Raw genomic sequence first — 123,875 nt, forward strand, 5'->3', positions numbered from 1 at the left:
GTGTGTGAGTGTGTATATGAGTGTATGGGTGTGTATATGAGTGTGTATATGAGTGTATCGGTGTGTGTGTGTATATGAGTGTATCGGTGTGTGTGAGTGTGTATATGAGTGTATGGGTGTGTGTGAGTGTGTATATGAGTGTGTATATGAGTGTATGGGTGTGTGTGAGTGTGTATATGAGTGTGTATATGAGTGTATCGGTGTGTGTGAGTGTGTATATGAGTGTATCGGTGTGTGTGCACAATTAGTGTGTGTGAGAGGTGGTGGTTTTGAGGATCTGAGCAGCACAAACGCGTTTCCCGGCGGTGCTGCGGGAGCCGCGGTTCCCCCCGTAGCGGCGGCGGCGGCGGCCATGGCCGCCCTGGACTCGCTGCTGGACGAGGTGGCTCTCGAGGGGCTGGACGGCATCACCTTCTCCACCCTCTGGTTCCGGCTGGACAACCGCGTCCCCGCGTTCCCGCTGCAGCTCGACCCGGCCACCAAGCAGTTCGTGTGGGAGGCCCTGTCCGCCTGCCCGCAGCTCCGCTTCTACCGGCTGCCCCAGGACCGGCCGGCCCTGGTTTTCTATGACCGGTGAGGGGCCGAATTCACCGTCAAACAGGCCCCGTCCCCCCGGGGAAAACAACAACCCCGACATCGGTCAGGAGAGGCCTCACCGCAAACCTGGGGCTGGGGCTGGGGCTGGAGCCGCCTCCCCAAACCTGCAGCTCATGTGGTGCCGGCAGCAGCGAGGCCCGGGGAGGGGGAGGGGGGGGAGGGGGAAACCGCCAGGGCTGTGAGGAGGGGGAGGGGGGGAAACCGCCAGGGCTGTGAGGAGGGGGGCGGGGGGAAACCGCCAGGGCTGTGAGGAGGGGGAGGGGGAAACCGCCAGGGCTGTGAGGAGGGGGGAGGGGGAAACCGCCAGGGCTGTGAGGAGGGGGAGGGGGAAACCGCCAGGGCCGTGAGGAGGGGGAGGGGGAAACCGCCAGGGCTGTGAGGAGGGGGGGGGGGGGAAACCGCCAGGGCTGTGAGGAGGGGGGCGGGGGGAAACCGCCAGGGCTGTGAGGAGGGGGAGGGGGAAACCGCCAGGGCTGTGAGGAGGGGGGAGGGGGAAACCGCCAGGGCTGTGAGGAGGGGGAGGGGGAAACCGCCAGGGCTGTGAGGAGGGGGGGGGGGAAACCGCCAGGGCTGTGAGGAGGGGGAGGGGGAAACCGCCAGGGCTGTGAGGAGGGGGAGGGGGAAACCGCCAGGGCTGTGAGGAGGGGGAGGGGGAAACCGCCAGGGCTGTGAGGAGGGGGAGGGGGAAACCGCCAGGGCTGTGAGGAGGGGGAGGGGGAAACCGCCAGGGCTGTGAGGAGGGGGGGGGGGGGAACCGCCAGGGCTGTGAGGAGGGGGAGGGGGAAACCGCCAGGGCTGTGAGGAGGGAGAGGGGGAAACCGCCAGGGCTGTGAGGAGGGGGCCTGGGGGCAGCTGCTGTCAGGGTTGTGGGTTGTGGGTGTTGCTGCCAGGACGCTGAGTGCAGGGTGGCTGGGTCCTGCCAGGGCTGGGGAGGGTGGGGGGGGAGGTGAAGAGCAATTACTGCAGATGCACAAGGTTTAAAGGCCCAAATTACACAAAAAAACATCATCCTGGGTTGGCTCAATTACAGGACTATCCTGTTATGGTTGGGCATCCTGAAGGCTACATCCGCAGCGTTGTTGGGCAGTTGCAGGATTTTGACTCAGCATCAAGATCCCGCTACTTTGCAACAACCAATTAACAAGCTATGGAGCCAGCAACAAAAAGTTGGGTCTTTAACGAGCTCAATAGCTTTTTGTTGTTGGCTCCATTTTTCTGCAGTCGGATGGGGAAACGTTTGGGAGTGAGTTACCACGGGTATGAGGAGATGACACAAGGATGGATGAAAAGGCCTGCAGATGGGACCATGGCTGCATGTAGCAGCAGAGTATGTTTGGGAAGGTGTTTGGATGTTATCGGATTTTGTTGATTCACTGTTTTTGAGTGGCCGTAACAAATAAAGAGAAAGTGAGGGGGCAGGGGGCCTTTAATTTGGTGGCTGTGACTGATTTCCTGTTCACAGGATAGCCCTAATCCCACCTGAGGTTCTGGCCTGGATGCCCATTTGGGCACTGAACCACCCCTTCACACTGCTAATAGGCTGTCCGAAGCTTGATTCACCCTGCTGAGGTGTCAGGGGGTGGGGGAGTGAGTCAACCACACAACACTTTGATTCCACTTCCCTCACCCCGCTGAAAGCTGTAAAATCCAGCACATAGTTCCAGATTAAGACGGTGTGTGACTTGGAGGGGAAATTAAGTGTAGGTGTTCCCATGCATCTGCTGCCCTTGTCCTTCTAGGCAGTAGAGGTTTGGAAGCTGCAGTGCATTTTGTAGATGGTACACACTCCTGCCACTGTGTGTCAGTGGTGAAGGGAGTGAAGGTTTAAGGTGGAGAATAGGGTGCCGATCAAGTGGGCTGCTTTGTTCTGTATGATGTCGCGCTTCTTAGTCATAAAGTCATTTACTTGAGTGTTGCTGGAGCTGCCCTCAGGCAAGTGGAGAGTATTCCATCACACTCCCTGACAGCATTCTGGCAATAGTACTGAAGACTTGTGCTCCAGAACTAGCTGCACCCCTAGTCAAGCTGTTCCAGTACAGCTACAACGCTGGCATCTACCTAGCCATGTGGAAAATTGCCTGGGTATGCCCTGTACAAAAAAAGCAGGACAAATCCACCCCAGCTAATTAGCACCCCATCAGTCTACTCTCAGTCATCATCAAAGTGATGGAAGATGTCATCGACAGTGTTATGAAGTGGCACTTAACTCAGCAATAACCTGCTCACTGACGGTCAGTTTGAGTTCCGCCAGGGCCACTCAGCTCCTGGCCTTATTACAACCTTGGTTCAAACATGAACAAAAGAGCTGAACTCCAGAGGTGAGGTGAGAGTGACTGCCCTTGACAGCAAGGCAGCATTTGACCGAGTGTGGCATCAAGGAGCCCTAGCAAAACTGAAGTAAATGGGAATTGGTGGAAAACTCTCCGCTAGCACAAAGGAAGATGGTTGTGGTTGTTGGAGGTCAGTCATCTCATCACTGCAGGAGTTCCTCAGGGTAGTGTCCTCGACCCAACCATCTTCAGCTATTTCATCAATGACCTTCCCTCCATCATGAAGTCAGAAGTGGGGATGTTCGCTGATGATTGCACAATGATCAGCACCATTCACAACTCCTCAAATGCTGAAGCAAATCGTGTCTATATGCAGCAAGACCTGGACAACATTCAGGCTTGGGCTGATAAGCGGCAAGTAACATTTGCGCCACGTAAGTGCCAGACAATGACTATCTCCAGCATGAGAGAATCTCAACATCTCCCCTTGACATTCAATGATATTGCCATCACTGAATCCCCCACTATCAACATCCTGCGTGTTGCCATTGACCAGAAACTGAACTGGACTAGCCATATAAATACCGTGGCTACAAGAGCAAGTCAGAGGCTGGGAATTCTTCAGAGAGTAACTCGCCTCCTGACTCCCCAAAGCCTGTCCGCCATCGACAAGGCACAAGTCAGGAGCGTGATGGAATACTCTCCACCTTCCTGAGGGCAGCTCAACATTGAAGAAGCTTGACACCATCCAGGACAAAGCAGCCTGCTTGACTGGCAACTCATCCACCATCTTAAGCATTCACTCTGATGTCACTGTGCATGGTGAAGAGTGTGTATAATTTACAAGATGCCCTGCAGCAACTCACCAGGTCTCCTCAGACCACACCTTCCAAACCCTGCAACCTCTACCGCCTAGTAGGACAAGGACAGCAGATGTGTGGGAACACCTGCAACTTCCCCTCCAAGCCCCACACCATCCTGACTTAGAACTATATTGCTGTTCCTTCACTGTCATTGGGTCAAAACCCTGGAACTCTCTTCCTAACAGCACTGTGTCTGTACCTACACCACATGGATTGCAGCGGTTCAAGGAGATGGCTCACCACCCCTTGAAGGCAATTAGGGATGGGCAATAAATGCTGGCCTAGCCAGTGATGCTCTCACCCCATGAAAGAATTTTAAAAAAACTCCTGACTTGTGCTTTGTAGATAGTGAACAAGCTTCGGGGAATCAGATGAATAACTCACTGCAGAATTGCCAGTCTCTGACCTGCTCTTGTAGCCACAGTATTTATGTGGTCCAGTTAAGTTTCTAAGTGTTGTTGGGTGAAGAGGCTGGAATGGGTACGATAGTGTAGGGGTGATGGCTGAGGGATGCGAGAGGTTGAGCTGCAGGTTGAGGGAAGTGAGTGGGGTCAGGTCTTTTATATCAGCTGAGAGCTGAACAGGGTCTAGTTTAACGTCTCATTGGAAAGACAGGACCTCTGACAGTGCAGTTTTAGAGGAGAAGCAGAGAGGGTTAGGGAGAGAATTCCGGACCTTAAGGCCAGCAACGGAAAATTGAAAATCGGGGATGCTCAGGAAGCTGGAATTGGAAGAGCACAAAAATCTCAAAAGGTTGTATGGCTGGAGAAGGCTACAGAGATGGGGAGAAGTAACACCACAGAGGGATTTAAAACAAGGATGTGAATTTTAAAATCGAGGCATTAGCGCACCATGTTAGCTCAGTGGTAGCACTTTTGCTTCGTGTGCCCCACCCCCACCCAATGACCTGTGAAGCTGTTAATGCAGTGAAGTGTTTAATTCTTTACACTTTGAGCTCCACTTGTTCAGTGCACAGTAGTGTTGAACACCAGAGCAAACTGGACAGAACTGCTGTGCTGAGAAATAGCTTTTTTATAGAACAAATTGATATTTGTTCAATAGTGAATTTGCTTAAGTAGAAAATAATGATCATGAACTAGAACAATTGAGATATAAAAATATCACATAGTTGTTTAAAAGTGAAAGTAAAATAGAAGTGATCATGTAAAAAAAAATACAATGTATATTTTGTGTGTCTGTTGCCGGTGTTAGTACCTAGTAGTTCTGTCTGTTTTTAACCAGGGTTATAAAGCTATGAGAAAAGACTCAAAATGTTTAACAACTTTTAATCTCCTGCATTAAATTTGTTACCAGTAATTCAAACTCTTAGTGAAATTAAAATTGTGCACTTCAAATGTAATATTCACGAATAAAGAATGCCCATTCTAAATTGTTAGTACAACTGCTGTGACTAGAGCTTTGTATGTTTAACTGCATTTTAATCTTTTTATATTTTGTTCCTGGTAAGATATGAAGAAATTGATCCAGAGACAGGAATCCAAGAGACACGGAGGGATCCTACACCGAGAGATGATATCTATCCTGTTTGCATCATTTCAGATAATAAAGATGGAATTCAGGGTTCCTGTCAGCATTTTCACAAACGAAAAGACATAACTGCAGAGATAAGGACTCAGCAGTTTATACCATGCTGCACTTTGGATGAAGCTGTAAAAAGGTGAGTTATGAAAGCTTGTCTAAATCTTTGCGGGATTCAACGCATTGAATTTGCACAAATTCGGCCCTTAAAATGACGTCATGCCTTATGGCAGCAATATTGTCTAACAGGTTAACCTAACAAAGCTGGCAACAGGGTTTAAAGGTACATTTTTGACACCTGGGCCATATTGCTTTCATGACTTAGTGTCGCAGGAAACGGGAATGGGGAGGGCATGGGCAGATTTAAAAATGAGAATTTTAAATTTGAAGTATTGACAGACCAGTGTAAGGGTTGTGAGTACGGTTGGAGAGATGGAGCCTTGTGTTGTCGGCGTGCGTATGTAAACTGGCCCCTTGTTGTCTTCCGAGGAAAGACATAGAAGAGGAGGCCAAGGAATGCTGTGGAGATTCCAGAGGTGACATTGTGGACGTGTAAGAAAAAGTCACTGTCTGACTATGATCTGATAACGAAGGATGGAACCAAGTGAGGACAGTCCCCTGAGCTGGACAACTGAGGAGACACTTTGGAGGGGGAACAGAATGTGTTTACATTAGTGTTTTCACAGTGAACACTCATCCGAGTGCTGCAGTGTGATATATTACACGGAAGGGCATTACCAATGAAAGTAGTAGGTTAGTCTATGCCTGTAATTCAAAAGGTGAGGTATAATGTGGTACTTTTATTGCATGGTGGACATATGTGGTATGAAGCACTGAGATATCTTTTATCTATATTCTCCTGTAAAGGCTTGAGTTCACGCGATTATTCTGCTTTGTACTGTAGGTGGGGAGAGAAGTTGGTCATCGTCGCCTCTCAAATGGTTCGTCATCGAGCTCTGATTGGCTGGGAAAGTGATCCAGAGTTAAACCTGCCTGACTATTCGTATTGTATACTGGAGAGGCTGGGTAGAGCAAGGTGGCAGGGAGAGCTGCAAAGAGACCTTCACAGTGGAGCTTTCAAGTGAGGACAAATTGCCTTCAGAGAAATTGGACCCATTTTGTACAGTTGCTTTAATTTTTAGAAACATTTTTTTCTCTCGTAGAATTGATGCCCGTAAAATGCATTATCACCGTCGAGTCCTCGACAGAAACAACTTGATAACTCTGCAGTCCCACGTGATTCGGCAGCCTAATGGAAACCAGCAGTATTCCATTCTGCTCCTTCTCAAACGCTTCCATGTTGACCGGTAAAATAGTTCATTTTGAAAATTCTTCTTGCTTTTGAAAGCATTGTAATGTGCAATAATTTAATAGGCAGTTAAGGCACACTTTTAGTGCCAATGCTGAGGTACTTCAGCATCTCAATGATGCAAGATGTGCAACACAAGTATCAGGGGGGGGTTACCCAGATCACATATAAAAAGAGACAGTATTAATAGCCTCTGTAAAGGAGACTTTTTTATACATCAATTTTGAATGTTGGCAAAAGAGTTAGCATCTCCTAATTAACAGTTTTTAAAAAAAACTCATCAGCATTTTTCACCTCTCGCGCATGCTCTCTCATCTTTCTTTCCCAATCTTTATTTTGATTTCTGTACATGATTTAAATTGTTACCACAATGAGTAATTGAGGTGAATCTGTTGATGTATTTAAGGGGGGTGGGGGGCTAGATAAACACATGAGGGAGAAAGGAACTGAAGGTAACGCTGATCAGGTTAGATGAAGAGAGTTGGGAGGAGGCTCATGTGGGACATAAACACTGGCATGGGCCTGGTTGCTGAGCTGAATGGCCTATTCCTGTGCTATAAATGCTTTTTTGTAATGCTTTTACACTTCCTGCTTTATGCTGCTTAATTTATACTCTGAATGCCCCATTGAGGATTCTTCAATTGTTTGAAGACCCTCGCTGTTTTACTCAGCTCAGGGCTTGTTGCGAAGTTTCTTGCTGGGGATGATGGCAATCTCCTCGCAGACCCTTTTGTTGGTGTGGAAGTCATTACCAAGGCGGGTGTAGTATTTCTCAATGATCACTCGGGCAGCTTTCTTGCCCTGTAGAGGATATTGTGCTAGATCATACACCAATATAGCGCAAACCTCTGCTCAAAAAAAACTTTGTGGACGGCTATTGCCATGGTGAGTGGCAAACACCGTTCCTTCACCACTTATTCTTTCATGGGATGAGCGTTGCTGGCAAGGCCAGCATTTATTGTACATCCCTAATTGTCCTTTAGAAGTGGTAGTGAGCATCCTTGAATCGCTGCAGTCCATCTTGTGTAGGTACACCCGTATTGCTGTTGGCCTGTATTTTGCAGTCTAATTTCATTGTACCAAAAATGGAGTTGGAATTGAGAATCAACCATGATCTTATTAAATGGTGGACCAGGCTCAAGGGGCCAAATGGCATATTCCTGTACTTACATCTTATCTCCTTATGACATATGTCCAAGAAACGTGTAACTCTGGGCTGTAAGTTTAGGCTCTTGACTTATTTAATCTGTAAGGTGTGAGTCACTCTCATAAACATTCTCAGTATTTTGCATTTAGGGGTGAGCCTGTACTGCTCAAGGATCATGAAAATGCTAATTCTTCATGCCAGCTGAAAAATATTTATTACTGTGATACAGAAAGCCAGCTTTTTAAGTTTAGATTACTGTTATACGGATCACCCACTGTATTAAGTGTACCTCCTGTATTACGTGACCTTTGTCGCTCCTATGTATGCATACTTTACAATGTTCTCAAACCTGTTAACTTTTTATTTCACTGCTTCACCTTTCTATCTGTAATATGCAGGAGAAGCAAATATGACATTTTAATGGAAAAAATCTCCAATATCCTTGTGAACCGGCCTAATCAGTTGGAAGTCATGTTAACTCTTAGGGATGAGCTGGTAAGTGTTTCCAAAGCACAATCGTGGCACAAACAGATGGGTTGAAGTACTATGGCGCTGTCTGACCTGATCATGTATCTTCTTGCTTCTGTGCAATGCACTTTTGGTTGGTAACTTTATGTTCTGATAGAAGCTATACCAGAAACTATTGAAGTGTACATACTGGTGCTAACACCAGCGTTAGCAGGAGCCATCATCGGCATACTGTGTCAGTTCCTCGGATGTGCTGGCTTACCTGTGGAAGCTGCCATTTATACTTTGCATCAGAAAATGTATTAGGAAGAAGCTATATCATCTTCAATTAGACATTCTTCAAGTGTGATCACTCTGGGGGGTAGTTTTTGCGGGGACTGGTGGACATTATTACTGTGAAAAAAGAAAAACAGAAAATGCTGGAAATAATTTAGATCAAGCAGCACCTGTGAAGAGGGAAACCAAGTTAATATTTCAGGTCAGTGACCTTTTTGTCAGAACCCTGATGAGTTCTGACGAAAGGTCAATGACCTGCAACAGTAACTCTCTTTCTCTCTCCATAGATGCTGCCTGAACTGCTGAGTATTTCTAGCATTTTCTGCTTTTCTTTCTGATTCCAGCGTCCGCTGCATTTTGGTTTTGGTATTATTGCCAAACCTGATTCCGCCCTCTTTGGCTAGTCATGAGGAACAGTGCCCTTGCTTGATTTTCACACACCTAACCTTCACTGCATATTAAAGCAGAGGGAGAGAGTGTGGGAGAAACCATGCATTAAGAGCATTCTTTGCGAAACCAGCAATGAGAAATACTTCTTTAATTAAACTGTTGTTCCACGATATCACTCCATCACACTTCATGAAGTGAGAATATTTATGGTGCTTTGCAGAAGAGCCTTGAAATACTTTTTAAGAGAAAAAAAATGCTTATCAGATACATAGACGATCTCTGGGGTTTAACTGCAGTGTTATCTTTTCCTTGGGAGAAGAATGTGAAATATGGCACCAAGTGGCAAAAGTATTTCAGATTCTTAGCCTGGAATCATATTTGAACTTTTGTACAGTTGCTCTTGGTCTTGCAATTTGTAATTTTAAGATTATCTTTTTGCATATGGAACACCTGTCACCTGTGTGTACCTGTAATTATACCTGACCAAAAGATTAAAAGCAAATTATTCAGCTTGTCAAGGTATTTGTCCACAATGAGGAAATTCAGGTTCAGAATTTTACAAAGCCAAGCAATAAAAAAGGTCAAAGTCACTGTCGTTATTCTTAATTCACGTTCTGTAATAGATTAAATATGTCATTGTGCAGATGAAAGACCTTTCCTTCACTTACAGATGTTTGTTTTCCCTTTGTTTAGGGTCTTTGTGAGAGAACTTTCAAAAAGCTTTATCAGTATATGGTGGCTGGTGGTATAGCCAAGGTGATTACTGTTCCCCTCAAGGACCTGAATCCTGAAGGAGGACCATGTGTGACAAAAAAAGGTAATCTAGACTTGATTTATCTTTCATAATTACTGTGTGCTTTCCTTATTCAAAGTGCAAATGAGACATTGGTTTGGATAGCTAGAGGTTGACAGTACAATCTTCGAAGAGCTGGATAACCTAAACATTGTTGGGCTGTAGTTATACTGCCACTTGCACATCTTAATTTAGTGCACCTTAATGTGAGAATCAGTACAATTTGAGACCTGGGCCCTGTTTTGACTCCAGGACACACTGAGGGCATGTGATGTGAGACCCTTTCATGAACTGCCCTCGATGGATTGGATTTGTACTCGAGCTTATGAACCTGGGTTTTAAAAAGTGCTCCTTAACTTTCTAACCTTAACACTGAGTCTTAATGTTATATGAAAGTGATTGCCATCCATGTTCCAAGAAAGCACAAAATGCTGGGAGTGCCCTCCTACCAGGGTGTAGAAATTTCTCTCACCAGCTGCACTCCAATGTTATTACTTGTAATTGTTAATACTTGTTTGACAAATATTTCAAAATCAATCCCTAACCATGCTAGGTTAGGGATTGATTTTGAAATACTTGTCAATACCTTGTACTGTGCCTCAGCTATCCCTATTTCAGCAAGTAGATGCAAAATGATTCATTTAGGGCCATGCTGTTAAAGTCCTTTTATTAACATTCCATGTGAAACAATGAGATTGAATCCTGAGTCACAGAATTTTTAATAAGTCATTGCAGTAAAGAAGCCCAGTATTCAACAGCATAGCAACATTTGATATTCCTTAATTGTGGCCTTCAGTTGTTGATGATCTGCTGAATTCCCAGCTTGCACTAAATCTTGTTCTATCAACCTTATCTTATTGGGGATATCATGGGGTTTGGCCTCTTGTGCTACCCAGAATGAAACATTTTTCAAGGACCATGGCAAAACATTTGCAGTAGGGGCCCCTTGAGTTTGTGCAATCATCTTTATTTTGTTACCAGATCAGACTTTGAAACTTCTCTTTGTAGAACAAGTATAAGGTGGTCTCTGCAAAAATCAGGTTTCACATCAGTTTTGTTTTTTGAAGTTCTAATGATAACCTAACTCCAAATGGTTACCATGTGGGGAATGCATTGGAATCTCGGGTGAATTTTTGTGTTTAAGTAACCATTATTGTTTTCAGGAACTCAGATTATTGTTCGATGCCTGAAACTGATAAAGCCATACGGGAAAAAAGTAGATGATGAAGATGACGATGAAGAAGATAATAAGACAGTCGAAAGAATGGATGTTGTTTATGAACGAGATATGCTTACCCAAGCTTATGAACTAAGTAAGTTTTCAAGGTGTATTTGAAGAAATTACTGCAAACCATAAGTTTGTTCCTTGGAAAAGTATGTGCTACTGTTGCCTGATAATATGAGTGTTTTTGCAGATGATACATGTTCCTTATATGTGCTGAGTGGAATTTGAAACCAATGCGATGCTGCAATGAAAGTACTCCAGAATTGTTCAGTAAATCTGTCATTTGTTTGAGGTACCCTTATTCTAACCGTACCCAACAGTCACTTAGTGAGCAAGAGGAGGTCCCCTTCACCTAAATAGGTTGAGTTAGAGTTGCTCTAAGTAATGGTAACCTGTGTGTAGCAGGGCCAATGTAAGAAGCTGTGTGCCAGAAATACAGTGTGTTGAATTTTGCAGTCGGTGGCAAAAGACAATTGCTCGCTGCTGGCGTTGAAGGAAGCTGTCCACAAAGATCTAGCGATCTCTGTGTCACTGGTTTCCCCTTACTCGATAACCTGGCAATGTCAAGGGAATCTCCAAGTGTCGAGCAACAGTGACGTCAGCAAGCAGAGTAAGCAGCCAATCACAATTCAGTATTCTCTCAGAGCGAACCAGAACATTGAAAGCTCTGATTATCCTTCATTTTTAATTTAAATTTTCAGATAGTGAAATAAATAATTTGATTAAGACAGGAACTAAAATAAAGATAAACCTTTTATAAAAATTGTAAAATGTCTTTTATAACAATGGAGAAATTTGACATTCCACAAATATAAAATTAGCTTTTCGGGGCTAGAGAGGGTGTTTAACTGTAATTGTGAGCTTAATACGTTGTTTAAAAACCCAGTTTCAGCACATTTCCACAAGCTGTAACATTTTCAAAGGTTTTTACAGTGAGACGAGCAGTGCAAAAGTGGGAGTTTTCACCAGTTTGCAGATTGCTGGGGGTTTCACTCTGAGGGAACCTCATCACAGTATCCTCTGGAGAAACGTAGCATCCCTGATAGCAACTTATGGATCTTCACATTATTCTGCACATGCGCAGACTCCTGAAGTTGCTGTCGTCATTACCATGGCAAAATCTGGGCCAATAAGAGCAATCAAGTAATGGGTAATTATAATGTGGATAGCAAGGTCCTGATTTGGATGGATGAGGGGGTGGACACACGATATTCTAAGTGTAAATCCGGAACCTCAGTTGATGATCCTAAGACCACGTTTCCTGAAGTGATATTATCAGAGGAAAGGACCTCCACAGTTGGCATCGCCAATTAATAGTTCTGGAGCTTTTAAAGCGTAACCGAGCAATAGGATTGTGTACGGTGTGCTTGAAGGGGTGGCCTTTCATGTTTGAAAATTCATTGGTCATCTTACAAGGGAAGGGAAATAAAAATAAGAGACACAGACTTACATTTTAAACATAGAAAATAGGAGCAGGAGTAGGCTATTCGGCCCTTCGAGCCTGCTCCACCATTCATCATGATCATGGCTGATCATCCAACTCAATAGCCTGCTCCCAGGTTCTCCCCATATCCTTTGATCCCTTTCACCCCAAGAGCTATAGAATTTTTATACAGCACCTTTCAAATCCTAAGGACATCATAAAGCGTTTCAAAACTAATGAAGTACTTTTAAGCGTAGCCACTATTGTAATTCTTTAGGAAGAAGTCCATGGCAGTATGACCTCCAAAAAAAAATATAAAGTTTTCATCATTTATCTTTTTCCTGGCATTCCTAGTTGAGAGGAGAGGCACCAAAGGCATTTCACAGACTGAAATCCGATTGGCACTGAATGTTGGAAAACTTGAAGGTCGGATGCTGTGCCGCCTGCTGGAAAGATACAAAGTTATTACGGTAAAGGAATGCACTTGGGTCTATACCACCCTTAATCTGAATACATAGCATTACCATTGAATACGAAAGGTTGAAACTGTAGAGTTTAGACCCTGTTGAGCAGGGTTTAAACTAGTTTGGCAGGGGATGGGAACCAGAAGGTGAATTCAGATGGGACAAAATCAGAAATGGAATTGGAAGGCAGAAAGTTAGGGAATGAGTCTGGAAGGCAGAGGAAACAAATTTTAGAAAATAAAGAGAGAGTTTGGCAGTGCGCGAGGGTGTATACACTTCAATGCAAGGAGTATAGCAAATAAAGCAGATGAGCTGAGGGCACAGATAGAAACGTGGTAGTATGATATCATAGCTTGTATAGAAACATGGCTTAAAGAGGGACAAGAATGGCACCTCAACATTCCTGGTTACAGGGTTTTCAGATGAGGTAGAAAGGGGGATAAAAAAGGAGGGGGTGGCAATTTTGGCCGAAGAACCAATTACAGCTGTGAGGAACGTTGATTTATTAGAAGGGTCATCAAATGAGGCCATATGGATTGAGCTAAGGGACAAAAAAGAGGCAGTCACAGTACTGGGAATGTACTATTGACTCCCAAGCGGTTAGATGGAGATTGAAGAGCTAATATGTAGGCAAATCTCTGAGAAGTGCAAAAACATTAGGGCAGTAATGGTAGGGAATTTTAATTACCCCAGTATTAACTGGGATGGTTTTACTGTGAAAGGAATGGAGGGAATAGAATCCTTGAGGTGCATTCAGGAGAACTTTTTTATAGCAAGTCCAACAAGAGGGGGTGCAGTTCTGGACTTAGTTTTAGGAAATGAAGCTGGGCAGGTGGAAGAAATGGCAGTGGGAGAGCATTTTGGTAGTAGTGATTATAGTTCAGTTAGTTTTAACATAATTATAGAAAAAGACAAAGATAGAGCAGGAGTTAGAGTTCTAAATTGGGGTAAAGCCAATTTTACTAAGCCGAGGAGTGGATTAACAAAAGTGGACTGGAAACAGCTGTTTGAAGGTTCACCAGTGTTAGAGCAGTGGGAGGCGTTCAAAGGGCAGATTCAAGGGGTTCAAGGTAAACATGTTGCCACGAAGAAAAAGTGTGGAACGGCCAAATCTAGAGCCCCCTGGACCATACAGGGTAAGATGAGGCAAAAAAGGAAAGCTTATGTCAGACACCGAGAACTCAATACTTAAGAAAGCCAAGAGGAGTATAGAAAGTGCACGGGTGAAATCAAAAGGAAATTAAGAAAACTGAGAGAGGACATGAAAGAATATTGGCATGTAAAATCAAGGAGAACCCAAAGATGTTTCATCAATACATTTAAGAGTAAGAGGATAACTAAGGAAAGAGTAGGGCCCATAAAAGACCACAAAGGTAACCTATGTGTAGAGGCAGAATATGTGGGTATGATTCTTAATGAATACTTTGCATCTGTCCTCAGAGAAGAGGGGTGTGATGCAGACATTGTAGATAAGGAGAAGTGTGAAATATTGGATTTGATAAACAAAGGGAGAGAAGAAGTATTAAGGGGATTGAAAGTGGATAAATCACGAGGGCTGGATGAAATGTTCCCCAGACTGTTAAAAGAAGCCAGGGAGGAAAAAGCAGATGCTCTGACCATCATTTTCCAATCCTCACTGGATGCAGGTGTGGTGCTAGAGGATTGGAGGACTGTTAACGTTGTATCTTTGTTTAAAAATGGTATCTGGATTGGATGTTTACAGTAAAAGTGATGTCAGTAACCCATATGGTTGGGTGTTCAACACTCCAGCTTTGCTAAGACAAATTGGATCGTGCTGTAACAGAACCTTAGTTGAAAATCCACCTATTGTATAGTTCAGGGACATTTGCCTGTGTGTAAACCACCCTCACCCACACCCTCACTCACTAAATACAATGAGAGGTGAAGGGGTAGACCAGGAAATTACAAGCCAGTCTAACCTCGGTGGTGGAGAAGTTACTAGAAAGAGTTCTGAGGGACAGAATATATCTGCACTTGGAGAGACATGGATTAATCAGGGATAGTCAACATGGATTTGTTAAGGGAAGTCATGTTTGACAAATTTAATTGAATTTTTTGAGGAGGTAACCAGGAGTGTTGATGAGGGTAATTCATTTGATGTGGTCTACATGGACTTTAGCAAGGCTTTTGATAAGGTCCCTCATGGCAGACTAGTCAAGAAAGTAAGAGCCCGTGGGATCCAAGGCAAACTGGCACATTGGATCCAAAATTGGCTCAGAGGCAGGGAGCAGAGGTTGATGATAGTGGGATGTTTCAGTGACTGGAAGCCTGTTTCTAATGGGGGTCGGGGCTGAGGCCCTTGCTATTTGTGGGGTACATAAATGGTTTGGACCTAAATGTAAGGGGTATGATCAAGAATTCTGAGGATGACATGAAAATTGGTAGGGTGGTACATAGTGAGGAGGATAGTTGTAAACTGCAGGAGCATAACAATGGACTGGTCAGCTGGGCAGAGCAGTGACAAATGGAATTCAACCCGGAAAAGTGAAAGGTAATGCACTTGGGGAGGGCTAACAAGGCAAGAGATTACACTATGAATGGTAGGACCCTGGAAAGTACTGAAGATCAGAGGGACCTTGGTGTGCATATCCACAGATCCTTGAAGGTAGCAGGGCAGGTAGATAAGGTGGTTAAGAAGGCATATGGGATACTTGCTTTTATTTGCTGAGCCATAGAATACAACAGCAGGGAGGTTACGCTGGAGCTGTATAAAACACTAGTCAGGCCCCAACTTGAGTGTTGCTTGCAGTTCTGGTCAATTAATTACAGAAAGGATATATTTGCACCAGAGAAGGTACAGAGGATGGTGCCAAGACTGGAAAACTGCAGCAGCTATGAGCAGGGATTGGATAGGCTGGGGTTGTTTTCCTTGGAAGGAGGCTGAGGGGAGATTTGACTGGGGTGTACAAGGTTATGAGAGGCCTAGATAGAGTGGATGGGAAGGACCTACTTCCCTTAGCAGAGAGGTCATTGATTAGGGGCATAGGTTTAAAGTGATTGGTGGAAGGATTAAAGGGGAAATGAGGGAAAATGTTTTCACCCAGAGGGTGGTAGGGATCTGGAACTCATTGTCTGAAAGGGTAGTAGAGGCAGAAACCGTCAACTCATTTAAAATGTGTCTGGATATGCACCTCAAGTGCTGTAACCTGCAGGGCCACGGACCAAATGCTGGAAAATGGGGTTAGGCTGGGGGCCTCATTTTTTGGCCAGCGCAGACATGATGGGCAGAGTAGCTTCCTTCTGTGCCATAAATTTTTCTACATTTTCTAAATATCTGAAGAGGAGGAATGTGCAGGGATGTGGGCAGGGGAGTGGCAGTGCGTGAATTGCTCCTTCGTGAGACAGCACAGACACGATGGGCCAAATGGCCGCCTGTGATGTAATGATTCTATGAATTGAATATTTACAGTCAACTTTTTACATTACCTGTGCTGTATAATTCATAGCTTCACAGTATTTTGTTTTCACCTCCTTCCTTTCTGTTCTGTGTTGTAGTTTTGATGGCCTGATGTAAATCTAAAATAACCAAATGACTACCTACGTGTACCACATAAAACCTTATCACAGGTAGTTAATGGGACACCGAAGGGATGCATTATAAAATTAGAATTGAAGAAACAGGTGAAGCCTTGTGGATGCAGGAGGCAAAGCCTCTTTAGGGTCGAATTGATGATGCATTTTGCGATGGGATGTTGGAACAAATTAATACTTTACGGTTGACTCTGTAATCTGACCATTGAATATTTAAGGCCACTGTTGATGATTAAGCAGCTAGCCAGACTCTCTGACATGACCAAATCTGTTACTGTGGGTAGGGACTTTTCCCATTTAGTTCTGGATTACCCTGAAAGCCAGTGTACTAACAGATAAGTTGGTCCTAGCAGCAGAAAGCTTTCCACACTAAAAGTTGCATGGTTTTTAGGACATTTTGAATTTGAAATGAAGGCCTTGAAATTCCAGGGCACCCACTTTGCCAGCACAAAATGTATCGGGCCGAAATCCTATCTGCTCTAGTCTGAAGCTCATTGCTCTTAAGTTATCTCAGCAGCATCCTCTCCTGTGTGCTAACGGGAAGAGTGGCCTACTGCTGCTCTACCTGAGGTGTCCACAGGCCCTTCTGGGCCGAAGAAAAATTTGACCAGAAAATTCATCCACTCCCACCAGAGCCATCATCCTTGCAGGTGGATGTTCTTGATGCCCTCTGGGGTTGATTTCTTAGTCTAGTAAACGTTTGGGGCCTTTTCAAAGGCTTCAGCGGAACATATGTGAGTTTCACTAAGACCCATCAAGGACATAATGGTTGGAAGTGCCCAGGAAACCTTTTCCTTGGCCACAACTCTTGACATGGGAAAATCTTCCACTGTCCCACATGAACAGCTTCCTGCTGGAATTTAATGGGTCACAGCAAATGGGGTGGAACTCCAGCTTAACAAGTTCCACCATATCTTCCTAGCTCCCCTAGGAAGAAATTGGTGTCTTCTCTCCTCAAACCCCAATGATTTCACAGTCTAAATTTTTTAAATTATTGGTACAAGAGAGACCATTGATGTATTCCAAACTCTAAGTATGTGTTCTTTATAACAGGGCTTCATGGAGGATGAAGGTCGTCAGCGCACAACTAAATACGTGGCTAAGACATTTGTGGAGCAGAGTGAACTGAGCAAGCAATTTGAAAAGGAAAAGGCTAGAAGCGAGCAGTTGGCAACAACTAGCTTCCTGCCTCTTGAGCATGCCAAATCAGAAACTGTTCGCCAGCAAGCTCTATCTCAAGCGAAGAACTTAGCAGAGAACAAAAGCATACCGCAGAGTTTACCAGAGGGCTTATCGAAGGCAAATCATGGTCGAAAGGAACCTGTAAAGTTACCTACAACCCCTGCACAGAACAATCGATCTTCTCATTCAGAGCACAGAGAAAAAAAATGCACTACCTCACAGAAAATATACAAAGGAAAGAAATTAGTTAAGAGTGCATTATTTAGAAAATTCAAACTGAAAAAAGGTCGTAAATCAAAATTGGGCAAAGGTTGGTGAACCATGTAATTTTGTATTTTACACTGAATTATTTATTTGCATTGCTGTATGCAAACCTGTGCAACAAAATCTTTTGCGCATGGTCAAGATTGTTGCTAACAGTGTAGACATTGATCTCCCAAGTTGCTCGATATTTTGCTGTTGCATTTAAGTGTTTCAAGGCAGTCAGGATGGGCAATGAATAGGGATCTTCTATCTGGGAATCACTAAGGCAACATAAACTAGAATGCATGGTAAACATAGAATGGTAAACTGCACGCCTTTAGCCAATTAAACTTTCACAACATCTCTGTGGATACTTTGAGTAAGGGAATTGATTCCTTCTGGCAGCTCCCAGCCTGTGCCAAAGCTCCATTTCTCTCTTCAGATAGCGCCTTTGTTGTCCATGGGCTGTTAATTCTAGCTCAACTATGCCATGGTGTCAGTGGGACATGTCGAAGAGACAGGCCCCAAGAAACGACCTCAGTCAGCATGGGGATTGAACCCATGCCATCGGCATTACTAAACGCCACACTCCAACCAACTGAGCTAACCAGCCCCAAGCCAAAACTCTTTAGACTTGGATAAGTTTGGTGTGCCCCTACAGGGAAGAGAATTGCAGCCCCTTTGGCCAAATACATTCTGCGTGTGTGGACCAACTACTCTGGAGACTCTTGCCCATAGTAATTGAGTACAATTCTGCATGTTGCAAACATCCAGCTGACGAAAAAGATGTTTTTCTGATTCTTTGGGTGTGGACCAATCATCAGAAGTGGATCTGCCCCAATTCCTTCCAGTTAATCAGTGCAACTTTTCCACTTGTGTTGTTTTCTTGTATCACCTTGGTGTCTGATGTGGTCACCCATTTTTACATTAGTGAGTTGAGCCTCAAGGGGATAATCTGTAGTATGTGTGTACAGGAGTGGAGGAAGGTCTTAATGCCGATATAACTTAAATGACTAGTGTTCTCAAGTTCGGATAACACTCTATTCATTTGTAGTTGGAGGTAGAACGGAAAGTGAGGAAGACCTTGCTTAAAGTATCTAATGTCATATTTTATTTCATATTGGGGGAATATTTTCATAACTGCTCAGATCTTTGTTCATAATTTGAGGTATTCTTCACCCTGTGGAGTAAACTCAATTGCACGGATGTTTATTTTCAATGTGACAAACATGTAAATTAGTAACTTTTTGGAACGATTTGTGTTTTGTACAGGTAGAAAATTACCTGGTTTAGTAAAAGCAACCGTTGGGACAGATCATTCCCAGAATATGGCCAAGCATGGAGAAGAGTCATCCAAAGAATCACAGCAAATAGATCTTCAATTAAACGCCTCCCGACAGAACAAAGGCTGTACCTCTTCTACAAAATTAGTGGACGGTCAATGTGAAGAGAATGTTGTTATTGAAGAGGTTAAGGTTGAAAAAGCAAAGGTATGAAGATCATTTTGCAAAGCAGTTCAGACTTCAATATTATCTTGTGTTTCTTTGTAGTTGCTGGAGCCAATTTATGCTCAGTTTATTACAGTATTTATGGTATTAAAGTGTGCTGCATTTACAATGTGCTAGTCTTGCTGGAACATTAGTTTCATTAATTGATATCCCTGTTGGCATTATTGGAATTAATAGATTTTCTAACCAGTAGTGTGTATTAACTAAAAAAGATGCTTTGGACTTGCCATTCTGTTGGGCTCAAATAGCATCCTAAGCTGCATTGCTGCAACAGAGCATTCGTTATCAAATTCTGTTGTCTGCAAATGTTTGTTAAAAGGATGTAACTTGGGAAGAATCAGCAACAATGAACAAAATGGTTATTGGCAGAGAGTTCGCTGTTGAAATCGTTAACATTATGTTGCATACAGGTCTCTAAAGATTCAAAGGGGCGAAGGGGATTTATTTCTGGAACCAATAAATACTGATGCTGACCACAGTAACTCCTCCGATCATACCTATGTTTTGCATTTATTTTCACAGGAGAAGGGCCACGGAAAGAAGAGGAAACCGTGCAAGGACACTCATTTAAAAAGACCTCATGAAACTTTTAGGATGCTAAAACGACAGAACCTAATACTAGAAGCCGTGCGGAATTTAAAACTGATTGAAAGCCTGTTTTCGTAAGTTTTAGTGCATGATGCCAACATGTGAATCTCTATCAAATCTGTTGAAGCTTTACCAAACGACTGTTTCACTAACATCATTGGCTATGGGGAAGCAATTATCAGAAATATTACAATGTCAGGGAGATTAGTTAAATTCAGGAATTCCAACATTAGGTAAGTATTTTTAAAAAATTAACTTCAAGCATGGATGATTCAGTATTACTTGCCCTTCTGAAGAGATTAACTTTGCAACTTTTCTTTGATCTGAATTTAAATGCAACACAGTACAAAACGCAGCTGAGTGTCTTTCTATATTTCTATATTTCTGGCTGTGTTGTGGCACAGGGAGTATGCTGCAACAGATAAATTGCAATATTAAGTGAATAAATGAAACGAGCCATGAAAATCCATACTTTTTCTCCTGTAGAAAACACTAGTTCCTAGGAGATAATAAAGATTATGTTGTCAATGGGTCTTTAATCTAACTTTCTCTAAACCTGTATGAGCTGTTTTGACATGTCATTTAGCTTGTCTCAATCTTAAAATTATACCGGTAACTCTTCAGCTTTTCTCCCTTTGCAAGACACACCTATGTCTTTGTGTCTTTCTTGATTCCAAGGGTAAAATGATTACACCTGCAACTGTAGAGGAGCCTATGATGGATTTACTTGTTGTCTCAACTGAAACTTATGTTGCTGCAGGCAATTGCTTAGGGGTGGAAAAAATAGTGTGTCCAAAAAAGTACTATTATGGGTTTAGTAAAGTTGCTGAGAATTATATTTGAGAGTTTAGGGTTTAACTGTAAAGCCCACATTTCTTCAAGGCAACCCAATGACATGGTTAGCTAGTACAAAGTAGCTTTACTTTTAAAGAAACGTTTATTTTGTTTCTTCTCCAGGCTCCAGAAGATGATCATGGAAGAGGAGAAGCAAGATGGTGTGGTCACCAGGTGCTGTAAGAAATCTATAGTAAGAATGGTTCAAAAGTTGTCGCAGGAGGGACTGCTCCGACTCTTCCGTACCACTGTTATACAAGATGGCATCAGCAAAAAGGTCAAAATTAAAGCTCATTTTTTTTCATGTCCACATTATAATTATAAGTTTGACAAATTTTGGCAAAATCACTTAATTTCTTTACTAATATCAATATAAAGTGGATGTTTTATGTGACTTGTATAAAGGACTGTAGTGAAGATCTTTGTACATTAGTTTTTCAGTTTTTGTGATGGAACCTTCACTCTTAGTGTGCATCAAAGGCAAGTTTCTCAGTATGTTTCTATACTAACTAGGTGGAGTTTGTGGCTCATCCGTCTGTGCTTCCCAATGATCCACTTGTAAAAAGTGCCATTGAGCAAGTTCGATTTAGGATTTCCAGTTCTTACACAGTTCACAGGTTAGTAGCTAATGGGTTATTTTATATTGGTTACTAAATTCGGCATTTACTAGGGGTAGGGCATGCCTTATAACCAGTGATCACAATTTCTACTTCCACTGTCTTAGAAGAGATGACAGTTGTACAACACATAACTTGGGGCTAGGTGCCTGAGGAGCCTGGAGAGTTTCCTGAGGAATCTATTGGAGAACAACTGCTTGCGTTTATATAGTCCCTTCAATGCAGAAAAAATATCCTCAGGTGCTTCACAGAGGCATAAGGAAAAAATAATGCATTGAAGCGGAAGAGAAGTGTCTTTGGTACCTCATGAATTAGTACAGTAGGGACACCAATCAATAGTAGACATTCTCAACTCCATGATTTGGCTCCATTTTCAAGAAAGTAGATGTGATGGATTTTTTTGACCACTGGTAAGAAGATAAAACTTAGAGTCTTTTACTTATTCAGTCGAGATCAGAGGGTTCAGGAATTGTCCAAAGTCTAGCAGTGAAAGTTCATAAATGAACACCACCTCTCTGCTGTTGATTATCCAGAGTCATCCAAAAGAGGAGGCAAGTGAAGGGGGGGAAATAATCTACATTTCTCAAGGTTGGCAAAACCTGCTTCTTAATCTTCCGCTTAGTTTCTCGGAACTTGTTCCTTTGAATTTGCTAGAGAGTGCCTGTTCTGTTAAACTTGGGTTTAAGTCTCTGTATCATCTAGTTGAATTGCCATTAGATGAAACCATTCAAAATTCCAAGTCTAAAACACTGATCCTTTCTTGTTACGCAAAACAATTCCATACTTTTAGTTTTTTATATATAATTAAGAATCCGATAGGTGATTGACTTAGCGTTTAAAGGTCTATTACAGTAAAGAATAAATAAAAGAGCTTTATCGCTTTACCTTAAGGCAATAATGAAGAATAAGGCCTCCCCGTGACAATATGAATGATATCATTTAGGGCAGGTGCGCCCAATTTTTCTTTTGCCTTTGCAAACCATAAAATTTAAACTGAACAAATCATTGAATAATGAACATTTTGGGAGAACTAACGTGGCAAGGGAATACACAATGAATGGTAGGACCCTAGGAAGTACAGAGGATCAGAGGGACCTTGGTGTACATGCCCATAGATCCCTAAAGGCAGCAGCACAGGTAGATAAGATGGCAATCAGCTCCGAGACCACCCCCTCCCCCATAGCCCACACGCCGCCTGAAAAATTCAGGTCTATGACTAAATAGCAAAAGGACTGAGTTGTCTGAGCTTTCTGAGGATGGATTACCAGGGTTCAGACACCCCTGCCTTGCATTAGGTTTTATCTTCATAGCATTCTTATGGCCTTTACTTAAAACCCAACTTCATTAAGGTATATGTAGCAACTCGACCTGAGTACCTTTTTCCCATGAAGAAGAGGAGCAGGAGTTAGGAGGATAAGTGTTAGCGGAGTTGAAGTTCATCCCGGGCAGTGGTGCAAAATGGGTGCCATCAGGCTGGCAGCCCATTATACGCAGTTCCTGGTTTTCCGCTTTATTGCCATCTGATCTGAAACTGGCCATTTTGCACCACTGCCCGAGTCAAATTTCTAGCCAGTGTCTCAAGATATGAGGGGGCTGAAAGGCCGTGCTGAGTGAATCTCTTCTCAGATTACATGAAAACTATTGCCTAACTGGTTTGAACTTTTAAGGATATCCTTTAGAAGAAGAAATCTTTTAGGCAGTTTGAGAGTTACTGCTTTCATTTGGTCGGTGCCACATATGTGAAACAGAGGAGCGTGGCTATCATCACAAGGGTTGTTGCTTAGTTTGAAGGGTGTGCAGTCTACTTCTGTTATTTCAAGTTAATGGTTAATGGTTAATTCAAATACAGCTACTCTGTCATTTTAACATAGCTTAATTCAAAGTACTGGATAATTCAAGTTATTTTCAAACAAAAAAATGCTTTAAATTATTGTGATTAGAATATGGAGGAAACAATTCTACCACTGATTTATTTAGCTTCCATTAATGAGACTGATCAAATAATTCAGGTTGCCATCTTATTTGTCATCTACTCGCATTCACTTGTCTGCTGTATTTGTTTTAAATTAACTATGACTGTGGTTTGCTCTGGCTTTTTATTTCACAGAATGAAGGTGTTGCAACTCCATGCTCAGAAAGAGAAGGAAAAACAAGCAAAAGAAAATGCTTCAGTGATTGCACCTTCCGAATCTGAGCAAAACAAGAATGCAGAGATGGCCAGCAAATGCTCCACAAGTAAAACTGATGAGAAAATGGGTGTCACTCCGCTTAAGAATTACCGCCCTGTTATAGGTAAAAATAATCTGCGTGAGTATTTGGAGAAAGCCATCAATGTTAATTAGTGGCCACAGATTGGCGTCAATCTGTTTTAATTCCTGTTTGCAGGAAAGAATGTTTATAGCACAAAAGATATTCAGCTCTATGCTTGATCAATTCAAAATTAAACCTCCTATCCTCTCTTCTCTCCCATCTCTCTACATTTCAAATAATTAGCCAGGTTTTCTAATGTTTTTTTTTCCTCAGCTACTCCTGGTAGCAAAAGATAATCATGATCTTACAAACTTCTGTACAAAGAAATTTCTCCGAGTCTTTCTTCTCCCTGTCTTAGTTTTAAATTGATGATCCCCCTTATCACTGACTCCCAACAAATGGAAGTGATCTTTCCCAATTCATTTCATCACAATCCTGAACTAAATCTCCTCCTTGTCTTTTTTGCTCGAGTGAAAAGAAAAGCCTTTGCACTGTACCCTATCTATGGATTTAACATTATTTCTACAAAAGGGACTCAAAATTGCACGAAGCACTCTCTTAACTTAGGCCCAGCTATTGTTTTCTATTAATTTATTGATGCTTTACTCTTGTAATCTATGTTCCTATTTATTCTCCGCTGCATAATGCTACAGTTGTTGTACTAATTTAATGATTTTGTCTGAATATAGGGGTCATTAAAAATACATATCACTTACACTTATGCCTGTCATTTTTAAAATTTGACGTCTCCTTCAGTTCCTGGGCTCGGGCGTTCACTTGGCTTCCTTCCCAAAATGCCTCGGCTACGCCTGGTCCACATGTTCCTCTGGTACATTGTTTATGGACATCCTCTTCGGAGAACTTCAGAGGAAGCGGCTATGTCTGCACCTTTGGCTAGTGCACCGAAAAATGCTACAGAAGAGGCTTCAGGTGCAGAAGCACCCAAAGAACCAGCTGTCGCATCCACATCAAATGGGACCACTGACATTATTACTATAGATGGGAACAATCCAGCTGCTAATGGAATGCTTGTGGGGACATCGACTACAATTGAGATTGGTGAAGATTGCCAGTGGGATGGGAATATAGAACATCTACACGTGAAAGAGACTGGTAATTTGAGCTTTCATTATCCTCCAAAGTCATGTTCATTAAGACAATATTGACATGAAAAATCAGGTTAAAGGAATGCTCCTCAAACGTCTTGTATCATTGGATCATTGTTTTATGCTTCTCATGTTATACCCGATAGAACAAGATGTCTTAGCACACAGCTGGAATCAAATGGTGAAGGTTAGAACAGGACTGGATGACCTACACCATCCTAGTCCTCATTTCAATAAAAAACAAAATAGCGATTAGATTTTAACAAAAGGAACTTCCAGTTACTGGATGGAGCTCCTAATTAAATTGGTTAAGCTAGATTATGGCACAGAATTTATTGCCATTTAATAGGAGATCTCAAACTGTTGTATCAGGCTTGCCAAGTTTCATCAGCACTGCACTAAGACAATAACCACTCGAAATTGAAAAGCTGTCTTTAATGTTATAATTTTAAACATATTGCCGTTCAGTTGCTAGACTTTGTCAAAAACTGAATTTAAAATATTTGCATTTCATTTCTGTATGCATTACTAAATGCAGTAGCATTTGCCTCTATTGTGCTAATTTGCCCCAACTCTTTGCCGCACCCCCCCCCGCAGATTTTGGGAATAAAACACAAATGCTCAATTGCATTTGACAGCAAATGCACTTAAAAAGCTAATGCAGGATGGTTTAAATCTTTATTTATCAGAGTATTGTATGCAACCTGCATTACATTAACTGTTTTTCAATAACGCATTGACTGTAACCAAAAGATGCCACAATTTGCACCTAATGAAAGGATGATGGGTACACTAGTACATTGTCACTGCGACCATGCTAGATGGCCTGGCTGGCGCCACAACTCATTTTAAAAGGCTATTAAAACAATGATCAAGATAAGATGTTACCACTATTTCTAAAAGGAAAATACAGCTGGAATCATGGACGCAATCTCTTCCTTTCAGTATGAATGACTTCATCTGCTGGAAAGTGGAAACAAATTTGCTATTTTCTCATCAGTACAAATCTGGCCAGCTACCAGTTCTATTTTTTTTAAAAGGCCGGCATTCCCGCCACCCCCAAACAGTGCTGCCGTAAGCAACCTCCTCGTTCGCCTAGTGGGCGTGTCGTCCTTGCGTATAATTGAAAGATGTTCAGAGTGTAGAGAAGTAAAAATGACTGTAGGGATTGACGCCAAGGAATAGAAAATAAAGATTTGAGTTTAATCTCAGTTACTTAAATAATTAGGGGCGTAGATACTGTAAACAATTTAACATAAAACTTTATGATCTGGAAGGTTGCACCTGTAGTTGTCCCCTTGAGTAGTTTAGGAGGGAATCCATGATGGAACAAATTGTTCATGATCTGTGGAGAGAAATAGTTGGATCCACTCTCTTGTTCCATGCTTGAAATCTGTCACCTTAAAAAAAAAGTCAGAAATTAGGCTAGTGTGACCACATTTGAAAAACTGTTTTAAGTAAGCTAAAAGCCATCCTAGGAAGTTTTATTCTATTTTTTGCAGTTATGACTGGTCCATTTAACTCTTTTTAACAGTTTATGTGGATGAGGCGTCGTGGAAGAGATACAGTCCTCCTACCCCTATTCACAGAGAGTTTGGATATGGTTGGGCTCTCATTAGTGACATATTGCTCTGTGTTCCCCTCTCTATCTTTGTCCAGATAGTACAAGTCAGCCACAAGGTAAAACTATGAATTTATTTCTTGAACGTATTGTTACATTCAGTATTAAATTTGCTATTAACAGCCTAGCTAGAAATACAGTGCTCCAGGTGACAGTCATAAAGCTGTAGGTTTTTGAAGATCTCAGTTTGCTATAATCTAATATATTTGAAGATGTTTTATAAATTCAATAGAAAAATGTTTACATTCTACAAGAACCAGGGAACTAACTTTACGGTGACTCCCACGATATTGAGTCTGTGTTAACTGATATATATAAAAGGGGAGTAGATAATAGATAAGGATGGGGAGTTACAGACCTGAAACTTAGTGGTTCTGATATTCAAAGCTGGGTTAATGAAGCTCCAACAATTTACGAGCACTTGTAAGATCCCACAGTTAAATTCGTAATTTTAAACGCGATATATTTTATATGTTGCATATACTTTATCAGAAGCTGCTTCATACTTTTATTGCCACCTGGAGCAGCCAAATTAATAGTGACATAATAGTTGAAATTGCTCACTCAGTGTTCACATTGTTGTCAGCTCTTGCCCTTCAGCAAGCAATGCTTTACATTACATTTTATCACTACCCTCTCAACTGGTCTTAAGCTGTGCGACATTTCAAAGACTTTTTCCACATGGAGCAATTTCTCAGCTACATCAGTTTTTAAACATTGGAACAATATATTACAGACTCACCTTAAACTTAAACTCTATGAGTACTGTGTTTTGATTTCTCATGAAAGTATTTTGTTAACAAGTGAGATGTCCAATAATTGTATGAAGTATTGTGGTAGAATTACATACACAGGCTTTCCATGAAGTTATGATGTTGATTTACTTAAAATTTCTTCTATATATATGCTCTTTTTGTCTCCTTTTTAATAGGTTGAAAATCTGGATGAGTTTTTAAATGATCATTATATGAAGCACACTTTGGTCAGGGACTTACCCCAACCCATGAGGCAGCAACTTCTTTACAAGCGGTAAGAATTGTCAAGTTTATTTTCAAAATTCAAGCTGATCCCTCACAGTACCAGCTTTATTGCTATCAGTAGGCATTTGTTTTAGCATAAATACTGGTTCACTAATGTGCTGCTTGAAAAACAAAACAAAAACTTGTAAGTACAGGTCCTTGGTGAAATTTTGTACTCAAAGTTAGAGGAACAAAACTTCTGTTACAGGCATCCAGTGTTGGCATCAAGCACTTTCAGCTCTAGTAAAGGAAGTTCAGTTAAGAGCAAAATAAGTCTTCCTCTCCTTGACCTGCAGAATATTGTCCCGTGGTACAAATGTTCCCTTTTCACAAATAAGTCACCTCCCTGGCCTTCCTGAGTGAGCTTTTACCAGTTTGAGATTCCCCACCCAGTAAGTTTGATTTAAGTAATGATTTAGTAATGCTGCAGCACAGTTCTAAGCAAGCGGAAGGTTTGCACCCGGCTACAAAATATAATTAAATTCATTAGCTGGCAGTATATTCAGCCAAGATGAAGACACTTCAGGAATTTCCGTTGCATATTTTCCAAATGACACACAAAACAAAAAGTTTCAAATAGCATGTTCCTGTGGTTGTTGGTAATAGGCAGAGTGCAGATCATACTCAACCAGCCTGTGTTTGCAAAACCCAAAACAAAACATCTACTGTTAGATGTGATTCTGCAATTGGGCAGCACTTGCTGCAGAATACTGAGTGCGCTAACAGCTACACTAGCAACTTGTTTAAGGTAATCAGTCGAGCTCCGAAAATGGCTCATCTACTGTTGCTAGAAGCAACATACATTCAGACATGGGGACCCGTTCTCTGCGAGCAAAAGGAATGTGTTCACGTCTTGCACCTTTTTTGAATTACCTGGGAGCTTAGGGAGGCTGTGGCTCCCCATTGCTTTCTCCATAGCAAGACCTTGGCCAATCAGTGTCAACCAGCCAACCAATCAGCACTCTTTTCTCCTGTAGCATAAATTGTTGTGATCGTTTAAAATTTGGCATTCTTGCGTTTGACCTGATAAACACAAAACAAGAAGCTTCGGCAACATGATCTCTCTTTTCAACAATAAACAAGAAGTTATTAATCCTTTGAATATTCTGCAGCAATTGGATCTATCAAAACACCACTTGTCAAGTAAGTCTTTTACAGAGTGCCTGTGTAACCAATATGAGAATAATTTGCTAATCAGAGGTGATGCATCCCAATAAACAGCAGTAATATATTTTGGTTTTGAAATGCTGAGAGATTCCTGGGAATTTAACACTTTGCTCTTTGGAAACTCAAGAAAGGAAGACTTGCCTTCATGTAGTCTCTTTCACAACCATTTGTTGTCCCAAAGCACTTTACAGCCAATGGGATACTTTTGAAGTGTTGTCACTGTTGTGAAGGAGGCAATGTGACAGCCAATTTGCTCACAGCAAGCTCCCATAAACAGTAGTGATAATGACCAGATCATCTTTTTTTGTGATGTTAAGGGATAAATATTGACACCTGGTGTAACTCCCCTGCTCTTCCTCCAAATAGTGCCATGGGATCTTTTACATCCACCTGAGAGGGCAGATGGAGCCTCAGTTTAACATCTCATCCAAAATATGGCACCTCCACCAGTGCAGCATTCCCTCAGTACTGCTCTGGACGTGTCAGCCTTGATTTTTGTGCTCAAGCACTGGACTAGGGCTTGAACTTGCAACCTTCTAACTCGCAGAGAGTGCTACCAACTGTGCCACAGCTGACTAAACAACAAAGAATATCATCATTGATGCAAATAATGTTAATTTTTTTGATGTTTACAGGAGATACATATTTTCTATCTTTGAGAGTTTGCAACGTCTTTGTTATATGGGATTGTTGCAATTTGGTCCAATTGAAAAATTTCAAGAGAAAGATCAGGTAGGCTTTCAGCAAAAGATGTTATGATTATAACGTCCAAAATAATTAATAGATGTTGCGTTTTAGGTTCTGAATCATGCTTGTGCTTTTTGGCTACCGTTTCTGAGAAATCCAGTGTCTGTATCAATGAGTTGTGTGACTCCATTTCAGGCTATCATTAATTTTTTTTTTTCTTTATTCTTTCATGGGATGTGGGTGTCACTGGCAAGGCCAGCATCTGTTGCCCATCCCTAAATGCCCTTGAACTGAGTGGCTTATTAGTCCATTGCAGAGGGCAGTTAAGAGCCAACCACATTGCTGTGCGTCTGGAGTCATATGTAGGCCAGACCAAGTAAGGATGGCAGGTTTCCTTCCCTAAAGGTAATTAGTGAACCAGATGAGTTCTTACAGCAATCGATGATGGTTTCATGATCAGCATTACTGAGGCAGGCTGTAGGCCAGTCTTGGCAAACTACTCTTTTTCTCCTATGGTTTGAACCTAGGTTCCTTGGAAAGCACAATCATGCATGTTAGCTTACACTGTATGCAGTGGTCTCCTGTGGCAATTCATTGTTCTGGTGGAAGTCAAGGAAGAGCTGCCAAACAGACAATGGGTTATTTCCTGTACAGAGAGAAAAATGAGACACAAATCGCCCTCTGCGCTATCTAACTGTATCCATAGTATAATAGTACTATATTGCAGAAATCTTACAGTCATCTCTAAATGGAGGCTTACTGTTTGAAGAATTGAGGAGGAGGGAAAATCGTTTTACATAATGTACTATGCTTATATTCCATTTAATACAATAGAAAGCTATTTAACTGAGGCAAATGCCCACTCAAGTCCTTGGGATCAGTTTAATTGTTTAGTATCCAAATCCCATTTAATGTGTAATCCCTCTACAAGCTTATACTTACAATTGTAATTCAGTTCAGAGAAAAGGAACTCAGTTGTGTTGTCTTGTGCCTTTTTTTGCTTAACAACATAGTTATTCTAATTTTAAATAAAATATAAATAAACATACAAAACCTTAACTAAAGTTTTAGTTTCAAAACTCTTTGGTTTTTTAACGACTTCATTTATTTTTTGAAGGCTTGGCTGTATATTTTAAAAGATATACCACACACGTACATAATAGATTTTCTACCCCACACAAAGGCTTTCCACACTTTGGGAGAGAGACAACCAGAGAGCCTTTCACAAAGTCTCTGCCAGTGGTACCTTTTTTAAGCAGTGCACAAGAGTGACCGAGTGAAATGCGTCCTGCAGTGTCTTCATCCCATCTCTGCCTATGTCCAGCTCTCCTGCCACACCGCGCTGCTGAGCTGCTCAAGTAATTCCACATTGGTGTGAATATTATTTGACATAATATGAAACCTGAAGCTGCAAGTTGACCTTTGATTCTTTTCTTTCCCTCTAGATTTTTGTTTATATCAAAAAGAATGCCATGATTGTGGATACCACTAGCTGTGATCCGCATTACAACTTGGCCAGAAGCAGCCGACCATTTGATAATCGCTGCTATGCTCTCAATAACTTGCAGGATGTAGAAAGCTTCTGGTTCGATCTTATGTGTGTGTGCCTGAATACACCGCTAGGTAAGCATAGTTCCAGATCACCTATTTTTGCTCAATAGGTCCCTACTGTTTTTTTTCCTTCTCTCAAACTTGTTGCAAGTTAAAGGGATTGTAGGCCTGTTTAATCAAACTTTAACTGTAGCTGTGTTGAAACAGCAATTTTTGTCCTTGAAATGTCTGCCAAATGATTGGATGCCCTTTAAACCATATTTCTACAGATATGTATTCCAGCTCTGTATCAGTCTAGCAGAGAACTGTCAACCAGTGAATTCAGTTGTTCAATACAGCGGCATAGTCTAAGTTCTGTGGCTGGAGTTTCTTTTCCTGATTCCCATGCTATAGCTGATGAGAATGTTACTTCAACTGCACCTTTCACCAAATAGAGCAAACAGCATCACTGGATCACTTGCTGTCAACCTCCTGGTTGTAAAATTTAGAGAACAAGGCTGGTGATAGGTTGCTTTCATTCTCTTGCAGCAGTTGGGAGGAGTCGTGTTCTTGGTCAGAAGGAGCACCAAGGAGAAATTCTAAAGATAATAGGCTGAATTTGGTTAAATTGTCCATTTGGTGATCTTGACTGTTGTTTGTATGAGGTTATTGTAACACCATGTTTATGCATGCTTTGGCCACACAGTGTCACTACTGCCATACAACAAGGGGAGGAAATAAAGTTTAAAATTTATTCATTTAAGATCTTTATTAATTTCAAACTATTTTTTAAAGGAAGCTGTATAAGATTGCAATGTACTCTGATATATTTCTGCATTCAAGTTGTATTGCTTTTCTGCATCAATGAAACAAAACATCATATTGATTTCTTGATATGTCTAATTGTTTCATTATAAAATGTTTTCTAATATATGTTTGCTATTTAACAATGATCTTTCCTCTACATTAGCTTTAAACTAGAGACCACAACTTAGTCTAGATTTATAAAACCATTTTGAAATTGTTGAGTTTTACCAGACCATGCTCCAGCTTCACAGGTTTGATCTCCTATGTCTTGTTGTTTCATTACAGCATATAGTGCTGTACTTTTATGAAGATTTATATTGAAAATTGCCAGTAGTTCTCCTCGATTCCACTTTGAGTTTGGAGCAAAGCAGATCAGATTAGCTAAATACAGTGCTAATAAGGTCATCTGTGTAACAGACACAGCGAACACTTATTAGAGACTGAGGGAGTGCAACAACTTGCAGTCGGTGTGAAAATAGACCAAGAGCAATGAAACTAGTAATGGAAGAAGATATGATCCATAAGGGTTCTGTTGACTGATTACATGGGAACTCCTCTCTTTTCTACTAGGGAAATTGAGGAGCCCAGAAGCATTGTATTGCCTAATAATGTAATGATTGGACCTTATTGTTTCTGTTTCCATTAAACAAAAATTAAATGCACAAAAGGAAAAGACAGTTTAAGTTAATCCTAACAAAAATTGCTGGGAAAACTCAGCAGGTCTGACAGCATCTGTGGAGAGAAAGAGTTAACATTTCGAGTCCAGATGACTCTTCAGAACTAAGAAGTAGAAATGTGGTGAAATATATACTGTTTAAGGGGAGTGGGACAGATGAAGCTGAGTTAATCCTAATTCATTTCAATTAAACATTTGAAAGATGCACTGTAAGCAAGACACCTCCATGTTACTTCTAAGACACACAAAATTAGTGTGGAACTTTTATTTTTTTCATTCACGGGATGCGGGCTTCGCTGGCTGGGCCAGCATTTATTGCCCGTCCCTAGTTGCCCTTGAGAAGGTGGTGGTGAACTGCCTTCTTGAACTGCTGCAGTCCATGTGGTGTAGGTACACCCACAGTGCTGTTAGGAAGGGAGTTCTAGGATTTTGACCTGGCAACAGTGAAGGAACGGCGATTTTTCCAAGTCAGGATGGTGAGTAACTTGGAGGGGAACTTCCAGGTGGCGGTGTTCCCATCTATCTGCTGCCCTTGTCCTTCTAGATGGTAGTGGTCGTGGGTTTGGGAGGTGCTGTGCTAAAGGATTTACCCTAGACCATTAGATAATGAATATACTGCTGCTGTGAGCAATGTTATGCATCTCCTAGATCACTTAAAACTTTGTGCTGAGGTGTATTTCTGACATTGTTCTGGTCCTGCATAAGCGTAAAGTAATTAATATGAGAACAAGGAAATGCAAATGTTGAATGGGACAGTAATATAGTGCTTAGGTCAGGAGAGGATTCCAGGGATTATTGTGAACAAATCTACTACAGTAAAAAAGACACATATGACATTATGTACACAATGGTATATGGTAAAAATCAAAAGAGGTTGTGTGTCGATATATAAGGTATTAGTCAAACCTTATCTAGCATCCTGTGTGCGGTTCTGATCACCAAACTTAAAGGATTCACTTCAACGGTTTAAAGAGGCAAGTAACAAGGATTGTTGCAGGTATTAGAAATTTAAATTATGTAGAAACACAACCAAAGTTCAGACTTGTTTCCATTGGAAAAGGGAGAACTTTGAGAAAACCTAATTGACCTATTCGATATATTAAAAGAGATTAACAAAATTGATCCAAAGAAATTCTGGTACACTTATTTAAAAATTGTGAATAAAAACACTCAGCCAGCAATGCACGTTTGTACATATGTGAAGAAAGTTTATATTTCCAATTTTCAGCAATTTTTTTTACAAGAGGAGTAATTTGGGTAGTTTGACAGAATTTTTTTTTACTCAAAGCCTTGAGTATGAAATAATTTAACTTATTGGGAGAAGCCTTTGAAGCAAACAGTATAAATGGGTTCAAGAAACAATTAGATCTACTTAAGGGGTAGATTGGGGAGGCCTTGTCACGCAGTGGTTAGCGCCCCTGGCTCTAAAGGCTTGATGACCAAGGAAGATGTGTTCATAACGCATCCCAACAGGTTACATATCAATCTACAAATCCTTCCAATGCACGCAATGGCAGGTGTTAAGAGCAGGAGAGATTCCTGGTCGTTCATGTGATGGAAAGGATATTGGGGCCTCTATCATCACTATTCATAGCTCCAGACTACAACATACATGTAAAAGTGCATGTTGCCACAGCAACTTGGACTCCGAGTAAACTGTAACGCACACGTGGAAAGCAGTAGATTATTTAAGGGATGTGGCGAGAAGGCAGGTATGTAAGGTTGATCTGTGAAACGTGGATGTGATGATTGGACCAAATGGCCTCTTCCTCTCAATTTCAGGAGTTATTCGATTTCCTCGCTTAAACAGAAATGTTGGTCAGGCAGCACAAGAGGGTGCAGAAGACACTGCCTTTAACTCAGTGATGGAACAGGATGCAACTGCTAAGAACACCCAGGAGCACAAATGTTCCCTGCTGGAGTACACCACGTGAGTTTTGCATTTAATGCATGCCATCTCAAATCAGAGTTTGAATTATTAAAATGAAAACAAGGCATCACATGCTGTTCAGTTTGCTCGCTGTTCCCCACCCTTTCACCAATATTCCGGAAATAGGCACTCCACAACATAACTTAGCTGCCTGTATGCGTGCATTCTCCCCACTTGCCATTCATTCTGTAAAATTACATTGGTGACAGTTTGAGTCTTTGTTAAGTTTCAGATTGGATCAAACTGATGTTGCTTTTAATGATTTCTATTCCCAATCCCTCCAGGGGTAGTCGGAAGTTGATGGATGATGGGAAACTACCTGGGGATGGCCTTGGAGCAGCTGGTCTGGATTCTAGTTTCTTTGGACATCTGAAGCGAAATTGGATCTGGACCAGTTATATTATCAACAATGCGAAAAAAGTAAGTGCTCCAAATGTAATCAGAAGCAGAAATGTTTTAGCTGACGTATATTGTTTTAGCAGGATATAGCAACTTAGAGCCATAGTTCAGTTGTCTGACCATCCCTGCATTTAATCACTTCAGACAAGTGGCAGCGATTGACAAACACAAAATTGCCTCTTACGTTTTCACCTTTGTTTTACGCCATTGGTAATGCTAGGCCAGCATTTATTGCCCATCCCTAATTGCCCTTGTTCAGGGGGCATTTAAGAGTCAACCACATTGGTGTGGGTCTGGAGTCACATGTAGGCCAGACCCGGTAAGGGCAGCAGATTTCCTTCCCTAAAGAATATTGGTGAACTAGATGGGTTTTTACAACAATTGACAATGGTTTCATGATCACGATTAGACTTTAAATTCCAGGTTTATTTTTAATGAATTCAAAGTCCACCATCGACCGTGGCAGGATTTGAACCTAGGTCCCCAAGCATTACCCTGGGTCTCTGGATTACTAGCCCAGTGACAATGCCATCGCCTCCCAGGGAGGGTTTTCGAGACACCATCACAAATAAACTAGATGCATTGTTTGTACACTTGATTTTCCTTTTCCTTGTTCTCTGTTTAATGCCAATCAGTTCCTTTTCTTCTCCTATTGGCATCTGTCATATTAAATTGGCTTCTGCATTACAGCATCCGCTTTTTGCTAGCTGTGAGAATTGTTACATGTTACAGCTAGTTCCACTAACCTCCTGTCAGAAGTTTTGCTGATATTTTAAGCTAGTGGCTAGTTGTGGATTAACATATATGCCTAAATTCTGGAGGGGGGATAGTTTCCACTTGCATTCAGAACTGAAGCTTGTCATTTCACTACTACTTTGTATTATCAGTCCGTACAAAAGGAAGCTGCCTTGGATGATTATTGCAAAGTACAAATGACTGATGCAGCAATAATTGCCACACCTAAGGTTGCTGAGCACTTGGTCATTCCCCTCATCCTTTAAATTGCCTGAGAAATTTCATTGTGACCCTTAACTTGGTCTTACTTTATAGCACCTGTCAAGCAGCTGGAAATTTAGTTTGTGGTCTCCAGTGAGTGAAATTAGGAAAATAGAAGCAGCCATTTTACTTTGGGTACTACAAACATTGCTTTCTCATGGAGTCTGGTAACAGTAAACTAACTGTACAGGTTATTGTCACTATTATTGCTGTCCATATGTGGTAAAAAGGCATTGCATAATATTCTGTAATGCTGATTGAAATAAACAGACTGAATACAATAGCTGAGGGAGCAGCAAAATGACATGTAATTTAATGGAAACAAATGTAAAATACATTGCGATGGTGTTCACAAGAGTGTGAATGCAAAAATGAGATTGGGAATGCAAGTAGATAAACAGAATTTTTTTTTTTGCCTTGGGTCAGCTTAAAACAAACTGTACTTTTAACCCAGTTTTTCTTCTTTATAGAGTCTCAGTATCCCTGAGAGCAGTTCAGTGCGATTACAGAGCTTCCTGAACAAACATTCCCTTCCCCTCGGTGTTGCAGGTGAAATATTTATGTTGTAAATGAGCCTCAGCACATTATGGTTCTGTATTCGATGCTTTGTGTGAAATTTCTCTAATCTCTTGAGTGATTATCATATTATCCTGGATTAATAGCCTCACATGGGAGTCTAGAACCCTTGAATGATCATTATTAAACATTGAAGTGAGACTGGGATATATTCTTGAAAATGTCAAGAGTCCAGGCTGTTGAATAAAAACTTCTGTATATGAATTTTAGTGACTTAAGGATGGTGAAATTCAAGTCTACTGTTGTTTTGAAGAGCTTAAATGATGCAATCTGCATATAAACGTCACGAGGATGGTGGACATGGAGATGATTAGCGATTTCAAAAGTAAATTGGATGGAAACTTAAGGGAAATAAACTTGCAGGGCTACGGAATAGAGAGGGGGAATGTAACTGACTGGATTGCTCTGTAGAGTGCTGGCATGGACTCAGTGGGCCGAATGGGCTCCTGTGCCATGGTGAAATCTCTGTGTGATGTTGACATGGTGGAAAGGCATCGCAGATAGTGCCGCTGAAAAGATGGAAACTGACTTTCATGTCATCTTTTCTTGGATAATCAGCTTTTACGTCATGCGAGCTGGAACATTCCGAAAACCAAACCTGTCCACGTAGGACAAATGTCATGATAGACCATGCATAATCTCAACCAAATTAACCTGTACCGGATCCAAGTCACATCTATTTTCCAAATAGACTCTAACAGAATTGAAGTTATTCAGAAATATTCATTACTGTTTTTTATGAAATGTTAATCTTGTTCACTATTGAAAGGGAAGGTGGGAGTGAGGTGGAGATTAATAACCATTACTTTATAAACAAAGGCTTCTGCGGTTTTTAATTGCCTCTTATTATGGTTTCATTTTTGATTCAGGAAATAAATTCAGTATGTTAGGGGTCCTCAGGTCTGTGCGTGGGTCTCTTGCTGACAAGGAAGAAATTCGAATTGAAAAAGAATGCAATGTGGGCAGAAACAAACGAGTAGCTGGTGGTAAAGGACAGAAGAGAAAACGACCTGAAAAGGAAAGTGGGAAGAAACAAAGGAAAAAGAGAAGGAAAGGTGAGGTTTCATCACTGCTGACTTGGTCTTTTAAGCTCTTGTCTTTTAAAAACGGAAGAGTAATTATTTCATCTATATGGCTATTTTATGTTTTTCGGTAATAACAGAAAATGCTGGAAAAACTTGCAGCTCTGGCAGCATCTGAAGCTCTTCGAGTCCATATGACCCTTCTTCAGAGCTTCAGATCCTGCCAGACCTGCTGAGTTTTTATGGCATTTTCTGTTTTTATTTCAGATTTCTAGCATCCGCGGTATTTTGCTTTTATGTTTTTGGTAGTTATTTTATTAGCAAAATAGCGTTTGGGGTTGCTTATGGTAAATTGGAGGATTATGCATTTTATACTATCAAATGCGTTATCCTGTTGCTGAAGGGGGGAGTGCTTTGTCTCCCAAGGCTAATCCCTTTAAAGTCACAAGATCTTGTTGCTCTTTATATTCCTACCGCCAGGTTCATTGGAAAGTATTTTCTGTTGCTAACTAAAATACAGTGCATGGAGAAAGTGAATATTCTACGTAAATGTTTAATTAAAATTAAGAAGCAGACTGGGGTTCTGTGGCTTCAGTGCTCTTCTGTTTTAATGAATATTGCCCCCATTAATATAATTCTTCACTGACATTTGCAGAGGATTTACCACAACAGGAAAAGACCAAGAGATTTCGCTTCCAAGATGATGCTGATAGGAGTGCGCTGCGCCGCATGACCAAACTACGTGTAACCTGGACTGCACAGGAAGACAGTCTGCTTATGCTTTGCCGAGTAGCCAGCCATGTTCTTAACAAAAAAGTAAGCAATTAAATGTGTATTTTTTGAAAAACGCGTAACATAAGAAAACAATGTTAATGGCCCAGAGCGTTATCGCACTGATTTCATTATCCTCTGACCTCTTGTGAATCCATCCCAATTAATGGGGTGGAAGCTTCTGCTCTCCAATGGTCTTACTAGTTTGATGTGAAATGGATTGTAGTCTTTACCCAGTTCAAAATGGCTTTGACCGTATATTATAAAACTGCTAAGATTTTAATCTAGTTTGGTAATCCCACTTAAGAACAAGGATGCCGAGTGTGGGAAGTAGTAAGATTCATGCTGATTAGACTTGAGACAGATTGGGGTGGAGTGGAAAATCTTTTTTTCTCTTTGTTTGCAAGAAATTGTTGCTCCTGGGTCACTGTTTAAGTGGTCGGTTCGGAAAGCAGATCATGTGGTGTGTGACCTGGGAAGAAAAATGGGGTTCGGGGGGTGGGGGGGTGGGGGAAGGAAGCTGAAAAAAATCTGAAAAACTGTCTCAATTCAGCTTTTCAATCAAAATCACCTTAACCTTTTTACATAAACTGCATTTGGTGATGATTCTAGGCAACATGCTAAGATCTTCCAAAAATTTCTTATGCACATAGAAGCAACTTCTGACAAGTATAGAAACTGCTGAAAAATGGTTTTGATAGCATTTTAAATATTGGGAGTTGTTTCAGATGTTAATAGCGTCACCTTTTTTCATAAAATTCACCAAGGCTCCTTAGACAGCACCTTCCAAACCCACGACCACTACCACCTAGAAGGACAAGGGCAGCAGATAGATGGGAACACCACCACCTGGAAGCTCCCCTCCAAGTCACTCACCATCCTGACTTGGAAATATATCGCCATTCCTTCACTGTTGCTGGGTCAAAATCCTGGAACTCTCTAACAGCCACTGTGGGTGTACCTACACCACATGGACTGCAGCTGTTCAAGAAGGCAGCTCGCCACCACCTTCTCAAAGACAATAAATGCTGGCCCAGCCAGCGAAGCCCACATTCCGTGAATAAGTAAAAAAAAAGCTTATTTCATAAATATATTTTTTCCCTTACTTGTATTTTGAGTTCCCTGCACAGGTAGAATCATGATAATGAATTTGACTTAAAGCACCTGTAATGCCAAGGATTGTCCCCATTGCTGTCGAAAATACTGTAGGAACAAGTGTAGGCCATTCAGCCTCTCAGCCACTTCAATCAGATGCTCCCTATATTTATCTTAATTCCCATTTACTCCTGTACTCAAGATCTGCTATTAGCATATTTTCACATGGACAGTTGTAAATGTTTTCAAGCAGAATGCCTAAAAATAATGTAATTTATTCTGTTACTTAAGAAATTTTGAAAGGTACCTTTAACCTGCATGGTTGATCATGCAAGGATTCCTCTGCCATAAGTTGGGAACTCCAGCTTCAGATGCCAATCTTTACAAGTATCCATACCCATGCCTTGTCCAGATCTTAATAGCCAGTCTTAGGCAAGATTTGGGGAGAACTCATAGCAATCAGCATTTCATCACTTGAACAAAACCTCCTGTGTTATAGGGAAGAGGAGAGCACTAATTTAGCCAGGCAGTGACAAAATAAGGAAACTTCTGCAGGTAAAACTGAGTTAAACACACAAATTTACACAATTTTGAAAACAGAATATCTTGTTGCATTTAGGTGAAGGGACCCTTTGTTCCTTGGCAAACAGTGAGAGATGTCATGCACGATTATCTTGAAGTGGCTTTGGATAAAACATCTCTTGCTGTAGGACGCCGATCCCGTTATATCCTCAAGAATCCACAGACGATGCTTAACTATAGGTGAGATCACTGCTCCTGAAGAATAGTGGCAAGTAACAGTCGTAATAAGTGTTGGAACACTACATGGCAAAGAATTACATTAAATAATATTTAAATCTTTTCTAGATGTTGCAATGTTATGGATTGTTTTCTGAACCAATCTACTGGGGCATTTTAGAGAAGAAAGGGAATTTCCTTTGTAGCTACCAATCTAAATCCACATTTATCTACTAGTAATTCCCTTTTGATGTCTAAACAGATGTTTGTGTGATCTGAAGCAGACTTCACATTGAGTCATGTAAACAATTGTTCTTGAATTGCATTTAATTTATATTGCCTGTTCCAATTAAAGTAACGAGAACCAATCTCAATAGATCAAGCAGGGCTTATTTTTTCCTTCCTCCATTTCCCTCCCACCATATTAACAGTCGCACTCAGGAAGCCCTTATTTGTTTGCCTTAAATGCCAAACATAGGCCACTGATCAATTGCAACATTTTATAACTGAGAAGCGGCTAATTTTAAGTAGAAGAACTCTTCTTTACAGCCAGTTCTAACACATGTACCTGTAAAACACAATTTGTTTAAATATTTTTGTCGGAGAATGGGTTACGCTACTGGTCGAACCCTTCCTTGTGACCTGGTTTAAATCCAGCCCACAATGACAGGTCCAAGTCTCTTCTGTCGGCTTATTGTAAAGGTCCTATGGTAAGTGAGTTTGGGCAGTTTTAATACAGCTCCAAAGTGGGCATAGGCCCACAATACAAAACTGATACCAACTTAGGACTAATTTACAATGACATCTAGTTGGGTCTAAGGATAGTGTAGGAAATTGGGGGTGGGGGGGGCGAAATGTATTTTTGCTGTCAGATCTATGGGTCTGAATTTTACACCTTCCAGCTGGCAGTTTTTGGGCAGGGAGATGGGGGAGTGTGAAATAGAAGGAACGGGCTTCCCTCTGGGTTCCCGCCTGCCAGCCTAAAAATTAAGTTGTGCAGGAAACAGCTTGCAGCGATTTTACAGTGGGGCTGGCAAGGCCTCGGATGGGAAGCCTGCCCTTGCCTCAGTTGAGGCCCCTAAGTGACCAATTATTGGTCACTTAAGGGCCGTTTCCCACACAGTCTCCATTTTTAGGCTGGCGGGAGGATTTCCCGGGCCTACAGGAAGCCCAAAAATGATTGGGCTTAGGCCTCGGCTGGAAAGGAAGGGTTGCCTCCATCACAAGCCTCCTTTTAACTTTGGGCGTCCCCATCCCCCCTCTTAAAGCCCGGTGGCCACTGGACCTCCCCCACCCCCTACCCTGTCCTCTTTCCCCAATCTCCCACATTCCACCCTCTCAGGCCTTTCCTGCGTCCTGCGACCCCCGCCCTGGGACCCCGAAAACTTACCTTGCCGTCCAGCTCCAGGACAAGCTCTGGCATCTTCAAGGACTTCCTCTTCTGCCCGCAGCAGCTCCAGTTGCTGCAGGGACTAGAGATTGGCCAGCAGCTCTCTAAGACAGGGCTTCACAGAATCACAAAACTGGTACGCTGTAGAAGGAAACCATTCGGCCCATCATGTCTGCACCAGCTCTCTGAGCGTTTTAACTTGGTACTGATCTCCTGTCTTTTCCCTGTAACCATGCGCATTGTTTCTATTTAGATAATCATCCAATGCCCTCTTGAATGTCTCAACTGAACTTATCTCCATCACATCTCCAGGCAATGCATTCCAAACCCCAACTACTTACTGTGTGAAAAAGTTTTTTCTCACCTTGCATTTGCTCCTTTTGCAAAACACTTTAAAACTGTGCCCTCTGATTCTCGATCCGTTTACGAGTGGGAACAGTTTCTCCCTACCTACTCTGTCCAGATCCCTCATTATTTTGTAAACTTCTATCAAGGGAGGCAGGGGGTGTGTGTGGGGAGGAGTGGAAAAGAGATGCCGGATACTGGCAGTCCAAGAATGAAAAGCAAAGAAATACCTTTAACAAGAATGGTAGACTTGACCTTTGACCTTTTAAAATTTTCTTTCTAATTCATGTTCAGCTGATGACGTCCCTGAGATGGTAACATTCCGACAGGTGTGATTACAAAAGTAATTTTAAATGTTGAATATGACGCATTTAAGGGAAAACTAAATGGGCAGCTGGGGGAGAAAGGAATAGAAAGATATGCAGATGGGAGGGTTGGAACGGGACTCGTGGGCTATAGAGTTGCTGTCGACCAGTTGGGCTAAATGGCCCATTTCTGTGCTGTAGGCTCTAACGTAATGATGCAGCCTGAAACAGCTGACTCATGGCTAGTTTCAGCTTTCGGCTTCTCCAAGTGTGTCCAGTACCTACTGGATATTTTCGTGTAGCTGTTTAAAATATTGAATACTTATTCTTCTTTTTTTAATGTTGGCAGAATTTGTCTTGCTGAAGTCTATGAAGATCATGCTTTAATCAATGAGATTATGAATAAAAAGAACAATTATCAGGACAGCAAGGTAACCAGGAACACAGCTGTGCATTATATTCTTTCCAGGTGAAATAATCTTTGTATTATAGATCCAGAATGGAGGTAATTACATGATAATGATCAATTCAAGCATTGAGGATCGCACCCAAACTGATTTGGAACCGGCAACCAAGCCCAAGTTTAGGTTGCATCTTTAAAATCTCTCCCTGTTGTTAAACCTTGGCAGTAGGTGCACCTCTTAAGATACTTTTTATCCAGTCACAGTAATGATGCAACTTGGTCAAATTTGATTATTCTGGTTCTACATTTGCTGAAAAGTTGACTGAAATAGGTTTCGTGCAATTGAAGGCTGAGTTTTCAGGGTGAAAATCCCCACTCCAGGTTGGATGAAAGTAACCGACCCAAGGGGTTCACATTGCCGTGAGTTGTTGATGCTAAGGTCTGCCTGAAGACTGTTCAAAGAATCCTTTTAAAGGACTGCTAGTCTGTTGGTGGACCATCCTTGACCATGGCTGGAGGGTCTATTTTTTTTATTCCTGCTGTGTTATTTGTGGAAGGCACCTGTCAGTACACTGTCCTTTCGGTCAAATGCTCTTGTGTTGAAGCAACTGCTTTAAATTGCACAGGTTTGTGCTGAGGAGTTTAAAGAATTTGTAGGAAGACTGAGGCAGAAATTCACCTCCGCAATAGGATCCGGAAATATTGAAATCCCAGATACGCTGCAGGAATTATTTGCCAGGTAAAGTGCTGATTACAGGTTTTTATTTGAAGCAATATGTGCCTGATATGAAGAAATAATGGTATTTAATTTTGATGCTACAACAGCCTATGCTTATGGTGTGCTTCCAGTTGTTTTGCGAGCATATATTTGTAAAGTTCTGAGAGTTTGTACATAATTGTCTTAGTTTTAAAATTTTAGGTGCAAGTCTCAATACTTAAATTAAAATTGTTTTCTGATCATGTTACATGCTTGTGTAGTAAGTTTAAGATCTCCCATGTGCAGAGTAATTTTATAAAAATATTTTACATGGGAAAATAAGTTGTCAAACCGATTGTATGTATGTCAACCAGTTAAAAAACAATGTCTTACATCTGGAGCGATTCTATGACCATTTTACATGCACCGGATTATATTAGCTAAATATGGTGAGTGACAAAAGTGCACTAACTGGCATCAGCAAGCTACAAGTTTAACCTCTATTTGAGTGGCTTCTGATTCCTTCCATGAAATACCCCACAATGAGGGAATTTCCCTGCAGGGAAATTAGCGAGAGATGCAAGCATTATAAGAGTAGTTATAATGGGTGAGTTTAATTATCTGAATGTAGACTGGGACAGTGGTAGTGTAAAGGGCGGAGAGGGGAAAAAGCTCCTAGACTGTGTTCAGGAGAAGTTTCTACAGCAGTATGAGTCCAATCCAACAAGACAAGATGCATTGTTGGACCTAGCTCTTGGAAATGAGGTGGGCCAAGTAGATCAAGTGTCAGTGGGGGAACATTTAGGAGATGGTGATCATTGTATTGTACGTTTTAGGATGGTGATAGAAAAGGGCGATAGGTGATTCAGAGTAAGAACAGTTAACTGGAGGAGAGCCGACTTCAATGGGGCAAGAACGGAGGTGGGCCAGATAGACAGGAACGAAAGATTGACAGGAAAAACTGTAGCTGAACAATGGGCTACCTTCAAAGAAGAATTGCTTTGGGCACAGTCAAGGTGTATTCCATCGAAATGGAAAGATAGGGCAAGCAAATCCAGAGCTCCCTGGATGAAAAAGGAGATAGAAATTAAGATAAAGAAGAAAAAGTATGCTTATGACAGGTATTAGGTAGAAAATACAATTGAGAACCAAGAGGAATACAGAAGGTTCAAAGGGGAGTTGAAAAAGCATATTAGAGACGCGAAGAGGCATTATGAGCAAACACTGACAGCCAACATAAAGGAGAATCCCAAAGTCTTCTATAGGCATAGAAATAGTAAAATGGTGGTAAAACGAGGAGTAGGGCCGATTAGGGGCCTAAAAGGGAGCTTACACATGGACGCAGGGGCCATGGCTGAGGTATTAAATACTTTTCATCCATCTTAACCAAGGAGGTAGATGCTACCCAGTCCATGGTGACAGACGAGAAAACTCTGCCATGGGAAGGGTTCAAAATTGATAAGGAGGAAGTGTTGAATAGACTGTCGATGCTTAAAGTTGACAAGGCACTGCGACCGGATGAGATGCATCCAAAGATATTGAAGGAAGTGAGTGCAGATATTGCAGGGGCACTGGCCATAATCTTTCAGTATGTCCTAGCCTCAGGGGTGGTGCCTCAGGACTGGAGAATTGCAAACATGACGCCCTTGCTCAGAAAAGGTTGTAAGGATGAGCTCAGCAATTACAGACCAGTCAGTTTAACTTCAGTGGTGGGCAAGATTCTAGAAACAATTATTCAAGATAGGATTAGTAGCCACATGGAAAAATATGGGTTGATAAGGAAGAGCCAGCATTGATTTCTAAAGGGGAAAACGTGTTTAACTAACTTGATGGAGCCTTTTGAAGAGGTAACAGGAAAGATCAATGAGGGTAATGCTGTTGATGTGGCGTATGTGGACTTTCAAAAGGCATTTGATACAGTGCCACACAACAGACTTGTGAGAAAAGTTATTGCTCAGGGAATAAAAGGAACAGTAGCAACGTGGATACAAAATTGGCTGTAAAATAGGAGACGGAGAATAATGGTCAATGGATATTTTTCGGGCTGGAGGAAGGTTTGCAGCGAAGTTCCCCAGGGGTCGGTATTGGGACCCTTGCTTTTCCTGATATATATTAATGATCTAGACCTTGGTTTGCAGGGGAACAATTTCAAAGTTTGTGGATGATAAGAAGCTTGGGAGTGTTGTGAACTGCAAGGAGGACAGTGTGGAACTTCAAGAGGGCATAGACAAGTTGGTGGAATGGACAGATTGATGGCAGATGAAGTTCAATGCAGAGAAGTGTGAGGTGATGCATTTTGGTAGGAAGAACATGGACAGACAATATAAAATAAGGGGTGACATTTTTAACTGGGTGCAGGAGCAGAAAGATCTGGCTGTATATGTGTATAGATCATTGAAGGTGGCAGGACAGGTGGAGAGAGCAGTTAATAAAGCATATAGTATCCTGAGCTTTATTAATAGGGGAATAGAGTATAAGAGCAGGGAGGTTATGCTGAATTTATGTAAGACACTCGTTAGACCTTAGTTGAAGTATTGTGTACAGTCTGGGCGCCACACCATAGGAAGGATGTGAACATATTGGAGAGAGTGCAGAAGAGGTTTAGATGAATGGTTCCAGGGATGATAAACTTCAGTTATGAGGATAGATTGGAGAGGTTGGAACTGTTCTCCTTGGAGAGAAGAAGACTAAAAGGAGGTTTGATAGGGATATTTAAAATCATGAGGGGGCTGGACAGAGCAGATAGGGAGAAGGTGTTCCTACTCATAAAAGGGTCAAGAACGAGAGGCACAGATTTAAAATGATATGCAAAAGAAGCAAATGTGACGTGAGAAAAAACTTTACCACACAACGAATGGTTTGGGTCTGAATGCACTGCCTGGAAGTGTAGTGGAGGCAGGCTCAATCAAGGCATTCAAAAGGGCATTAGATGATTATTTGAATAGAAACAATGTGCAAGGGTATGGAGAAAAGGCAGGGCAATAGCACTAGGTCATAATGCTCATTTGGAGAGCCGATGCAGGCATGATGGGCTAAATGGTCTCCTGTGCCATTAAAATTCTGTGAATGAGTTCCTGGTATCAGCCAAGTCCATCTGCAAGACATACTGAACAGGTATGTGGTGGTTCCCATGGTGTTGGGAATATAAAGCTTTGGAGTAAACCTTTTTCTACCGTCTCTGCTGCAGTGAGACATATGGAGATGGAAGAAATGGAGCTTATAAACCTTGGGGTGAGATAACTACAAGGGCTGTTGTTTTCCTTCCTTCTAAATGCACACTTGTTTTGTATTTTATTCTTTGCCTAGGTTCAAGATATTGGTAGTTGGGGAAGAAGGCAATGAAAACCAGAAGCAGGATAACATTAAAAGGTAGTTTATTCACTTCAATACACATTTTCAAAGATCAGGTTTAGATACTGAAGTGCAAGCAGTGATATGGCAAGACAACTTTTTTGACTGAATATCATCCTGTATATAGAAAAGGCAATTTCTATTCCTGGTGGTTTTGTCGTCTAATACAGTTGGAAGTAGTGTACAGAAGTAATAGACATCTGAAATGCTACAGATCATTACAGGGGAAGAATACAATCTGGGAGGTACTTTTGGTCTGAAGTTCCTACCCCCTTCCAGCAAAAAATACATTTTAGGGGTAAATTTTCACTTGGGTGATAGAGTGTTGGCAGTTCGCTTTTCAGCTCCCCTGATTTCTCTCCCCCACCACCCCACCCCATTGTCTGTCAGTTCATTATCTCCTGTTTTCCAGCTGTATAAGATCAAAATCTATCCCTTAGAGTAATAAGGAAGTCACAGGGACTGTTAAGGGGGAAGCACTGTTTTGTACAATTTCACAGGGCAGTGTTATCAAGGGTTGACACAATAAAACAGACCCAAGTTTTTGAAAACTGCAGTTGGCACCAATAGAAGAGTTTGAACGAAGCAGAGGGAGTCTCGCTGGTAGTAGCTGATTGGCTGCAGCTTCCTATTGACAAACCAAACAGGTATAAATTGAGTTTGTTTTATATAAATGTATGGGTGTCAGCTATGATGGATTTGAAGGAAGCTTACTTTTTTTTTCTTTTATAGCATCGATGATATTCATTACCTGGTCCTGCAGAATTTCATTCAGAGCACATTGGCTCTCTCGGATACGCAGATGAAATCTTGCCAGTCTTTTCAGGTATTTACGTAGCTGAGGTGGTGAACCACATTTCAAATTCATATGACTTTAGTAAGCATGTTGACTTCTTGATGTATCTTTTTAATTTGGAATTGGACTTCTTATTAGCCTACAGTTTAAATCATCTTTTTAAGTAAAGAAAGACTTGCATTTATGTGGTACTTTACGTGAGCATAGGATGCCTCAAAACATCTTATAGTCAGTGATGTACCTTTTGAAGACCAGTCACTGTTGTAATGTAGGAAACACGGCAGCCAAGTTGTCAACAGAACCTCCCACAAGCAGCAAATGTGATAATGACCAGGATAATCTGATCATGTGGTGTTGACTGAAAGATAATATCGGCCCGGGCACCACAGTTAACTCCCCTGTTCTTCAAAATAGTGCCGTGGGATCTTTTCCATTCACCTGAGATGGCAGATTGGGTCTTGTTTTTTAACATCTCGCCTGAAAGCCAGCATCTCTAAAAATGCAGTTCTCCTTCAGTACTGCGCTGAAGAGTCAGCCTTGATTTTTGTGCTCAAGCCCTGGAGTGGCACTTGAACCTGGAATCTTGTGACTCAGACAAGAGTACTACCAACAGAGCCACATCTCTGTAAGATACGGAGGGCCTCAGTACTCAGCTGCTCTATCTGTCCGTCTATCACAGTCCCTGTAATAGTGCTGAATAATGAATAACAAATTGGTTACAAATGTAGCTGCCCTGCCAACAGCTTAACTGGTTAAGGTGGTTAGCTGTTAAACCAGTAAAGTCTCAGATTCTGCAGAGTTAACTAGCTTAATGAACCAAGCCTCAGCACCGCTGAGTTAGCTTGGGGATGGCCATCTGAGTGAGAGGTCCTTGTCAGAACTGGATTGAGCTCAGTTGTCATATTGCTGATTAGCATAGAACCCAGTGCAGTCACTGTGTCGATTCATACAAGGAAACTTGCAATCATTGTGACAAGCTGTATAAATCATAAATTAAATCACTAGCCCTAATAGTACAGTAACTAGACTGAGCACTTCAATCAGTGCTTCAAAGCGCCATGCATTTTCTGTCCAGGTGCAGTAGCATAGTGGTTATGATACTGAACTAGTAATCAAGAGGCCTGGACTAACACTCTGGAGATAGGAGATCAACACCCACCACAGTAGCTGGGAAATTTAAATTTAATGAATGAAATAAATCTGGAATAAAAAGCTATTATCTGTAATGGTGACCCTGAAATTACTGGATTGTCGTAAAAAACCCACCTGATTCACTAGTGTCATTTCGGGAAGGAAATCTGCTGTCTTTACTTGGTCTGGCCTCTCACACTGCAGACCCATAGGCAGTGTACAGAAGTAATAGACATCCCAACTGCCCTCTGAAATGGTTCAGCAAGCCACCCAGTTATACTCAAGAAGCCTCAGCCACCTTCTCAAGGACAATTAAGGATTTGCAATAAACACTGGGCATTGCCAGAGATGCCCACATCCTGAATGAACTGTCCATCCACTGGAAAAATAGAAGCTTCTCTGATACACAAGGATCCTGTAATGTTTCTCCTCTCTGCTGCTTTGTACAACTGGTAAAATGCATTTAAGAAGAAACAAGTAAAGGCTCAGTAGAACTGGCAGAATAAGCCATGTTCCTTGCTACTGTATTTTAAAACTGATTTGATTCTAAACTTCTTAAACTTGTGCTAAATCAGGATGGAGTATGTTTAGCATAAATTGTGGATCAGTAATTTTGTGTGAAACTCTTATTTCCCTAGACTTTTCATCTATACAAACAATATAAGGATGAAGTACTGGTGAAAGTGTTTCTCGAGTTCCAACAGCGAAGCTTGGTAAACCGTCGCAGGGTCAGTAAAGCTTTGGGTCCCAAGAAGAGCCGAGCCTTGCCCTTTGCACCAATGTCTTACCAATTATCGCAGGCGTACTACAGGTAGGGGGTGACTTTTTTTTTTAAGTGGAGCTGCTAAACTCTGACCATGTGCTAATTTTAGCTTTTATGATCAATGCTTAATGAGAGGTGTTGATTTTGCAAACTGCAGCAATGAACTGAGCAGGCTATCGCTGGATTTAGCACGTATGGAAAGTTACTTTAGTGCAGTGAATTAGCAACCTACATTTTTGAGCACCCACTTAATTATTTGGAATAGTGTTCAATTAAAAATTTGAAAATGCATAGCGATTTTGCTGAAAGGTTTACTCCAAATTGCAAACCTCAAAAGGATTACAGTTTCAAGTATTGAACTACTGTGTGGGTCAAAGTTGTGCAGCATATCTCCTACAAAAGAGAAATCAATGTGATTGTTGTGAAGCAACCCTTGCTGCCTAGTTGATGGCTGATGCCTTCATTTTCGTCATTTGTAATGTTTCATCTGGATGATTTGTTATAGGAACTTCATGTGGCGGTTTCCCAGCAATATTTGTTCAGAGTCGTATAATTTTGTTCAGAAGTTGAAGAGTGCAGGAAGTGCAGAAGTCCCCAACACCTTTTCATTCCAGGATAAAGAGATCCCTGTTGAGACAGAAATGGTCACCTACCCTTTGGATGGAAATGGCGGCTACTGTGTAGCTACAATATCCTTGTTTATCCTTGGTCTGCTCTCTTTCCACGTCTCAGTACCTGAGCAGATTGTGGTCGTGGACAGCACGCTTGTAGACAATGAAGTTATAAAAAGGTAAGGGGACCTGGTTATTGTAAATGTTGTCCTCCGCGCACCACCCCACAACCCCACTCGATTACTGCGTTTTGGAGACCTAATATTAATTCTGCACACCTTTGTAAATCCTACTATCAGGCTCACTTCTAATCAGTGCTCAAATACTTTTTAAACTGAGTGAGAGGTATCAACTTTAGATCAGAATATTTTTATAGCTTCTAGTGGGCATCCTACTGCTTTCCAAATTTGTTTTCCACCAGGAAAAAAATGGAATTGTCCAATACCTCAAAAGAGGCAACTTAAATAAAACAGCAAAGAAGGAATTTAGTGTCCTTCTTAAAATTATCAAATTATTTATAATAAGCAACATTAAATTAAGAGCACTCTGTACTCAATGAAATGTCCAGGGAGTTCGACAGTTTACTCATCACTGAAATAATGTGCATAGTTACGGGTGTCATAAAGCCTGTGTATCATTGTGAGCAAAATATTGACAAAATAACCCAATGCTGCTAACCACTCCTTAACATAGGCAACATGTACAGAATGTAAATAAAAATACCTGGAAAAACTCAACAGGTCTGACAGCATCTGTGGAGAGGGATACAGTTGACGTTTCAAGTCCGTATGACCCTGAACTCCCTTCCTAACAGCACTGTGGGTGTGCTATACCAAATGGACTGCAGTGGTTCAAGAAGGCAGCTACCACCACCTTCTCAAGGGCAACTGGGGATGGGCAATAAATACTGGCCCAGCCAGCGAAGCCCACATCCAGAAGGGTCATACGGACTCGAAATGTCAACTGTATCCCCCTCCACAGATGCTGTCAGACCTGCTGAATTTTTACAGGTATTTTTGTTTTTGTTTTAGATTTCCAGCATCCGCAGTATTTTGCTTTCATCTTATGTACAGAATGTAAATGTGTGGCTTACTGAACAGTTGTAAGGGACCAATATGGTATTGGCCTTTTTTTTTTATTCATGTGCGTGTCTCTGGCTAGGCCAGCATTTATTGCCCATCCTAATTGCCCTTGTTCAGAGGGCTTCGTCCTTACAGCCCTTACCTGGTCTGGCCTACATGTGACACCAGATTTCCTTTCCTAAAGGACATTAGTGAACCAGATGGGTTTTTACAATGATAGACAATGGTTTAATGGTCATCATTAGACTTTTAATTCCAGATTTTTATTGAATTCAAATTCCGCTGTCTGCCGTGGCGGGATTCGAACCTGGGTCCCCAGAGTATTACCCTGGGTCTCTGGATTATTAGTCCAGCAATAATAATGCCACTACACCATCACTTCTGTTTTGGTTTCCGGCCTTTTGTTTTATTATTGTGCACACTGTTATTTTATTGCCATATTGCAGAATTCGGATCAGAATAAGGGAAGGAGTAAGAAACGGGTAACTCATAAACAATTTATGGTTGGGTGGATCTGCACTTAGGGCTTTTTTTGCAAAATATTTTTCTGCACCAGCTCAAGTGCAATAATTTGAGTTTGGAATTGATTATGGTAAGAGGATTGATTTAACTCTGCTTTGCTTTGGTATTTTTAGGTTGGGGAAGGAAGGCATAGATGACTATGAGGATGATGATCTGGAAGAAACTGGAAATAAGCCCAAATTTGAAGTGAAGGCTCCTCAGGCTTCGCATACCAATTACTTGCTAATGAGGGGGTATTATGCACCGGGCATTGTTAGCACACGCAACCTCAATCCTAATGATAACATTGTAGTCAATTCATGTCAAGTGAGGTTAAAAGTCCGCTCGACACCAGCTCATGGATGTTTGAGCACCCATGATGGTGAGTTATTAATCTTTAGAATGTTATTTCTTGTGTTATTGATTTGAATCTGCCAATTTAAATATTTCGCTCCCTCTTTTTTTCCTTTCTAACTTTTCACTCCATGCAAGTGACTTTACCAAAGTTCAGAGTGAAGGGAATACTTTTGATAACAGCATTGCTGTAAATATTGTGAATTCTGATGTTTATCGTATGATTCGAGCTTTACAATGTCAGAGGGTACCTGCACAGACTGACAGCTGCATTTGCAGCATACCCAGGTAGAGGGACAGGTGGGATCCGATATATGATCAAAATTTACTAAAAAGAATTACAGAGACTTTTAGGTTTTATTGCTTTGGTGGATTCGCTAAACCAAATGACCTAATCTAATTATATCCACTGAGGTTTTTTTCAACTCGTATTTTGGGTGAAATTTGATAGTTTTTCAGTCCGCTGGTTCTCAGTTCAGTGTTAATCGTCAGTCAGAGCCTGATTCAGGAAGACAGAGTGTGCATCCTGTATCTTTTGCGGTGCATTCTTCAATGGTGAATATACAAGTTGCGCAGAAGGTCAAGCTTTTGATTCATAAAATGGTAATTAACAATTCTATTTTAGGTGGCAAGAGGACAACTGCAATGTGCTATAGGGCCCCAGTGTACAATAACTTCAATAAAACCTGCCTACCAGATCTTAAAAGCAAGTTCCAATCAGACCACTAGATGGAGTGCCACACTGTGGAGGTGATGATGGTCACTATTAGTGCAAGTGAGAGGCGTAGAGAATGACAAGAGTGAGCTTACTCTACTGACAGAACTCAGTTTGCCACCATTATCTGCTTGCTTTGCTTTGTAATTGATTGCCTTGGTCTTAAACTGACTGATTTAAATTGATGGGTTTTTTTCAGTGCGGTACCAATGTACAGCTATTGAATACAGGGTACAGTACCTCAAACCTGGCAACCTGGGGACCATGGCCGTGCCCGATTTCAGATTCCCCCAGATTTTGGATTACCTGTTTAAATTATGCATTTTCACATTGGTGAAAACCAATGAGCTGTGTCTGAGGAGACAACCATTTTGATCAGTTCATCTCCAAACTCTTTAAATACTTGCCCCCACGCCCAACTATAAACAAGTGTTCCCATCTTTGCTCTTAGTCTTGATACAAGTTTGACAAGAACGAACTTTGCCAGGTAAAAATGGATCAGGGGTCTCACGCTGGTGCTTCGGAATGACGTCAACGATCGCTTTGTGCATAAACAAACAGCTCTGCCTGCGCAGAGCAATCTCGGTGGCCATCTTTAATGTCAGCAGGCGTATAGCAGTGGTGGCAACACACGCTAAGACACAAGGAATGAAAGAGACCAAATGGTACTGTTATAATGGTAGTCCACACCATCAATTCCCACACGCAGGACAGCTGCTGAATGCTGGTACTTAAGGCGTATGTTATTTGCTGTGATAACATGCAAACAAACAGGGTAAATTATAAACATGCTGTAAGTATTGAGCAGCCCCCCACAGAGAGAAAAATATCCTGTTTTTGGACAATTCTGGCTTCTGGACGGCCAAATTTGGGGTACTGTACCTGTATTACTAATTTGACTAACAAGTGGATCATTAGTGGTAGTAAGACTTTATTGCATCCCGTGAGATAGCTTATGTCCAATATTTTATCTGCATAGCCTCATGTATAGCAGCACGATGCACAGTGGAGACTGTCATTTCTCAAACCCAACGAGTAAAAGTTTTTTTTTTAACTGACTTCCTGTGGCTGATCCGTGTTAGTTTCAAATTCAATCTTTCTAAAAGTGAGTGAGCTCCTGTTACAAGAAAAAGCATCTGTAATTTTCTCACCACAATTCCTGCAGTAATATCTGTGATGATGCTTTTCTATCCACTTTATTTTTTATTAGCAATTTGATTCTTCAGTTTGTTTTATCTTCAGAATCTAATGTCGCATTTTATTCCCCAAAATTACCTCTTTCTGAAGGGTTTCTGTTTCTACGATAATTGTTTTACATAGAAATTAGGAGCAGGAGTAGGTCATTCAGCCCTTTGAGCCTGCTCCGCCATTCAATATGATCATGGCTGATCCTCTATCTTAACGCCGTACTCCTGTGCTCTCCCCATACCTCCTTGACACCTTTAGAGTCCAGAAATCTTATCTATTTCCTCCTTAAATATATTCAGTGACTTGGCCTCCACAGTCTCCTGTGGTAGAGAACTCCACAGGTTCACCACCCTCTGAGTGAAGAATTCCTCCTCATCTCAGTCCTAAATGGCCTACCCTGTATCTGTGACCTTGTTCTACCCTTGTTCTAGACCACCCTCCCCCCCACCTACCAGCCAGAGGAAACATCATCCCTGCATCCCCCCAGTCTGTCCAGCCCTGTTAGAATTTTATATGTTTCAATGAGATCCCCTCTCATTCTTCTAAACTCCAGTGAATACAGGCCTAGTCGACCCAATCTTTCCTCATACGACAATCCTGCCATCCCAGGAATCAATCTGAACAACCTTTGCTCCACTCCCTCAATGGCAAGTATATCCTTTCTTAGATAAGGAGACCAAAACTGCACACAATACACCAGGTGTGGTCTCACCAAGGCCCTGTACAGCTCTAGTAAGACATCCTTGTTCCTGTACTCGTCCTTTTGCAATGAAGGCCAATGTATCATTTGCCGCCTTAACTACTTGCTGCACCTGCATGCTTGCTTTCAGTGTTTGGTGTACAAGGACACCCAGGTCCCTTTGTACATCAACATTTCGCAATCTATCACCACTTAAATAATACTCTGCCATTCTGTTTTTCCTACTGAAGTGGATAACTTCACACTTATCCACTTTATACTGCATCTGCCATGTATTTACCCACTCACTCAACTTGTCTAAATCGCCTTGAAACTACTTATCACCCTCCTCACCACTCATTCCCACCAGATTTCGAGTCGTCAGCAAACTTGGAAATATTACAATTGGTTCCCTCATCCAAATCATTGATATATATTGTGAATAGCTGGGGCTCAAGCCCTGATCCCTGTGGTACCCCACTAGTCACCACCTGCCATTCTGAAAAAGATCCATTTATTCCTACTCTCTGTTTCCTGTCTGCTAACCAATACTCAATCCATGCCAAAATATTACCCCCAATCCTATGTGCTTTCATTTTACACACTAACGTCTTATGTTGGACTGTCTCCCTCATCTGTTCTGCTAGTTACCTCCTCAAAAAAAAACTCCAGTAGCTTTGTCAAACATGATTTCCCTTTCATAAATCCATGTTAGCTTTGGCTAATCCTGTTGATATTTTCCAAGTGTCCTGTTATCAGATCCTTCATAATAGACTCTAGCATTTTCCCTGCTACTGATGTTAGGCTAACCGGTCTTTAATTCGCTGTTTTCTCTCTCCCTCCTTTTTTAAATCATGGGGTTACATTTGCCACCCTCCAATCTGATGGGACTGTTCCAAAATCTACTGAATTTTGGGAGATGACAACCAGTGCATCCAATTATTTCCATGGCCACCTCCTTTAGTACCCTGGGATGCAGATCATCAGGCCCTAGGAGTTATCAGCTTTCAGTCCCAGTAATTTCTCCTTTTCTTTTAGTAATAATTTCCTTAAATCTTAACTACTTCTAACACCCCGGACTCTCTCTCGAAACAGGTTCAGCTACTTTGTTTCAAACCGCTTCAGGGCCAGATGCTCTTCCTTGTGCATTCACCAAGGTTTTGAGGCCCAGCACTGATGTGTATGTTGGAGAGAACATTAAGAAGCAGCTTGTAGAGGAGCTCAAATACAGTCCCGAAGACCTGTCAGCCGTGCAGGAAATCGCCAGTGAGATTGAAGCATGCTCTACCTTTGGGATGGAGGCAGTGGAACTAGGCAGGAAATGTGTTCAGTATGAGGAAGTGCTGAATGGAAGAACCAGGACCTTAAAACAGTATCTGCAGGTTTGTCTTAAATACAAAATATTAATGGTCTTTAGAGGTGTTTATCCAATTGCTAGATGACTAAATGTTTCTAAGTTTAAATCAATCTTAGTTTACGGTATTTATAATTCTTAAACTTACCTTTTGATGAGCACAGTATGAATAAGTAGGCTAAGATAATATCTGCGTTTTTTAACCTGGCTGCACTTTCTTTTACATTAATTAACACTAATGTTTGCTGTCAAGCAATTTGGCATTATAACCAATGTGTGGTTTTCTTAGTGTCACCCGTGGCTGAGTTGGTAACACTCTTGCTCTGTGTCCATTCAATGACTTGAGCACAAAAATCAAGGCTGGCACTCCGGTGCAGTGTTGAGGGAGTGCTGCACTGTCAGAGGGGCTGTCTAGCGGATGAGACATTAAAACAAGGCCTCCGTCTACTCTCTCAGGTGGACATAAAATATCCATGGCATTGTGAAGAAAAGCAGGGGTGTTATCCTCAGTGTCCTGGCCAATATTTATCCTTCATTCAGCTTCACAAAAGCAGATTATCTGCTGTTTATGGGAGTTTGCTGTGCACAAATTAGTTACAATAGTGACTGCACTTCAAAAGATCTTCATTGACTGTAAAACGCTTTTGGACATCCAATGTTTGTGAAAGATGCTATACAAATGCAAGTCTTTCTCTTTTAATATAATGAATCTGTTTTTAGGACACAAATTAAATACATTATCACTTGTACTAAAGTGTTAATAAGCGCAGGCCTTTCTAACAGCTGACATTTATAAAAAATCTGTTCTTGGCATGTGGGTTTCACTGGCAAGGCTGGCATTATTGCCCACCCCGTGTTTCCCTGAGAAGGTGGTAGTGGCAGCTTTCGTAGTGGTTTGATACAACTGAGTGGCTTGCTAGGCTGCTTCTGAGAGCAGCTAAGAGTCAGTCATGTTACCATGAGGTTGCCATGTTTTGTAATAAGTTTTCACTATTTCCACTAAGTGCTAATGACACCACTGCCAGGGAGAAATTCATTTTTAGTTGTTGACTATGGGGAGGCCTCTCCTGAGTTATTTATGCTTCTAATCGACCTGATTCTGATGAAAGGTCATCTCAACCTGAAACAGTAACTCTATTTCTCGCGTTTCCAGCAATTTTTGTTTTTATTTTAGATTTCCAGTATTTTGCTTTTGTATTAGCTTCCAAACAACCTTTTGCATTGAGTAGTTTGAGAAACGAGGAGTATTAAAGTTGTTTTAAGTTGGCCTTCGCACTTCTCTCTTCTAACTGCTCACCCCATAATCCAATTTTGGCACCTGTTTTCACATTTGTGCTCTTCAGGAGGCCCATAGTCTCGTCCACAGATATCCCTAATGCAGCTCAAAGTCAGTACAGGTAGGGATCTCCCCTCAGAATCGTATCTTCTCTCTCTCTCTCACCCTACCGAGACTTAGTGAGAGATCCATTCCAACTAAAGGAAGACTATATGCTTACTAAACAGCTGTGTTTTCCAGTAAGCAAGGGGGTAGCAGCTATTAAAACCAATAAGGAGTAATATGTAAATCTTAGATAATCCAGGTTGTCCTGTACATTACAGTTAAATTTGGATCTACTTCAGCACAATGACGAGTGAAAGTGGTGTAAAACTGCGGTTGTGTAGTAGGTTTTAAAACCTGGGTTGTTCAATGACCTTTTTAAAAATTGTGTTGTAAGATCATCTTGGTGCCTGACAAGAAGGTTATTATTTTAGCTTTGAGCACTCAAGCTAACTTATTGTTACTTAAAAATGGTGTTTCTTTAAATCAGTTTCTGTTGTTCTGACTGCTAAAGAGAATGCCTGGTCATGGCATAATGTGCCATCTTTTTTTTTAAATTGCAAAAGTAGCTCATTCTGCAAGTTTGCCACTTAGCCAGTTGATCATAAACAGGAGTTGGAGGTGGCTGGTAGCAGCTAGAGTAGTTAATGACTGTAACTAATCATCCTGCGTTTCATGACCACACATTAGGGTGGGGGGAACCTAAAATAGGCATCAAGTGTTTCGTGCTTACACAGTAAAAGCAAGAATATCTTTGATATTCTTGTCTAGTTATTTATGATACTGTTTCAATTTTGCAAGAACCTCAAAAACATAAACTAGGACAGAGTATTGAACTTGTATAGCACTTTTAACATAGTCAAATTTCTCTAGGGTCTCTACAGCAGCATTATAAGACAACATTTTGACTCCAAGCCAAATAAGGAGCTTTTAGGACAAGTGTCCAAAAGCTTGATTAAAGAGCGAAGTCTTGAGGAGAATCTTAAACATGTCAGCCATGGCTTAGTTGGTAGCATTCTGAGTCACATGGTTCTGAGTTCAAGACCCACTCCAGGACATGAGCACAAGCTCAAGGCTGACACTCCCGTGCGGTAGTGAGCGAGTGTTGCAGTGTCAGAGGTGCTGACTTTCTGATGAGATTTTAAACCGAGGCCCCATCCAGCAGCTTGGGTGGATGCAAAAAATCCTGTTGCACTATTTTGAAGAAGAGCAGGGGAGTTATCCCTGGTGTCTTGGCTATTGTTTACCCCTCAATCAACATCACAAAAACAGATTATCTGGTCATTATCACAGTTCTGTTTATAGGAGCTCCCTGTGCAGAAATTGGCTGTTGTGTTTCCTATACTGCAAAAGTTACTACAATTCACAGTACTTCATTGGCGGTAAAACCTTTGAGACATTGGTCGTTGTGAAAAGTGCAATGTAAACACAAGTTTTTTTTTAAAAGAGGTAGATTTAGGGAGGGAATTCCAGAGCTTAGGGCCTAGGCAGATGAAGGCATAGACATCAATGGTGGAGCAATGGAAAACATTAGTCAGCTCAAATCATTTCAGAAATTAATTACATTCCTTGCTGTTTAAAATGATGGGCTAGAGTTACTGCTCATTCCTTGTCAAAGGCTGGTTTTATAAATCTGTCAACAGCTTGAGGAAAGTGATTTTTCAGTCATGCTTAAAGAAGCTTCATTCAGCATGATATTTTCTCCCATCTTGCAGGATTTGATTGCGTTGGACCAAATGGTAGAAGTTGGTGGCTCGGGAGTGCGGCTGGTTGCTATAACACACGCTTACCCCTGGCTGCTTCATCCATTCCGTGTACGGAGAAGTGTTAAGAAAACTGGACCAGCGAGTCTTACTGATGTGGGATCCGAAGATAGGACCGAATCCAGTGCAAAGAACATTGAGGAAAGTACAGAGGACATTGAAGGATATCGGTACAATACAAAACCTGATCCTAGCACTTCTGGCACAGAGAAAGAAATTGAGCAGCATAAATTGGAGTCCACTACTATACAGAATGAAGCTGTTCAGTTAAGTAATATACAGACAGTGACGGAAAGTAGAAAAAGGACCATTGAGGAAGTTGAAGGTGAAATTATTGACCAAGAGCTTCCTATTAAAATTCCTTGTCGAGATGAGCCTTCTGAGTTGAGCTGTGATTCATCAGTCAGGAGAAAACCTCTAGACAGCACAGTGGATGAAACGAAGCCTGGCTTCCCTCGGCATCACATAGAATATAAATTAGTCAAATCTCCGGACTTGCACAGTGGACCAGGAAAGGTAGATTCTGAACAAAGTCAGGATGAAGATCAAAATAAAGATGGAAACTGCAAAGTGTTCAGCTCTTCGTATGACATTAAAGGTCCAAACATCCCATCAGCATCTAGCCAGCCAGATGAGCAGTCCATGGGAGAAGATGGAAAAGGACAACTGAGATTTCCCCAACACAATGCAGCAGGGAACGAGCAGAGGAGTGAGACCACTCCACCTGCAGATGGGCAAGTTCTGCTTCAGGAAAAGAATTCTGTGGCGGGTCCAGTGGAACATTCACAGCAAGACGAAAGTCTTCAAGTAAGCAAGAATCAGGACAGACCCAAGCTTCTGGAAGAAGGTAACCCATATCTACAAAGCTTTACAGCACATGACTTGTACTTCAGCACAATGCAGGGAAACCTTGTGTTGTTACTTAAAACTAGCCCAGCTTTTGTAATGCTCTGAAGAAGAGTCATATGGACTCGAAACGGTAACCTAGATTCTGCCAGACCTTGTTGTTTTTCCAGCATTTTCTGTTTATTCTAACTTTTGTAATGTTCAATTAGTTATCTTTTGCAGCTTTTTTTACCAGTACATTTTGTGTTTTCTATCCTGTTTTTGATGGAGGGTTTAGGGAAAGAAAAACATTCCTCAGTTTTATTGTGCTGTCTACATTCCATTAATTTGTATAACATTTAAACTTTTTATAATGTAATATCCTTCAGTAATCAGAATATTATAATACATGAAAGTGTCATCATGGAGCTGGCTTATATCATCACACTGAGCCACAAGTAATGTGGCAGGAGAACAGGTATGTTCCACATCCTGCTCCCATTGCAATCTGAGCCTCAGGGAAACAGAGCTAACAGCTACAACATCTCCATGGGGGACGGCAATGAATTCGAGCTGATGCTTGGTGAACTGCAGCTTCTCATGGCAACTGGCAAGCTGCCTTCCCCTTGCACCAGGCTTCATGAATTCAGAAGGAAAACCTTTTTTGGAAACAAATGGTAAAGCAGAGCCTAAAGATTTGTGACCTGTTCTTTTCTCCTCCTTCAACCACTCTCCCCGTCACCAGATTTAAAGAAATCAAATTGCTCTGCTGTCCTTCTGTTTGGCTGTGGCTCCATCACTGTGCATTGATGATAGTGCCTTTAACTGGACCTCAGTTCCACCATACATTCATTGAAATTGTTTGGCACGTTTTGCAGGAGCTGGATTTGCAAAGGGAATGCCAAAGAGCTCTCACAAGATTGCTGATCTTATTTAAACCCTCTCACGTTTATGCAGCATTGTTTTTTTCAATCCATTAGTTCTCTCATTCTGAAGGCTCTAGGTGAAATTTTCTCTGTAATTGACTGCACAGAGCTAAGCAAAAGTGGCTTCAATAACTGTCTTTCCCAATGCCATTTTTGCCCTGCCTGTTGGAAATATACTGCTCTCTGCTTGTTCTCCCACCTCTGCTCAAGTCCCAAACTACTGCGTTACCATACGTATTTTCCTTATTACTTCTCAGTAATTGAAATGGTCAATTCCTCATTCAGTTTATGAAGATTGTTTTTTAAAAAATGGCATGCTGTTGAAGTTTTTTTGTCTTGCACTCATTAGGACAGAACAGCAAGATTACCAAATCTCAAAGGGAACAACAGTTTATTCTACATGAGAAGGGGGTGAAGATTGGTTGGTAAGTGGACTCTGGTTGGTAGAGGTGTTGCCATGGGGAATGCATCAGGGAACAGTCATCTGCCAAACTTTTGTTTAAATTCTAACCAGCAAGTCTACTCTGGTCAAGGCATTGCTATGGGGAATGAACCAGGGAATAGCTGTCACACAAGCTTGTGTTTAGTTGAAAATTGGAGCATGCATGGACATGTTCTTTCTGTTGGCAAAGGACAGAGCCCTATGTGTGAATATATTTGGCTTCTAGCACATGTAAATAAGCCACACTGCAAGCCTGACTGATAATCTTAAATTGGTTGTTGGCTCTTAGCACAATCAGGATTGTTTAGCAAGTGTTGTCCATACGCAGAATCACATCTAATGTTGGACACTATGTTCTGAGTTTTGCAAGCACGGGTTGGTTCGGTATGATGAGTAGTTTGCCTGTTGCGAACAGCCAAAAGTACGTGCTATTTTATATGATCCACCAGTCGTTGGGACGTATGGCCTACATACTTGGCATCACACTGGCACTGAAATTCATATACCACATTACTCACTTGCGTGGTAGGCAGAACGTCTTATTGGCTTGATGGCAGCATTGTGTTAGTGGAGAATACCACTTGTGTTGCCACTGCATTGTAACAGCATGAACCAGCTAGCTTTACCTGTTGCTCTAATTTTTGAGACACCTTACCCTTCCACGGTAATCTGAGGTAAACTGGGCACTTTTCAGGACCAAAAGTGGCGGCCGTAGATCTGAAATCCTGCAAGCAATGATCTGATCAGGGTAGCCATTTTCCCACAGGATAGCTTTGCACCCTATTTTGGCATCAACCTTCACATTGAGCAAATGGCTTGGGCCCTATTTATGAGGTTGCAGAGAAGGCCAATCTGATAGTGCGTAGAACTGTAGGAATCCCAATGCATACGGTGACCAGTTAAGGTAGGCTTGTAGTAGATAGTAGTAGAGAACCCACTGACAGATTTCTCAACTAACACATCATGGAAAGGGAGCTCATTTGACTGCTCCGCTTCAGAAGTGAATTTGACTGTATGATGGAGCCCATTACAGGGTGTAAGGAAATTCTCACATTCATTTGCAGATTCAAATATTGCAAATGTATCATCTATGTACCAGTCTACCTCAGATTAGCCTGGAAGGATAAGGTGTTGCAAAAATGTGAGCAACAGGTGAAACTAGCCGTTTCATGCCGCTACTATGCAGTAGCAACACGAGTGGTGTTCTCCATTAACAGGATACTACCATGAAACCAAAACGACGTTCTGCTTACCACAAAATGAGTAATGTGGTGTGCCGGTGTGATGCCAGGTATGTAGGCCATATGTCCCAACGACTGGTGGAATATATCAAATAGAATGCCCCTTCAGCTGTTCACACAGGCAAAGTACTGACAATGCTCAACCTGCCCATGCTTGCAAAACGCAGAACATAGTGTCCAACATTAGATGTGATTCTGCAATTGGACAACACTTGCAAACAATCCTGATTGTGCTAAGAATTACACTGACAACCAAATTAAGATTATCAGTTGGGCTTGCAATGTGGCTCACTTACATGTGTTAAAGCTACATATATTCACACTCAGGGCCCTGTCCTTTGCAAACAGGAAGAATGTGTCCACAAATTATGCCTTTTTCAACTAAACAAAAGCTTCGGGGTTAGCCATTCCCCATGGCAATGCCTTGACCAATCAGAGTCAACTTGCCTGGTTTGAATTTAAATTAAAACTTGGCAGTTAACCGTTTCTTGGTGCATTCCCCATGGCAACACACCTACCAATCAGAGTCCATTGCCAACCAATCAGCACCCTCTTCTCATGCAGTATAAACTGTTGTTCCCTTTGAGATTTGGTATTCTTGCTATTCTGTACTGATGAGTGCAAGACAAAAAACTTTCAACAGCATGTCTCTTTTTTTCCAGCAATACTGGAGTCCTGTACTACCAAGTAACGATATATGAAGTGTGAGGGAATGGAGAGAATCAAAATTGCATTTTAGTGTCGTCTTCACATCAAATCACATGAATGGATTTGGGTTTTTCTCTTTGCGCGTAGAATTCAAATTTAAGTTGTCTTTAACCTTTCTCTGTAGGAGATGATACAGTTAAGGAGAATGTCAAAATAGAAAATACAGTGCAAACCCCATCTGAAAGGTAGGTGCTTAACATTTATTGCAATGCTTCCCTGTTAACTGAAGGGGAAAAAAAGCCTTTTATCAGGAAACTGAATCTGAATTTGTGCACTTGTGGAAAAATGAAACATGTTTGTGCTTATTTAGATGAGACCTAAAATCATTAGGACCAGGCTGGCAATGTTTAGCCTGAAGTGATCCAAAGGGTTCTGACTGGCTGTCAAATTCGGACAGTAATGCAAGCTGGAAAATGTAGTGATTTAAGGAAATTCTAGTCCATTGAGCAGTAACTTCTATGCCATGTTCCATGCTTCAGAATCTGAGGCCAGTCCTCTGGCGATATCTCACCAACCACTTGCCAACCAGTCCCTCTCCCCCAGGAGGAGGTCTGATTGTGGGATTCATCAGTCTCTACCAAGGAGATCCAAGCAACAGCTTAACTTCGTGACAGGGAACTAAACGCCCCTTTCCAATAAATGGCAGACCAATAGACTACCCAGGCGGAATGCTGAGCTTTGAAATGAAGTTGTTAAGTGGGCTCAGTCCAAACTTCATCCAATGAAGTTGAAATTCAAATTTCATTGTGTAGTCGATATGCGGGACAATCCTGCATTGTAACTGACTTGTCCTGTGGGGCAGTATCAGTGCTGAGAAATGGAGGCATTTTGCATTCATTGTGAAGCACTGGGTACTCCTCGGTCACGTACAGAATTAGCCAAATGCAGAGCATCTCCCTCTACTTTCTCTGTGATGCGGCTTCAAGCGCAACCACAGAAGTGTCTCCTATCACACTAATGTCATATTTTCCACAGCCACTTCCCTCGTGCCCTCCTTCACTAAAATTCCAATTTGAAACTGAAAGGTAGGCAGCTTTGGCCAGTGGATCCAGGCCTACAACCAACTAAGAACTGAAACTGCCCAATATGTCATCTGGCATACTTACTTCTTTCTTCTCCCAAGAGATTTTAATCTTATCAGTGTGAGCTTGATTTGAATCCTGGCTCCAGAAGAGAACTCCGTCCCTATAATTTCCTTTATCGCTAGCAAGCGCAAGCTGGTCATTCTGAATACGCTAATAATCTTTGCAGAAACTATTGTATCTGTTACATTTCCTTATGCAAAACAGTCGTGACATTTTTATTAAGAAACTGCTTTTCTGGTTGAATCTTAGTGAATTCGAACAAATTAGTTTTGTCTGCCATCCCTGGAGGATTGTCGATGGGAGCCTGAATAAACCTGTGTGTAAAGGAATGGTAGAAGCCATGCTGTACCATATTATGACAAAACCTGGGATCACAAAACACAAGCTATTGAGTTACTACAGTGCTGTGCTGCAGCCTGTTATAATACTGGAAATATTACAGGTAAATGTTTTTTTTTATTTTGGATACATGAGTATAGTTTGAATTGCAGTGGAACCACCCTCCTGATTTATTTGATAGATTTTTTGCATGTATTCATTGCCAAGTCTGCTGATAATCTCCTGCCAATCATAAATTAGCTTTACAGCCCATGACAAATGAAATGAATTTAATCATTCGTATTAGATTTATTCTTATTCCCAGACACAGCGTGTGAGTCTTCTAGATAACAACAGACGATGGGGGTGATGGAGCACTTGTAATTTTATTCCTTTATTATATCCGTATGTTTTATAGCTCAATCTGGCAGTTGTGTTTTTCAGGTTCCACTTCTCCATTACATGTGGCCAAATAAATTAGTGTTTTCATGAATAGAATTTTGAAAAGTTGTCCTTCACATGGGAGAGGTGCCTGTGACAGCCATATTAGTAGCAAACAAAAAGGAAAGCTGGCGTTTATATAGCACCTTTCAAAACCTTGGCATCCAAAACTGTTTTACAGCCAACAAAATACTTTTGAACTGTATTAAATGTTGAAATTTGGAAATGTAGGTTTACACACAGCAAGCTCCCACAAACAGGGCTGTGCTATTGACAAGATAATGGCCCAAATCTTCCGTTCAGGGTTGGAACCCCTGTTTCCGAACCAGATCCGGCAAAAAAAATACACACTTGCCTTCCTCCGATTTTTCAGGGCAGGCTTTTATTTTATTCATTTATGGGATGCGGGCGTCGCTGGCTAGGCCAGCATTTATTGCCATCCTTAATTGCCCTTGTTCAGAGGGCATGTAAGAGTCAACCACATTGTTGTGGGTCTGGAGTCACATGTAGACCAGACCAGGTAAGGACAGCAGATTTGCTTCCCTAAAGGACATTAGTGAACCAGATGGTTTTTACAACAATTGTCGATGGTTTCATGATCATCATTGGACTCTTAATTCCAGATTTTTATTGAATTTAAATTCCACTATCTGCCTTGGCGGGATTCGAAACCGGGTCCCCGGAGCATTACTCTGGGTCTCTGGATTACTGGTCCAGTGACAATACCAGAATCAGTTAATTGATTAATTGGAGCCAACAAGGGTTCAGTCCTAGAACTCTCATTACAAATGCTGCAAGATCTGCTTTGGATTTCTGGCGTTTTCTGTTTTCTTGTAGAATGTTGAGAGATTATAGTTTTCATTTGTTTCCGACAGTTTCCAATTTCATATTGTAATATTTCTACTTCCCATTACTGACTGGATGTTCAACTTAAATTTTGAATTTCTGCTCTCATTAACAGGCTCTGGAAACCATTGGCTGCATTAGAAAGCGTTACTTAAGCAAAGCCAAGCCCGTGTCCTTGTTCTCCACCCCCACGAGTGGTTCTGAGGTGCAGGATTGCAAACTGTCTGAGAGTTTTACTGTTTTTTATGAGCCTACCATAGATTGTGTTTTAAGACTCGGCAAAGTCTTTCCACATGAACCAAACTGGAACAAATGGATACAATAACACCAAGCTTTAAGGATTATGTTTCCTTGTTCACATGAAGGATGTTTTCCACAGGCGCTGACCTCTCCTATAGACAATCTCAGAAGTTTGCAAACTTGCATGACCATCTGGAACTATTTATCAAAAAAACTGAAGTTAAATTTTAAGGAGAATAGCACTGAATTACACTTGGGAGTGAAGAAATAAATGTTTCTACTAAAACTTAGATTGTGCTTTTGAAATTGTTGTGCTTTCTCGAATGCCTGATGGTTTAGCTCCAGTACATTAATTTGTTTTGGTTCCTCACAAAATTCATCATCACTGGCTTACCTTTAGCTAGAACCCTGTAGCAAAATAGCTATATATTGTATTTCACAGTCAAGAATTGCTGCTTATTCAAAAAGGGAGGGAGACAAAAAACAGGTAACTATAGGCCAGTTAGCTTAACATCTGTCATTGGGAAAATGTTAGAGTCTATTATAAAGGATGTAATAGCAGAGCATTTAGAAATGCATATTATAATCAAGCAGAGTCAGCATGGCTTCATGAAGGGGAAATCATGCGTGACAAATTCATTAGAATTCTTTGAGGAGGTAACAAGCAGGATAGATAAAGGGGAACCTGTCGATATAATATATTTGGATTCCCAAAAGATGTTCGATAAGGTACCACACATAAGGCTACTTAACAAGTGAAGAGCCCATGGTGTTAGGGGTAGTATATTAGAAGGAAAGAGGATTGGCTAAGTAATAGTAGACAGAGTGTTGATTTAAGGGGGGCATTTTCAGGATGGGAACCTGTAACTGGTGGAGTGTCACAGGGATCAGTGCTGGGGCCACAATTATTTACAATATATATTCATGGCTTATTTGAGGGAAGTGAATGTACTATCGCCAAGTTTGCAAATGACACATAAATAGGTGGGAAGGTAAGTGGTGAGGATGACAGAGTCTGCAGAGTGATATAAACAGGTTAAGTGAGTGGGCAAAAGCTTGGCAGATGGAATATAATGTGGGAAAATGTGAAGTTATGCACTTTGGCAAAAAGAATAGAGGCGCTGAATAATATTTAAATGTAGAAAGACTGCAGAAGGCTGCAGCACAGAGGGATTTGGGGGTCCTTGTGCATGAATCACAAAAAGCTAACATACAAGTTCAACAGGTAATAGGGAAAGCAAATGTAATGTTGGCCTTTATTTCAAAGGAAATGGACTATAAAAATAAGGAAGTCTTGCTAAAACTATACAAGGCACAAGTTAGACCACACCTAGAATACTGTGAACAGTTTTGGTCCCCTTATCTAAGGAATGATATACTGGCAGTCCAGAGAAGGTCCACTAGGTTGATCCTAGGTATGGAGGGATTTTCTCATGAGGAGAGGTTGAGTAAGTTGGGCCTGTACTCATTGGAGTTTAGAAGAATGAGAGGTGACCTTATTGAAACATATAAGATTCTTGGAGGGCTTGACAGGATAGATGGTGAGAGGCTGTTTCCCCTTGTGGTAGAGTCTAGGACCAGAGGGCATAATCTCAGAATAAGGGGTCGCCCATTTAAGACAGAGATGAGGAGGAATTTCTGCTGAGGGTAGTGAATCTGTGGAATTCTTTAACGCAGAGGGCTGTGGAGGCTGGGTCGTTAAGTATATTCAAGGCTGAGATAGACATTTTTAATCAGTAAGGGAATCAAGGGTTATGGGGAAAAGGCAGGAAAGTGGAGTTGAAGATTATCAGATCAGCCATGATCTCATTGAATAGCGGAGCAGACTCAATGGGCCAAATGGCCTACTTCTGCCCCTATGTCTTATGGTCTTAATCACAGAAGCTCCAACACTTATTTTATGATGTTAAAGGTGCTTTATAAATATATGTCAAGGTACTTCACAGGAGGGCTATCAGCCAAATGTTAATGCCCAGCTAAGCAAGACAAAATTACAACAAAAACAGAAATTGTTGGAAGTACTCAACAAGTTAAGCGGCACCTGTGGAGATAGAAGAGTTGGATGTTTCAAGCTGATGAGCTTTCACCTGAGATATTAAAACAGATGAGTAAAACCTTGGTCATAGAGGTAGATTTTAAGGAACTGAAGAGGGTGGGAAAGAGAATTCTAGAGCTTAGGGTTTGGATACTTGAAGGCACAGCTTCAGTGGTGGGGTGAAGGAAGACAGACATGCCCAAGTGGCCAGAATTGGAAGTGGGCAGAGTTCTCACTGTTGTGTAGTGCAGGAGGAGTTTACAGAGATCGGGAGGGGCAACGTGATGGAGGGATTTAAAAATGAGGATGAATTAAACTGAAGCGTTGGTGGACTGGGAGCCATGGTAGGTCAGTGAGCCCACGATGGGTAAACAGGGATTTCAGATCTAGGAGATGGCAATTTGACAGCTACCCTGGCTGACTTGAATAAGTTTAGCCAACTAAGTGCATACAGCTGAGTGTGTACTTTACAGATTAGTGAAGGTGAGCTTATGGATTAAAGAATGGAATGTGATGCCCTATTCATCAGTGTGGGAACCAGTGCACCAGTTTTTGTACAGTATGAATGCCTGCAGATAGCATAGGTAGGGCTGAAACATTGCACAATATTTTGTTTAGAATGGTTTGATATTGAACTTGTCCCACTTCAGCACAGTGTACGTTCCATATACAAGTACTGACATTCTGCCCCTTCTCCCATGTCCCCCGTCATCCACGCACAGTTACGCAAAAAGGAGGAAAAGAAACAATTGCTTGTAATGAATTGTCCTTCAATTGTGTCCTCCACTCATTTCTAACAACTGCCCTTGAGCTAACTGAATAATGTGTAAAGCAACCTTTTATTGAGAAACAATTTTACCTGTGATGGCTATTGTTGGGAAAACCATGGGCAGAATTTTGACCTTGGCGGGGCCAGGAGTGGTAGGGAAGCCAACCGCCGCCCGCAATTAGCACCACACTGCGATTTTACGTGGGTGGGCCAATTAAAGCCTGGCCAGCATCGATCGCGAGCGGCAGCGCTGAGCACTGCCTGCGCGGGCGGAGGAAGGGCGGCATGCGGGCCTAGCGCAAACTTCACGCATGCGCGCGAAGGAGCACTTCAATCTCCGAGGCACGGAGCTGCCTCAGGGAGATGAAGCGCTGTTTAAAAAAACTAATGCACAAAATAAAAATGTCATAAAACATGTCCCCTCATGCGACTCTGACACATGAGCAGGGACATGTTTTTAATTCAAGTGTTAAATTTTTATTTGCTTTAGGAAACCTCATCCCGCCCATGGATGAGGTTTCCTAAAAAATGCAACGGCCGCCTAGCCTTTTCGCCTGCCCATCAACTGTTAGGTTGAATGGGCAGTGGAAAAATTCAGGATAATTGTTAACTTAATAGGCCTCTTAATTGCCGGTGGGCGTGCTGCTGGCTCCGGCGCGCGCCTGCCGACCTAACTATCACGAAAGTGCATTTTGATGTCGACATGCTTGGCCGACATCAATGTACTTTATTTCACGTTCGGGTGTGTCGCGCGCATGCTCAGTGAAAAATCCTGCCCGATATCTTCACAAACTGGATTGTTCTTATAAAATTTAGAAGGGCTTTGCATTATTTGGACACTTGGATTGGTTTTACAAAAAGTTCAGCTTTGACTGGGAGAAACAATGCCTTTTCTAAGAAATCACCTGATCAGTATGGGACTTGATGGGGGAAAGAGCTGTGTGCTTGTTTGCATTGCAATTACATTAATTGATGGGGAAAAGTAAACTGGTTTAAAGGCAGAAAGCTAGTGAGTTACTGGAACTCACATGACAACGATGAGCTTTAATTTTGGACTTGTTTTGAGTTCAGTTGGGACTGAACTGAGAAAGTAAAAGCTGCCCAGCTCATCACCTTGCCTGAAATAAAGTTGTTGGCAGCATCTAGCTAAGAATCCTCCGTTCAGTGGAGATTGTCTGTTTTTTTGGAAGCCTGAGAGGCTGAGATGAGAAGGATTGACCCGGCTATGTTATCCATCACGCCGAAGCTCCATTGGTGAGAACCTCCAGACATCTACCAGAACCAGCCTTCACATGAGGGAGCTCCAGATCGACAGCGTCAAGACCCTGTGAACTTTAGCCTTTATTTTATAACCCCAATCCTCTGAAGCCCATCTCTGCAGAGGCCCTATCTGTTTGTCCTTTGTTTGTTCGTGTGTGCGCGCTCGGTTATTTTTAAAAGGGATAGATAGTTATACTTCCAGAGTACAATTGTGTTAACCAGTTCTTGCAGCTTGTTTTTTTTAAAAAGTAGTTTTGTAATAAATCAATCATTGAGTTTATTGAAAGAAGCCTGGTGAAAGTCTCTCTTTTATTCTGGGTCTAACAGGAGCATAGGTAAATAATTGGCCATTTTGGTGAGTGAATTAAACTTTTAAACTAATGGTGAGACCTGCAGAGTAGTGGGGCTGGATAAACTGTGCATTCCTCCCTTCCCAGTCTTAACTCTAGTATGCAGCAAAATATTAATTATTTTTGTGACTTCAAGTAGCAAGTTCCTATTCTCGTCTTCGGTATAAAGTCGTGAAACAGAAATACAATTAAAGCATTTTGCTTTATAAAAAATGAAACTGGCTCAGCTCCTGAAGGTTATTACAGAATGTTGGTGAAACTAATTCTCAAAAAGGGAAAATACAATTTTAAAAAATGTTTTAAAAAATCTCTGCTTGATCATTTTCAGATATCATTTATTGGGGTCTAGGTGGAAACAACCGTTGAGCCCTTAAGGGGCTGACTCAGTAGCTGCAATGCCCAATTAGATCCCCCTCCTTCAGTTGGCAACCATCTCCCTAATGATGGCTGTAGAAGGCCTCATCCAGTGAATAAGTAACCCCAACCAGAAGGACCTCCAAAAAGAAAGACTGCTCTCACACTTTTCATTTGCACCCCCACCTCCTCACGGTCACTACTGCCTCCCGTCACTGAAGGATTCCCAGTGGGAATAAATGAGAATTACCTACACAGGATCTTAAAAGATAGTGTCTGTGGTGGTGGTTATTCCTAATTGAGGCTTAAATAATTGGCTTTGAATAACTTAATATTCAGCAACAAAATACTTGCGTGTGCTGGAAATCTTAAAAACAGAAAATACTGGAAACAATCGCCAGGCCAGGCAGCAACTAGAGAGAGAAACAGAGTTAACATTTCAAATCAGTCAGAGCTAATGTCTAGAACCTTGTCGAATTCAGAATAAATTCAGCATTTCTAATTTGCTTTGGCACAAGATCAGTGAAATCACTTTAATGGTGGATACAGAGTTTGAATTTCTTAAATTTCCCCCTGAAATGATGGTAATGTCCTTAATGTAATTAGAAGTGGAATATCATTCAAGGAATGGGTAAAGCCTCACCTATGGAAGGTAATCTAATATTCTATCAATCGGAGGGTAAGAAAATGTGAAGATCTATTCAGGCCAAGTAACAATTCTCTTACCATCTGTTTCCGAGGGAACACAGAATTTACAGTATAGAAACAGGCCATTGGGCCCAACTGCTCTGTGCTGGCGTTTATGCTCCACATAAAACTCCCCGCAACCTATTTAACCCTATCAACATAATCTGTGCCTTTCTCCCTCATGCACTTATCTGGTGTTCTCTTAAAGGAACCTGTGCTATTCAGCTCAACTATTTCATATGGTAGCACATTCCGCATCCAAGCCACTCTCTTGAGTAAAGAACTTTCCCCGAACCATGAGACAGAGGCTTTGTGACCATATTCCTTCAATTTACAGATTTACACCACAGCATTTTCCATTACATCCTGACTATATGTTTCTTGTACCATGATTGATGCCCCAAAATAAATCTCTCTAACTGCACCTTATGGCTTTTATCATTTAAAAAAGATGTTTGAAGCAAGCTGTCAAAGATTATGCAATTCAAGGATGTTTATCAATGGGGAGGGGTCACTGTTTGGGATGGGGAAAGTGGGTGACTAGAGGGCCTTTAATTTTCATATAGACTGGGACAATCAAATTGGCAAGAATGGTCTAGAAAATGAGGTTGTAGGATGTTTTTGTGACAGTTTCTTGGCGCAGTACATAGTGGAACCGACTCGAGATAAGGCTATCCTAAATCTAGTATTGTGTAATGAAGCAGGGTAAACTAGTAATGTCATAGTAAAAGATCTGCTGGGAAATAGTGACCATAATGCCATTCAATTCCATGTTAAGTTTGAAAGTGGCATGTTCCAATCGCGAACAAAAATCTTAACCTTAAACAAAGCCAATTACGTAGGTATGAGGGGAGAACTGGCTAAGACTAATTTGGCAAATAGGCTAAAAAGTATGGAGGTAAATGAACAGTGGGAAACATTTAAAGAAATAATTCAAATGGTTCAACAAAATTAGGTTTCATTGAAGAACAAAAGCTCAGTAAGAAAGACCCATTGTTGGCTCACTGAAGGAGTTAAGGATATTAGATTAAAAGAAGAGGATTACAATGCTGCAAAAAAAGACCTACAGACCTGACGGTGGGGAGTGTTTTAGAAACCAGCAAAAAGCCTCCAAAAAGTTGATAAAAAGGGAAAAAAAATAGGTGAGTAAACAGCTAGAAATATAAAAAACTGAGAGTAAGAACTTTTAAAAGTATATAAAAAGGAAGAGAGTAGCTTAAGTAAACATTGGTCCCTTAGAAGCAGAGGCAGGAGAAGTTATCATGGGGAATGAGGAAGTGGCAGGGAATTGAACAACTATTTTGTGTCTGTCTTCACAGTAGAAGACACAAGTTCCATTCTAGAAATAGACGATAACCTAGGGGCTAAAAAGAGTGAGGAAATTGGGGAAATTAATATCAGAGATTAAGTATTGGAAAAACTTAAGGGACTAAAATCTGACAAATCCCCAGGACCTGATGGCTTACACCCTAGGATTCTAAAAGAGCTGCAGAGATAGTGGATGTGCTAACTAGGATTTTCCAAAATTCCTTTGAGTCAGGAATGGCCCAATTTGAATAGAAGTTAGCAAATGTTACACTACTTTTCAAGAAAGGAGGGAGAGAGAAAGCAGTGAACTACAGGCCATTTAGCCTAACACCAGTTGTTGGGAAAATGCTGGAATCTATTATTAAGGAAGTCTTAACAATGCACATAGAAAAGCATAGTATGTTTAGAACAAGTCGATATAGTTTTATTTACCAAAGGGAAATCCCGTTTGACTAATTTATTAGAGTTTTTTGAGGATGTAACTAGTAGGGTAGATAAAGGGAAACGAGTAGATGTTGTATACCTGGATTTCCAAAAGTCATTTGATAAGGTGCTGCAAAAAGTATAACAGGCAAAATAAGGGTTCATGGAATTGGGGGTAATATATTAGTATGGATAGAGGATTGGACAGAAAACTGAGTAGGCATACACAGGGCTTTTTCAAGTTGGCAGGCAGTAAATAGTGGAGTGCCGCAAGGATCAGTGCTGGAGTATCAGCTATTTACAATCTATATTAATGACTTGGCTGAAGAGACAGAGAGTAAAGTAATGTATCTAACTTTGATGATACCAAACAAGATGGAAAAGTAAGCTGTATGGAGGACACAGAGGGGCTGGAAAGAGATACAGACAGGTTAGTTGAGTGGGTAACAAGATGACAGATGGAGTATAATATAAAGAAAGGTGAACTTATTCACTTTGGTCATATGAATGAAAAATACAGAATATTTTTTAAAAAGTGAGAAACTTGTTAGTTCAAAGAAACTTGGGTGTTGGTACAAGGAATGCAGAAAGTTGGCATGCAGGTGCAGCAAGCAATTAGGAAGGCAAATGAAATGTTGGCCTTTATTGCAAGGGGGTTGGAGTACAAGAATGAAGAAGGCTTGCTACAGTTTTACAGGGTTTTGTTGAGATGGCATCTGGAATACTGTATGCAGTTTTGGTCTCCCCATTTAAGAAAGGATATACTTGCATTGGAAGCGATACAGCGACGGTTCACTAGTTTGTCCCTGGGATGAGGGGGTTGTTCTGTGATGAGAGGCTGAGTAAATTGGGCCTATATTCTCTGGAGTTTAGATGAATGGGAGGCAATCTCATTGAAACCTACAAAATTCTGAAGGGCCTTGATAGAGTGGATGCTGAGCGATTGTTTCCACTGGCTGGGGATCTAAAACACAGGGACCCAATCTCAGGATAAGGGGCTGTTTATTTAGGACTGAGATGAGGAGAAATTTCTTCATAGAAACTAGGAGCAGGAGTAGGCCACTCGGCCCTTTGAGCCTGCTCCGCCATTCATTATGATCCTGGCTGATCATCCAACTCAATAGACTGCTCCTGCTTTCTCCCCATACCCTTTGATCCCTTTCGCCCCAAGAGCTATATCTAACTGCTTCTTGAAAGCATACAATGTTTTGGTCTCAACTGCTTTCTGTGGTAATTAATCCCACAGGCTCACCACTCTCTGGGTGAAGAAATTTCTCCTCATCTCAGTCCTAAATGGTCTACCCCGTATTCTCAGACTGTGACCCCTGGTTCTGGACTCCCCCACCATCGGGAACATCCTTCCTGCATCTACCCAGTCTAGTCCCGTTAGAATTTTATAGGTTTCTATGAGATCCTCCCTCATTCTTCTGAACTCCAGTGAATATAATCCTAATCGACTCAATCTCTCCTCATATGTCAGTCCCGCCATGCCAGGAATCAGTCTGGTAAACCTTCGCTTCTCCTCATATGTCAGTCCCGCCATGCCAGGAATCAGTCTGGTAAACCTTCGCTGCACTCCCTCTATAGCAAGTACATCCTTCCTCAGATAAGGAGACCAAAACTGCACACAATATTCCAGGTGTGGTCTCACCAAGGCCCTGTATAATTGCAGCAAGACATCCCTGTTCCTGTACTCGAATCCTTTGGCTATGAAGGCCAACATACCATTTGCCTTCTTTACCGCCTGCTGCACCTGCATGCTTACCTTCAGCGACTGGTGTACAAGGACACCCAGGTCTTGTTGCGCATTCCCCTCTCTCAATTTATAGCCATTCAGAGAATAATCTGCCTTCCTGTTTTTGCTACCAAAATGGATAACCTCACATTTATCCACATTATACTGCATCTGCCATGCATTTGCCCACTCACTCAGCTTGTCCAAATCACACTGAAGCATCTCTGCATTCTCCTCACAGCTCACCCTCCCACCCAGCTTTGTGTCATTTGCAAATTTGGAGATATTACATTTAATCCCCTCATCTACATCATTAATATATATTGTGAATAACTGGGGTCCCAGCACCAATCCCTGCGGTACCCCATTAGTCACTGCCTGCCATTCGGAAAAAGACCCGTTTATTCCTACTCTTTGTTTCCTGTCTGCCAACCAGTTTTCTATCCATCTCAATACACTACCCCCAATCCCATGCACTTTAATTTTACATGCCAATCTCTAATGTAGGACTTTGTTGAAAGCCTTCTGAAAGTCCAAATAAACCACATCCACTGGCTCCTCCTCATCAACTCTACTATTTACATACTCAAAAAATTCCAGTAGATTTGTCAAGCATGATTTCCCTTTCATAAATCAATGCTGACTCTGTCTGATTCTGCCACTATTTTCCACGTGCTCAGCTATTAAATCTTTTATAATGGACTCTAGAATTTTCCCCACTACCGACATCGGGCTGACTGGTCTATAATTCCCTGTTTTCTCTCTACCTCCCTTTTTAAATAGTGGGATTACATTAGCTACCCTCCAATCTGTAGGAACTGTTCCAGGGTCTATAAATTCTCAGAAGATGACCACCAATGCATCCATTATTTCTAGAGCCACTTCCTTAAGCACTCTGGGATGTAGATTATCAGGCTCTGGGGATTTATCGGCCTTCAATCCCATCAATTTCCCCAACACCATTTCCCTACTAATACTGATTTCTTTCAGTTCCTCCCTCTCACTAAACCCTGTGTTCCCCAACTCGAAGGGTTGTGAATCTTTGGAATTCTCTACCCCAGTCGGTCGTAAAAGCTCCATCTTTGAATATGTTTAAGGCTGGGATAGACAGGTTTTTGGTGTCTCAGGGAATTAATGGGAGCGGGTGGGAAAATGGAGTTGTAGCCCAAGATCAGCCATGATCAGATTGAATGGCAGAGCAGGCTCGATGGGCCATGTGGTTTCCCCCTGCTCCTGTTTCTTGTGTTCTTACCTAAGGAAGGTAATCTAACATTCCATCCATCTGAAATTACAAATTGTGGGAACAAATTAGGGACAAGTAGCAATTCTCTTCCCAGGGGAACAGAGAATTTACAGCCTAGAAACAGGCCATTTGGCCCAACTCTTCTGTGCTGATGTTTAGGCTCCACAGTTTGGATCCATGCTGCAAATTATGGGAAAATCATGACTTGGTTTGTGGAGTGGGTCCACCAAGGTCTCAATTTTAAATTGCCATGCTCGGGTTCAAATCCATGTTGTCCCCCAATCCTATCTCTGTAAACTCCTCCAACCCCTACAACCTTCCCAGTTCTCTACACTCCTCTAATTCTGGCCTCATGAGCATCCCTGGTTTTAACTGCTCCACAATTGGCCATGATGTTTTCAGCTGTCTCACTTGTGAGCTCTAGAATTCCTTCCCTGAGCCTCTCTCTTTCCTTTCCCTTAAAGAGACTGCTTAAGCCCCATGATGACCATGAAACCCATCTGGTTCACTAATGCCCCTTTAGGGAAGGAAAACTGCTGTCCTTACCTGGTCTGGACTCCAGACCCACAGCAATGTGGTTGACTCTGAATTAGGGATTGGAAATAAATGCAGGTTGGCTGGCGATGCCCATGAACAAATATATATTTTTTAAAAGCAACAGGTGAATTTATGCCTGATATACCTTTATGATATATTTATTGTTGATTTTTTTTTTTCCAAATTTTGCGATGAACTGACCATTGTTCCGGAACATGTTCTGGGCAGCACTGTGCACATGAAAACAGAAAATGCTGGGAAAACTCAGCAAGGTCTGGAAGCAGGTGTCTGCTCTTTCGCCCTGTGCATTATTGGCAGTGGGTTTTGAACTGAAATGCCAGAGAGCGTCGGTCACTCACCAAGTGACAGCGGTGGGATGGGACACTTTAGCACATCACACCCAGGAACGAGTCACCATTGGACGTGGGGGGGGGGATTTTTTTTGGACTCCCTGGAGAACCGTATATCTTCCCCACTCATCTTGATGAAATCCAATCGAAGTCGAGCCCCGGTGTATGTTGTGCTGGGAGGTGGGGTGCACATTTCCAAAAGAGTTAAGCACCTTCCATCTGCAGTTCAGTACTAGGAAAGGCAAGGAGTGAGACACAGAGCAGTAAGTGGCGCCTTTTTTTCATGCAAGCTATTGATAATTCCGACTTGCAATAATTTGCCTCAGTTGCTGATGTGGCCAGGAATTTAACTGTTGGAAACTCGCGGTCGCTTCGCTTCAGTTAACAGCCCTAATACCTTCGATATCCTTCGTCCCCAGTTTAAATCGTTTGCTTGCAATGAGAAACAGAATAAGTTTTTTGTTAATAAGTCCAGCAGAGAGCCAATCTGATTGATGAACAGAAAATGCAGCTTTTTTTTCTGCGTCAATTTCAGCTTCCCGTGAAATTGAACCGATTTCATTCAGATCCGCTTCGAGACATTTCTGGGCAAGGAAACCTGTCTTAAATTATACGTTGACGGGCCAAAGGTGTCCCCTTTTTTTTTGCACAAAGCCGTGATTCAGTGTGTTTTTCTTTTGAATGTAGGACGAGGGAGTATTTTCGCAGTCGATAAACCTTTTTTTATTTGTTTGCGTACAAAATGCCGTTTTTAAATGACTTAACTCGCGTGTGGGCAAAATGAGCAGCGGAGACCGAGGATCCCGGGTCTCATCCTGTCCCTAGTTTATCACTGAGAGAGTGCTGATCCCCTTAAGGGGCTGTTGACAGGTGTCAGCTGTGGCTCAGTTCATAGCACCCTCGCCTTTGAATCAGAGGGTTGTGGGTTCATGTCCCACTCCCGGAAACCAAGAACTGTGATTGTACTCGAAAGAGTTGCAATCTGTGACCGTTGATAACTCGAAAGAGTTTCCTGGAAAAAAAAAGTCAAGAACTGTGAATGTACTCGAAAGAGTTACGCATGAGGCTCTTAACCAGGCGAATACTCATCCCGCGCAGTAGAAGGGGGGAAGTTGCTCTGGTCGTTCGCAGTGAGCCTGTTTTGTCTTTTTGCTATACACAGGGGAGCAGACTGGTGCAAACCTTCTGTTGGAAGTGTAAATACAAATTGCCAGGGTGCTCGAATTATTGAACATTTTACATTGTACGTGGTATATTCATTGCAAAGTGGCTGCTTCAGCAACTTTGTAAGAATCTTTCTGCCCAGTTTAACTGGCCAGTTTAACTCTGCTTTTCACCAGCCTTCAGAGTGAACGCGGGATAAAGTGAGCTCACCCCACCCGTGCCTCTGCGTCCCTGTTTCTCATCACTGTAAACCGACCCCGAGTGTGAGCACCCAGCGATTCGGGAGGATATCTGTGATCAGCTTTTTTTTTTAATTTAAAAACTGGAAATGCACTTCTGCAGTTTTGTAGATTTAGAAAAGAAATAAAACAATTCTGTCCAATTTCAAGGAAATGGAAGGCAGAAACACTCAACTAATGTTTCAGGTGCAGCCTGGTAAACTTTGTAGACCTGTGAGTGGGAGGAGCTTGTCGTGAGTGGGAGGGGCTTGTGCTGAATCCTCCAATCCCCACCCCCCCGCCCCCTCCATCACCCCTACTCTGAAAGCTGTTTTCTTGTGCCAAACATCTCTCAGTCCCACTGTGTCCGCAACCCTTCAGTCCCCTCACCCCCAGCTCTCAATCCCTGCCCCCAGCTCTCAATCCCTCCCCCCAGCTCTCAATCCCTCCCCCCAGCTCTCAATCCCTGCCCCCAGCTCTCAATCCCTCCCCCCAGCTCTCAATCCCTCAGTTCCCCAGGCTCTCAATCCCTCAATCCCCCCCCAGCTCTCAATCCCTCAGTCCCCCCAGCTCTCAATCCCTCAGTCCCCCCAGCTCTCAATCCCTAGTCCGCCCGAGCTCTCAATCCCTCAGTCCCCCCACCCCCCGAGCTCTCAATCCCTCAGACCCCCCACCCCCCAGCTCTCAATCCCTCAGTTCCCCCCAGCTCTCAATCCCAGTTCCCCCCAAACTCTCAATCCCTCAGTTCCCCCCCAGCTCTCAATCCCTCAGTCCCCCCAGCTCTCAATCCCTCAGTCCCCCCCAGCTCTCAATCCCTCAGTCCCCCCCAGCTCTCAATCCCAGTCCCCCCCCCAAGCTCTCAATCCCTCAGTTCCCCCCCAGCTCTCAATCCCTCAGTTCCCCCCCAGCTCTCAATCCCTCAGTCCCCCCAGCACTAAATCCCTAAGTCCCCCCCAGCTCTCAATCCCTCAGTCCCCCCCCAGCTCTCAATCCATCAGTACCCCCCAGCTCTCAATCCCTCAGTCCCCCCTGCTCTCAATCCCACAGTCTGCCTGTGCCCTCAATCCCTCCCACGCTCTCAATCCCTCAGACCCCCCCAGCTCTCAATCCCTCAGTCCCCCCAGCTCTCAATCCCTCAGTCCCCCCAGCTCTCAATCCCTAGTCCGCCCGAGCTCTCAATCCCTCAGTCCCCCCACCCCCCGAGCTCTCAATCCCTCAGACCCCCCACCCCCGAGCTCTCAATCCCTCAGACACCCCACCCCCCGAGCTCTCAATCCCTCAGTCCCCCCAGCTCTCAATCCCTCAGACCCCCCACCCCCCGAGCTCTCAATCCCTCAGACCCCCCACCCCCCGCAGCTCTCAATCCCTCAGATCCCCCACCCCCAGCTCTCAATCCCTCAGATCCCTCACCCCAGCTCTCAATCCCTCAGTTCCCCCCAGCTCTCAATCCCAGTTCCCCCCAAACTCTCAATCCCTCAGTTCCCCCCCAGCTCTCAATCCCTCAGTCCCCCCCAGCTCTCAATCCCTCAGTCCCCCCAGCTCTCAATCCCTCAGTCCCCCCCAGCTCTCAATCCCAGTCCCCCCCCCAAGCTCTCAATCCCTCAGTTCCCCCCCAGCTCTCAATCCCTCAGTTCCCCCCCAGCTCTCAATCCCTCAGTCCCCCCAGCACTAAATCCCTCAGTCCCCCCCAGCTCTCAATCCCTCAGTCCCCCCCCAGCTCTCAATCCATCAGTCCCCCCAGCTCTCAATCCCTCAGTCCCCCCTGCTCTCAATCCCACAGTCTGCCTGTGCCCTCAATCCCTCCCACGCTCTCAATCCCTCAGACCCCCCCAGCTCTCAATCCCTCAGTCCCCCCAGCTCTCAATCCCTCAGTCCCCCCAGCTCTCAATCCCTCAGTCCCCCCGAGCTCTCAATCCCTCAGTCCCCCACAGCTCTCAATCCCTCAGTCCCCCCAGCTCTCAATCCCAGTCCCCCCCCCAGCTCTCAATCCCTCAGTTCCCCCCCAGCTCTCAATCCCTCAGTTCCCCCCCAGCTCTCAATCCCTCAGTCCCCCCAGCACTAAATCCCTCAGTCCCCCCCAGATCTCAATCCCTCAATCCCCCCCAGCTCTCAATCCCTCAGTCCCCCCAGCTCTCAATCCCTCAGTCCCCCCCTGCTCTCAATCCCTCAGTCTGCCTGTGCCCTCAATCCCTCCCACACTCTCAATCCCTCAGACCCCCCTCCCATACTCTGAACCCCTCAGTCCCCCCCAGCTCTCAATCCCTCAGTCCCCCCAGCTCTCAATCCCTCAGTACCCCCCCAGCTCTCAATCCCTCAGTCCCCCCCAGCTCTCAATCCCTCAGTTCCCCCCCCAGCTCTCAATCCCTCAGTCCCCCCAGCACTAAATCCCTCAGTCCCCCCCAGCTCTCAATCCCTCAGTCCCCCCCAGCTCTCAATCCCTCAGTCCCCCCCAGCTCTCAATCCCTCAGTCCCCCCCAGCTCTCAATCCCTCAGTCCCCCCCAGCTCTCAATCCCTCAGTCCCCCCCAGCTCTCAATCCCTCAGTCCCCCCCAGCTCTCAATCCCTCAGTCCCCCCAGCTCTCAATCCCTCAGTCCCCCCAGCTCTCAATCCCTCAGTCCCCCCCAGCTCTCAATATCTCAGTTCCTCCCCAGCTCTCAATCCCTCAGTCCCCCCAGCTCTCAATCCCTCAGTCCCCCCAGATCTCAATCCCTCAGTCCCCCCAGCTCTCAATCCCTCAGTCCCCCCAGCTCTCAATCCCTCAGTTCCTCCCAAGCTCTCAATCCGTCAGTCCCCCCAGCTCTCAATCCGTCAGTCCCCCCAGCTCTCAATCCCTCAGTCCCCCCAGCTCTCAATCCCTCAGTCCCCCCAGCTCTCAATCCCTCAGTCCCCCCTAGCTCTCAATCCCTCAGTTCCTCCCCAGCTCTCAATCCGTCAGTCCTCCCAGCTCTCAATCCCTCAGTCCCCCCCAGCTCTCAATCCCTCAGTTCCTCCCCAGCTCTCAATCCCTCAGTCCCCCCCAGCTCTCAATCCCTCAATCCCCCCCAGCTCTTAATCCCTCAGTCCCCCCCAGCTCTCAATCCCTCAGTAACCCCCCAGCTCTCAATCCCTCAGTCCCCCCCAGCTCTCAATCCCTCAGTCCCCCCCAGCTCTCAATCCCCCCAGCTCTCAATCCCTCAGTCCCCCCAGCTCTCAATCCCTCAGTCCCCCCAGCTCTCAATCCCTCAGTCCCCCCCTGCTCTCAATCCCTCAGTCCGCCTGTGCCCTCAATCCCTCCCACACTCTCAATCCCTCAGTCCCCCCCCCCAGTTTTCAATCCCTCAGTCCCCCCAGCTCTCAATCCCTCAGTCCCCCAGCTCTCAATCCTTCAGTCCGCCTGTGCCCTCAATCCCTCAGTCCCCCCCAGCTCTCAATCCCTCAGTCCGCCTGTGCCCTCAATCCCTCCCACACTCTCAATCCCTCAGTCCCCCCAGCTCTCAATCCCAGTCCCCCCAGCTCTCAATCCCTCAGTCCCCCCCAGCTCTCAATACCTCAGTCCCCCTCAGCTCTCAATCCCTCAGTCCCCCCAGCTCTCAATCCCTCAGTCCCCCCGTGCTCTCAATCCCTCAGTCACCCCCCCAGCTCTCAATCCCTCAGTCCGCGCGGCACTCTCAATTCTTTAATCCCACTGTTGCCCTCAATTAAATTGTTGCCTAACCCCTTTGATGTGACGGAAGGAAACCTTTTTTAAAAAATCCCAATCTACTGGGTGTTGCATTTCTGGCTGGAGATGTGTGTCAGTGTCCTGTCCAACATTTTAGATGCTTACAGCAGCTAGTGCCCGAGAAACAGTCACAGCATGGCTATGTTGATAGGCCTTTCTTTATAAATAGTGATGGCACAAGCCAGCTCCCAATCTTAATTCTGAATGAATGATTGCAATGTAGAATACAGCACAACTTCTCAGTGTGGAGAATATGGATCAGCTGTATCCAACAGTGGAACAAAGGTTTAGAGTGGAAGATGCTATTCTGTAATGAAGCTGGGATTAGCTCTACATTTAGAGCTTTGAACAGTCTCCAGAATTCAGCATCACCATGACTTAACTGCATCAACAAATATATGGAGCACTTGCCAAATATGATCGAGTCAGGAGAATGTTTACAAGCATCAGTCTAGCATCTTGAGAAGTATTTAGAATAGCATTACCTTACTGGTATGCAAATATTTTCCACAAACTGTTATTTCGGTCAGCGCTAAAATGCCTAACCTCATGATGTTTTGTGTTTGACACGCTCTATCTCAGTGGGTAGAACTCTTGCCTCTGAGTGGATTCAAGTCCAGAGGTTTGAGCAAAACATCTAGACTGACAGTCCAGTGCAGTTCTGAGGGAGTGCTGCACTGGCGGAGTTGCGATCTTCCAGATGAGATATTGACCTGTCTGTCCCTCAGATGGGCGTAAAAGATCCTATGGCACTATATCAAAAAAGAGCAGGGGAATTCTCTACAGTGTCCTGGCCAATATTTGCCCATTCACCAATATCACTGGTTTATCTGGTCATTTATCTCATTGCTGGTTGTGGGAGCTTGCTGTGCACAAATTGGTTGCTGTGCTTCGTACATTACAACTCTGAGTACACTTCAGAAGAACTTCATTGGCTGTAAATCACTTTGGGACAATCCTGAGGTCATGAAAGACACCATAGAAATGCATTTTGTACCTATATCAGTTTTGTCATATAGCCTACCTTCAGTTGGTTAATGGTGGCACAAATACCACATCTGTAAACAAAATAATACTTTCTCAATATTTGTGATACATTTAACGCTGCTGCAAATTACGAACATACAAAATAGCAGCAGAAATAGGCCATTTGGCCCCTTGAGTCTGCTCCACCATTCAGTAAGATCATGGCTGATCTATTTGTGTTTCGAGTTGCCTAACAAGAATCGATCTACCTCCGCCTTAAAAATATTCAGTGAGCCTGCTTCCACTGCCTTCTGAGGCGGAGAGTTCCAAAACAACCCTCAGAGAAAAAAAATTCTCATCTCTGTCCAATAAGGGTGATCCCTAATTTTAAAACAGTGCCCCCTATTTCTGGACTCACCCACAAGAGGAAACACCCATTCCACGACCACCATGTCAAGACCATTCAGGATCTTATATATTCCAATCAAGTCACCCCTCACTCTTCTAAACACCAGTGGAAACAAGCCCAGCCTGTCCAACCTATCCTCATAAGGCAACCTGCTCATTCCAGGTATCAATTTTGTAAGCTTCCTCTGAACCCCCTGCAACGCACTTACATCCTTCATTAAATAAGGAGACCAAAACTGCACACAATATTCGAGACGCAGTCTCACCAATGCCCTATGTAACTGAAGCATAACATCCTTACCTTTATGTTCAATTCCTCTCATAATAAAGGATGGCATTCCATTAACCGCCTTGACTACATGCTGTACCTGCATACTAACTTTAGTGACTCTGCACGAGAACTCCCAGATGCCTCTGCACCTCAGAATTTTGTAGTTGTTCTCTGTTGAAGTAATATTCTGCTTTTTATTCTTCCTGCCAAAGTGAACGACTTCACGTTTTCCCACCTTATACTCTATCTGCCAGATTTTTGCCTACTCACTCAACTTATCTATATCCATCTGCAAACTCCTTATGTCTTCTTCACAACATACTTTCTGACCTATCTTTGTGTTGCTTGCAAATTTAGCTACCATGCCTTCTCCCCCCTCATCTAAGTCATTGATTTAAATTGTAAAAAGTTGAGCACAGACCCCTGTAGGACCACACTAGTTACATCCTGCCAATCAGACAAAGACCCATTTATGCATACTCTCTGTTTCCTGCCAGCCAGCCAATCGCCTACCCAGGCTAATACGTTACCCTCTACACCATGAGCTTTTATTTTCCACAATAAACTTTGATGTGGCACCTTATCAAATGCGTTCTGGAAATCCAAGTACAATATGTCTACAGGCTCCCCTTTATCCACAGCGCATGTTACTCCTTCAAAGAACTCCAATAACTTGGTTAAACATGATTTGCCTTTCATGAAAACATGCTGACTGTTCCCAATTATCTTGCGTTTTTAAGTGCCTAACTATTACCTCTTTAATGATCAACTCTGTTAGGAAATAGAGATAGTTTAAGTAAGTTATATTTGTACTTGTAGGTGTTAGGAATAAGTTTTAGCTTTAACATTTAAGTTTGATTTGTATTTCTGTACCTGTGTTAAGAAGAGGTCAAGTTGAGTTTTAGTTTCACTTTAAAAGGTACCTGCATTTCTAATGAGTTTTACAACTCCTAAAGAGAAGTTAAGCAAAAACAGCAGAAAAAACTGTGCCATTACCTAGCAACAGGGGTCCAGAGAGGCAGGTCCCTCCCACAGACACACACAGAAAATCTAAAGAAACAGCAGTTTTGAGTTCAGTTTGAAGCCAGGACCCCAGAGCGACTGAACACTGGGAGAGGGAACTACAGATTGAGAGCAGATTTCCTAAAAGAACCAAAAGGTCCCACGGCCAAAGGAGTGGGACAGAAGCAGGGGAAAGTCCCTTCTAGTCACAGGAACCTGGAAAAAATCCTGTTAATGAAGTTAAGAGTGTGAGGCAGAGAGAAAGACTCTAAGCTTTAGATTTAAAGAGACAAAAGCTGCAGAAAACAGATTTAAAGTGAGAGCAGCTTGCAAGAGGCAAGAAGGTCCGAAGAGACTGAGGAAGGCCTGTAAATCTTTGCTATGGGCACGTAAAGCTGTGGTGTACAGTTGACAGCTGAGTCGATGAGAGAGAGTGTGTGGAAAACAGCTTGAATGCATGTGATGATCCAGGGAAGAGGAGAATCAGAAGGAGAATCCAAAACCCTGGAGGCGAACCCTTGCGGAAGGCGTCTGAGAGAAAGCGTCAGTTTTGGAGAAGATTCCAAGGCAAATTCTTGAAGAGTGGAGATTGAAAGCCCTCATGTGAAAGACGGAGTTCAGTGAGACTAGTTGGCTCATGGCGTGACAAGCATCTGGGGGAGTTGAGGAGAGATCCATAGCATCTGTTTGAGGTAGCACCTGTCAATTGGTTTCAGAGTGTGATGTGTTTGACCACAGGTTGCCATAGGTTTACATAGACTGTGTATTTACTGTGAACATTAAAGTATAAGACAGCTTTTGTAACTTGTGTTACCCTTTCAAATCTGTATATACCTGTTAAGGTATAGTTGTGGGTGAAGGAGTGTTGTAACATAGTTCATCTTTTCTCGTTTAATAAATGTTTTATTCTTTTGTTAAAAGTTCATTAGCTGACTCCAGTGACTCTGTTCAGTAGCATGCTCCACATACCTAAACAAACAAAATAAAAGTTAGGACCTATCAATAGCAATAAGAGTCATACAGACTTGAAACGTAAACTCTGTTTCTCTCACCACAGATGCTGTCAGACCTGTGGAGTTTTATCCAGCATTTTCTGTTTTTATTTCAGATTTCCAGCATCCGCAGTATTTTGCTTTTATCTTAGGATCTATCGAGCTGGGCTGCACCCTGGGATCAGGCTTGTCCAGTGGTAACCTCAGCTGGGGATCATAACAAACCTAATACCTTCCCCACGACAGACGTCAAGCTAACTGGCCTATAGTTTCCTGTTTTCTGCCTCCCTCCCTTCTTGAATAGAGGGGTTATATTTGCTACTTTCCAGTCTGATGGAACCATTCCGGAACCTAGGGAATTTTGAAAAATTAACACCAACGCATCTACTACCTCATTAGTCACCTTTTTTAAGACCCTAGGATGAAGTCCATCTGGACCCGGAGACTTGTCAACCTTTACTGGTAACAGCTGGGAGTTAGTTGACCTGATGCCTGGGGCTATAAACTGGTGCCGACACCAGTTTAGTTAAGGTATTGTTTGAAAGGTGTCAGTGATTATTGTCTGGGTTGAACTGTAAGATATTAGGAGGGTGCAGTTCCCTCTGAGGGCACAATCAGGCAATTGCTCCTAAAATGTGTTATGTCCATCTGGCCGAGGTGAAATTGTGGCCAAGTTTCTGCACAGACTGATGAATCAGTGAAATCAATCAGAGGAATTGAATGTAATTTTTTTCCCAAAAATATACTTTATTCTTAAAATTTGTATAAGTACATTATAAAACATTTCAGCTTGAAAATTACAGAAAGTGCAGTAAAATTCAACTCGTCTCCATACAGCATGTTCTACTCTGAGGTGCCTCTATACAGTTGTAATACTCTTGATATTTACAATATACATTCCATGTCAGGTATCGGGCCCGTGTCATTTTACAAATTTTACAGCCCCTTGGTGCACTATGGCAGAAAGGTCTTAGACAGCGACCTTTCCCCATTGCGCCTTTGCGGCGGCTGCCCCAAGCTTTAGTGCGTCCCTCAGTACGTAGTCCTGGACCTTGGAATGTGCCAGTCTGCAACACTCGGTCAGGGACAACTCTTTGCACTAGAAGACCAAAATGTTTCAGGCAGACCAGAGCATTTTTCACTGAGTTGATGATCCTCCGGCTGCATTTGATGTTTACCTCGGTGAGCGTGCCAGGGAACAGCCCGTGGAGCACAGAGTCCTGGGTCATAGAGCTGCTCGGGATGAACCTCGACAAAAACCACTGCATCTCTCTCCAGACTTTCTTTGCAAAGGCACAATCCATGAGGAGGTGAAGAATGGACTCTTCCCCACAACAGTCACCGTGAGGGCAACGTGCGGATTGGGTGAGAGCCCAGGTGTGCAGGAAGGATCAGACAGGGAGGGCCTTTCTCACCCACTAGCCAAGCTACATCTTGGTTCCTGTTTGAAAGTCCTGAATATAATTCATTTGTGACAGGTAATGAGCCAGTGAGGCTTCCAGGTGCCTGGGTGAAGGTTATATAAAATGCGTGGGGAAAGAAGCTCCCGTTCAGAGTGAGACAGGAATAACAAGGTGAGCAGCACTTCTCTCACCCTCTTTCTTTCTCTTTCTCTCTGTCCTGCAAACCCTTACATCATAATGAATTTAAAGCATTTGTAACCTGTCCATCTTCTGTAGATGGGTTGCAGAGGAGATGTGTGTGTGTGTGTGTGTGTGTGTTGGAGGTGGCCAAAGCTCACATTGCTTTATGCATAATCTATGTTTACCAAGTGCTCCTCGTGCTAGATTAACTCTTGTTCTGATAAAATAGAATGAAAAGCCTCCTCGCAGGCATCTCTCTGCAGTGGTCGCTGTTTGTTTGTACAGCTGTGCTGAACAAAGTATTAATAGACACACTTTAAATCAACATTTCACATTAGCCTCTTAGCCACTATGCTAGTGTGCCTAGGTAATGTTACTGGACTAGTAACCCTGGACTAATGGTCTGAGGAGATGCGGTCAAATCCAATCATAGCAACTAAGAAATTTAATTTCAGTTAATTAAATAAATCTGGAATTAAAAGCTAATATTAGCATTGGTGACCATGAGACTTCTGGATTGTCGTTAAACAACAAGAATGATACCAGAAATGTGTGGATAAATACAGATAAACACAAATAACTGACAGGCTGGGTCTCTTTGCTCTTGAAAAAAGAAGGCTGATGGGTGGCCCAGTAGAGGACCAGCTACATAAACACTGTGGCTACAACAACAGAGGCTGGGAATTTTGCAGCCAGTGGCTGACCTGATTCCCAAAAGCCTGTCCACCATCTACAAGGTGTGTGATGGAATACTCCCCGCTTGCCTGGATGTGTGCGGCTCTAACAACATTCAAGAAGCTTGGCACCATCCAGGGTAAACGGCATGCTTGATTGGCACCCCATCCACCACCTTCAACATTCATTCCCTTCACCACTGGTACACAGTGGCAGCAGTGAGAACTATCCACAAAATGCACTGCAGCAAGTCATCGAGGCACCTATAACACCTCCTAAACCTGCAATCCTCAACCCTCGAGAAGGAAAAGGGCAGAAGGCACATGGGAACACTGCATCTGCAAGTTCCCCTCCAAATCACCAAATCACACACCATCCTGACTCTATCGCCGTTCCAACACTGTCACTGAGTTTCTCAGTTGCTCTGGTTCCTAATAAACAGCCATAGCGCAGGTTTGGGATCTAGCATCACCCACCTTTTGTGGGTAGAATCACCTCAGATTTTAATTTGTGTGTAGTGTCTGGAAATTTCTACAAGAAAAACAAAGCTTTGATTTCAAACTTTTGTTTTGCTGGGTCTTGTGCTATTAAAGATGAGGGCACATAGGTATCCTCAGGTGAGGAGAGTACTATAAAACTGGTGCCCACTTGTTTGGTAAGGATATTAAACCGTATAGAACCAAGGCTAGTATATGGAGTTAAGGAACAGAGCAGACATGATCAAATTGGATGATGGAACAGGCTTGAGGAGCTGCATGGCCAACTCCCATTCTTATGCTGTCAGCTGTGGCTCAGTTGGTCGCACTCTTGTCTCTAAGCCACAAGGTTCTGGTTTCAAGTCCCACTCCAGAGCTTGTAAGGCCTTTTCTGGTCCTTACTGGTTTTATTTAGAGTTCTGACCCCAAAATTACAGAAAAAATGAGAGCACACTCAACTGCTTCAGTTAACCATCAAAAAATCCTTACTACTTTTTTGCCTGCAAACATGTCCAATACACAGTTGGTCAAGTGCTAAAGCACACAACAATATGAAATTAGAATAGCTACAAGTCACTCACGACTGGTCAGGTCCACGCTGTTTATCGGCTTCAGTGACTGACTGGATCGCTTCTCCCTCTTGACTGCAGTCACCAAATTGGAAAGTCGCTGTCTTTTATACAGTTAAAATCAGTAAATCAATGAAGTGGACAGTTGTCCAGAGTGCTTGGCTGTTAGCTAATAGTTAGTTGTCCTTATCAAGCCTCAGGAATATTGAGGGACACACACACACATCTGCCTTTCCAGACTTCCAAGGCCTATTTCGATGCCCTTTTAATAAGCTCTCTTTGTCTTAGTCCTGATAAGGCTGTTGAGCTTTGTATGGGAACCATTTGTTTTTGAAAAGAGTACTCGCCGATCAGCATAAAAGCAAAAAACTGCGGATGCTGGAAATCCAAAACAAAAATAAAAATACCTGGAAAAACTCAGCAGGTCTGGCAGCATCTGCGGAGAGGAGCACAGTTAATGTTTCGAGTCCATATGACTCTTCAACAGAACTAAGTAAAAATAGAAAAGAGGTGAAATATAAGCTGGTTTAAGCAGGGGGAGGGTGGTGGCCGGGGGTGGGGGGGGGGGGGGGGGTGGCTAGAGCTGGATAGAGGGCCAGTGATAGGTGGAGATAACCAAAAGATGTCACAGACAAAAGGATAAATAGGTGTTGGAGATGGTGATATTATCTAAGGAATGTGCTAATTAAGGGTAGAAAGCAGGACGAGCAAGGTACAGATAGCTCTAGTGGGGGTGGGGGGAAGGGATCGAAATAGGCTAAAAGGTAGAGATTAAACAATGGATGGAAATACATTTAAAAATAATGGAAATAGGTGGGAAAAGAAAAATCTATATAAATTATTGGAAAAATGGTGGAGGGGGGTGGGGGGGATCGGAAAGGGGATGGGGATGGAGGAGAGAGTTCATGATCTAAAATTGTTGAACTCAATATTCAATCCGGAAGGCTGTAAAGTGCCTAGTTGGAAGATGAGGTGCTGTTCCTCCAGTTTGCGTTGAGCTTCACTGGAACAATGCAGCAGGCCAAGGACGGACATGTGGGCATGAGAGCAGGGTGGAGTGTTGAAATGGCAAGCGACAGGGAGGTCTGGATCATGCTTGCAGACAGACCGAAGGTGTTCTGCAAAGCGGTCACCCAGTCTGCGTTTGGTCTCTCCAACGTAGAGGAAACCGCATTGAGAAGTGGACCAGGGTGTCCCGGAGGGAACGATCCCTGCGGAATGCCACCAGGAGGGGTGAAGGGAAGATGTGTTTGGTGGTGGCATCATGCTGGGGTTGGCGGAAATGGCGGAGGATGATTCTTTGAATGCAGAGGCTGGTGGGGTGATAAGTGAGGACAAGGGGGACCCTATCATGGTTCTGGGAGGGTGAGGAAGGTGTGAGGGTAGATGTGCGGGTGATGGACTGGACACGGTTGAGGGCCCTGTCAACCACCGTGGGTGGAAAACCTCGGTTAAGGAAGAAGGAAGACATGTCAGAGGAACTGTTTTTGAAAGTGGCATCATCAGAACAGATGCGATGGAGGCGAAGGAACTGAAAGAATGGGATGTAGTCCTTACAGGAAGTGGGGTGTGAGAGCTGTAGTCAAGGTAGCTGTGGGAGTCGATAGGCTTGCAATGAATATTGGTGGACAGTCTATCACCAGAAATTGAGACAGAGAGGTCAAGGAAGGGAAGGGAAGCGTCAGAGATGGACCATGTGAAAATGATGGAGGGGTGGAAATTGGAAGCAAAATTAATAAATTTTTCCAGGTCCAGACGAGAGTATGAAGCAGCACCGAAGCAATCATCGATGTACCGGAGAAAGAGTTGTGGGAGGGGGCCGGAGTAGGACTGGAACAAGGAATGTTCCACATACCCCATAAAGAGACAGGCATAACTGGGGCCCATGCGGGTACCCATAGCCACACCTTTTATTTGGAGGAAGTGAGAGGAGTTTAAGGAGAAATTGTTCAGTGTGAGAACAAGTTCAGCCAGACGGAGGAGAGTGGTGGTGGATGGGGATTGTTCGGGCCTCTGTTCAAGGAAGAAGCGGAGAGCCCTCAGACAATCCCGGTGGGGGATGGAGGTGTAGAGGGATTGGACGTCCATGGTGAAGAGGATGCAGTTGGGGCCAGGGAACTGGAAATTGTGGATATGATGTAGGGTGTCAGAGGAATCACGGATGTAGTTGGGAAATGGTGAAGAGGAGGCGGTTGGGGCCAGGGAACTGGAAATTGTTGATATGATGTAGGGCGTGAGAGGAATCACGGATGTAGGTGGTCTCACCGATCAGCAGTTTGAAGAAAACCAAGCAGTTTCCCATCAGGCACGCTGCTCTCAATGTTTCAAAGCTTGATGGGCTGGGATGGTCTAGCTTTAACATTTATATAGGTGTGGCTATATACTCACCATGGTTGGATAGTTTACGCAAATCTCAACAATAACCATGAGTCCTTCTTCCTACTGATTCCAGGCCTGACAGGTTTGAGCACAAATATCAAAGCTGACACTCCAGTGCAGCACCGAGGGAGCATTGCATTGTCAGAAGTGCTGTCTTTCTGAGTGAAAACGCCAATATTGTGTGAAACTGGGGACATTTTTCATTTGCTGATGCGCAGGAGGAGCTGAGTCGGGAAGACACAACATAACGTGACATTTTCACGACAATCTTTATGCAGCGTCTTTAACATTGTAAAACATCACAGGGCACTTCAGGGGAATGATGTCAAACAAAGTTTGATACCAAGAAACCTAAGGAGATATTAGGACAGGTCACCAACAGCTTGATCATTGAAATATCTTTAACTCTAATATTTTAACCTGTGTTTTCCCCAGGCTTACCAAGGAGAGAAGAACACCATGTCACGACCTAAAATCATTAAAAAACCTTCCACGAGGAAGAAGGCTGATGCCCCCAGTGCTGCTGGGGTCTATACAGATGCACTTGGGTTTGTTGCAATGGATTACAATGTCCCAGGACTTTCCAAAGTTATCCTTTCCAAGTTAAATATGCAAAGCTACGATGATTACAGGTGAAATACTCCTTCCATTAACTTCCACGTTGTGTAAAATAAAAGTTTGCTGATTTTTCTTGTGGGTTTCTTTTCACATACAAATGAATTGTCCCCTTAGGCTGTTCTTTTTCTCACAATGGATGTTTTTTTCAGATACGCTTTGGATTTTCTCCATATAATTCCAATTCCGAGCCTTAATGGCATCCCCTCCCCTGTGGAGCTTCAGTCACTGTTGTGTATTCATTGGTTTGTTATAGGAACATAGGAGCAGGAGAAGGCCATTCTGCCCATTGAGCCTGCTCCCCCATTCAATTAGACCATGGCTGATCATCTACCTCAACCCCACTTTCCCACGATATCTCCATATTCCTTGATGTCATTGGTACCCAGAAATCTATCTATTTCTGTCTTGAACATGCTCAATGATTGAGCTTCCACATCCCTCTGGGGTAGAGAATTCCAAAGATTCACCACCCTCTGAGTGAAGAAATTCCTCCTCATTTCAGCCTTAAACGGCCTGTCCCTTATTCTGAGACTGTGTCCCCTGGCTCTAGACTCACCAGCCAGGGGGAACATCCTATCTATATCTACCCGGTCACGCCCTATAAAAATTTTGTAAGTTTCAATGAGATCACCTCTCATTCTTTGAAATTTTAGAGAATACAGTGATAAAGTATGACAGTGCTTTAAAATATCTCAGCAATCACAAGATTTCTACACCTATGTTCACAGCTCTGGCTTCTCAGATCTTTCTCTGGAGGCTTCTGTTTACTTTAGCTCTGAGAAGCTACAATCAGCCTTAATCAATGAAGCATGGTGAACAAAATCAGTCAACCAACTAATACAATGAAACACAGATCAATTAAACCATTGAACACCACTGTCATGATAATCTTCATGCTGATGTTTTGAAAGGCCTGCTTTTACCCATGGACCATGTTGCTGGGAGAGGTGAGAGAATATCCTGGGGTAACCCACTATTCAGGCCTCCTCTCTTCTGGGAAGTACTGATTCCACTCCTCACTTCCTCTTCACTTAGGTATTCTTTACTTTGAAATAATGATTCAGCCATCTGGCATCAAACAACCACCCATTGTTACTCATTAACCCCCTTGTGGCGCAGAGGTAGTGTCCATACCTCTGGGCCAGAAGCTCTGGGTTCAAGTTCCATTCCAGGACTTGATTACCATGGAAAGGGTGTTTGTAATGTGGTCAAACAGGTTGATTATCAGCCTGTAAATCCTTCCAAATGGCTGATGGCAGGTGGTAGAGCAGGAGAGTTTGCTGGTCAGCCATACTGCAGAAGGCAACAGCAAACCACTGCAGTACTTTGCCAAGCATAATCATGGACCAATCCAATGGAAGTCCCTGGTTGCCAACGCCTTCTGAGGGCATGGTACCTGAAGGAGGAGGAGGAACCCTTCAGGATTGTCCTGGAGTGTCTAGGAATGAATGATTAATCTTCTGGATTAAAAGCAGACAATGCTGGAAAGACTCAGCAGGTCAGGCATCTTCTGTGCAGAGAGGAAACAAAGTTAATGTTTCAATTTGATAACCAGAACTGGAAAAAGTTAGACATTTAACAGGCTTTGGACAGTGCAGGTGCAGGGTGAGGGGGCCATGAAGGCAAGGGAAGGTCTGTGATGAGGTGGGAGACAACAGAGATTAATTGACAAAAAGGACAATGATGTAAGACAAAAGGGGATGGTAATGGGAACGTAATGGGTCCAGAGGAGGTGTAAATGGCAATAGCAGAATTATCACCCAATAGCTGTATCCGAAAAAATACGAGCAGTGGGTATGATTGCATCTGGCGGTGTATGGTGTGGGCATGAATCACAGAAAGCGGTGGGAGCAGTGAGTCTCGGGGCGCTGAATAAATGCTGCTAAATTTCTTAACTTCTCCCAGCTGAAGCATTCAGGCAAGATTTTAACAAACTCAAACCCATTCACTAACAGAGTTAAATTTGGGTCTTTTAACTCAGTTTCCCTCTCCGCAGGTGCTGCCTGATCTGCTGCATATTTCTGTTTTACTTTTACACTTTCAGCATTGCAGCATTTTTCTTTTGCATAAATCTCCTGATGGTTTGTGGGGTGGGGGTGCGGTGGCCGGGGGAAATCGTAGAGGCATTAAACGAATAGTACATTTGCTCTATAATTTCCTGTGATGCTGCTCATTTATATTGTTATAAGCCTATTGAGAATGAAGAAAGTGCTGCTTGACCAGGCAAGGCAGCTGTGGTGAGACATCATATGTGACTAAAAACTATGGCCATGGTGCATGAATAGTGGAGGAAGTAACCTCTGAGTCAGAGATTGTGGGTTCAAGTTGCACTCCAGAGACTTAAGCACATAGTGCAGGCTGATACTTTAGCACTGCAGCGGAAAGAGTGCCATCTTTCAGATTCAGTGTGTGCCTTCTACAAGATGCACTGCAAAAACCTGCCAAGGCTGTTTGAACAGTACCTCCCAAACCAGCAACCTTGACCATCTAGAAGAACAAGAGCAGTCGATGCATGGGAACACCACCACCTGCAAGTCACCTGTAAGTCGCATGCCACCCTGACTTGGAATTATATCACCACCTTCCTTCAATCTCTCCGGGTCAAAATCCTGGAACTCCCTCCCTAAGAAAACTGTGGGTGTACCTACACCGCAGAGAATGCGGTGGTTCAAGGCAGTTCACCACCACCTTCTCAAGGGCAATTAGAGATGGGCCTAAAAAATTCTGGGCCTTGCCAGCCCCTGCCCTCTCAGGTGGGCATAAAAGGTCCCATAGTCCATGTGAAGGAGAGCTGGGCTAGCAATTCAGAGGCCCAGGCTGATACTCTGGGAACACGGGTTCAAATCCCACCACGGCAGATGGTGAAATTTAACTTCAATTAATATATTCTGGAATTGAAAGCTGTCTCGCTAATGAAGACCATGAAATTATGATCGATTGTCGTAAAACCTCACCTGGTTCACTAATGTCACTCTAGGGAAGGAAATCTGCTGTCCTTACCTGGTCTAGCCTACGTGTGACTCCAGACCCATAACAATGTGGTTGACCCTGATGTGATTCCAGCTGAGGTTACCCCTGGACAAGCCTGATCCCAGAGTGGAGCCCAGCTTGATAGATCCTAACTTTTATTTCTTTGTTTAGATACGTGGAGAGTAGCCACTGAACAAAGGCCCAGGGGTCAGCTGATGAACATTTAACAGAAGAATGAAACATTTATTCAACATAAAAAGATAAACTATATTACAATACTCCTTCATCCACAACTATACCTTTACAGATGTATACAGATTTGTAAGGGTGTCACAAGTTACAAAAGCCATCTTATACACTAATATACACAATAAGTACACAGCCCATGTAAACCTATGGCACCCTGTGGTCAGACACACCACACTCTGAAACCAAGTGACAGATGCTATGGATCTCTCCTCAACTCCCGCCCTGACGCTTGTGAGTCAACCAGTCTCACTGAATTCTGCCCTTCACCCAAGGGTTTCCAATCTCCACTCTCCAAGACCTCACCTTAGAATCTTCTCCCAAACCAACACTTTCTCTCAGTTGTCTTCCGTAATGGTTCACCTCCAGGGTTTCAAACTCTCCTCCTGATGTTCCTCTTCACTAGGTCACCGCATGCATTCAAGCTGTCTTCCATGCACTCTCTCTCACCAACTCAGAGTTAACAGTACACCACTGTTTCACATGCCCATAGCAAAGAGTTACAGACCTTCAGTTGTCTCTTTGGACTTCCTTGCCTCTTGCAAACTGTTCTCACTTTAAATCTGCTTTCTGCAGCTTTTGTCTCTTTAAATCTGAAGCTTGGAGCCTTTCCCTCTGCTTCTCACTCTTAACTTCACTTAACAGGACCTTTTCCAGGTTCCTGTCCTTCCTTTGACTGGAAGGTCACCTTTGGACTTTCTCTTATTCCACTCCCCTGGATTTTTGTGGTTTTCCTTCGCTTGGGACTTACTATCTGTCCCCTTTCAGGCTGCTTCTGCTTCACAGCTGCTTTCAAACCAACTGAACTCAAACAGCTTCTAAAAAAAACCCTGCTGTTTCTCTTCTTCTGTGTGTGTCTGTGGAAGTGACCTGCTTCTCTAGGCCCCTGTTGCTAGGCAACAGTCCAATCTTTCTACCCTTGTATGTTTACTTTCTCTTTAGGGGTCGTAAAACTCTTCATTAGAAATGCAAGCACCTTTCTAAAGTGAAACTAAAATTCCATTTGATCTTTCTTAACACACAGATACAGAAATATAAATCAAACTTAAACTTTAAAGCTAAAACTCATTCCTAACACCCACAAATACCAATATAGCTTACTTAAACTCTCTCTATTTCCTCACAACCCTTACTGGTCTCTGAAATGGCTGAGCAAGCCACTCAGTTCGAGGGCAATTGGGGATGGGCGACAAATGCTGGCCTTGCCAGTGATGCCCACATGCCCATGAAAGAATAAATAAAAATGGAGGTTGCCTGGTGTTCCAGGCAGCACTTATCCAACAAGTGCTGATGTAGATTGTAATTTAATCTTGGTGATCGTGTGACACATTTATTGGTATCTGTTTTGCTCCTCTGGTCAGTTGGCAGCTGAAGCTCTGTAGAAAATGGCAGCATTATTGTCCACTCCCCAGCCAATTAAAGTGCACTGTATCTGAAAATTGTTTTGTGGGAAACCTTGAGCTAATGATTGGCTTTGAGCTGATTTTTGGGCTGCTGTTGCGATATGGATGGTGGGAGGTTTCTATTCATAAAACTCCACTTTTCCTTTGAAATTCTGTTGGTACAGAGCAGCTTTGGAGGGAAGGAAACATGCATCAGGCTTTGGAATCCGCACTTACCAGGAGATGTTTCAGAAGATGGAGGACACCTTTAAATTCTGCGCAGAGTGCAAGAAGCTTCCGGAAGCTCTGCCAGATCCCAGAGCTCTTCGACGCTGTAAGAGGTAAGTGACAGCAATTGAGGGAAGGATGAATCCTGTTGAGTGACTCAGGTCAGTGTATCGACTAATTGGTAACTTGCGGATTCCCTCCCTTTCTGTGACCATTTCCAATCTCTGCCGTGAGTGATTAGGAAGGTGCTAACTGGGAGTGAGACACTGCTCTTGAAAGTGGAATCACCTAGTGGCCAATTTAAAACAGTTGAAGCCAAGCAAAAGTATTTATTCATCAACTTGAGAATGGAAAACCTCATGGAGAGATCCACAGGAACAGAAAAGAAATAAACTTCCAATGGGCTGGGGAAATCAGTCCCATTAAAGTGATATTACATTGTCCAATTCATGTTACCTTTCTCCCTCCACAATGGTAATGTGTGAATCATAGCAAGATATTTAAAATTAAACTACTTTTTTTAACTTTCATGGGAAGCGGGCATTGTTGGCAAGGCCAGTATTTGTTGACCATTCCTAATTGCCCTTGAACCGAGTGGCTTGCCACTCCATTTCAGAGGGTAGTTAAGAGTCAATCACATTGCTGTGGGTCTGGGGTCATATGTAGACCAGACCAGGTAAGGACAGCAGATTTCCTTCCCTGAGGACATCAATGAACCAGATGGGTTTATATGACAATCTGGTAGTTTCATGATTATTATTAAAGAGACTAGAATTTTATGTCAGCTTTGTTAGGTCAAGGCATTGCCCTGGGGCATGAACCAGAAAATGACTGTCATCCAATTTGTTCAGTTGAAACAGGCACAATGTGTGTACATATTCTTATTGTCTGCACACACATTGTACACACAATGCACACATATTGCACCTGTTTCAACTGAACAAAATAAGCAACAGGCATGCTCTGGTGCATTCCCCAGGGCAATGCCTTGACCAATCAGAGTCAACCTGCCTGGTTTGAGTTTAAACAAAGCTTGGCAGTTAACTCTAAATCATCAGCTAACTGGTGCATTCTCCATGGCAGCGCCTCTACCAATCAGAGTCCACTTGCCAACCAATCAGCACTCTGTCCTCATGAGCTACAAATTGTTGTTCCCTTTACATTTGATATCCTTGTGAATGTCCTGATGAGTGCAGGACAAAAAGCTTCGACATGTTTCTATTTTCAGTGACGCTCAAGTTCTGTGCTACCAAACAGCTATCAGATTTATTAATTGAGTTTTAATTCCCCCAGCTGCCATGGTGAGATTCGAACTCATGCCTTAGGAATTTTAGACCAGATTGCCGGGTTTCTAGTCCAGTAATGCCACTATGTGTATGATTTAGCACAAAGGCAGCAGGGGCTAGTTTGTTGCAAAACCTAGAAAACTGTTAATTGAGCAAAGCCGTTGAAAGGTTGCAAATGACTCCGATGACCATTTGGAATTGCAGGTGCCAGAATGTCTATTACTGCGGAACAGAATGTCAACGAGCGAGCTGGCCAGTGCACAAGAAGTTATGCAAGAAATTAAAATGGGTCGCGGTTGACAGGCTGGTTGAGTGGCTGGCGTTCACAGGTATTGAAAAGTCTGTTCAGCATCGTTTGAATTTTTGACGCAAGCCCTAATTCCTTTCCACGCATAAATCAGGCTGGGAACGACAGTTTAACTTCTGCCAGTGTTTTGAATGTTAAGGAGATGGAACGTTCTGGTCACTTGGCTCCGAAACGCCTAGAACATTGGCAAAAGAGCCAGATGGAAGATAGGGAGATTTTTTTTTTTGAAGCAGTGAGATGTTTTAACCTGAAATAACAACTGCCTGGAACTGGAGTGGAAGCAGATTCAATGGTAATTTTCAAAAGGGAAATTGGATAATTGAAAAAGGAAGTAAAAAAAAAAATGCTGGGCTATTGGGGGAAAGCAGCAAGGAGTGGCACTAGTTGGATAGCTCATAAAGAGCTAGCACAGAATGATGGGTTGAATGGCCTCCTATGCTGTATGATTCTGAGATAATGGTGTAAAGTATCAGGTTTCTATTTGTTGGCACATTTTGAATGGTACTTTGCGAATAAAGACTAACTGGTACAGCAAGACAAGACACCAGTGCTCCAACATATAATGCCACGAGGCGCGAGGTTCTACGTCAACACCTGTGATGTCCCCTTTTATTGACTTACCAGTGATAGAGCCAATACAACACATTTTGCCCATCCAGTCTCGAATGTTCTATCGAGGGACACAGTGAAATGGTTATTGCCCATAGCAATCGAGGGGAGGGAGGTAAGCAAGTCAGCCCAGCCTATTCCTGTACCTCTTAGCAACAGTTTGTAAATGATATTAGTAGAGAGCATGAACTGGTTGCCTGCAATCATCTAGTCATCCAGGGAATGATGCGCAACTTAAGGAGATTTATAGTAGATAGTAAATGGAGTGGTGCTAAGGTGCTACAATCAGGCTCAGGAGCCTGGGTTAGGATTCTCCTCCCATTAGATAAACTGGCCATAGCTAGGCACCACACAAGGGAAACGACCACATGGACAAGGAACTGGTGCGGGCTCGAGCCCGTGAAACCAGACGCCGGGAAAAGTCCATGGCTTCTGGAGACCGGCAGTGGAAGTGGTCAGGGTCAAGTGGGGAAGGAGGGCCGGGGAGGAGGGCTAAAGGAGCACCACCCAGCCCGAATGAAAAATAAAATTCCATGATCAGTAGAAACAAGTGGCGTGAATCCTTGTCTCTGCTGATGAGGAATCCCAGGAGCAGTAGACGGGAGTGGGGGAAGCCAATAAATCATCATCCGAAGCATTTGAGGCCTTCTTCTGTTGGAAGTGTATCAGCTCCCCGGTTTATACAATTCCAGAGGACAATCTGGATCCAGGAACTTGCTGCGCGAAGAATTCCAGCTGTTAAAAAATGAGTTTCAGCCAGACTGTCAGGAAAGGTCAAAGCAAAATTAAAATAATTCCCTAGAAAGGGAAGATCAGAGGGTGAGTCAGCTAGTTTAAGAGTGTTACAGACAGGGGATGGGAGTTAAATTGAAGCCTCAGTTCTCTTTCATTCTGTCTGTCATCAGTGTGGGTTTAATGTTGAAAAGGTAGAAGTGTGTGTTTCTAAACCCCCCATTTTTGTGTGGTCAATTTAAAAGGTACCAGCAGCAGACTTTTGTGGGTTTAAACAAAAAGGATTATTTATTCGTATACTCACCCCGAGAAATCCAAATGCTACGTCAATCACACACCACACACAAACAAAAGGATGCAATTAAAGAAGGTAATGCACTTCTGCAAATATTAAACCAAAGGAATAGTTAACAGTTTGAGAGTCCAGTGAAGAAGAAAGCTTTTCCACTCTGGAATTGTATTTGGGATAAGTTCAGATAGATGGGATTGGATATCTGGAATAACTGCAGGGTTCCTCCTAAGATAACACTGTTTAGCAGGTCATGCTGCCAGGCGTTTGTGGCTGTTGTATCAGGAGGTCCAATTTCTTTACAGGTGAACTCAATTCTGAGTCAGGCCAGGAGGGGCTTTTAAAAGACGTTTAAGCGTCAAGCATTCTTTGCAGCTGTTGTGTTGTCTTGTTATTCTGCAGACTGCCCCAGGTCTCTTCTGAATTCTGGGATAAAAGAATTTCAAAATCAGGGAACCAGTTTCAATCACATGACCAACGACCATTGATATACAATAAAAGGTAGATGGTGGTCTTCAGTATCAGTGAACCAGTTTTGGTCACATGTTTACCAATATAACGTAAACGTGTGGTCTTTCATACTTAACTTGTGGGTAACTGGTTTTGTCAGCTTTTCTTTGTTGCATTGCAAACCTGGAAATTTAGAGGAGTCCATTGACTTTATGTTTTGAGGTAAGCTTCAACAATGGCAGGCGTAAATTCCACAAAGGAGTGCTGTTTAGATATGTCCATTCAAGGGGGAGACCTCCACCCTTTATGATTCAATTCAGAACTTTACGGAAGCTTGATCGTCTATGCTGAAGTTGCAAAGGTCAGCTGACCCCCTTGGCAGCCATCTTGACAGTTCATCAGTGTCCCTTTTTAAATAGGTAAAGGCAGTTCCAGAAGCTTCCACATGAGCACAGTCCGTTTTTAAAGTTATGAAAATGACATGCCTTCACTGGGCATGACAAGAGTAACAGAGGCTTAGGATCAAGTTGATTGTCCACCCCATTGGGAGGAGATTGGTGTGTGGGTGTGGGAGAGTAAATCATTTAACTTTTGAAAAAGTGACCACAATCAGTAACACTCATATTTAAAATCGGAACTGTTTGTTCATTGGAAGTGGCCCAGCTTCTTTTATCAGTTTTTGCCGGAACCTTTTGTTTGTTGGGAGGTCTTTCATTTTTAAGCCACACAATTAAATTTTATTCCATGTAATTTACGGTGCAGGTGACGTTCCTTTTCCGGGTGGAAACTGGAGGAAAGCTGTATCTGAGGTGAAAGGTTGGGATGTTTGGTTCTTGATGCAAGAGGACCTCGACACCAAACTAAATACGATTCTGAACTGTAAGTACATGAAGATATTGTGGGAAAATGCAGGGAAACCACAGCCTGAAGATGAGGAGCTTTTGGAATCCATCAGACGGGTGACCACTGACTTCCAGGCAAGGCCAGTTACCATCGGATTAGCCCTGCACAGTTTCGGCATTGACCCGTTGGAAAAGCCCATCACCATTCATGTCGTTGGCGCCTCTCACACCGAGACCCTTAACGCCAGACTTACAGACTATGATGAGCTTGCCCATATGTTTCCAGGCAACGAAGGGATCGAGGTTGTCATGATTGGGCCTGAGGTGGTGGCAGGACCGACTCTCCGACCCCCCTTGCAGTCTTATGCCGGCAGGAGGCAGGTGTATCTGAGCGGCTGGAAGGGGCTGTACCACATGTATTGGGAGACAATGGTGGAGTCAGGGCAAGCAGCTTGGCCGAGTTTGGTAGTAGGATTTCATCCAGGTGAGCTGAAGCTTCTTCCAACTAGAAACTCCAGTAAAGGAATAATGTCCGCCCAAAAAATCTTTTGCTAACTTTCCTTTCTTCATTTGTTTGCAAAAACACAATTCTTGTAACATGCACTAACACATCCCTACGTGTAAAGTACATTTGCTAAAAGTGATGAGGTGCAGTCCAACCTCCCCAAACAAGAACAGATTTGTCAATTTTGTTTTTTTTCAGATACCACAAACGAGGCCCCTGATATTCCCCACTCATCTCCAAGCGTAACTTTGGCTGGGAATGAGTGAAAAATCCCATAGATGGTCCAGCAAACAGCCATCTACATAGTTTCCCCAGGATTCCCCACTGCAACTATGGGAGTCTGAAAGAATCTCTGAGGCATTTTGGTCCAGTGTTTTAAAAATAATCCATCCTAGCAGCATGTTTTCCTACATCTCCCAGTGATTGCTTACAAAGAAAGAACCTGCATTTCTATAGCACCTTGCACAACCTCAGTATGCCCCAAAATAAAAGTAAAATAAATAGTCATTTGGTAGTACAGAACTTGAGTCTTGTTGAAAAAAAGAGACATTTTGTAGAAGCTTTTCAACTTACACTGATCAGGCCAATTTGCAAGAACACCAATGTAAGGGAAAACAAAAGATTTCTTCTGTATCAGAAGAGGGTGCTGATTGGTTGGCAGGCAGACTCTAATTGGTAGGCGCAGTGCCATGGAGAATGCACCAGTTGATGGTGGCTGACAGTTAACTGCCAAGCATTGTTTGAAATTTAAACCAGGCAGCTTGACTCTGATCGGTCAAGGCATTGCCCTGAGGGATGAACCAATGATTGGCTGTAACTTAATTTGTTTAGCTGAAGCAGGCGCAATGTGTGTTTATGTTCTTTCTGTCTGCAAAGAACAGGGCCCCGTGTATTAATATATGTAGTTTACAGTACACGCAAATGCGCTACATTGTGAGCCTGACTGACAATCTTGAATTTGTTGGCAGCATAATTCAAGAATAACAGTATACATTTGTTGCTTTCCCTTACATTGGTATTCTTGTGAATTGTCCTGGTGAGTGCAAGATGAAAAGCGTTGACAAAACGTACCTTTTTTCAGTATAACTAAAATACTGCAGATGCTGGAGATCCGAAATAAAAACAGAAAATGCTGGAAAAACTCAGCAGGTCTGGCAGCTTCGAAGAAGCCATATCAGGCTCGAAACGTTAACTCTGTTTCTCTCTCCACAGATGCTGCCAGACCTGCTGAGCTTTTCTGTTTTTATGTGAGAATGTCACAAAGTGTTTTACAGCCAATTAAATATTTTTGAATTGTAGGGTACATGGCATCCAATTTGTGTGCAGCACAGAGTGACAAATTGCCAAGATGCCAAGGATGAAACTCCCTCCTCTTCTTCACAACAGTGATCTGCAATCTTTTACATCTACATTAGGTAGATGGGGCCTTGGTTTAATGTCTCATCCAAAAGATGGCACCTCTGACAATGCAGCACTCCCTCAGTACAGCACTGGAAAGTCAACCTCAGCTTTGTACTATGGGCTGTGACCTTCTGACTCAGAGGCAAGACTGAAACATGGCTGACAATAGTGTTGAACATTGTCAGAGACATGAGAACATGAAGGTGCTGCACGGCATGAGGATCATAGAATGGTTACAGCACAGAAGAAGGCCATTCAGGCCATCATTTCTGTGCTGGCTCTCTGAAGGAGCAATTCACCTAGAGCTGCACCTCTGATTTTTCTCTGTAGCCCTGCATATTCTTCCTTTTCAGATCATAATCCAATTCCCTTTTGAATGCCTCAATTAAACCTGCCTCCACTACACTCTCAGGCAGCACATTCCAGATCCTAACCATTCGCTGCATGAAAAAGTTTCTCCCCCCATCTCCATTGCTTCTTTTGCCAATGACCTTAAATCTGTGCCCTCTGGTCCTCGATTCTTCCACCAATGGAAATAGTTATTCCCTATCTACTCTGTTCAGACCCTTCATGATTTTGTACACCTCTACCAAATCTCCTCTCAACCTCCTCTTCCCCAAAGAAAACAGTCCCAACTTCTCCAGTTTATCCATGTAACTGAAGTTCCTCATCCCTGGAACCGTTCTCAAAATGAGAAGATAGGGAGAAGCTGTTCCCGTCGGTGGGAGGATCAGAAAGAGTGGGCGTAGGGAATTGGATGGCGCAGTGAGGTAAATATTGCTGTTTCAGCTCTGACACCTGACATCAGGCCAGTTCTGATTGGCAAACTAAAAGTCGTATTCTTGTGAAAGAACCTTGGACCATCTAAATCCAATTCACAGCACAGATGAGTTCAGAAGTTGCCCAAGTTGAGTACAAATTGCCCCCGTTTAGCATGCAAGATTTAGTGCTTGAAATGGATAATTAAGACCCTGCAGCGTGAACTTATCAAGAACATTGTGTTATGCAGCAGTAAACCCTTCCATTCCTCATTGGGCCGCGAAGCTTACCATGAAAGAATTGTTGACAGAAACATGATCTAATCCTGAGAACTGAGACACTGCAGCTATCTGGTTACTGGGGTCTGACAGCAATGCAAAAATTCATTCATGTCATTAAGCATGTTCGCTTACTTAGCCAAGATGACAGCTAGTGTCTCGTAACCTTTTAGAAGTTACACACAGACCAGTCTGGGCAAATGGATAAAAAGGAAAACCATCAATGATGAAAATCTAGGATTAAAAGCTGAAATACTGGCGGTGCATGGCAGGTCAGTCAGTACCTGACAAAAGAATAGATTGATATTTTGTCAAAGCCTGACCATGTGAGTTCTGATGAAACGTCATGTTTAAAATTTTAAACCTGCTCTGTTCATAATGGCATTTCCAAAACTTTCTATTTTTGTCTATCAATATGAAGCATCACTATGATACCTCAAAGAACTGCTGAATGATTTCTGCATTGGGTCCCTGTGAGTGATTAATAAAATATGCGAACAGGGAATAGAGAATCAAAATGCCCATCATATCCGGCAGCTTTTACTAAATTTACTCGGCCAGTTTCTATTTCCTGCGTGGATTTTTGAATGAATATCACTGAAATATTGACCAGGAATATTGTCACAGCTGCTTCTGCTCTGATGCCATAGCTTTACGCGTGTGAATGGGGTTTACTCCGAACTGCCGGTGAAGTTTGGAGTGGGAGCAGCTCCAAGGGAACTTCCACCCATTGGCGTCTTCAGAAACTCCTTCAAAAAGAAGCATGTATTACTTTCCAGATTTCCTTATCGATACTTATTCCCGATCCAGCATCCCTAAAAAAGAGCAGCTTATCTGGCCAGTATCATGTTGCTGTTTATGGGGCCATGCTGTGCACAAGTAGGCTGTCGGGCTTTCCACATTGCAACAGTTACTGCACATCTAAACTTTCATTGGCTGTAAATCGCTTTGGAATGTCCTGAGGTCAGGAAGGCATCGTAAGTATTTTTCCTTTACTCTCCATTTCTCAGAGGTTTGATTTGGAAGGTTCTTAAGGGCACAGCCTGGTTTCTTGCACGTGTGTCAAGTCTCCCGATGAACCAAAACAAAGAAATGGGTCTGTGAGCTTACTGTCCCCTGATGGCCCATCTTTATGTGAGAGCGCTGAATGTGAGCAGGCTGATTTGCAGCCAGGTGGTCTTGGCAAATCCATCAGTTTTCCTGTGGCTTTGCCGCTGGCTACCTGACCCATGAGTCGGCAGTCAGTGAGAGCAACGTGGCAGGAAACCCATGTAAACGCAGTTTACCTCAATCCACAACAACACAAGAAATAGGAGCAGGAGTAGGCCATATGGCCTGTCACGCCTGCTCTCCCATTCAACACTATCATGGCTGACCTTGGGCTTCAACTCCATTTTCCCGCCCACTCCCCATAACCCTTAATTCCCCACAAGACTGAATATCTGTCCATCCCAACCTTAAATATATTCACTGATGGAGCATCCCCAACCTGGGGTGGAGAACACCAAAGATGCAAAACCCTTTGAGCGAAATCATTTCTCTTCATCTCAGTCCCAAATGATCCGCCCCTTATCCTGAGACTGTGCCCCCATGTTTTAGACTCCCCAGTGATTGGAAACAATCTCTCAACGTCTACCCTAGCAAGCCCCAATCTCATCCAGATTACAAACCCAGCACCTTCCTAATCTGAATGGATCTATAATGCATCACGAGCTGTATTAACCTGTGGGCAACGCCCTCCCACCTATGCCCCCTTAAGGTGTTATGTTCGCCAAATAAATAAGCTTGCATTTCTGCTGCTAATTTGTGAATGGCTGCAACAGATGCAGAAGCTCATGGATATATATGAGATGTCATCTGAGTCCACAGCCAAAGTGGAGTGAGGACATCAAGCTGACAGGCCGTAATTTACTGTAGGTCTGAATTATGTAGCACATTCCCAAGGCTTTACAAACGTAATCTATCTACAGAATTGATGAGGCAGCTCCAATTGTGTTGACATCAGCCTAACCCCTTCAGCTCACTTGTTTCTGTGATATTAAATCACTTCAACTGTTAACATTGCAAGGCCTTACAAATGGTTAAAAAGGACTTTAAATTTACATCTTCACCATGAGCAGGCATTTAGATCTGCACCGGGAAGTGAGCATCTCGCAAAGACAAGGGAACAGCATGAAGGAACTGAATAGGGATTGTGCAGTCAAACACACAAAAGAGCTGGAAATGTTGAGCAAGTAGCGATCGGGGCTAAGATCTACCCTCAGCTGCCACAGAACAGACGGGTTGTTGAAGGTTGGTTGACATGGGATTGTCACCCCTGGCTCCATCACTAAACAAAGCTGCAATATCTGTAGTGGGCAGTTGCTCGGGGACTAGGGCATCGTACCTGGAGCTGGGGGAGGTATCTTTAGAGGTAGCGTGGAATTAGAAGTGAGGATTTGGACACCACCGGATTTATGGTTAGGATTTAGAGCCAAATTTTAGCCCACAGGCAGGGAGGTGACAAAGAGTTTTCCTTCACCTGTTCCTAGATTCCCAAGGATTGACATATACTGGAATTAAGGGAGAATGGCTCCGTTCACTGGGATAATTGCCCCAATTATAAAGGTGGAGCCTTTTGCAGTGGTTTGGGGGTTGGGGGGGGTGGTGGAGTTCAGTGATCCCAGGGGACTGGGAGTCTGAGAACATGGAGGCCAGACTGATCTTAATGACTGGGCCCCTTTCTTCTAACTTTCGTCAGAGTTCTGCCCGAGCCCTAGGTTCACTACCCAGCTGGTGAGCAGGAGGGTGAGTGGCCACAACCAGGGACCCACAGGACCAGTTCATGGTTGTAGATTGAGTGGGAGCTCATGGGGGCAATGAGAGTGAGGGGGCGACAGGATGTGGTTAGTCCCGGACAAGAGGTCCAGCTCCTCGGGGCTCACAAGGAACCTAACATTTGTTACATTTTAAAACTTACCTGCCTAGTTCTCTTCATAAACCACCTCCCGGCAGGTCAGGCCTGATGTGGAAATGGTCACTGTTTCCCTCCCTCTTGCTCAGGCTTCGGGTCAGGTCTGCAAATTTAACAAGGGACCCTGTTTTCTGCCTACGTGTTTCCCTCTAACTGTTCAACTGAATGTTCCCCACAATTCACCTCATTCCTGATTACATTTTGCATTGCCTTAAATTAACTTCTTCAGGTCCAAGTAAATAAACATTAATCAGAAGAGGTGGAAGAAGTAGGACTTTTGTAACCTTTTCATGTTTTTGAGGAATACCACTTTTGAGGAGAATGTAGGATGATGGAACGTTGGTTGACGGTGAGAATATCCACTCTCAGAATGTACCGAAATGTTCTCTTTGACCTGTGTCCAGCTTTGGACTCCGCTCAGAGCGGGAGCTGTGATATGTTCTCATTAATCTTCTGCTCTTCTGTAAACTCCATTATTTGTTTCTAAGAAATAGGTCATTTCAAAATTAAAGTCAGTCAACATTGTTCTACAAGTTCTACATTAGCCAACCTCTAAAATGCCTGATGACCCATTCTCATTCTCTGCTGGTTTCCTTGGAAATATTCCACATCGTTTTTCTGGGTAGTGTTTGGCCGATTTGTTTTATCTTCATGCTTATGACAAACTGACAACTGGATATCTCTAGTCTTTGATTTTATTGACCTTGTAATATTCTCACTGACCTTAACTGTTTGGAAATGTGCTAAAAAGGACAAGAGAGATCAGTACCTTTGGCATGATGGACATGTCATCACTGTACAGTGCTGGGGAAATTTGCAACATAGAGTAATGCATTCTTCTGTAATTATCAAAGCAATCTTGTGATGTATATTGACCATCTGTGGCACTGAATCATCATAGTCTAACTGGCCAGGCTTTCAACTCAAATATAGCATTTAATAGTCTTCCAAGAAACAAAATAACTCTCCTGTTGGACATTATAGAATTAAACAGCACAGAAACAGGTCCTTTGGCCCATCGTGTCCGTGCTAGACATCAAGCACCTATTTTCCAGCACTTGGCCTGTAGCCCTGTGTGCTGTGGCGTTTCAAGTGCTCATCTAAATATTTCTTAAATGTTGAGAGGGTTCCTGTCTCTACCGCCCCCTCAGGCAGTGTGTTCCAGATTCCAACCACCCTCTGGGTGAAAAAATATTTTGTCAAATCCCCTCTAAAACTCCTGCCCCTTACCTTAAATCCGTGCCCCCTGGTTATTGACACCTCCGCTAAGGGGAAAAGTTTATTCCTATCTACCTTATCTATGCCCCTCATAATTTTGTATACCTCTATCAGGTCCCCCCTCAGCCTTCTCTGCTTTCAGGAAACCAACCCTCGCCTATCCAGTCTCTCTTCATGTAGATGAAAAAAAGAATGATTTGCATTTTATATGCACTTTTTATGACTTCACAATGTTCCAAAGTGCATTCTTGCCAATGAAGTACCTTTAAAGTCTAGTCACTGTTATAAGAAACATGGCAGCCAATTTGCGCATAGCAAGCTCCCACAAACCACAATGTGATAGTGACTAGATAATCTGTTTTTTCTGATGTTGGTTGGGGGATAAATATTGGCCAGGTTACCGGGGATAACTCCCCTGCTCTTCTTTGAATTAATGCAGTGGGATATTTTACTTCTAGCTGAGAGGGCAGCTGTGCCACTTTGATGTGTTGTTGTTTACCCATCCCCTTGAGTTTTGTGTTTGGAATGTGCAAGGCCTATGACTGTGGATTGAGGCTCCACCACAACTCACACTTCATCAACAAGATAGAAGCTAGCCAGTCCTTATGGCCTGTGATAATAGTCTCATTATTTTGCCTCAGTGTGGACAATCCTTCTCCCAAGTCATGAATCATCAATTGGAAATGGTACCACGGTTAGCACTAGCATCAGCTGCGGCTCATTGGTAGCAGCGTCATCTCTAAGTCAGAAGATTGTGGGTTCAAGTTCTGCTGCAGAGATTTGAGCAGAAAATCTAGGCTGACGCTGCATTGCAGTCCTGAGGGAGTGCAGCACTGTTGGAAGTTCCGTCTTTTGTGAAACAATTTAGTCTCTCAGGTGAATGAGCAGTTTGAAGAAGAGCAGAGAGGTCCTTCACGGCTAGTCCATCACCAACATTGTTCCAACAGTTTAACTGGTTATTATCACATTTATTTGTGGGCACATAATCCAGACTGACACTTCAGCACAGTACTGATGGTGTGCTGCACTGTTAGAGGTGCTGCCTTTTAGGTCCGACATTAAATGGAGACCCAACCTGCCCTCTTGGATGGAAAAACAGAAAGAAAGGCTTACATTTATATAACGCCTTTCATGACTTCACAATCCCAAAGTACCTAACAGCAAATTAAATGTTTTTGAAGTGTGGAGATGTAGAAAACACACAGTCAATTTGTGTACAGAAAGATCCCACAGGCAACAATGTATTAATGACCAGTTTTTTAATGATGTTCCAGGATTGCTGTTCTTCAAAATAGTGCTCTTGGATTTTTTATATTAACAACTTATATTTATATAACTCCATTAACATAATAAAATGCTCCAAGGTTCCATATCCACCTGATGAGACAGATTGAGCCTTGGTTTAATGTCTGATCTGAAGCACGGCACCTCTGACAGTGCTGCACTCCCTCAGTGCTGCACTGAAGCCGTTTGGTAGACTCAAGTATCCTGACATGAAGCTCTTGGGCAGCCTGTTATCTTGTTGGTGAGGCTGAGTTCTTTAAATAGCAAAGGAACTGTTTTTGAAACACTGGACAAAGTATCAGCTGTGGACTGTGCAGCTGAGAGGAGACCTAACTGAAATATATACAATTATGAGGGGTCTAGATAGAGTGGAAAGGAAGACCATAATTCCCCATGGTTGGGGGGTCCATAACCAGGGAGCACAGACTTAGGGCAAGAGGTTGGAGGTTTAGAGGGTATTTGAGGAAATTCTTTCACTCAGAGGGTGGTGGGGATCTGGAACTCATTGCCTGAAAGGGTGGTAGAGGCGGAAATCCTCTGGGTGGCTCCTTGCCAGCCAACATGAACACACAGGCTGAATTGCTTCGTTCCACGTTGTAAATTTCTACGATTTTATGACTGTGCAAGAAAGCAAGTTATTAGATTTTCGCCACGTCTTTTATGTCTTCAGGGAGTTCCAAAAAACAGTCATTGTTGTCAGCAGACAATTATGGCAACGAATTTATACACAAGATCCCAGCAATAAGCGAATTGTTGACCAGTTAAACTCTTTTGGTGGTGGTGTTTGTGGAGTGAACCTTGGGCAGGTCACCTGGAAAAGTTGACCTCTTCTTTGAGTAGTGCTGTGAGATCTCCTATGTTCCCCTTTATCGGGCAGCCAAGGATCTCATTTAATGGCCTTGAAATTTGGACATCCAGACTTAACCCCAGGCTCCCACTAGTGGGCCATCCTTATGAGGCATTGCCTTACTGCACCAATTGGAAAACAACCAAACTCTTCTTTACTTGATTGGATGATTCTTGACTGTCAACCAAACAGCCTTTTTCCTCACGTTCAATACTTTTACAACAAATTTTAAAAAAGTTTTACACAAAATGAAAAGATTCTTATTTTGATGCCTCGATAATTTTTCTCCAGGGTTGTTGAAAGCAGCAACAGGAGAATTGGAGGTTTCATCTTGCTCCAGGAGTTAGATACCTGGGGGCCATGGTGGTGTGATCAGTAACCAGGTCAGGAGTGATGGGTGACCAATGGGAGATGATTGGTAACTGGGTCAGTGGCCAGGTTGGGGGTGATTGATCACCCAGGCGGGGGACTGATCAGTAACCAGGTTGGGAGTAATCGGGAACCCTGTCGGAAGTGAGTTTGAGAGTGGCTGGTGGCAGTCAGGAGAAGTAGGGAGTGACCTAGACTCTTTTAATGTGAGGACTCTGGTCCTCCAAGCTCCACAGTCAAGTCAGTAAATGGGGTCTTCCAGTGCCACATGACACTGAGCAAGTTCAGCACTCAGCGAATGCTGAGTTGGGCCTACAGCTCAAGCAGGACCCTAAAAAACAATTCCAAAGGAGCACATGGCATAAGGGAGAGAGATTCCAGGGATTGATGTGCCGAGAGAGCCGCGTCTGACAGCCACCAATAAAACAAGATTTAATACTGATACGAAACCTCTATAAATAAGCAAGGAGAAGGAGAGTCACTATCATGTGGCATTCTTACAGGATTTCGTTTGCTCTAAAATTAAAATTGGTAGCGTTATAGTATCACCTGACACTCCTGTACACTGACTGTGCCACTGTTTATGTAATGTTTTATTATAACTTCTGTATTTACAAGGCATCTGGCCAGTTGTAGGAATGGTGATGACCATACATTTATAAGGGAAGACATCCAATGAGAGAATGAAAACTGAACACCAACTCCTCCTGTCGATTGTGGCTAATCCCTTTCACTTTTACAATAGTTATTTTTAATTTTGATCTTTTTGAGTGTGAAGCTTCCGTTTGCATTTTTCCTTGTACCTTCCTCCTTGGCTCCAGGTATTGTACATCCGGCCACTAGGTGCTGTGTAAATGCTGTGATCCTTCCAAGGGGAACTTCTGTCCACGATGTCACTGCTTTCTTTGGTGATTCACAATATGGGGGTATGTGGAGTGAACCTACTGCTTAACATTCAGTCAGGGGTCAGAAAATCCCACACCCATTTCAATATCTCTTTCATGGTAGTTTAACAGTTGGTATATCAGTACACTTATGCCTTGAATCTATTAAGATATTTTTGATCTAGGCAGGTCCAAATCCCATCCATGCCATTAGAGACAGGCATCAAGTAGAGACCAAGCAATTACCCATTTGTAATTCAAATCCTTGTGTTCAAATCCGACATTCCCCTCTCTATCTCTGTAAGCTCCTCCAGCCCTACAACTCTACAATATTGGTTAAGACACTAAGGATAACTCCCCTGCTCTTTTTCAATATAGTGCTATGAGATCTTTTACATCCACCAGAGAGAGCAGACAAGGTCTTGGTTTAATGTCTCATTCAAAAGATGGCACCTCCAACAACCCTTCAAGATCTCTGCATTCCTCCATTCTGGGCTCTAGGGCATCCTCGATTTCCTTTATCCCATCTTTGGCAGTTGTGCCTTCAGCTGCCAAGGCCGTTAGCTCTGAAATTCCCTTCTTCAATGTCTCCAGCTGGCTACATCCCTCTCCTCCTTTAAGTTGCTCCTGCTGGCACTCCAGTGCAGTGCTGAGAGAGTGCTGCACTGTCAGAAGTGCCATCTTTCAGATGTGACTTTAAATGAGGCCCTGCCTGCCCTCTCAGGTGGATGTAAAAGAGCCCATGGCACTATTTTAAAGAAGAGCAGGGGAGTTATTCCTGGGAACCTGGCCAATATTTATCGCGTGCTCAAGATCATAAAACAGATTATCCGGTCATTATCCCATTACTGTTTCTGGGAGTTTGCTGCGTACAAATTGGCTGCTGCATTTCCTTCATTACAACTGTGGCTAGACTTCAAAAGTGGTTCATTGGCTGTAAGGCATTTCAGATATCCTGGGATAATGAAAGGCACTGTATAAATGCAAATTTTTCTTTTCTTTCTTTAAAATCTACCTCTTTGACCAAGTATTTGCTCACTGCCCTAATATTTCTTCATGTGACTCAGGTATCATGGTTTGTCTGATGACACTCCTGCAAAACACCTTGGGATGTTTTACTCCATTAAAGGTGCTCTATAAGTGCAAGTTGCTATTGTTACATAAGAAATAGGAGCTCCGCTGCTCACTAAGGGCATGGCTGATCTGATTGTGGTCTCAACTCCGCTTTCCTGCCTATCCCCCATAACCCCTGACTCCCTTGAATAACTTCAATACCCAGCCAAATACCCAGCCTCCACTCCTCTCTGAGGTACAGAATCCCAAAGATTAACGACCCTCTGAGAGAAGAAATTCTTCGAGGAAGGGCGGCAATAGGTAAATATAAAACCTCTTGGGCGGGGAGGGAAAGGGGGCCAAGTTGTCCGAATCTTGCATCTCATGGTGGTGGCCTCAGAAGGAGGGATGGGGTGAGTGATGATGTGGATGGTAAGGAAATACATTAGAAAAGGTTCCTCAAGAGGAAAGTAAGTCCATGCTCTGATCCCATTGACTGAAATAAAAATATGCTAATAGTCACTTGGTAGCACAGAATTTGAGTATTGCTGAAAAAAGAGACAGGCTGTTGGAAGCTTTTCATCTTGCACTCACTAGGACAGACACAAGAATACCAAATTTCAAAGAGAGAAACAATTATTATTGCATGAGAAAAGGGTGCTGATTGGCTGGCAGGTCGACTCTGGTTAGCTGAGGCATTACCATGGTGAATGTACCAGGGAACTATAGTCCCCTATGCTTTTGTTTAATATTGCTCCCTCTGAAATTTGGCATTATTGCACCTGCCCTGATAAAAGTATGCTTGTGCATACAGTGTAAAAAAAAGAAGAGGAGGGAATACTGCAAAAATGTCGAAGAACGTGTGAAGAAATTCCTATTGTAGACTGGGTGGAGGAGATTGTGGAATAACCATGCTGAGAGAGGGAGGGAGAAGGCTGTCTTTATGAAGAAAGGAAGCCACAATCTTTGACTGATTTTGAGAGACAGTATTGCATGGGAGATACTACCAAACTAAACCGAGAAAGGATTCCCTTCCTTGCATTTAGTAATACACATGGTTCAACATTTTTAGGAGCCGGGCTGAATGTGTTGCTGGGTAGTGATCTCTGTGTATAACTCTGAGCCTGCTCTCTCCATACCCAGGATTCCATGCTTCACAGGGCCTGACTGAGGGTTGGCTGCCAACGCTTCTGCTGCTGAGAGACTACAAGATCCCATCTTTCTTTACAATGTACAGGTAAGTTCTCCAGCTTGTAGTTTTAACACTGAGCCCCCTTTTCATTGTAGAATAACAGAATGCTCACAACACCAATGGAGGCAATTCAGTCCACCATGTCCCTGCCATCTCTCTGTGAGAGCCACTTAGCTAGTCCTACTCCCTCGTCCTTTCTCCTGCATGTGTTTTCCCTTCAGCTGCTTGTCAAATTACCACTTGAAAGCCATGATCGAACCTAGCCCCACCACCCTTTCAGACAGTGCATTCCAGATTGTAGCCACTCGTGTCATTTTTGATTCTTTTGCCAATCACTCTAAATCTGTGCCCTCTGGTTCTCGGCCTTGCCACCGATGGGAATTACTTCAGCGCTGTGAAGGACAATTGTAAGGGTTGGTGATATGAGTTTGTAAAATTGGATCTTTCAATTGTTCCCATTCATTGTGGGGAAAATAGCTATTTATGCCATAGCATAGAGGTACCATCTGAGCACAGATATTTAGACACACTTATCAGTTGCCTTCAGCTTCCTCAGTGCAGAAACGTCAATGCCCCCTAAACCAATCCCTGCTTCCTCTGTTGTCATCCAACCCTAATTCTCTGTTATTCTAAAATGTATTTCATTGTTTTTTAAGAATAGATTTCCCACATTGGCTCCTGTTCCCCCTTTTCATCATATTCCAATCCTTGTGGAGACCAATAACGTAAAAGAACTGCACTTCCCAAACGACCCCAATGGAAAAACCAGGATTTCACTTTTAAAAGCTTTTACTGTAACAATCAAACTAAAACCAACATAAAGTAAACATGAACTAACAGGCAAATTGTCTTCCATAGGAACCATATATTACACTTTAAATAGCTGATACAGCAGAAATAAGTCTCACAGATTTCGTAGGCAGCAGTATGTGGCACCATGCGCAGTCTCAAAGTCTTTCACAATTCCATCTTCTTCTGGTAGAGTTTGACTACTCTTCGCCACACATGATCTGTTCATGAAGTAGCCTCCGGCAACCACTTTACTCCATCTGAGTTCCATGGAGACGATTGTCACCAACAAAGTGCACCTCTGTGGAACATCCTTCACTCAGTTCACAACAGCCCTGATGGCATAGCTTTCCTAGAGTCACTCAGTAATCCGACTACTCAATAACACCCTGGTACATGGTATTGTCAGCTCTGCAAAACTCACCCAGCTGCTCAACGTGTCTTGACTGCTCACACCGCTTTTCAGAGCCTCTATCTGGTTCTGACCACTGGCTAAAATCTGAACACCAATTGCCCCTGTGTTGTTCTGACTACAGACTGAAATTCAGTCTCCCAGCCTAGTTTATTCTTGCCAATTAGCTTCTGTTTCCCTAGCAACCTACCAGAGACTGATTTCTCAGAAGTCAGATGTCATAGCCAGGAAATCCAATTAACAAACCCCTCCCAGAAACATGGGCCTGGTTTCTGTTTCAGTTAGGGACAGTCTCAAAAAATACAGGCTTTGAAACTCAAGCCAATGCAGACAACAACTTGCAAATGACATATTTCTCAACATCAGATGAGTTCTATCATTTGTGAGAAGACCTTTCTTTGTTTGAATTGAAGTGTCTTCCTCTCTTGGTTTCATGTCAGCTGTGTTCCTCACCTTGGTCACTGGATCTGCCATATTTGCAGATTCCACCCTCCCCCATCATGAGGCAGATCTAAAATATGTTCCTTTTCTTCACAGTGTGCCAACGCAATTGGATTGGGGCAGAAAAAGGTGGTTATTTCTGTAATCTCCTCCAGCCCTACAAGCCTCCGAGATACCCGTGTTCCCCCAATTCTGCCCTTCTATGCATCGCTGGTTTTAATTGCTCCACAATCAGCTCTGGAATTCCATTCCTAAATCTTTCTATCTCTCCATCTCTTTCTCCTCCTTTAAGACGCTCCATACAAACCTGCTTGTTTGACCAAGCTTTTAATCATCTGCCCATATATCTTCTTAGGTGGCTCGATGTCATATTTTGTTTGATAATCACTCCTTCAGGGAGCGCCTTGGGATATGCTAAAGGCGCTATATAAATGCAATTTTTTATTGCTGTTGTTGAGTACTCACTGATCCTGAGTGGTGCATATATGTTGGTTGCCTTAATCGCTTTGTCAGAGATATGTCTGCACCTGATCCCTAGTCCTATGAGAAGATTATGCTGGCTGCTCAGTTTGAGGAATTTTTAAAAAAATTCATTCATGGGATGTGAGCGTCGCTGGCTGGGCCAGCATTTATTGCCCATCCCTAATTGCCTTGAAGAACTGAGTGGCTTACTAAGCCATTTCAGAGGGTACTTAAGAGTCAACCACATTGCTGTGGGTCTGGAGTCACATGTAGGCCAGACCCGGTAAGGGTGGCAGATTTCCTTCCCTAAAGGGAGAATATCACTTGCTTGCCACCACTATCCTGAATGTCATTTGTTTCCATTTTGTTTCTGCATTAAGCTGTTAACTTTTTCTATTTGCAGTGACCAGGAATTGAAGTATTCCCTTGAGATCCTTCAGGAGCTCGAAACCAGAATCATTGGTTATGGAACAAATCCTTTCGCCTCCCTGAAACTAGAACAGGTGCAGTCCGACCCCAACAAGCAGCTGATCCACAGCAACTCCAGCTATCTGATGTTCCTGGGAGTCATGGAGTCCATGGATGGAATGGACGCGGAGGACCTGGGACAAGAGACCTTCCTTCAAACATAATCGGAGTGACAATTGGCACATCTATAACACTGAAATTCTGTAGCTAGGGAAAATAGCCTGGTTTTGTCTGAAACTAATCCACATTGTGCAAGAAACCAACAGTTGCCATTTTATTTCAGGAATCACAGAATTATAGGGGGCCATTCAGCCCATCGTGCTTTGTTGGTGTTGTGGTATACCTTTAACTGGGTGTGGTTTTCTGTTTGTATAACCAGAGGGGAAATTATGCAATGTATCATGTGACTCAGTCTTAGTCATGGTTGGTTCTGAGGAAGCTGCCAACTCAGACATGCGTACTAGCTCTCCAGCTGTGTAATACCACTAGCAACTTCTCAAATCTTTAATAAATGAACCCATGCATTCTTGTGTTAGCCAATCCCTTACGTATAGTTGGTGCCTCAATGATTATCTGCTCAGCAAACACATGGAGAAGAAAAACACAACATTCGGCCCTTTGAAGGAGGTATCCAATTCATCCTACTTTCCTTGCTCTTTCCTCATTGCCATGCATTATTTTTCCTTCAAATATTTGTCCAGTTCTCCCTTGAAAGTTATTATTGAGTTTGTGCCCACCGCTCATTCAGGCAGTGCATTCCAAATCATAACAACTTGCTGTATTAGAAAAAAATGTTTCCTTATATTGTCCCTGGTCCTTTTGTCAATTACCTTAATTCTGTGGTCCTGGTTATTGACCCTTCTGCCACTGGAAACAGTTTCTCCTTATTTACCCTATCAAAACCCTGCATTACTTTAAACACCCCTGATTGGTGTACCAATTGCAGACCTATGAGTCAAGGCTGGTGTAATGTGGGGGAGCATGCTGTGCTCATTACATTGCAGTGATTATGCATAAAATTCAATGTTGAATCAGTTCTTCTCCAGATGTCCCTCACAAAAGCAAGAAAACATTGCTTTCTGCTTGGGCACACTTTGGGGTGATGCCATTTCCTATTTCTGGGCTTACTAACCAAGCTAAGATCAAAAATATTCTGTTTGGACAACCATTTACCTTCGGGAGTGAACAAGATCTAGTAATGTGCTACCAGAGACAGGATTAATTAATGACCTTATAGTAAACATGCCCCTAGGTAGCAATGATCTTAACCTGATTGAATTTTGCACTCACTTTGAGGGAGAGATGAGTGGGTCTAAAACTAGTGTTTTAAACTTAAATAAGGGCAATTATGAGGATATGAAGACAGAGCTGGCTAAAGTGAACTGGGGAATTAGGTTAAGTGATAGGCCAATAGAGATGCAGTGGGAGACACATAAGGAAATATTTCATAACATTCAGCAAATATTCCAGTGAGAAAAAAAGACTCTGGACACTTAAAAAAGGAAATTAAAGATAGTATCAAATTGAAAGAAAAAGCATATAATTCAGTGAAGATCAGTGGCAGGCCAGAAGATTGGAAAGAATATAAAAAACAGCAAAGAATGACTAAATGAATAATAAGGAAGGAGATATAATAAGGAGGGAGAAAACTAGCTAGAAATATAAATACAGATAAGTAAGAGTTTCTGCAAGTATTTAAAAAGGAAAAGAGTAAGTAAAGTTGATCCTCTAGAGAGTGAGAATGGGGAATTAATAATGGAAAATAAGGAAATGGATGAATTGAACAGATGTTTTGCATCTGTCCTCACTGTAGAGGATACAAATAACATCCCAGAAATAATTGTGCATCAAGAGGTGAAAGAGAGGGAGGAACTTAAAACAATTACAATCACCAGGGAAAGGGTACGGTGAAGTTTATTAGAACTAAAAGCTGACAAGTCCCCAGGTCCTGACGGACTTCATCCTAGGGTCTTAATAGAAGTGGCTGCTGAGATTGTAGATGCATTGGTTTTAATTTTCTAAAATTCCCTAGATTCTTGAAAGGTCCTATCAGATTGGAAAAAGTAAATGTAACTCTTCTATTCAAGGAGGGAGACATAAAGCAAGAAACTACAAATTAGTTAACTTAGCATCTGTCATAGGGAAAATGCTGGAATCTATTATTAAGGAGGTTATAGCGAGTCACAATGCAATCAGGCAGAATCAACATGGTTTTGTGAAAGGGAAATTGTGTTTGACTTTTTTTAGAGTTCCTTGAGAAAGTAACAAACCGCATGAATAAAGGGGAACCTGTGGATGTGGTGTACTTAGATTTCCAGAAGGCATTTGACAAGGTGCCACATCAAAGGTTATTAGACAAAATAAGAGCTCATGGTGTAGGGGGTAACATATTAGCATGAATAGAGGATTGGTTAGGTAACAGGAAACAGAGTAGGCATAACTGGGTAATTTTTGGGTTTGCAAGATGCATTATGACACAGCCGATGGTAAATGCTGAGCTGTTCAACTCCCAGATGGAAACTTGAAACAACTGTCATAACATATTTTGCAATTTGTATGTTTCAAGATGGAGGCTTTAAATTCAGTAATAATAAGACACCGAGTCTCATGAGGTTTTTACGAAACTAAATTAAAAATTTATTAATACAAGAAAGATTGTAAGCACATACATATGTCTATAAAATTACTACTATAATAATATACAAAAATCCTCTAATTAATCTGACTCCTTAGTTAAAGCAACAGTAAAACACATAGATTTAAACAAACTCCTGGCAAAGCACACCCTGGATAGACGAATTCAAAATTAGTTTCTTTCAGCGCTGGGTCCTTGCAGACAGCGGCTTATGGCTTACAGGCTGCAGCCTTTACATCTTAGAATCCTTCCTCCTTTACCAACAGCCTTCTCTTCCTTTATACATATTTTCCTCTTTGAATGCAAATTCTCATTGTATCACTCGGTCTTTTGAGCTTCACCTCTTTTAACAATAAAACCCCTTTCATAGCGCCAATTTTATTAATAAGCTTTGGAAAAATTAAACACATTGTTTAGCTTCTTCTGGCTAGTTATGATAGTTCACCTATTCTTTTGAATGATTTATTTAAAAATGCAAATTTCCCCCTAGCCACTTCACCTTGTAACTTCCCTATGTTTACCTAATTACCATTTCAAACCTACTTCTCTTCTATACATCAAAGCCTCTAGACCAGCCGGCTTTAATCCAATTAACACACACATACACATACATAGACACAGACACTACTAAACTCTATTTTAAAATAATTTCCAATAACATTACAAACATTATATCTTCTTGACAGATGTAACGTGTGGAGTGCCACAGGGATCAGTGTTGAGGCCTCAACTATTTACAATCTATGTAAGTGACTTGGATGAAAGGACCAAACGCATGGTTGCTAAATTTGCTGATGCTCCAAAGCTAGGTAGGAGAAAAAGTTTTAAACAGGACATAAGGGGCCTGAAAAGGTTAAGTGAGTGGGCAAAAATTTGGCAGATGGAATATGATGTGGGGAAATGTGAACTTGTCCACTTTGACTTCAAGAATAGAAAAGCAACACATTATCTAAATGGAGAGAGTTTGCAGAACTTGGAGGTACAGGTGGAACTGGGGGTGGAATCATCCCAGAGGGAGAATCTTAACTTCCATGTGTGCCCTGGGTCTAGTGGGTGGTGTCTCTGTGAAAGAAAGGGATTTATGCTGAGTGTATGAACTTCCTCAGCTTCTGAAGGCTGAATTTCCACTGCTTCTAAGTAAAAGGTTAAAGATTATTGCATGAAAGACAGTGAATCATTCAAATGATGAGCAACAGCTGGTTTTTCAGAAGAAGCCAACATCGCCACTCAACAAGGATTTACATTGACTGTGAAGAAGAGAGAGAGAATCAACAATCTGTTGCCCCTTGTAGCCAAGAGGAGCAAAATCCTGCCTTTGAATGGAAGGCCACCTGTACCTTATAACTTGATGTCTGATGGATAAAGGGTCATCCCCTGAAGCCAGTCGAGGTCATCTGCTAAGATGTTAACAGAAGCTCCAGTATCAATTTTAAAAGTAGTATCGAGGCCTTGAGAATGATAGAAAGTTCCAGCACAGAAAGAGGCCATTCAGCCCGTTGTGTCTGCACTGGAAGTGGAACTTGTATCGGACTGACCAGAAGATAGTCTGGATTAAGACTATCCCCTTCCCCTGGAAACTCTGTAATTTAGTCTTTTTCTTGACTTTCCATTTCTTGGAAGGAATGTGTTTCATAAACACTTTCTGGTCTTCGACTTGGATTAAAATTGTTGGATTTGCAGAAATGCTTGAAGTGTCCAGTTTTGCCACACTGGAAGCTTTCCGTGCCCCTGCTGGGCAGTCTTGGTGTCTATGCTGTGTTTTCATGCCACAATGCAAACGTCTCAAAATGCCTGCCGGTGTTGTAGTGTGGCCTTGACGCCTATTTGTAATAGTGTTGATCTGCAGACAACTTTCTAAGTTCAAAAATTAGGTTAGTTTATAATACAGCCAGCAGCAACTTCACGTGCGCTTTCAACTCCATCTCTATCTCTACATTGACTGAGGAGGTAGCCCGTGCCACCAACACATTGGTTTACACAGATCATGTGATCTTACATCACTGGACTGTTCTTAAAGGTACAATCCAACATTTAACAAAACCATAATTACTACGCTCCTCCCCCTTTAATTTTGTTGTACACATTGTCTTTACAAGTATATTTATGTCCAGACATTATAATATTTACACAGGTCATGAAATTTACAAGTTCAGTCTTTCAGGTGGTTTCCTGGTACATGTGGAATGTGTCAGCTCCACAGCTTCAGATTCTTTTTCAGGAACCACATTCTCTGGAACTGCATGAGCATCAGGTACCTCGGTGGGCACTTGCAGTTCAGTGTCCTCCACTCTGATAGAGACATCAGACATGTCAGTCCTTGGTTGAGCAACTTCAACAGGAAACACTGGTTCAGTAATGGTTACAGGTGGAACCACTTCTTGTCGTGGTATCTCTCTTTTTCTTAAATGGTCCACATGCTAAGGCGTTATCCGGCCTTCCACTTCCATGTGATATGATAATGGTCTGGCCACTGAACTTACTTTATCTGCTAACCACTTCACTCCTCCACCGAAATTCTTTACATACACTGCTTCTCCAGTAGTAAATTGTCTCTCAGGGCTATGCAAGTCACGCGCAGCTTTTTGGTTTCCTTGACTCTTCTCCACCTTCCCCTCCAAATTTGGAAATATTAGGCTCAGTCTTGACCTAAAGTGGCGTCTCATTCAAAATTCTGCAGGTGTTGCTCCTGTCGTCGTGTTGGGGGTGGGGTCGTACTGCAGTGAAAAAAAAGTGTCAAGATCGGTCTCCAACAAATCACCTGTTAACTTCTTCATATTTGTCTAAAGCATCGAGAATTCTTTCCAGATAAGGCCTTGGTTCCCTCTTTGATTTTATCTTCAGCATCATTATCCTGCAAACCGTTGTGAGGAACTGGAATAATATCAAAGTAGGCACAGTTCGATAATTTGTTTATTGCCCCCTTCAAGTGTTTATAGTGCTACCAGCCACCATTTTATTGTCTTTTCGAAAGCCTCGAATTATCGCCTAATTAAATGCTCTAAATACGGCCTGTCTTGCACACTGGGCCGCTTGATCCAAAGTAAGGTTGTTTGTGGCCTGCGGAAAATTGGAGAGTTTCTCATCCCAGACACTCACGACTATGCGATCATGGATGAGCTCGTCCTTCAGCGCCCCCTATCCGCAAGAATCAGCTAGGCAACGTAGGTCGTTAGGAATAATTCCCCAGGCCGTTGCGAGCTCTGTTTAAAACGCGCTCATTCAATAACTACATTTTGCTTCAGGCTAAAATGGGTGTCGACGGCTTTAATAATGGAGTCAAAATCCACGGTGGACACCTGCACACGCTGCCTTAGGCATACCCTGGTATTTGCTTAACACTGCTTTATCTGCATCATATATTAGCATATCCCATCTGTTAACCCTTTATACTACAGTAAGTGCATGAGGGAAGAACAAAAGGAATAAGAGCAGGAGTGGACTAAATGGCCCTTCCAGCCTACACTGGCATTCAACAAGATCATGTCTGATATTACTCTCGACTTATGCTGATGGGTTGAGACCAAGAGGGATGGGAGGAAGCTTGTGTGGACCACAGTGACAGCATGGACCATTTGGGCCAAATGGCCTGTTTCTGTGCTGTAAATTCTATGTAACTTTTACTGGGATGCGACAATTCATGGGATGTGGGCGTCGCTGGCTAGGCCAGCATTTATTGCCCATTCCTAATTGCCCTCAAGAAGGTGGTGGTGAGCCGCCTGCTTGAACCGATGCAGCCCATGTGGTGTGGGTACACCCACAGTGCTGTTCGGAAGGGAGTTCCAGGATTTTGACCCAGCGACAGTGAAGGAACGGCAATATAGTTCCAAGTCAGGATGGTGAGTGGCTTGGAGGGGAATTTCCAAGTGGTGGTGTTCCCATGTGTCTGCTGCCCTTGTCCTTCTGCACACTGGCACTCATTCAGTCCTCTTGTATTATATGCACTTAAAAAGGGTTCGGAGATATTCTGCAGAAGACATCTTGTGTAGAACATCCCCTAGAATGACATTATGAAGTTCTGTCAGTGAAACCAGACATGGATGAGAATTGGTTCCTCGTGTTTGATATTAGTTGGATAATGTGCCAGTTTAGAGGTTTACCCTGTTTATCCACGTTATCTGTTTTGGAATGATGTTACTTATGTCACCAAGAATCAAGTATATATTCAGTTTGACTTTGGAGTGTGAATTCTTGTTAGTAGCATTATGAGAAACACTCAAATATACACCTAATCCTTCATTTTGCTGAATAGTTATGAGCTGGGCATCATAGAATGACCACTTTGTCTTTAATCATGTGTCTTGCGGAACCTGCCTGTTATCTCACTGGTTACTGGGCAAGATGGCAGTAAGCGGATGGGGCAGTAAGTTGACTGTTTTCAATAAAATGTTACTCAGTTACTGGGTGTTAATTATTTTTTTCCATTCATACTAAAACAGACAGCCATCCTTTCACATATGAATTACAGGGTTTGATAAGATTCCTGCTTAATATACCCTGAATGACTCCAACAAGGACAGATCAGACTGGACGGCGTTTATGGTCTGTTCCTGTAGCGTAACATGTCTATTCAGGTTTTATGAACGCTAATAACTTATTAAAGAATTAAAGTATCTATACAGTGAAAAGAAACAAATATAAAACCGCGGCTTCCTGACTTAACCAGAGTCGTGTGTAGCGCGAAATGAGATGGTGTGAAATAAAAACAGAAAATGCAGGACATACTTATTAGATCTGGAAGCACCTGTGGAGAGAGAAACAGGGTTAACGTTTCAGGTCGATGACTTTTCGTCAAAATAATTCAGAATCAGAGATGGTTTCGTTCTTTAATCATGTCTCGGGAAAGTTGGTTCCTGCTTCGTCCATCTCCAATCTGCAATCATTTACCTCGCCTTTTACAATGGGCCGAACACCGATTGAGGGGTAGAGCGGGGGTGACCCTTCATTTTCAATGGAAATGCCAATCAGGGCAAACATAAAAATGGCTGCCCCCTTTCGCTATGCCCCCTTTTACAGGA

General features: G+C 42.7%; 2 protein-coding genes across 7 annotated transcripts; both read left to right on the plus strand.

Moving 5' to 3' along the window:
- The first annotated feature begins 340 nt into the window (after nucleotides 1–340).
- On the plus strand, nucleotides 341–65,786 carry gtf3c1 (general transcription factor IIIC subunit 1). Of its 6 annotated transcripts, none has more exons than XM_078558972.1 (37): nucleotides 341–573; nucleotides 5,199–5,408; nucleotides 6,174–6,350; nucleotides 6,433–6,576; nucleotides 8,124–8,220; nucleotides 9,553–9,676; nucleotides 10,816–10,965; nucleotides 12,655–12,770; nucleotides 17,370–17,808; nucleotides 19,014–19,231; nucleotides 19,772–19,911; nucleotides 20,795–20,948; nucleotides 21,185–21,288; nucleotides 23,396–23,595; nucleotides 24,295–24,651; nucleotides 26,179–26,324; nucleotides 27,197–27,294; nucleotides 29,087–29,183; nucleotides 30,584–30,761; nucleotides 33,934–34,081; nucleotides 34,366–34,501; nucleotides 35,947–36,025; nucleotides 36,922–37,107; nucleotides 37,730–37,890; nucleotides 39,560–39,702; nucleotides 42,068–42,149; nucleotides 42,748–42,860; nucleotides 46,125–46,187; nucleotides 46,902–46,995; nucleotides 48,735–48,907; nucleotides 49,365–49,649; nucleotides 51,188–51,435; nucleotides 55,085–55,371; nucleotides 58,377–59,271; nucleotides 62,691–62,751; nucleotides 63,901–64,093; nucleotides 65,372–65,786. In XM_078558972.1, the coding sequence occupies exons 1-37, from the start codon at nucleotides 353–355 to the stop codon at nucleotides 65,579–65,581; spliced, it is 6,927 nt and encodes a 2,308-aa protein (XP_078415098.1). In that variant the 5' UTR covers nucleotides 341–352; the 3' UTR covers nucleotides 65,582–65,786. The 6 variants fall into 6 exon arrangements, with proteins under 6 accessions (XP_078415098.1, XP_078415099.1, XP_078415100.1 ...); XM_078558973.1 differs by having other exon boundaries at nucleotides 23,396–23,580; XM_078558974.1 differs by having other exon boundaries at nucleotides 442–573; nucleotides 5,207–5,408.
- A 10,875-nt stretch (nucleotides 65,787–76,661) lies between these two features.
- Nucleotides 76,662–116,757, plus strand: mss51 (MSS51 mitochondrial translational activator). Its single transcript, XM_078559304.1, has 7 exons — nucleotides 76,662–76,814; nucleotides 91,387–91,583; nucleotides 96,353–96,508; nucleotides 97,886–98,010; nucleotides 100,831–101,394; nucleotides 113,605–113,698; nucleotides 116,161–116,757. The coding sequence occupies exons 2-7, from the start codon at nucleotides 91,411–91,413 to the stop codon at nucleotides 116,387–116,389; spliced, it is 1,341 nt and encodes a 446-aa protein (XP_078415430.1). The 5' UTR covers nucleotides 76,662–76,814; nucleotides 91,387–91,410; the 3' UTR covers nucleotides 116,390–116,757.
- The last annotated feature ends 7,118 nt before the right edge of the window (nucleotides 116,758–123,875 follow it).

This window comes from Cetorhinus maximus, chromosome 15 (genome assembly GCF_964194155.1).
Source record: "Cetorhinus maximus chromosome 15, sCetMax3.hap1.1, whole genome shotgun sequence".
Taxonomy (NCBI): Eukaryota; Metazoa; Chordata; class Chondrichthyes; order Lamniformes; family Cetorhinidae; genus Cetorhinus; species Cetorhinus maximus.

What these genes read in the sequence shown, in the direction of transcription:
- mss51 (XM_078559304.1), top strand. Translation starts at nt 91,411, where the DNA reads ATGTCACGACCTAAAATCATTAAAAAACCTTCCACGAGGAAGAAGGCT. An exon ending in GGTAGTAGGATTTCATCCAG is followed by an intron (nt 101,395 to 113,604) that starts GTGAGCTGAAGC and finishes CTCCATACCCAG; the next exon opens with GATTCCATGCTTCACAGGGC. An exon ending in TCTTTCTTTACAATGTACAG is followed by an intron (nt 113,699 to 116,160) that starts GTAAGTTCTCCA and finishes TTCTATTTGCAG; the next exon opens with TGACCAGGAATTGAAGTATT.
- gtf3c1 (XM_078558972.1), top strand. Translation starts at nt 353, where the DNA reads ATGGCCGCCCTGGACTCGCTGCTGGACGAGGTGGCTCTCGAGGGGCTG. An exon ending in AAGATGGCATCAGCAAAAAG is followed by an intron (nt 20,949 to 21,184) that starts GTCAAAATTAAA and finishes TATACTAACTAG; the next exon opens with GTGGAGTTTGTGGCTCATCC. An exon ending in CCTTAAAACAGTATCTGCAG is followed by an intron (nt 55,372 to 58,376) that starts GTTTGTCTTAAA and finishes CCCATCTTGCAG; the next exon opens with GATTTGATTGCGTTGGACCA.